This window comes from Diceros bicornis, unplaced genomic scaffold (assembly GCF_020826845.1).
Source record: "Diceros bicornis minor isolate mBicDic1 unplaced genomic scaffold, mDicBic1.mat.cur scaffold_97_ctg1, whole genome shotgun sequence".
Lineage (NCBI taxonomy): Eukaryota > Metazoa > Chordata > Mammalia > Perissodactyla > Rhinocerotidae > Diceros > Diceros bicornis.
Window position 1 is genome coordinate 934,517 of NW_026691866.1, and position 144,179 is coordinate 1,078,695.

Below are 144,179 nucleotides of genomic sequence, written 5' to 3' on the forward strand. Positions count from 1 at the left end.
TTATATTTTTAAAAGGTTGTAAAAATGAAATAAAACATGAAAGAATATGCAACTGAGACCCTGTGTGTCCCGCACAGGCTAAAATATATATATTTACTATCTGGCCCTTTGCAAAAAACATTTGCCGATCCCTGGTTTAGGTATGATTGGGATTATGGGTAATTTTTAATTTTAAAATGGTTTGGTGAGTTCTTTTTTTATTTAGTACTTGTAATATTAAAATGGATCTTGCTTTAAAAAAAGCTATAATGTTCGTTTGGCTGGAAACAAATTACAGGGTTTAGAGTAGACTTGTTTAATCTTTACTCCTTTTGTTGCAGCATGATGAACTTGCAGATAGTCTTCCTTGTGCAGAAGGAGAGTTTATCTTCCTTCGTCTTGATGTTCTTCGTGAGGTATGTAGCAATAATCATTGGAATCAGCCCTCTAAAGCAGAGTGGCATTTCATAGCTTTAATGGCAGCATTCCTTTTTGGTTGTAGTATTTGGAAAGAGAGCTCACCATGGCCAGCCTACCGCTCACATTTGATGTCGAGAGGAGCACTGATGACTGGGTCTTCATGTGCTTCATGTGCTTTGTGGGAAATGACTTCCTTCCTCACCTGCCGTCGTTAGAGATTCGGTATGTGTGTTTGTGTGGGTTTTTAAACTACTGTTGTAGCCTTCTTGCTTACAGTGCGTACTGGTCCTAATACATAATGTTTGTTTCCTGGTGGCACGGAAGGTGCAATTGACCATTTGGTTAACATATACAAAAATGTGGTTCACAAAACTGGGGTGAATTCATTCTTGAATAATTTCAAAACAGAAGTATTTGCTTTTATAAGAAGATTATTTTACATGTATTTTATCACTTACAGGGTTACCTTACAGAAAGTGGTTATGTCAATCTGCAAAGAGTACAGATGATCATGTTAGCAGTTGGTGAAGTTGAGGATAGCATTTTTAAAAAGAGAAAGGATGATGAGGTAAAGTGTTTCTATTGCAGTAGCTAAATTGCTCCTGTCTCTAATATGCTGTGATGATCCTGTGATTGTACTTTTAACCTCTTTGAATGCATTGTTATATTATTATAGTGTATCAAACGCCAGTGTAATCATGAGTGGCCAGTGCTTTGATTATTTTATAAAGGCTGTGATGCTTGCTGTGTGGAACTGTGTATTGCACACTGTGTGAATTGCACTGTAATTTTTTTCTCTCTTCATAATCCTGATTAAGATAAAAATCCAAACACGTGTCTGATCAACGGGATGTGAAATGAGGGTTCCAAGACTGGGAGAATGCTGGGGATGAACTAGTGGATGCCATGTTTTATAGGAAATGTTGATGCTCTGGAAGTCAGGTGAAGACCTAGAAACTCTGTACTCTGGTAGTGGAGTGTAGGGGCCTCTGGGTTAGATAGCATCAGTCTAGGCAGAGGGTTGCAGCTCTGAGTAAGCAATTAAACATAAAAGAAAGAAATAAAATAATAAAGCACTTGAAAATTGATGACATATGATGGAGTGAGTGCTTAGCTGAGAAGTCCAGTCTGGCTTGGACAGTTGGGAGTGTGGTTGGGCCGTTCATGAGACAGCAAGCAGTGGGGGTAGAGCAGGTTGGGGTGAGGACAAGGTAGAAATTGAGGTTCATTTTGGAGATACAGAGTTGGAGGGGTCAAAGGACACCTGAGAGGAGAAAAGTCCGTGAAGCAGTTAGATGGATATGTGTAAAGCTCAGGGCAGAAGTCTTTTGGAAGGAGATTTGAGAACATTAGCAGAATACTTCACGTCATGAGTGTGAAGTTGAAATCCCTGGAGCTTTGTATGGAGTTCAAGTGCCTCCAACAGAAACCTTAAGAAGCGTAGATGTTAAGGAGTAAGGGGAGTCAGTTCTAGAGAGGTGGGAGGAAATCCCTGAAGAGATGAGAAGCCACTGGTGCTGCCGGAGGCGTCAGAGTGAGATAGGCCCCTAGTCCATGGCCAGGGGTTCAGAGGTCCTGAAGAGTTAGTGGGGTGGAGGGGCAGTAGCCTGGAGGCAGAGTAGGTTGCAGGGTGATTGTGCAAGAGTGGCAAGGGAGGCAAGCAGTGGGTAAAATGAGCAGATAGTAGCTTTTTAGAAAGAGAGTGAAGGAAATCCTTTTAGAAACTGATTTTATAAAAAGTCATATGGCTATTTTGAGCAAATAGCAACATAATCATATTGCTACATTGCTTCATTATCTCCTAACAGATTAAAACATGTCATTGCATCTGACAAGATTTTATATTTTCTTCAGCTTTGTATGCTATAGCTAGTGATCTCTTTTTTAGAACCTTGGGTACCATTTTATATACCAGTGTGAGTAGACTGTAAGTGTTCTTTTTAAAGCCTTTGGTACTTGGTAATGTTCTGTGATGGCAAGAATTTTTCACATGTAAAATTTAAATAGCATAACTGACTTTGTCTAGGATATCAAATGTCTATCAGGACAGCCATTTTTAACTAAGCCTTCAACAATTATGGTGGCTCCACCTGACCTGCTGCCATTTATGCTTAAGAAAAAGCTACACAGACGGTGTAGTACTTGGTGTAAAAGCCTCACGTTAGAACAGTCCTTTTATGTGGTTTTAGGTTACTCTGTACTATTAAGTATTGGTGATATTTGCCATTAGAGTGGGATGTATGGGATTTGATAGATACCAGAGTGCTTCAGATTTGAGTAATAAAGTTTCCAGCTGGCCTGGCAGAGAGGGCATTTTAAAGCTTTGGATCGTTTTTGGTATCCCTGACATCATATGATGTTTGTCAGCATAGTTGGACATCGGTGAAATTTATGAACCCTCAGAAATTCAATATGATAGTATCTAGGTGTGTGTATTTTCCCAGGAAGTGTGTCTCCGGCTTTTGACAGACTTCCAAAGAAGTTCATAGCACACAAAAATTAAAGATCAGTAAAGTCCAACCAGGTATACCTATTTTGCTTATGTGTAACTACCACCCTTAGAAATAGGTATTTAACTGACCAGCAGAATACATGGTAAAAGAGGAATACATCAATATTTATTATTAAAATTGAGCAGTTAGGTCAGAAATATGATGCTTTTTATTTTATGAGCTTTGATGTTTGCCTTTTGTCTTGCAAATCTTCTTCATTTATTCAGCATATATTTATTAAGTGTTTACCGTGTGCCAAATAGTATTCTGAGTGTTACTGCTACAACAAAAAACTAAAGAAAAAAAGCAGACAAAAATTCTTGACCTCATGGAGCTGATATTCTTCCGTGGGAGATGGACAATAAACACAAAAACTAAGTAAAGTGTGTAATGTGTTAGAGAGTGATAAGTGCTGTGAAGAAAAAAGCAGATGAGGAAATATCTGGGAAGGTGGACATGAGGACATTGCAGTTCTAGAAAAGATGACTAGAGAAGGCCTCACTGACAGATGACTTTGAAGGATATGAGGGAGTAATCATGCAGGTGTTTGCAGGAAGAGCATTTCAGACAGAAGGAACAGCCAGTGCAAAGGCTCTAGGGCAGGAGCTTACCCAGGATGTTCAGGGAACAGCAAGGAGCCAGTGTGACAGGCAGAGAGGAAGCAAAGGGAAAGTAGTAGGGGTAGGAGAGGAGGTCAGAAAGATGGTGGAGGGCCAGATCTGGTAGGACCCTATAGGTCGTTATAAGAACTTGAGCTTTCACTCTGCATCAGTGGAGGGTTTTGAGTATAAAAGTGACAAGATCTGACACATATTATAAAAGGATCACTCTAGCTGCCCTGTTGAGGCTAACTGTATGGAGGCAAAGATAGAAACAGTGAGCCCAATTAGGCTCTTTTGCGATAATCCAAGGGAGCCAACATGGTGGCAGTGGAGATTGATAAGAGGTAATTGGATTCTGAACATGTTTTGAAGGTAAAACTAGTGGATTTGGCTGGTGAATTAAATGCTAGGGGTGAGAGAAGGAAAGCTATTAAGAATGACTCCAAAGCATTTTGTCTGAGCAATTGAAAAATGGTCTGAGCTGCTGTGATAAAGAAGACTGGGAGGCACAGAGCTAGGGGTGGGGATGCCATTTGGGGCATGTGAAGTTTGTACACCCAAGTGGAGATGTTGAGTGGGGAGAGGTCCTGACTGGGGAGTCATCAGCACGTAGATGGTGTTTAAAGCCGTGAGACTAGATGATCACTCCCATGAGAGTGAGAGGTCCAAGTACTGGGTGAAGAGGAACGCCAATGTTAAGGTGTTGGGAAGTTGAGGAGTGAAGGCATTCAGCAAGAGTGAAAGAGGAGAACCAGGTGAGTGTAGCGTCCTGGAAGCCAAGTGAAGAGCACGGATCAAGAAGGAAGAGTCACGGTCAGATACGGACTGAAAACTGAGTAATGGATTTCACAGTCTGTGGGTCATTGGTGACCTAGATGAGTTTAAAGATGGGGCAAAAGCTTGATTAAAGGAATTGGTGGTGTTGCTGTCTGAGGAGGTTTTAAGGTGGTCAGTCACCATGTGTCCAGCATTCAGCCCCTCTCCTGGCAGAAAGCACAAAGTTCAGATCTCAATAGGGTGTTATATTGCAGGTGGCAGTACTGACTTGGAAGTGATGGAAGTGCAGCTGCTGGTAGAATGACAGTCAGTACAGGACCTGCTGGCCGCTGTTTCAGTCCACAGCAGCAGCCCTGGCCACCGTAGCTGTCGTCTCAGTGCCTTGATGCTCACAGAAACTTGGGCGTGGGAGGAATGCTTTCTGGGCTAAAGGAGGCCTTTGAGTGGCCCAGAGTAAGTGGGGAGTTGCTTATTTGTATCTTGTCCGTATTGGTGGGCTACTTGCTCCAGGGTAAAACAGAGGGTCTTTGTTATGACTCTTGCATTCTTTCCTGAAATGATATCAAAAACTATCTGAAAAAAATTAAGAGGAATAATTAAAGTGTATCTAAACTCAATTTAGAATGCTCTCTGTCTATCTAAAGTTCTGATAAGCAACACTTTGAACATATAGTCCATTGCCTAGTTTAATTAGTTACGTTTCTGGGGTCTTCCTTTAAAACTTTGTCTCCCAAATCATTCCTGGTAATGTTTAACTCTTACATTTTTGTGTAATTATTTGACAGAATATGTGGATTTTATACTTTTAGGACAGTTTTAGAAGACGACAGAAAGAAAAGAGAAAGAGAATGAAGGTGAGTTTTAATTAATTTCATCAGATTGGCAATAACATACATTTACAATTTGGGAGGAAGATAGCTTTTTATTCCTTATCCAGTAGTTTGTTAGGGACATAATGTCTACCCAGCTGCCTCTTACCTGGAGAAAGAATGCTGGTGTCAGTTTTAAAGAAGTCCTTTCTAAGCTCTAGAGTCTGAGGGGATACACTTGATGGGCCAGAGGGGCCGGGTAGCACTTAGCTATTTGAATTTTTTCCGGTAATTGGGTATTGTTTTTGTAATAAAAATAGTTAGGTCTTTGTATCTTCTTGAAAGTTACTACACTCTGTCTATATCCTTGTCAGGTTACTCTTCCTAGAACACAACACTCGAAACTTTGTTGTTTCTCTGCTCAGAAATTACCAGTGACTCCTTAGTTCCCGCAGAATCCAGTTCTGTCTTAGTCTGGCGTGCAGAGCATACTATGATCTGGTCAAGTTCTCACCCTGCTTTCCCCAGTTGTCTTCTAAATATCCCAAGTCCCTCCTGACTCAGAGCATTGCCTTTGTTTGGTCCCTCTCAATGGGTTTCTGACTTCACGGCTCCCTCCCATCTTACATTTTCCACGAGGCCTCCCTATTGCTTCCGCTTGTAATCCAGGTTGAGCAGTCCTTCCTTTTAACTCGAGTGCTTCTCGCTTGTGATATTTGTTTGCTTAGTTAATTGCATAACACTTTATAGTCACTTAACTTCCTAAGTTTTTGTTTTTCTTGTCTTCCTTACTGGATTTTAAACAAATGGAGTTTGGGGACTGCCTTTTATTATTATATTTTATTAGAATCGAGCAATTTCAGGAACCTATAAGGGAGAAAAGTAGAGTTATTTATTGTTGCAGGTGGGTTCAAAACCACTTAGATCGGGAAGGGCATGTTTGATGTCTACCTTATGTATTATTATTTTCTTTCAGTCAGTGTCTGTTAAAAAATATCTTTTATCAGTCAGCCGTGACTGTCACCTACTGTAGCTATAATCATAGCTCTAACTAATTGGAAACAAAGAGTTAAATTCCATCAAGGTGAAGGATAAATAGAAGTTGTATTTCCTAAGTATAAATCAAACTCTTGGCTTATTTTTTTACCTTAATAGTTATCTTTATTTGCCTAAAATTGTGTCTTGAATGCGTTTTGAAATTGTAAGTGAACATAAGGGAATAACCTAATGAGATTTGAATAGCTTCTATGTATCAGAAAAGTGTATTATATGTACTTTTATAGCAGAGTTATTAAATATTACAGACTATTGTTTACAGGGTAAGTTACCATCAAATCAAACTGTAGACAACCCTGTAATGTTAACGGAAATCCATTTCGTCTTTAAAGAGCTTACAGCAGGGACTCTTTTCCATTGCCTTCATTTCTTCCTGTCATCTAACTGTGTTGTGATTTAATTTTAATTTCTACATTCATTTCCATTTATGTTAGAGAGATCAACCAGCTTTCACTGCTGGTGGAATATTAACCCCTCATGCCTCGGGTTCAAGAAATTCACCAGGTTCTCAAGTAGCCAGTAATCCGAGACAAGCAGCCTATGAAATGAGGATGCAGAATAATTCTGTAAGTAACTTATTTTTATGTAGCATTGAAGAGTGGTGACTTTCAGATGCCTCTTACAGTTGTGTGTGAATTTTATCACTTAGCCTGGAGTTGTTTTGTTTTATAGTTTTTCTCAATTTCTTTTGCCTTGAGATATTTTTAACTCTGTTAAATCCTTATTAATATGAAAATATCTAAATGATGTGAAAGAAAAGAACATACATGTAAATGTGGATAGCTAAGTGGCTGCAGTGTTTCTCTAATGCAGTCGGGCCACAGTGCTTCCTGCTTCCCCAAAGATACTGGGTGGTGATGGTGCTAGAAGCATGACAGGACATCCAAATGTCTCATAGCTAGAGCAAGAGGAGGGTGGTTTTGCTGCCGTATTTCCCCTTTCCTCCCAGGGATCAGTTATGGGCATTTTGCAGAATAGCATTCCTCAGTTTGTTAAATACAGGTACTCCTCACTGCCTAAACTCTCACTCTCCAACTCAGACGTGGAATATATCTGAATACATATTTTAAGGTAGCTCTCATTATCCAAATTTTTTTTAGAGCTCTTTTTTTTCTTGCTGGGAAAGATTTGCCCTGAGCTAACATCTGTTGCCAGTCTTCCTCTTTTTTTCCCCCTCCTCAAAGCCCTAGTACGTAGTTGTATATTCTTGTTATAAGTCCTTCTAGTTCTATGTGAGCCGCCACCTCAGCATGGCTACTGTCAGACAAGTGGTGTGGTTCTGCGTCCGGGAACCGCACCTGGGCTGCCAAAGCAGAGCGCGCCAAACTTTTTTGTGAGGGAGATCAGCCCTGAGCTAACATCCGTGCTAATCCTCCTCTTTTTGCTGAGGAAGACCGGCTCTGAGCTAACATCTATTGCCAATCCTCCTCCTTTTCTTTTTTTCCCCCAAAGCCCTGGTAGATAGTTGTATGTCATAGTTGCACATCCTTCTAGTGGCTATATGTGGGACGCGGCCTCAGCACGGCCGGACAAGCAGTGCGTCAGTGCACGCCTGGGATCCGAACCCGGGCCGCTAGTAGCAGAGAGCACGCACTTAACCGCTAAGCCACAGGGCCAGCCCTGAGCACGCCGACCTTTAACTACTAGGCCATCAGGGCTGGCTTGGTTGCTCCCTATTTATAAACTCAGGAACTGAATGGATTTGCCTCATGGTATTCCTCCTTATTTGAACGTTGTAATCCAGACTGCAGAAGCAAATCATCTCAGCCAGCAAGGCTATGCTCTGTTCAGTAGCTTCCTGTAATGGCAGGAGACCATGAGCTCAGAGCACCCGGCAGGGCAGCAGCAGGGGTAAGGGAACAGACCGTGAACTAATGTACACAGACAAAAGGTAATCAAAGCTGTTGCTTGTTTCAGGCTAGTAGGCACGAGAGAAAGAGAGAGTGTTGTAGAGGGAGGAAAGATGTTATATAAGGTACAGTATCCTATGTAAACTTTTGCTATGATATATCCAAGGAAATTACATAAGTTGGGATATTTAAATTTCATTATTCTAATAGTTATCCTATTGATGCTCAAATCCTTTATCACAAGGCAACCCTATATGTGAAATTTTTGCCATATCATGAGACTGGTTGAATTTATATTCCCATAAATTCACACTTAGACGTTTTAGGACCTTAGATTTGGAATTTGGAAACAGATTTTGCATCTTCTGAGAGAAGCGGCTGGGGTTTCTGTTGTGTTTTTGTTCTGTTTTTGCTTTCTTGTCTTATTCCTTACACCGTTAACAGAGTGGGATATGGAGAGTCAGTGAAAGGTTTTGCAATGAGATGCTTGTGTAGAATGGAAAAAGCTGATGTCCATCATTTAAGATTATAGTGACTACCGTCCTCACAGAATGAACTGAGAGTGACTAGTATTGCTAACACCACGTTGATGATAAAATGCTTTTTACTTAATCTCAGGGAGGCAGGTAGGTTTAAACTTTGCCAGCTATGATTGCTTTGAGAAAGATTCCAATATTCAGGCTCCACAGGATTAGACTATATTGATTAATAATGTCTGCCATGGGAATAGGAATGGGGAGATTGGTGATTAGGTTGCTTATTTGATCCTGTCTTAATTCTCCTTGACACAGTTATTTCTACTGGAATCTTTGCATAGAGGAGTTTTCATCTAGAATGTGTTGAATTTAAGGAAATCATGAAGCTAAATTACCAGTTTATTTAAAGGAAGCCTTTACAGTTATGCATTTTTGCTGTGTTATTTTTTCTGAGCTGTTTGGGTGTGCTGGGCTCCAGTACTTGACTGGTATCTACTGATGGTCAACATGGTTAATGTTTTATTAGATAGCTTCTGTTTCCTCATAAAAATGTTTTTAAATTTTGCATTCTGAAGTGTAGTTTCATTATATTTGCGACCATTCTCAGTTTAATAAACTTTGATTGCAAAAACAGCTTTTTAAAAAGAAATTTGAATGAATTGGTATGACTCTGGTATGTTTAGGAAAGAATATTTCTGAATACTTTTGTTAGTAGAGATAGAGCAGAAAAGAGAAGCAGATATTTAGCATTAAAGAGCAAACAACTTCTTTTCTTCTTTTTTTCCCTTGAAGGTATATTATTTTTGTTGTCTAAAGATAATTTATATCTTGTTTGTGAATTTGGGAAAGATTGCTTTGTTTACAACTTCTCTGTACTTAGATGATTGATAAGAATATCACTCTCCTAATTTAATCCAAATGGATTAGTGTTGTTTAAAAACTAATAGGGATGACTTACTGAATGGTTAACCGCCATGCACCAGGCAGACAGCTTTGATGTTTTACATATATTGTTTCATTTAATTCTTGCTATAACCTGTAAAGAGATAGAACATTATCATTCCTGTTTGAAGTTGAGGCTGATGGAGGTTAAATAAATTGCCCAAGGCCATACAGCTGTTAAAGGTTGGACTTGGTATTTCAGACTCAGATGTGTCTGCCTGAAAATACCCATCTCATTCTCCAAGTACAACAGTGCCTTCCTGGATTTATTTTTATTGTTTGTGTTTTTTTTTTTTTTTTTTTTGGTTTTTTTTGGTGAGGAAGATTGGCCCTAAGCTATCATCTGTTGCCAATCTTCCTCTTTTTGCTTGAGGAAGATTTGCTCTAAGCTAACATCTGTGCCCATCTTCCTCTATTTTGTATATAGGTGGCTGCCAACGAGTGTTTTAGGTCTGTGCCCGGGAACTGAACCCGGGCCGCTGAAGCAGAGGGCCCCAAACTTAACCACTAGGCCACAGGGCTGGCCCCTGTTTTCTTTTTTCTTTTCTTTTTTTTTTTTTTTGATAGTATTAGCCATACAGTATCATGAATAAAATTGATATTATACATTTATTAAAGGAAAGTGTTGTGAGCTCTATGTGAAATATAGTTTTGCTTTGTTGTAACTTTTCTTGGCCTTTGGTGTGAACTACCTTCATGCTGAGGTTTTAGTTACAGTATCATTAAAATAGGCTCCTGAGTTCTCGATTTAAAAATAATTTACTTGAAATATATAATATACTGTGAATAACAGAAGAAAAACTTTACCGTGAAAACATTTTCTGCCACTTAGGTTTTTGGTCATTTAACATTAAAGTTGCAGAACATTTTAATTTTTGTGTGTGTGTGTGTGTGTGTGTGTGTGTGAGAAAGATTGGCTCTGAGCTAACGTCTGTTGTCAATCTTTCTCTTTTTGCTGAGGAAGTTTGGCCCTAAGCTAACATCCATGCCCATCCTCCTCTATTTTGTATGTAGGATGCCACCACAGCATGACTTGCTGAGTGATGTGTAGGTGTGCGCCCGGGATCTGAACCTGTGAACCCCGGGCCGCTGAAGCGGAGTGTGTGAACTTAACCACTATGCCACCAAGCTGCCCCTAATTTTTTAGTTAAATATTAAAATACTTTAGGGTGCTACTATGTTCATTGAGTTAGGTACAAAGGGAAGATAATGGTAAATTTAAAGTGGTATCCAAGTCTTTGAAATAATAATAAAAGCTGCATTTTTCTAAGATGACTAATAGATTTTATTTGTACAATGAATTTTAAAACAGCATGTATAAAATAGTTTAACAGATATCTGGCGGAGTCTCATTAAACTGTTGCTTTCTAGAATGGTTGTACTAGGTTGAACCACTTACATCTAACTTTATTCTCACCAGCATTGAGTATTTTATGTATTAATTTATATACATATATATATATATTTTTCCCCTTACAGCTTTGTTAGTTAATTGGTGGAAAGTGATCACAAATTCATAACACGAGGGAACCACCAAAGAAAAAAAATGTTCAAGTCCTATAATTAAAAAAAAAAAATCTATGAAATTAAGTTTTTCTTATTTCTTCTGAAGCAGTTTTTACCCTAATGTTCAAATTCTTTTGAGTTTAAGCGTAGGAGGCTTGGTACTATATTATTCTTTTTTGGAGAGGTGGAGTAGGTCAAGATCAGTCTTTATACTTTCTAAATATATTTACCATATCTATTTAATAGCTTTAAAAAAATGTATTACTGTGAAGCATGGTGGTAACAGTAGTTGGATGTAACTTCTTATGTGAAATGAATAATTAAATCCTTCCTCTGTAATGTCCTAATTGTCTACAGAGTCCTTCAGTATCTCCTAATACGAGTTTCACTTCTGATGGCTCCCCGTCTCCGATAGGAGGAATTAAGCGAAAAGCAGAAGACAGTGACAGTGAACCTGAACCAGAGGATAACGTCAGGTGAAGCTATTTTTTGGTAGCACTTTGTTAGCAAATTGCTGAAATAGATGCCGTCTAATTAATGCTATTTAGCTTAGAGCAGCAGTGCCTTCAGATGCTTGCCTGTGATCTTTTTATCCACCAGTAATTAATGTGGAGGGTTAGGGTAGTCAGTAAATTCCAGTGAGATGTGTAAGCTATAGCTGTTAAACCTAAGTATCTAGATTAGAATGCATGCTGGTTTTTGTCCTCCAAGCCGCTTTTCCCTCTGAGACCAGGCACTAGATCGGCTAGACATGAGGTGTTCAGCTCTATGTGATCTGAATGTTACTGTTATGAGATTAAATTTTCAAGCTGCTTAACCCAGAAAGTTCAGTTACATTTGGTTACTTGATATAGTTTGTTTTAATCATCTCAATTGAAAAGTTTCTTCTTTAAAATGAAATATGCAAAAGGCTTTCGGTTAAGAGATAAATGTATTTTTAAAAACCACGAACTTGCATATGCACAACTATATTTCATGACAGAGAAGATTCTCATTAGCTATATACTTAAAATTTATATAGGAAAATTTATATAGGAAAATTGGATTCTTTAATTTATACAGAAGTTTGAGATCATTATATAATAAGATTTAACAGCTTCTTGTGTGATTAAATCTGGATTTGAACCCTGGGCTCAAGTGCAAAGGGCCAACAACCTCAATAATTGTAACTCATTTAGAATTTTGCAAAATGATTTATTTCAAAGTTAAACATTAGTGGTTCACAGCTCATGCTTCTTTTATAGGACGTGGATGATGTGTTTGTATTTATGATTAGAAACTTCAGAAGTGTGATGTCTGGTTCTGTATTTTCCCAACATCTTTTGATGACGGATTCAGAGATCTGTGGTGACTTGTGATTGAGCATCTACCTGATCTGAGTTTTTATCCTCTGCTTCTGCAACTCTTGGAGTATATTTTTTGTTTTACCATGTAGCCATCATGATCAATATCAGCTTAATAGTTAACTTGATTTTTTTAGTACTTTATTGTTTAATTTTGGTGCTGAAGATAATCAAAGTAGAATTGCTTCTATCAAGAAATGCTTGGAGTTCTTAGCATTTATTTCATTAGTAGTTTCTGTAAAATAGTGATATTCAACATTATGGATAGAAGATATTTCTCCTAATTGATGTTCTGTAAATCTTTTGCATGGGGGCAAAGTTAAAATTGATATGGTGTAAGGGCCGGCACGGTGGCACAGCAGTTAAGTGTGCGCACTCCGCTTCGGCGGCCTGGGGTTCGCAGGTTCAACCGCTTGTCAACCCATGCTGTGGCGGCATCCCCTATAAAGTAAAGGAAGATGGGCATGGATGTTAGCCTAGGGCCAATCTTCCACAGCAAAAAGGGGGAGGATTGGCATTGGATGTTAGCTCAGGGCTGATCGTCCTCAAAAAAAAAAGTAAATAAAAAAATTGATATGGTGTATTCTGAAACATGACTGCAATTAATTAGTAAGATCTGGCACATGGTAGAAAAGAGCCCTTAATGGAGAATCATCCTGATGTTCTTGATCGTTCTTGATTTTTTTTTAGTATTCTTTGGCATCTTTAAATCTTTCAGAGATTGAGAAATGAGTACTTAAAAAAATAAAAAATACTTTGAGTGAAAATGTGGTTTTTCACATTGTATTTTCAGTGATTAATGAAAATTTAGTGAATTGATGACCTCCTTCTAAGTTTTACCAGAACGTGTGTGTGTGTGTGTGTCCGTGTCCTTCACTTATGCCAACAACGCTTTGCTGAATGAGGGAGAAGGCCCAAGGATAGGGAGAGTAGGTATATACATAATTTCTGCCTGGCTTCTAGATTATTCTTTTTTAAAAAAGTAATTTAGTTGACTTTCTTTGTGTAATTTAGATATACTTTAACAAACTGAGGAACTTGAACTATATAAAATATCGTCAGTATTTGCCTCTTAAAACGTAGTTGTAGAATTGTTCTACAATCAAAAAAACATGTAAAACAGTATGAAAATCTGAGCAAACAAGTGTTGTGTATCTACTTTAATAAATGATTATTCTCTTTTTTTTTTACTGTAGTTTTGTAATGATCTTTCTAGAATCAGTGTTTGAGTTTTTAACGTTTAACTATCTTTAAGTTGATAATAAATCCCGTGAAAGTGGACTTTTTAGAAATAATTAAATGAAGCTATGTTAATATTACTGTTTAACTCATTTACATTTTACCTGGATATTAAGTATAAATTGATTGGGATGATAAATTGGTAGCTAGTTACTGAAAGTGTATTAATTCAACATGAACTGGCGTTGCCTGATTTTTAGGCTTTGGGAAGCTGGTTGGAAGCAGCGGTACTACAAGAACAAATTTGATGTTGATGCAGCTGATGACAAATTCCGTCGTAAAGTTGTACAGTCTTACGTTGAAGGGCTCTGCTGGGTTCTTCGATATTATTACCAGGTACAAAATGAATATTTTCCTCTAAATCTCTAGTTAATCACTTTAAGAAAATAGTTATTTCTATAATAGTGTGTTGTTGAGCTATATTCTGAAATTGAACCCAGACTCATATTTTCAAGCTTCCTATAAAGAAATTCATTACTTTAAATAAGATTTGTTTGTAAAGCCTTTGAAGCTCCTTAGGTGTTAATATATAAACGAAGCTAATTTTTGTTATGCTAAAGAATTTCAGCATTAAATACTGTGGTTGAGAGTACTTGGTCTTTAAAATTATTAAAGTTTATTGTTTTGTTTAATTGGAATAAAAAATAACAGAGTAACTAATACGCAGTTGCTAAATGACTGAACAAAGGACAAAAGCCTGGAAAATAACTGGTAAGAATTTGAAAGGAATTTGAAGGATACCATTTCCTCCATATAGTGTAGTGATGTTACATGAAGTGCGTTCTCATTGGAGTAATCTGTATCTGACTTAAAGCTTTTGATAAATGAGATGTCAGATTGGTGAGAGATTAGGCGGACATATAGGGGATTGTAGCACTGATAATACCTGGTTTCGTGCTTGGGGAGTGAAGCAAATTTGATGTGACTTGGGAATAGGTGAAGTTTGTTGGAAAGTAGAAAGTAATTTAATACACTAAGTATCAATTGTAAAATATTCTCATTTCGTGTTTTACTCCGACCCTCAACATTTTTCTCCCCAAAGCTCCCAGTACCTAGTTGTATATCCTAGTTGTAAATCCTTCTGGTTCTTCTGTGTGGGACACCGCCTCAGCATGGCTTGATGAGCGATGAGTAGATCCGAGCCCAGGATTCAAACCGGCGAACCCTGGGCCGCTGAAGTGGAACGTGTGAACTTGACTGCTGTGCCACTGGGCTGGCTCTGACCCTCAGGATTTTAATTCACTAGGCGCAGAGTCAAAACTCATTTCAGGAAGGCTTCTCTTTTCTTTGAGTATAACTTACTGTTTTTTCTTTTTGATTGGTTTACTTAAATATTTTTAAAGTAAAGAGAAAGTTGTCACATGAAAATATAATAGGGAATTGTAAAATGAAACTTTGGGCTCTTTTACTCTCAGTCACTCTTCTAGTGATGTCCCTTACCCACCTGTACACTCAGTGAGTGTCAGCTGCAGTTGTTCTTCATTTTATGTGATGATAGCAGCTCTCGAGTTGGAAAGAAATGTCACCAAACACATTTTAAGGATAAAAATCTTCACCAAATTGTGTTTGTTAATATAAAGTTTGGTATTAACTACTGATTATTAAAGATGCTTTGCAGTATTTTTTAAATCAAGGAGCCATTGATACGAAGTAAAAGTTTAGATTCAATCAAAAGTTTAGATTCAATGAGTCTTTTAGGACTCATGGAAAAAACTTAATATATGGAATGTATACCAAAAGTCATATGTTTTGTCAGTAGAATAGTATAGGTTGATAGTTTAATTTTTTTGTCTTTACCGTGTCCATCATTAACATAGATTTGTTTTTGTTGTTGTTGTTTGTTTGTTTTTACTGATTTTAGGGCTGTGCTTCCTGGAAGTGGTATTATCCATTTCATTATGCACCATTTGCTTCAGACTTGGAAGGTATTGCAGACATGCCTTCTGATTTTGAGAAGGGTACTAAACCGGTAAGCTTGAGTATTTAGAGCCATAACATTTGTAGAATTTTGGCTTAGATAAAAATTGTGTCTTATCTTAAAATTTTTTTCTTTCTTGCAGTTTAAACCACTGGAACAACTTATGGGAGTTTTTCCAGCTGCAAGTGGTAACTTCCTACCTCCATCATGGCGGAAGCTCATGAGTGATCCTGTGAGTGTCTTAGTTTTTGAGTGTGTTGATAACTGGATTTTTGTCGTACATTTTGCTAGCACTAGTCACAATTGCTTTTGCATCTTATAGTTACAATAGTGAAGTCCAGAAACAAAGTAAAAGTATTTGGATTCTTCTGTATATTTTTTACTACTTTTTTTTTTCCTGCTTTCCTTGGCCATCAGTACCCTACCCAGTAAATAAAATTGATATGTGTTTGGGAGAAATTCTTATAACAGTCATTTTGTTCTCAGCATTCCTGTAAGTCATTATTTTTATTGGTTCCAGCCATGTGTGGTGGGTACCAGAGCATGAAGGCTGGTTTACCTGCAGTCACCGCTGCGTGTGTTTTGTGTCCTAGCTAGAAAGAGTGACACCCAGCTGAGAAGTAGGAATTATTCGAGTTAATAAACTCTTCACTGTCTTGGGCCCACAGTCGTCAGTTCTAAAATTCTTTTATAATAAGGCCTTTTTATTTCCATCTTTTAAAATAAAATTGTTAATTTTGTTTTTACTAGGCCCGGGATTAGTGACCTGATATCTTAATAACATTTTTTAAAAGGAATGAAACTTCATTTTCTTATCAGGCCTGATAACTTGAATGAAAGTTGTATCAAATTCTTTGTAACAGAAATATGTGACTTTTGTTTTGAATCTTTGCTTTTCTCCCTGATACAGGATTCTAGCATAATTGACTTCTACCCTGAAGATTTTGCTATTGATTTAAATGGGAAGAAATATGCCTGGCAAGGTAAAATTTAGACATTATTCCTTTTTTTTTTTTTTTCCTAAGGTGAAATTTTATTTATTTATTTATTTATTTATTTTATTGATGTTTTAATTCTTTCTAACATTGTGAAATTTTGGGTTGTACATTTTTGTTTGTCCATCACCATATATATGACTCCCTTCACCCCTTGTGCCCACCCCCCACCCCCCACCTCCCACCTCCCACCCCCACTGCCCCTGGTAACCACAGTCCAGTTTTCTCTGTCCATGTGTTGGTTTATATTCCACATCTGAGTGAGATCATACAGTATTTGTCTTTCTCTTTCTGGCTTATTTCACTTAACATAATATGCTGCAGGCCCATCCATGTTGTTGCAAATGGGGCTATTTTGTCTTTTTTTATGGCTGAGTAGTATTCCATTGTATATATATACCACATTTTCTTAATCCAGTCGTCAGTTGAGGGACACTTAAGTTGCTTCCACTTCTTGGCTATGGTGAATAATGCTGCAATGAACATAGGGGTGCATAAGCCTCTTTGGATTGTTGATTTCAGATGCGTTGGATAGATTCCCAGTAGTGGGATGGCTGGATCATAGGGCATCTCTATTTTTAATTCTTTGAGGAATCTCCATACCGTTTTCCAAAGAGGCTGCACCAATTTGCATTCCCACCAGCTGTGTACGAGGGTTCCTGTTTCTCCACATCCTCTCCAACATTTGTTGTTTTTTGTCTTGGTGATTATAGCCATTCTAATAGGCATGAGGTGATATCTTAGTGTTGTTTTGATTTGCATTTCCCTGATGATTAGTGATGTTGAGCATCTTTTCATGTGCCTATTGGCCATCTGTATATCTTCCTTGGAGAAGTGTCTGTTCATTTCCTCTGCCCATTTTTTTGATCGGATTGTTTGTTTTTTTGTTGTTCAATTGTGTGAGTTCTTTATATATTATGGAGATCAACCCCTTGTCAGATGTATGTTTTGCAAATATTCTCTCCCAGCTGGTTGGTTGTCTGTTCATCTTGATTCTGGTTTCATTTGTCTTATAAAAGCTCTTTAATCTGATAAAGTCCCACTTGTTTATTTTTTCTTTAGTTTCCCTAGTCTGGGTAGGCATGTCATCCGAAAAGATTCCTTTAAAACCAATGTCAAATAGTGTGTTGCCTATATTTTCTTCTATGAGTTTTATAGTTTCAGGTCTCACCTTCAGGTCTTTGATCCATTTTGAGTTAATTTTTGTGAATGGCGATAGCACGTGGTCCACTTTCATTCTTTTGCATGTGGTTGTCCAGTTTTCCCAACACCATTTATTGAAGAGACTTTCCTTTCTCCATTGCATGTTCTTAGCACCTTTGTCGAAAATTAGCTGTCCGTATACGTGTGGTTTTATTTCTGGGCTTTCAATTCTGTTCCATTGATCTGTGTGTCTGTTTTTGTACCAGTACCATGCTGTTTTGATTACTATTGCTTTGTAGTATGTTTTGAAGTCAGGGATTGTGATGCCTCCTGCTTTGTTCTTTTTCTTTAGGATTTCTTTAGCTATTCGGGGTCTTTTGTTGCCCCATATAAATTTTAGTATTCTTTTTTCTATTTCTGTGAAGAATGTCATTGGGATTCTGATTGGGATTGCATTGAATCTGTAGATTACTTTAGGTAATATAGACATTTTAACTATGTTTATTCTTCCAATCCACATGCATGGGATATCTTTCCATTTCTTTATGTCATCATGGATTTCTTTCAATAATGTCTTGTAGTTCTCATTGTATAGATCCTTCACCTCCTTGGTAAGATTTATTCCTAGGTATTTTATTCTTTTTGATGCAATTGTAAATGGTATTATCTTTTTGAGCTCTCTTTCTGTTAGTTCATTATTAGCATATAGAAATGCAACTGATTTTTGTAGATTGATTTTGTACCCTGCAACTTTGCTGTAGTTGTTGATTGTTTCTAATAGTTTTCCAACAGATTCTTTAGGGTTTTCTATATATACAATCATGTCATCTGCAAATAGTGAGAGTTTCACTTCTTCGTTGCCTATTTGGATTCCTTTTATTCCTTTTTCTTGCCTAATTGCTCTGGCCAAAACCTCCAGTAGTATGTTGAACAGGAGTGGTGAGAGTGGGCAGCCCTGCCTCGTTCCTGTTCTCAGAGGGAAGGCTTTCAGTCTTTCCCTGTTGAGTATGATGTTGGCTGTGGGTTTGTCATATATGACCTTTATTATGTTGAGGTACTTTCCTTCTATTCCCATTTTATTGAGAGTTTTTATCATAAATGGATGTTGTATCTTGTCAAATGCCTTCTCTGCGTCTATTGAGATGATCATGTGGTTTTTATTCTTTGTTTTGTTGATGTGATGTATCACGTTGATTGATTTGCGGATGTTGAACCATCCCTGCGTCCCTGGTATAAATCCCACTTAATCATGGTGTATGATCTTTTTAATGTATTGTTGTATTTGGTTTGCCAATATTTTGTTGAGGATTTTTGCATCAATGTTCATCAGCGATATTGGCCTGTAATTTTCTTTCTTTGTATTGTCTTTGTCTGGTTTTGGTATCAGGGTGATGTTGGCCTCGTAGAATGATTTATGAAGCGTTCCATCTTCCTCTTTTTTTGGAATAGTTTGAGAAGGATGGGTATTAAATCTTCTTTGAATGTTTGGTAAAATTCACTGGAGAAGCCATCTGGTCCTGGACTTTTATTTTTTGGGAGGTTTTTGATTACTATTTCAATCTCTTTACTTGTTATTGGTCTATTCAGATCCTCCATTTCTTCTTGGTTCAATTTTGGGAGGTTGTATAAGGCTAAGAATTTATCCATTTCTTCTAGATTGTCCAATTTGTTGGCATATAATTTCTCATAGTATTCTCTTATAATCCTCTGTATTTCCATGGTATCCGTTGTAATTTCTCCTCTTTCACTTCTAATTTTATTTACTTGAGCCTTTTCTCTTTTTTTCTTAGTAAGCCTGGCTAAGGGTTTGTCGATTTTGTTTATCTTCTCAAAGAACCAACTCTTTGTTTCATTAATCCTTTCTACTGTTTTTTTGGTCTCAATTTCATTCATTTCTGCTCTGATTTTTATTATTTCTCTCCTTCTGCTGGCTTTGGGCTTTGTTCTTCTTTTTCTAGTTCTGTTAGGTGTAATTTAAGGTTGCCTATTTGGGCTTTTTCCTGTTTGTTCAGGTGGGCTTGTATCGCTATGAGTTTCCCTCTCAGGACCGCTTTTGCTGCATCCCATATGGTTTGATATGGCATGTTATCATTTTCATTTGTTTCCAGATAGTTTTTGATTTCTCCTTTAATTTCATCAATGATCCATTGGTTGTTCAGTAGCATCTTGTTTAATCTCCACATTTTTGTCACTGTCCCAGTTTTTTTTTCATGGTTCATTTCCAGTTTCATAGCCTTATGGTCTGAAAAGATGCTTGTTATGATTTCAATCTTCTTAAATTTATTGAGGCTTGCTTTGTTTCCCAACATATGGTCTATCCTAGAGAATGTTCCATGCGTGCTTGAGAAGAATGTGTAGTCAGCTGTTTTGGATGGAGTGCTCTGTATATGTCTACTAGGTCCATCTCTCCAGTTTGTCATTTAAGTCTACTATTTCTTTATTGACTTTTTGTCTGGATGATCTATCCATTGCTGTAAGTGGGGTGTTAAGATCCCCTACTATTATTGTGTTGTTGTTGATGTCTCCTTTTAGGTTTGTTAATAGTTGCTTTATGTACATTGGTGCTCCTATGTTGGGTGCATATATATTTATAAGTGATATGTCTTCTTGATGGAGTGTCCCTTTTATCATTATATATTTCCCTTCTTTGTCTTTCTTAACCTGTTTTATCTTGAAGTCTACTTTGTCTGATATGAGTGTGGCAACAACTGCTTTCTTTTGTTTGCTGTTAGCTTGGAGTATTGTCTTCCATCCTTTCACTCTGAGCCTGTGCTTGTCTTTAGTGCTAAGATGTGTTTCCTGAAGGCAGCATATTGTTGGGTCTTGCTTTTTAATCCGTCCTGCCACTCTGTATCTTTTGATTGGAGAGTTCAATCCATTTACATTTAGGGTAATTATTGATATATGAGGGCTTAATGTTGCTGTTTTGTCACTTATTTTCTGGTTCTTTTGCATTTCCTTTGTTTCTTGTCCCATTTGTTTTGGACTGCCAATTCAGTTTGGTTGTTCTGTCTTATGACTCTTCTCCTGAAGGTTTTTGAGGTAGTCTAAACATAGTTGTTAAGAACAAGTAAATTAAATAGATCTAAGTAGGATAAAAAGTTTTATGTGAACTTTTAAAATAGCTTCCCCAAATCTTTTTGGTAACCTGAAATTTTACAGTTTTGCTAAGTTACGTTAAATGATGAGTTAAGTTAAATTCATTGAATATTCAGATCATTTCTAAATAAGATAAAATACTGAAATATTAATTACTGAACATAGGTTTATCCACATTTTGCTTTACAAAGGAATTAAAGATATTTGGGCCTATTAGTAGACATGTGTTGTGCCACACTGAGAAATTTACTACAAGAAAGCACGTTTCCAAAAATTATCAAAAGTATTTATAAATTTACCAAGCCACAGAATGCTATTATAAAAGACAGTTCATAATTGTTTACTTCTTTATTTTCACTAAAAAACTAAGGTTTTTTAGGGTTAAAAAATTCTAACACATGTGATTTAAACTACTAGAAGTAATAAGGGAAACATGTCTGTAAGCTAGGAAAGTAGGGTATCTGTTTTTGATAGGAGAAGTTATGAATGGAGATGCATTTTCTGAGGGAAAAGAAAGTAATTTTGTCCTAAAGTGAGGCTGGTTATTTCAGGATGGGAAGGAGGAGAATAAGGACTAATTAAATAGAAAATTGGGAAGAGAGAAAGGGAGAGAGAGAATCTTGCATTGTGTAAAGTTGGCTAAAATCAAATGAATTTATTATAAGAGACATAAAATTAAGTTTTAAAATCAGCAATGTATTTATGTAAAACTAGAACATAATTTTCTTTCATCTGATAAAAGGACAAGGTTTTCTTAGACTATTAGTCTGCTCCTGATTAGAGATTTCGAAAGGTTTTTCTTTACCTCTTAAGTAATCTGCTTAGAAAACAAAGAATTTGTGACCTGTCAAAATAATTTCCTGTGCTGTCTTTATCAGGTCTTTGATTACTGCTGAATCTTCTTTATTAAAAGAGTTAAGGTTTTTGACAATTGGGTAACATTCTATACTTGCATGTGAAGTCTTTAGTTGTCACTATGGTTAAATAGATAACTAGGTATTGTTACACAGTGTCCTATGATCCTGTTTGACCAAGTGTTCAAAAACCGTTCTTATTTTTTTGACAAACTTCCCAAAAATCAATTCTAAAATGAAGTCTTTTTGACCTCAAATTAACTTTGGGATTTTCCAGAGGGTTCCTGGAACATCTCAAAAGATTTGTTTTCTCTCCTTATAAAAAGAGAGATGTTAAACTAATTAGGCTTATTTGATATGTTAAATCATATGGGAAGCATTGTCAAATAAGAATTAGTACAAAGCCTCCTTTATGGTGTATTCGTATAGGTACAGGTGTGTTATAAGTGTTTCAGAAATTGTATGAAATTCCTAATGTCTAGTACATCCTGGTATAATGTTATCAGTCATAATTCCAGTTATTATCTTAAAATGTTACATGTTACAGAAATAACCAAATTTCCTTGTCAATTCCATTATAATGAACTCCCATCAGATCTTTAACAATGAGCATCTTTAAGACTTTTCACAGACAGTTATTGTTTTACTCTGATGTTTTGCAAAAGTGTTCCCACAAAAGTACTTCATCTTCAAGGAGATTCATGGAAAGGGCTTTTGACGAGTTCAAGTTTTTAATAACTTTAAAATCATAAAACTGAACTGGATAAGAATTTCCAGAAATAATGGAAAACTGGATTCTCACAGAACAAAAATTAATCACATGGGACAGACTAAACTGAGGAGGATGATTAAAATTTTAATAACTTTTTCTTTGAAATATTACCAGTTCCTTGATATTTTATTTTTCCAGATTTAAGGAAACATTTTCTCCTAAGGTGTCTATGAATACCAGCAATTTGGTAAAGTACACCCTTTTAAATAAAGATGAATCATTTACTTTTTCTCCCTACTTGATCTCTCCACAATTCAGAAACTCATGAGTATTCTTTTTAGGGCAATATAGTTATTTGCATAAGTTCAGTAAGAATCTGTTATCCTTGTAACAGAACACAATTGAACACATTGGTTATATTACTAAGGCTTTGACTAGAATGCCATATTTCGGGGAGATGTACATAGATTTGGAGATGCCCAGAAACCTTTAATAAACTAAAGTTGGCTTTATGGAGCCAATAAAGCCCCTTGGAGAAATCAGCCTGATATCTTGCTTACAAAGTTCCAGCAAAGCAGTCTTAAAAAGAGCTTATATGGTCAATCACTATTCTTCCTGCACTTATGAAAATAATCAAGATAAGTTTAATACAAAGCAATTAGTTTTACTGTGATTATCTTTGATAAAAGAAGAGCAAACATAGAGAGAAAAACTATGCTTGCATATTTGTCTATATAAGATTCTAATCCCATTATCTCTTTGAGGTTTTGCTATATATCTGTAAACTGGACTGGATCCTGAATTCTTCCAGTTTCCTAAAATATCTGGCTATGAATCTCCAAACTAGCATTTCTAATTTTCTCCTACCCCTCTGAGTCGGAATCACTCAGAACAAAGCCTGCCCTTGGATCTCCTTGGAAGGGACTGTACCAGCTCCTCCTCACCACCCAGCTGGCAGTCAGACTCCAGGGCCTTGAGGCTTGGGTACACTTCTCACAGATGGAAAAGCCTCCACCTGACACCTGGTCCTGTACAGATGCTGAAGACGTCCTAAGCGAATTGACGAGGAAGAGAAGTAGCCAACATCAAGGAAGACTTGCTTCCTCCCAAGAGGCCAGATCAAGACTTCATACTTTAACTAAATGTGAAACCCTTTCCTCTTCTCTTTCTTTCTTTATGCTGACGTGGGCCTAGAAAGATAATGCCATCATCTGTATCTCCTAGGCCATTGCTAAGGGGGGTCACTTTTCAGACTGCTTCATTTGTCATCAAAAAACACATCTGTCCATAATGCTAGAGACCCCCTGGTCCGTTTCCCTGTCTCTGGTTAACAACCCCAAACTTAGGGAACTTTGCATCCAGGATCTATGCAAAGAAAGGGACACAGGCAAGAATCACCAGAATAAAACCATCTGTATGGTCTACACACACTTAAATTTCACCAGCCTCCAAGGCTGTCACCTTTCCAGTCCTGAGCCACAGATTCAAACGGGAGTTACTAGGAGGCGTTCATGATTCAGGATTCCCTTCCTTTGGCAGAACCCTACTTTCTTGGTTAGAGGTAAATATAAATGAAGCTTTGATTAGAAACCTCCTCTTAACTCTTGGAAAGATTGTAGAATCTGCTGCTAAAGCAACAACCTGCCCAGTAAAAATCCTTAGCCTCTGGCCAAAGTTATTCTTTGTTTTTGTCTAGCTGCCCTTAATATTGTTTCTTTGTCGTTGACCCTGGCTAGCCTTACCACTAGGTGTCGTGGTGAAGACCTTTGTCTGTTAATATATATAGGCGTCCTGTTGGCTTCGCTTACTGGTATTTCCTGCTCCTTCCCCAGATTTGGGAAATTTTCAGCTATTATTTCCTTGAATAGGCTCTCTGTTCCTCTTTCCCTCTCCTCTCCCTCAGGAATACCTATAATTCTTATGTTACATTTTCTAATAGAGTCCGATATTTCTCGGAGTCTTTCTTCATTTCTTTTTAGTCTTAGTTCTCTCTCTTCTTCCATCTGGAGTATATCTGTATTCCTATCCTCTAAAGTACTAATTCTTTCCTCCGTATTGTCAGCTCTGTTCTTTAAAGATTCCAGATTCTCCTTTATCTCCTCCATTGTGTTCTTCATCTCCATCAGCACTGATAGGTTTTTCTTTATGATTTCAATCTCTTTTGTGAAGAAACTCCTAATCTCATTTAATTGTTTGTCTGTATTGTCTCGTATTTCGTTGAGTGTTTTTATGATAGCTATTTTGAAATCTCTGTCATTTAGTTTATGGATTTCTGTGTCTTCGGGGTTGATTTCTGGGTGCTTGTCATTTTGTTTCTGGTCTGGTGATTTCATATATTTTTGCATTGTGGTTCCTGTGTTGGTTTTGATTTTCCTCATCCTGGAAGTCTCTGGTTGCAATTTCCACCTGCCGCCACTGTCTGGTGGTAAAGGGCTGTGTAGTCTAAGCCCCCTGCGCTCTGCCCCAGTTTTTCTGCTGCGATCCGCAGTTTTGTTTTGTTTTGTTTTTTTTCCCCACTGCGATCCACGGGTCCAGTCCAGTTTGTTCAGGTCTGCCTCGGATCGCTAGATCTGGTCGAGCTGCAGACTCCGGGTTGCGGGGAGGGGGGAGCTCTCTCTTTTGCCCTCTGGGTCCCTGACGTGGGAGGCTTCTCGTTTGCCCCTCTTTATCCGCTCTCTGGGGTGCTCAGATGTTGATGGTAGCCCTGTGGCTCCTCTGAGCCCTCTGTGCGGGAGTTTCCCACTGGCTGAGAGAGCCCGAAGAGCTACAGTTTCCCGCCGAGGGCCGCCCCTCCCCCCTCTCTGGGAACCGCGCGGACCGGATCGCTGATCTGATGGGGAGGGAGCGGAGTTCTCCTTACCTCTCCCCACTTCCTCCGGGGGCCCAGCACGTTCCGCTCTCAGATGTGCGGCAGTGTGGATCCCTCTGCTCTAGCTTTTCACTGTCTGGGATTCCGTTGTTGGTCTGTGGCTGTTGCTTTTATTGTATCTTGTGGGGGAAGAATTCACGGGAAAGCTCACTCCGCCATGATGCTGACCTCACTCCCAAAGTTATTCTTGATAATAGGAAAGCCCTTGATTATCTTTTAACTGAGCAGGGAGGTGTCTGCGCTGTGGCCAACACCACCTGCTGCTCCTGGATTAACACTTCTGGGGAAGTGGAAACTCAGTTACATAAAATCACTGAGCAAGACGTTTGGCTTAAAACGGTGACTCCTTCGATTGGGTCTGTCTTTGACTCGTTTGATTTTGATTGGTTTGGGTCTTGTGGACCCTGGCTTTGAGATGCACCCCAGACATTGGGAATTATCCTGCTCATGATAATCATAACAATCTTCCTGGTGTGTTGTGTTCTCTCACAAGCTTTAAATGCATGTTCCCAGCTGCTAACCACCAAGCAAATGATCTCGCTAAGGGTGGAACATCAGAAAAGGAACAAAGAGAATGTCTGACTTAGAGATTGTGAACCTGAAGATGTGACCTGTGAATGTCACAGTGATTAAACAAAAAATGTCATGACCTATGGATACCACACAAAGGATCCCCAAAAGCTGCGAGCAGTAGCTGAGAGTGGTGCTAATGCCTTAAATTTTGATCACATCTCTCAGTTAACATGAGAGTCTGATCAAAAAGGGGTCATGGTTAAAAAGGAGACAGTAGGCCCAAGATGGAGTCACTTGAGCTAAGCCCACGTCACCAAAATGTGACTTAATACCTCATCTAATTGCAGTTTCAACCTCCCCCAGGAAAGTAATCTTAACTGATCAGTCTGGAATTTCTTGGTCAGCGCTGTGAGATAATCCTCCTAATAGACCCCTTTTGTCCTTCAAAAGAAGGTGAACTTGCTCAAAAGAATCTTTTTTTTCTGTTCACGACTTCCTTGTCTCACTCCCTCTCTGCCTTCAAAAACCTTTCCTTTTGTAAAGCTCTTTGGAGCTCCTTTCTGTTTGCTAGATGGGATTCTGCCTGATGCATGAATCATCAAATAAAGCCAATTTGATCTTTAAATTTACTTAGTTGAATTTTGTTTTTTAACATCTTTGACCACCACCTCCCATCTTCCCCTCCTCCCAGCCCCTGGCAGCCACCATTCTACTCTCTGCTTCTATGAGTTTCTTCTTCTATGAGTTACTACTGTAACTTCCACATATAAGTGAGATCATACAGTATTTGCCTTTCTGCGTCTGGCTTTTTTCAAGTGTCTAGAAATGCTGATTTGAGGGACTTCTGGCCGTGACCCACTGTGAAAAATACATTTTACATCAGCGAGATAGAGGGAAGTGAGCCGTTTCAGAAATCAATATTCACTACATGCAGCATCTGATACTTTATAATTATAGTCCTTTTCATTTCTTTTAAAATGCTGGTTGTTACCTACTAAGTTGGTTTCATGACCCCGCCCCCCCACCAGTGGGTCATAAGCCGCTGGTTGAAAAATACCGACCTGTAGATACTTTGTGAATAAAACACACAATTCTTTCACTGTGAGCCTGGCATTTAACTGCCCTGATGTGTTTATTTTGGAGATGAGGTGTGTGGCTTGTGAAAACGGTTGTTAATTCGCTATGCAACTTCAGTAAACTCACTCATCTTTTTAGATTTTGTTTTATTCATTTTTAATGACAAATTGCTTATACATCACATTGGCTTCAGACTCTGTTTCTTAAAACTTTCTTATTTTAATTCACTTTAAGCCCCTTAATACACAATTCACCATCTCTTTTGAGTGTGCTAAAGCATTTCAGTGAGTTCCATACTACCACTTAAAACACACATTCCTTGCCCAAGCAGAGGTGTGAAAATGAAGGTAAGATAGATGCCCCTATAATAACTTTCAATAAATAAAGCAACAGGACATGTAATGAGGTCTCCTTGAAAATTTTTCCAAAGGCAGAACATTTTTCTAGACCCAAGATCACAAGTGAAACATTATCTATTTTCTGTGGCAAGATGCTAAACCACTTCTTACTTACCCACAAGGTGAAAAGTTCTGGCTTCTCATCCAGTCTGGCAGCTTCTCAGAGCTAACAAAAAAAGGAAATATGTCGCTTCTCATCTTGAGGTCCAGTTCTTCAAGGAGTTTTGTGGGTGGCAGAGAGGGCTGAGAGTGTTGGGTGGGGAGTTTGCATAATGCAGGGTCCGTTAGTTCTCTTTTCATTCAAGTAATTTAAATAGTACATTACTAGGGTGGACCCTATTAAGGTGCCTCAGAAAACGAACTTGGAAAGGGTGATGGTGTCCAATGGGGAAAACCCATAATGAAGAGTGGTGTCAACTTCCATCTACACCAAGAAAATGGATCCAACTATGTGGAGGCTCCTTTAATATGGTGAACTTCTTAGTGAGAGAGTTGAAGGCCAGGATGTGGAAGAGAGTCACTGTATCTATGTATAACCCAGTCCCTCTCATGGTATCACTTCTCATTTTACCACCTTGGGAAAATGATGTACCATATTCTTGGTCTTTGAGATAAGGTCATCCAACATAATAACACTCATCTACATGGCTGGCAAAATTCCATGGTGTCGTGAAATTTTCTTCTCCTTTGTATTAGAAGAACGTTTTCCGATCCAGCGCAAATATGGCAAATATCCCCTAGTTTGACAAGTCAAAATACACACTTAGTGATTTACTCCTTGTCTTGGTTTTATTACATTTATGAAATGTGGCCTTATTATCCCTAACATTAACATCTTCCTTTTTCATTTTCCCATTTATTTTTATAAGTAAATTAGAGCTAATGCAATAAAATATTCAACTAATCATCTAGATCTGGTTGTCTAGGTGGGCTGGCAGTCAGCTTCTCCATGTGAGACACAAAATATTTGCTTTATGTTATACTCAAAATGTTTCTTTTGAATGACAAATGAAAGAGGGTTTATGCCTATAATTGTCAGCTGGGCTAAAGTGAAAATGGTCTGAGTATTAAGTTGAAATGCTTAACTCCAAGAGAAGTCCCTGAAATTCTGAGCATTTCATGTGCTCACAGCCTAATTCTGCATGTGACAGATTATTTGCACAAACAGATGCAAGAATTCCCCCATTTTCACACGTAGTCCTCCATGCTGACTCTGAATTTGGCCAAGTGGCTGGCTTTGGCCAATGAAACAGCAGCCAACAGGATGTGAACAGAGATTTGAAAAGTGCTTGCACATTGGGGTTTGCCCTTTCTTCCTGCACTTGGAACAACAGGCCCCAGAGGAAGGGGCCTCTGTTGTCCATCATATGGCTGAGCTACTTCTTGAGGAACTCCCATGTCAATATCGTTAGCTCTTTCCTCTTAGATTGGTGTCCAAAGGGCACCCTGCTGTTATGTGACTGCGCCACTGCTGCCATCAAGGAGTGCAATCCATTTCTCCTTAACTTGAATCCAGACTGGTTTTGGAGTTACACTGTACGTCTTCTGGTCCAGGCTTAAGAGGATCTGCACCTTCTGTTTTCAGCCTCTTGAAAGCCAGTCTTTGCATAAGGAAGTCTGGGCTTTGCTGCTGGAGAGACGGTGTGCCCTAGAGGATGAGAGGCTGTGTGAGAAGAACTGAGGTGCCCCCTGTAAACAGCCAGCACCAACTGCCAAACATGTGAGCAAGGGGATCTTAATGTTCCAGCCCCAGCCCAGCTCTCAACTGAAGGCAGCCACGTGAGTAACACTAAGGAAGAACATACGGAGGAAGAAATGCCTACCTCAGCCCAACGTACAGACAGAATCATGATATGTTGATGTTTTAAGCTAATAAGTTCTGAGATGATTTGTTTTGCCACAATTAGAAAACTGGTACAACTAGTCCAATTGTGTAAAGAAGGACTCTTTCGTTTCTTACTAGAAGGTGAAAGACTGGCTGCCAGCATTCTGGAAGCAGAATGGAGGAAGAAGGATGGGAGGGGTCCTTATGCATTTAGTATTCATAGGCACTTCCCCTTTGTTTTGGCTATCTATTGTTGTGCTGCAAAACTTAGTGGCTTAAAATAACAGTCATATATTTACTCACAATGTTGCGGTTTGAGCTAGGCTTAGAAAGACAGCTTGTGTTTGTTCTATATGACATCAGCTGGGGAGGCCCACCCAGCTGGAGGATCCAGTTCCATGATGGCTCACTCACATGGCTGGCGATTGGATGCTGGGAGCTCAGCTGGGCTGTTGGGCAAAGGGCCTGACTCTGTTCCATGTCGGCCTCTCCATGTGGCTACTTCGGCTTCCTCAGAGCATGGCAATAAGTTCTCAGAAGGAGATAGTGAAGGCTGACAGGGCTTCTCAATGCCAGTGCTTGGAAGTCCCAGGATGTCACTATCTGCATCCTATAGGTTGAAGATAGGCCCAGTGCAGATTCGATGGAGTCAACATGAGTCGACCTCTTGATGGGAGCAGCAGCATGCCCGTACAGGGAGGAGTGCAATTGTTTTGGGGTTATTTTCAGAGATGGTCTTCTATACCCCTGTTTTCAGCACAGCTTCCCTGCCCAAAATTGTGGCCAGTATGTCCCAGTCCAGATTCCCTCTATTTTATAGTCTCTACAGGATCAACCTCTAGTTTCCTGCCAGCGTTAGGAAATGGAAATTGCCTGGTTGCAAAGTGGGAAAAGATTTGGAAATGTAACTGCTTCTCAAACTTTTAATCAATCCTCTTGTTTTTTTTTTTTTGAAGATTGAGGTATAACATACACAAAGTGAACAATTTTAAATGTATAGATTATCCAAATTATATATATATATATATATATATATATATTCATCCATGTAACCACCACCAACATGAAAATATAGGTCATTTCCTACACCCCAGAAGGCTCTGTCTTGTCCTTTCCCAGCCACCCTCCTCTCAGTGGTAACCACTATTCTGGCTTCTATCACTGTAAATATATTTTGCCTGTTTTTGAATCTTACATAAATAGAATCATACAGTATGCATTTTTCTGTGTTTGGCTTTGTTTGCTGAATATTATGTCTGTAAAATTTTTTATGTTGTTTCATGGAGCAGTAGTTTTTGGGGTGTTTTGCTATATAGCATGCCACTGTATGTAGATAGTACAGTTTGTGTGTTCTACTCTTGCCAATTTTGGGTTATTATGAATATGAACAATCTTGTACATGTTTTTTGGGGGGGCATATGCATTCATTTTACTTGGGTTTATACTTAGTAGAGGAATCGCTGGGTTATACATTAGGCATATATTTGGCTTTAATAACTACGGCCAAACTCTTTTCCAAAGTTGTCCCATTCTAGGTTGTACCATTTTACACTCCCCCCGGCAATGCGTGAGAATTCCAGTTGCTGCACGTGCTTACTAACCTTGATTTCATCAGTCTCTCACTTGTAGCCTTTCTGGTGGTCTGTAGTGGTCCAGCCTACTGATTTTTGCAGCATCTTCACTCTCGCTTCCAAAGAGGATGCTGGTGCTACTGCTTCCTGAAATGTTTGAGAAATCCATGGTGCAGATTGGGCTGGTTTTGGTTTTTCTGGCTGCCGGCTAAGGGTCTAAGTTTCACATATTTGTTCATTTGCTTTATGATTTGCGAAAATTGGTTGTTGTTTTCTCTTTCCCCATTCTCTCTGTCCTTATTGTGCTTAAAAAAATTCCCTTTACTGGGGTTTTACTGGGGTTTCAGCAAAAGTAATGTGTGTTCAACCCTCCACCTTCATTTTGGCCGTGTCCTATGGTACTTAATACACGTTGGTTGAACGCCCTCAAATTACCCTTTGTACTTTTTCACCCATCGAAAGGACCACTATCTTATGGGGATGCTCTTACAAAACCAAGAGAAAGAGAGCATGTTCGTTCAGTCGTGGCTAAGAGCACAGGTTCTAATCAGAAAGATTTGTCTCTACCGCTTTGTTAGAAATGTGAGCTAATGCTGAATACTTAATATCTCTAAATTTTGGCTCCTTTCATGTGTAAAATGAGAATGATAATGCTGGCTACCTCATGAGTTTGTAGAGAGGCTTCTGTAGAGCACTTAATACAATGCCTGGTCCATAGTAAGTGCTCACTAATGGGTTGACTCCCCCAGGACATTTACATATTTCCTCCCCACAAGATTACTGATATCCATGTTTTCTCATTATAGAAACTTATATAACACACAAGAGCTTAGGCAAGAGAATGAAAATCATCCATACATCCATCACCGAGAGAGAATCACTGCTAACATTTAGAAACATTTTTCTTATCACATGTGTACTACATTAAATTACTGCCCAAGTCCCTTTAGTGACTGGCTGGGTTCTCTCCATATCTTAGACAATAGTTGGAAAGGCACAAACTCAAACCGCACTCACTGGTTTATCAGAGACACTCTCCCTGCCAACATTAATACCCAGCCGCTCACTGCTAATGTGACAGCAGAAACCATTTCTCCACAGGATTGGTCATTTCCATTCAGATAGTTCATTAGTCCCACCCCATCCAGTCTCCTTGTGATTGACGCAGCCGTCACCAGGCTGGCCCACTTGCACTTGCCACGCGGCTTATTCAGCTTCCCATTTAGGGATAAGACAGCACAGGGGCAGCCTGGCTGCACAATGGTTAAGTTCACACTCTCTGCTTCAGCGGCCTGGGGTTCACGGGTTCAGATCCCAGGCGTGGACCGACACACTGCTCCTCAAGCCACACCGTGGCGGTATCCCACATACAAAACAGAGGAAGATTGGCACAGATGTTAGCTCAGGGACTGTTTTCCTCAAGCAAAAAGAGTAAGATTGGCAACAGATATGAGCTCAGGGACAGTCTCCCTCACACACACACAAAAAAGAATAAGACAAAACAAAAAAAAACTCTAGGGCAGCGTGTGTGTATAAATGTCCTCATTCACTCTGTGCCTGGTCCTGGTACATCTTTCGTTACAGTCGAGCACAGAAACAGCATACATATTACTTTCCACATGTCACACCCAGAGCTTTCTGTTGTCTCCTGGAACTCTGTTTTCCTCAATCCTTAACATTTTACACAGCTGGAACTGTATCATATCAACTATTTGGGATCCTGCTTTTTCACTTATGAATATAAGTGACACATCATTACACAAACCCTTCTTAAATATAACTTTTAATGTTGCACAGTGTTCTAGCTCAGGGGTGGACTATAATTGACTTAATCATTCCCCTATTCTTGGCCACTTAGTTGTTTTGATGCTTTTGCTATGAATAATGCTGCAACGAATATCTTCATGCACAAATCTCTGAATTTCAGATTATACCCTTAGGATCAGAAATGAAATTGCTAGGTCAAAAAGAGTGTAAACATGAAAAAAACAAGTTTATCGTGGAAAATTTCAAACATAGAGAGGAGAGTTAATGAACCCCATGTGCTTATCAACCAGATTTAACCTGGAATTGACATTTAAAGGAGGATGCCTGCTAAATCAAAATAATGAGTCTCTAGTGGTGGAATTTAGGGCAACAGCTGCTAGTTTAATATGTGTTGGAAAGGAGGCTCTTGTTTGTGGCAGAGGGACCATCCTGTTAATGCTCTCAGGTCACACAAAGCAGGTAACCACTTGTTCTACCAACAAGGCTGCCTCTTCCTCCTTGGGCCCCAAAACAGGTCTTCAATAAACACTGTTGATTGACTGAATAACATTAACACTCTGTGAACTTTACCTGCAAACAGACATCCAGCCAGGAATAAGAGATACTAAAAGGGATTACGCAAACACCAATGAAAATTAGTCTGTAGGCATAAAGTCAAATGGATAAGCATTTTATTAATATCTACCTTTTAAGATAACTACAGTGAGCTCGAGGCCACTCCAGGAAGCTGAGGGAACACAGAGGCATGTAAGGGTATGTCCATGCTTCCTTTCCACCTGGACAACACTCAAGCCTCATGTTTGGGATGGGGAACTCAAACAATAGGTCTCACCCAGACTAAAAAGTTAACCTAATACCATCAACCTGCCATCAATAAAACCATAAATTCTGCCTTGAACACTCTTAGAAAGTTAGTGGACTCCTTTTCTGATTTGGTTAAACCTGGTGAAAATATCCTAGTATACTGATAGGGTAGACTTCCAGAACTAATCACATCCTTGGGATCTGTTTACACATGTGTCTTTCCCACTAGACTATAAACTCCTAAGGCAGGAACTGATTCTTACTCAATTTTGAATTTTCCATATCTAATATTGTCTGGGACATAACAGATATTTCAAGTTTCTAAAGATTAAAATAAAATTCAAGTGCCCCACTTCTACTTCAATGTTCAATTAAAAATCAAGATCAAGTTAACGGGGTTTTCAAAAATATTTGAGACCAACAACCTTTATACATTGTCTGAATGAAAATGAACTGAATGCATAGTTTGTAAATCTTTATATTTTTGATGCATCTTTAAAAGGTGTTGGTAGCAATAAATAAATAAATAAATAAATACCCCTTAAAAATAAACCTTTGCATCTCTGTCTTTTTAAAATATGAAATCATAAGAGACCTCCAAGTGACACACATTTCCATTCTGTGCAGGCTTCCCTGTGGTCACTGGCTTGTTTATTTGTTGATTAGATTTTAAAGGGCATTGCTTCTTCTGAGAACATAAGGGATTTTGCAAAGAATCATGAAATCAAAAATACTCTTCAGATCATTTTCATCCTCTGAGAGGGATAAAATAAAGGAAAGTCATGAGGAAATCTAACTAGAAGATGAGATGGGAAGGGCAATGAATATGGTTGGTGCAATTTACTATTGCTGAATTACAAACAGCCAAATGTGCACTTCTTTCTCTGCTCTTCAAAGAAATCACACAATAAGTTTTCTGGTTCTTAACTGAGATACTCCCTGGATATATTATTAACGGTAGTTCTATTACCAATAACTACAATAATAGACCTATTTTATTGAGCACATACTGTGTGCCAGGCACTGTGATAAGCACCTCATGGTCGTGTTTTGCTCAGTAATCTCAACAGTTTTATGAGGTGGTGTAGTAGTCAGGTTCTCCAGAGAAACAGAACTAATAGGAACCAATAGGATATATAAATATATAAAGAGATTTATTACGAGGAATTGGCTCACACGATTAAGGAGACTGAGAAGTCCCACGATCTGCCTTCTGCAAACTGGAGACTCAAGAAAGCTGGTGGCATAGTTCCACTCTGAGTCTGAAGGTTAAGAACCAGGAAGGCCAACCGTGTAGGTTCTAGACTGAGGTCCAGAGAAGAAAAGATGTGCCAGCTCAATCAGTGAGGCAGAAAAAAGGGGCGAATTCCTTCTTCCTCCAACTTTTGTTCTCTTTGGGCCTTCAACAGATGAAATGATGCCCACCCACACTGGGGAGGGTGATCTACTTTACTGAGTCCACCGATTTAAATAATCTCATCCAGAAACACCCTCACAGAGTCACCCAGAAATAATGTTTAATCTGGGCACCCCGTGGCAGTCAAGTTGACACATAAAATTAACCATCACAGGTGGCTACTATTCTTATTGCCATTTTGATATAATTGAAGCTTAGAGGGGTTGAGTATCTGCTCATAATTCCACAGCAAGTAACAGGAGTGATATTTTATCCCAGACGTGTCTGACTTCAGAGAATTCACTTTCACCCAGCATAGGGTACAGCCTCTACGGAGGCACCCCATCAAAGAACAGTGGTGTTTGGAGATTGAGGTATCGTAGCTCCATTAAGAAACAGCTCTATTTCCCTGATTTCATGTAGCATCACACAACCCATTGAAGATACACCCTATCTCTAAGGACAAGTAAGGCCAAAACTTCTAGAATCTAGCTACAGTTGTAATAGATAGTGATATTCATGCATATATATTCATGAACAGCAGTATTCATGTCCTCTGTCTTGCCAATCTCATGCCAATGCCTCCCATTGACCAAACCTGAAGGGAACCCAGGGATCAAGGGGGCTGTGTGATGCAATTCATAGATGTCAGGCTTCTGAGACGCAGAACTAGATGGAGAAGGGAGGCACGTGGATCTGGGAAGGGGACCAAAGAGAATATTCAGCACACCCTGCTCACAGAATGAACCTCTGAACCCATGAGGTTTGCTGCTTGATGGTAGAGAGTAAATAAGACTTAAGAGACTAAAATCCTGGCCCCTTTCTCAGCCCCAGGAGTAGCTTCGGCTCAGAGGGAAGGGTGCTAGCTGAGCCAGGACAACACTGGGGCCACGGGGAGAGCTATTGTCCCCTTTCATGGATCCGCACTAGAGCATTTGAAGAAAAGGCTTACAAGCCATCGAACAGAATATGAGATCAACACTGTGCAGGATGAGGAAGTTGAGGCCCAACAGGATTAAGTGGCTAATACAATACAGCACAGTTGGTGGCAGAGCAGGGACTAGACCCCGTCTTCCTGACCCTTGGTGCAGGGTCTTTAACATATTACTAATACTCCATCTTTTTCTAAAGAGGGCTCAAGGCATATCTAGTCCCTGTAAGCCTTCACTTTCTTCTTCACCATCACCAGACGCTTCTGGAAATCTCACACAAAGCCACAGTTTTTCCTAAACTTTCCATCACATTTAATTTTAGCACGGTTTCAGCCACAAGCGACACAAAAATGACAGCACGTGTCTTTTAATGAAATTAACAGTGGTGCTTTGTGATGACTTAAATGCATCAGGGAAATTTTATCTAATCGTGTTCGATAGAAGGACCAGCTCTCTGGTTTGTGGATGCAATCACTGAGGGACGCTGGTGGGCAAGGGGGTGGTGAGGGACTTGCCATCACCTGCTCAGCTCTCAGGGCAGCTCTGTGGTTGCCTTGTTGCAGGAAAGGGCAGCCTTCTGAGGGAAGTGTGTAGTCCTGAGATGACCTGTCACTGACAGCATGCAAAGATGACAGAAAATAGCCTTTGTCTATCTATGCTTTGACTGGTCGTTCGTAAGTAACAATTGTGAAAGATCTAGAGCAATAAAATGTCCTTCCACCGGAGTTTAATTTAAGTGTTGTCTAGCCAACCTGTCCTTTAAGCTGAGACTCAAAAGAGATTGATTTACGGGCACCAGCAGCTGAGATGTCGGTCAGCAGGACCAGACACTCTGACTTCACCACTTTCGTCAAGTGAGATTCTGGGCTCAGAGCTGAGTCACACAGTATACATGAAGCTTCCTGGCTTCACGGTTTGCTGATCATTTCTCGCCAACCATCATCACAAATGCCATCTCTCACACCGAAATGCCCACGCCACTCATCAGAATCCACAGGCGGCTGGGCCAATGACACTGGATAATAGATAGATCTTGATTTTTCAATTGAACATTGGGGCAGAATTGAGCACTTTAATTTCATTTTAATCTTAATAAACATTAAATACCCATTTGTCCCAGACAATATGAGGTACTAGAAATTCAAAATCGAGTAAGAATCAGTTCCAGCCCACTAGGGATTCACAGTCTGTGGGGGAGACTCATATAAACGGAGCCAGGTGATGTGATTGAGTCTATAGTGGAGGTAAGTCCAGGGTACATGAATCTAGAAAGACTTCATAGAGGAGGTGATGCCTGTGCTGAGAAACCAGGAATGAAGAGTTCGCTGAGTGGATAAGGGGAGGAGAAATTCCAAGTGGGAGAACAGTATGTACAAACACAGCTCATGTGAGAGTGGTGTGTTGAGAAATCAGTAATAATTCAGCACGGGTGGACACGGGGTCTGCTTCAGCGTGGCAAGGGATGAGTGTAGTCAAGTCGGCAGAGGACCCATGGGGGACCTGGACCATGACAAGGAGTTTGGGCTTTGTCCTGAATGCAATGGGAGCCATTTAAGGACTTTGAGCAGAGAGTGGCTGGATTAAATGAGTTTTAGAAGGAAGGTTCCTGGGGAATAGGAGGGCAGAACAGAGGCAAGGAGGTGAGTTAGGAGGCTGTTAGAGTTGTCCAGGCAAAAAGTCTTGATGGAACGCAAGGGATAGTGGTATGGAGAACATTTAGAAGGTGGAATTTACAAGCCTGGCACTGGGTGGGAAAGGAGGAGATATCTCGAGTGATTCAGTTATCTGGCTCTGGTGACTGAAGGTGCAGTGCTGATTGTTGGGGATGATGGTGATTTGGCTTCGGACACCCCAGGTGGGCAGCACCCAAGGGCTGCACCATAGAGACAGAACCGTGTTTCTGATCCTCTTAGGAGACTCCCTGTCAGGCTCTAGTCCCATCCGCTGTCATGGGGAGGCAGGGATCTATGCCTTTGGTAGACTCAATCTAAAGACGACTTGATATTTTTCTTTGTGATACATAATATGATTGAGTAGATGATGTATTGAGAAATGTGTTCCTGTTCTCATCATTTTCAAGGACTGGAGAGAGGTCCATTTTCTCCTGTAGGGTTGGCAGCGTTCTTCTGCTTCTGCCCTTTGCTTTCCCCAAAGTGGGAGTGGAAGCTATGCCTGGCCACCTAGAGCTCTGCCCTCTGCCAGGTCTGGGTCATCTCAGCCTCATTTTAGCCCCTAGTTGTTACAATGGGGCATTGTGAAACACATCCTGCCCCCAGAGGCCACTGAAGGGACAGGCTTAGCTTGTCTATTCACCCAATGTCCCCACAGACCTATAAGCACCTATGAGACCCTAAGGGGATATGTCGACCACTTGCCCTGGCCCCCAGTGCTGTTGGAGTTGGCCTCTCGCGTCCACCTCAGCTATTTCTTCTCATCCCTGTAGTGGGTCTGCTGCTCTCCATCCTCCATGGCACGCCTCCATCTGCCCTTCCTTCCCGTTCATTAAAAAAACAATCATCTTTTTCCCTACTCTCTTTATCTCTTTTCGCTTCTTTCTCTTCTAATTATCTTGTACATCTTGGCTTTTGAACCAGTGTATTTGGTCTTTCTAGCCATTCCTAACTAGGTCTTTGTGGTCATTAAGTCACATCCTGCTCTGTGTTGTCTGGTTCTTCGGCTGCTTTCTGCTGCTGCCTCCTCGCCCACAGCTCAGTGGTCTTCTAGACATGAAGATAGCTAAATGCCACTTTCAGATAAGCCACACACAATGCCACATGGATCAAATTCAGATCAATAGCTCAGGGATGTATTATGTTGAACCAGACAGAATTGCCAATAGTCAGTCATTTTGACCCTCAGTAATGACTTTCATTGACATCAACCTAATAGAACGAGTTCGTTTCCAATGATTAGCTCTACACCCAATCTGTACTGCACACTCACTCATGAGGGGCCAATTATTTCATCACAGGAAACAAGACTCAGGAGAAAGTGTTCTTTTCCTTTCTCCTAGTCATACATATTCTAGCTCACTGATTACTTTGTGTTATCGCTCTGCTGGCATTGACACATCAAAATTGAATTCCAGATATACATTTTATCTTAGCTGCTCATTCCCACCCACTTATCTTGATATTATGGATGGAGAGTCAGTTCATAAATGTCATCCCTAGCATTTGTACTGGGGGCTTACCTACCTCCTTGATACTTTTTCATTCATATAAAATTCTACCTATGCAACTCAACACTGACCATTCATTTAATTTAGAGTAGTCAATGTATAGCTGTTTAATTTGATGTTATTGGACACTGGTCTTTTAAGCAAGAATGCTTACTATCTTGTGGCTTTTGTTTCTGATGTAATAGAAAATGGATTCCTAGATTGTACCTAGAAAACAATAAGAAGCATTATCATTTAGCAGGTTTAAATTTCCCTTCTCCCTCTCTTTTTTGGCTTTTATTAAGTTATGAGTTTATCAAGGTATCTTATTATATAATGTAGCTAAGCATTTTTCCCTAGAAATGTATATTATCTAATTATTTTACAGAAATATAAACTTTACCTGTGACTCCATTTTCCCCAGAGGAGAGAATAAATAAGAAATAAATCTGCCTTGTATTGCATTTATTCAACAAATATTTATGGAGACTTATGGGCCTGGCACTTCCTAATCGTAGGGAACTGTTCTGGGAGTTGGTATTTGGGCTTTGAAAGCAGCTATGTCCTTTTTACTTAATTCAGAGGCACTCAACTTGGATTGAGCCCAGACCCCTCCAAGCCACTCCCCCTCCCAGAAGTGACCCTAGCCCATCCTGACAGCCCAGGCAGGATTGAAGAGGATAATTGACAACCAAAATTGGTAACTTGTTTCTAACTCCATAAAACCTTAGGTTAATTTAGGGGCTGGCCCGCTTGCGTGGCAGTCAAGTTCACGCCCTCAGCTTCGGCGGCCCGGGGTTCGCAGGTTCGGATCCCAGGCACGCACCAACTCACCGCTTGTCAGACCATGCTGTGGCGGTGTCTCATATAAAGTAGAGGAAGATGGGCACGGATGTTAGCCCAGGGCTGATCTTCCTCAGCAAAAAAGAGGAGGATTGGCATTGGATGTTAGCTCAAGGCTGATCTTCCTCACACACACACACACACAAAAACTTAGGTTAATTTAACTTGTTTCTCTTTTTGCTTGAATCTAAGAACAGTGTGAAAAATGTCGAACCAAGAATAATTTCTTTAAGTAGGTGAAATAAATGAGACCCTGAGAGCAATTCTAAGCATTAGACTGGTCTGCCCAAGTTTTTCTGAGTTAACCCAAAAAAGGAAATTTGCACTTAAGTGATTAAATGTTGGCTGATATGATATTTGTCTATTGAAATACCAATTTCTAGAGGGAAGGAGAAAGAAAAATGAAATGCAAATGTGCCAGGCATTTCTTAAGTGAGGTGGCCTGAATTTTCCTTTTTGATTTGGTCCTTGTCTTGTTTGGGTATCAATGTATTAGCATCATGGTGGGGGTGGGGGAGAAGTGTTTCCTCTTGTTTTTAAAAAAAATTTCTAGAACTGTATAAGAGTGGAGGGATAAGTTACTTGAGAGTTGATGGCACTTACCACGGCAAACAATTGGCTGAGTATTTTTTTTGTAGGAAGATTTTCTACCAATGATTACATTTCTAAGTTTTCAAATCTAACGTCATACAATTGTTCATAGTATTCTTGCTCTCTTAACTTTTAAAAACCTCTATCTGGGGCTAGCCCCCGTGGCCTAGTGGTTAAGTTCGGTGCGCTCTGCTTCGGCAGCTCGGGTTCAGTTCCTGGGCACAGGCCCACACCGCTTGTCTATCAGTGGCCATGCTGTGACGGCAGCTCACATACAAAGTAGAGGAAGATTGACAACATATGCTAGTTCAGGGCAAGTCTTCCTCAACAACAACAAAAAAACTCTATCTGAAGTTACGTCCCATTTTCATTCTTAATACTATTGATTTGTCCTTTCTATTTTTTCTTCATAAATCATGCCAGATATTTTGTCAAATTCATCAACCTTTTCCAAGAATTAATTTTGACATCATAAATCTTCTTGAACGTATTTTTGGTTTTCATGTTCATAAAATTCTGTTCTTTTTCTTTATCTGTTTCCTTCATTTTTTAAAAAGTTTTTCTGCTGTTATATTTCCAATGTCTGAAGATGTGTACTTTGCTCACTAATTTTCAGGTAAAAATAAGCATTTAAAGCTAAAGCTATTGGGCCGGCCCCATGGCTTAGCGGTTAAGTGCGCGCGCTCTGCTACTGGCGACCCGGGGTTCGGATCCTGGGCACGCACCCACGCACCGCTTCTCTGGCCATGCTGAGGCCGCGTCCCACATACAGCAACTAGAAAGATGTGCAGCTATGACATACAACTATCTACTGGGGCTTTGGGGGGGAAAAAAAAGGAGGAGGATCGGCAATAGATGTTAGCTCAGAGCCGGTCTTCCTCAGCAAAAAGAGGAGGATTAGCATGGATGTTAGCTCAGTGCTGATCTTCCTCACACACACACACACACAAAATAAATAAATAAAATAAAGCTAAAGCTATAAATATATCTCCAAGTACTGTTTTCATGGCATTTCACAAGTTTTGATTCATTATCAGACAGTTCTTCTTGGACCTATGGGTTACTTAGAATGCATTTCAAACTTTCAAATATTTAGACAGTTTTATTTGTCTTTTTATTATTGATTTATATCATAATTGCATTGTGTTCCAAGAACATAGTCTATATGGTACAGATTCTTTGAATTTTGTTGATACTTGTTTCATGGCTTAGTATATGATCAATTTCTATAAATGTTCCATCCATGTGTGTTTCTAAAGATTTTGTATGCTCTAGTTGTTGGGTGCTAAGTTTTGTGCCCATGAAATTAAGCTTTTGATTGTTAGATCCACGTGTAATTGAAAGAAGTATGTTGTAAGTTCCCACCACAATGGTGGATTTGTCAATGAATTCCTACAGTTCTATCAATTTTAGCTATTTTGCTATTTTGAGGCTATTTAAAAACTTTGTTATGGAAATTTTCACACACACTCAAAAATAGAGTCTAGTCTAATGAATCTCTTCACCCACTCTCTGTCCATGTATCCATCATCCCTCACCTAGCTTCAGTTACCAACATTTTGCCATTCTTGTCTCATCTGTTCTCCTTACCATTTTTGTTGTTGGGATAGTTTAAAGCAAATCCCAGATATGACATTTCACTCCAATACTTTAGTATGTTTCCCTAATAGATAAGACTTAAAACACATAACAAAATATGTTGGAGCCACTGTGTCAGGTGCCCACAAGGGAAGAATCGCTCGATCCTAGTGAGGTCAACCTCCATGGTTTTCAGGCTCTCCTTTGAAAAGCTGACCCCCTCTCCAGTTTAGTTGCATGTAGGAAACAGCTGCTATGATGTATTGTATCCAGTGAGTGCTCAATAAGTGTTTGTGACAACTACTTACTCACTGGAATCTCTAGGAATGGCCTTGGGAAGTGGAGATTGCTCACAGCTAGCAACTCTATAGGGTCAAATACTTTGGCAAGGCCCCAAAGTCTTGATATTATCCTTGTTCTTTTCCTGCCATGCCGAGCACTTGGTAGAGGCTAAGCGGGGTCCTTGGAAGTTTTGGGAAATGGGAGTAACAGGGTGAAGAGTTGATGTCAAATACCACCATTAATCAAATCCATGCATACAGCCAAACCTTCTAATTCATACTGGAATTTTGCTGAATGAGACATGGCTTACAACAAGTGTTCTCTCAGATGGGTCTTAGATAAGCCCTATTTACTACAAAGGTTTCATATATATGGAGCACCTACCATGTTACAGGCACTGTACATGGCACTGGGAATGCTCATGGAGCCCACAGTGTAAACGGGACATGACTGTTATATATGCATTCTAATTGAGTTCAATGGGACACATGCTCTGAAGGAACATAACAAGACTTGATCTAGACTGGGGTGAGGGAAGGCTTCACTGCAGACATGGTCTTGAAGGAGCTCTGAGGGATGAGTTGAGTTAAAGGCAAAGCTGGCAGTCACGGCAACGGCGAGATGAGCTCGGGCAAGGGCAAGTGTGGTGAGGACCTTGCAGAGAGGGACTGGGTTCTGGAACACAGAGCAGCAGGGTGAGTGTTGACAGCCGAGACTGGAAGATTCTGGTCAGGGGTTTGGTCTTTATCCTAACGACGATGACGATGATAAGGACGATGCACTGTTCTGAGCACTTCACATATGCTAACTCATTTAATCCTCAAAGCTACACTGTTCAGTGGATATTATATCATCCTCCTTCTGCAGGTGGGGAAACAGATACAGAGCTGCTATATAATTGTGCCCCAGGTCACCCAGCTGGTGAACCACACACCCATGTGGGCTGGATCCAGAGGTGAGGCCTTGCACCACCATGCTGGACTGTCTTTACAGGGTTTTAAGCCGAAGAATGACGCAAAAACAGGTTTTGGGGGCTGGCCCGGTGGCTTAGTGGTTAAGTTCGCGTGCTCCACTTCAGTGGCCCAGGGTTCATGGGGTCGGATCTCGGGTGTGGACCCACGCACTACACATCAAGCCATGCCGTGGCAGCATTCCACATACAAAAAATAGAGGCAGATTACCACAAATGTTAGCTCAGCAACAATCTTCCTCAAGAAAAAAGAGGAAGATTGGCAGCAGATGTTAGCTCAGGACCAGTCTTCCTCACCAAAAAAACAAAAAATGAAAAACAGGATTTTTTATTTTTTAAAAAAATTTCCTGGTTGCTGAGTGGAGAGCGGACTAAGGGAAGACGGAGCAGGAAGTTAGGAGGCTTCTGAAGAAGTCAAGGCGAGAGATGATGAGGGCTTGTGCCAGGGTCGTGGCAGCAGAGGTGGAGAGTAGTGGGAGGGCTTGGCAGCTCCGGCAGGAAGGGAAATGGCCAGGATTGGTGAATTGCTTGGAAAAGGAAGGCGAGGGAGTGGTCAAGGCTGGCTCCTGGCTGTCTGGCACAACTGTGAGCCCTTCCACCGGGCTCCAGAACGTGAGGTGCTGAGCAGAGAGCATGAGCCGACCTGGGAGAGAAGGGATTCTGCAGAGTCTGGTAGACAGAGAGCTAGTGGGGAACATACGCGCCGTGAGGCAGGGCTGTGTCTGTTTTATTCACCATGGGTTTACTGTCTCAACAGGCATCCTACTGATTAGTATGTAGCAGGCGCTCCATAAATATTGGCTGAATTAATGGAAGAACAACAAAAAATCTGTGTCCTGAACCCACCAGCTAAGTAACGGTGAAGCACTTCGCCTCTGTAGATGAAACAATCCCTGCACTGCCGTCCACTCTGAGGCCAGGCTTGTTCTGCGTTCTGAAAACAGCACACACAGCCTGTGACGTCCTGGAGTCGGCTGGTACTGCCTCATGACAGCTGATGGTTAAATTTTCAAGAATCTTGAGGGCTGATTGTTAAACACAGTCATTATTAAACATTAAATTGCTACTTACTGCGCATCTCTTTCCAACTCCTCATTCGGTGGCATTATGTTGATTGCTTGAAACTGACTCTGCTGGGAATATTTACACCATGGAAATCAGTCAAAGCCAAAAATCAGGGGTTGATTTGGTTTTGTTTATTGTTTTGAGTCCAGGCTCTAGACTTAAGAAAGTGCTGGAGACGATGTTAATAATGCAATTTAAATAGAAAAGTGTATCATGTCCATAGCCATTATATCGTGAATAGCATAAAAAATCGAGGAAATTTTCTTCCAGTATTCGAAAACCATTATCCAATTTAGCAAAGAAAAAAAAATATATGAAATTACTTATATCATTAATGTACAAGTAAAGTTCTGACATTTCACTGAACATACATCTTGGTTGTTTCGCTACTGTCTCGCTCATAAATGTAAATGAAAATATCAATCAACATTCGTGTTGGAATTACATTTGTTTGTCAGTTGCAACTATAGATTGGCTATGGACACAAGCATTTGGCGAAAATCAACAAAGGCATTCTGTGAGAATCAATTGGCTCTCTGGACTCATAATGAAGAGTATTGCATATTTTATTATTTGTAATGGTGTGCTTCACATCCTTTATATCGTTACAATTTATAATGCTTATATGTATATTTACGCATTCAGGGTTTTGTTTTTTTTTTTGGAGAGCCGGTTGTTAAGCATTTACCAGCAGGCCACTGCATTCAACCCTTGCTGCAAGAATTCTTCTTATAAAGAGGGTAGCATGAAGGGGACAATGCCAAACAACAGAGAACACGCACGGGCAGAGGTGGAGAGGATCATGTTTATCCAGCAGCGGGACACGGGCAGGCTGAATTACTGAAATGAGAGTACCGAGAAGTCAGAGCTCTGATAAAGTAGACATTTACATTTCCTACTTACCACGCCTTCTACTGAGAGACTTGCAGGTACGGCGACTGGATCGGTAGGGAATTAGATGCTCTGTGAATTTCTGAGAACATGCTGGCTTCAATATTCATTTGCTGCTAAGCTCTGTCAAAATTGCTACACCACCTCCCCCGCCCCCCCCCCCCCGGTGGGACTCAGAATCCATTTTCCTCTTCAGGATGGTATTACTATTTAGAGGTGGGAGAATTCTTTTTTTTTTTTTTTTCAACATTCACTTTTTTTTTTTTTTAATTTTTTGTTTATTGTAGTAACATTGGTTTATAACATTGTAAAAATTTCAGGTGTACATCATTGTACTTCTATTTCTGCATAGATTACATCATGTTCACCACCAAAATACTAATTACAACCCATCACCACACACATGTACCAAATTATCCCTTTCACCCTCCTCCCTCCCCCCTTCCCCTCTGCTAACCACCAATCCAATCTCTGTCCCTATGTGTTTGTTTATTGTTGTTATTATCTACTACTTAATGAAGGAAATCATACGGTATTTGACCTTCTCCCTCTGACTTATTTCACTTTGCATTCTTATTTAAACATTTCCAAAGCAAGCAACTTGGTAACTAACGGCACAGTCCTGTGACAGGGTGAGCAAGATTTCCCTGAATTAATCACTATTAGTGAAGAGAAGCATCGTTCCAACTCTGCCCTGGAAAATTTGAAGCTTTTGAGAACTCACCACGAGCACTGCAGGGACTGTTTCCGTGTTCCTTGGGGGCAAACTAAGGCAATAAAATGAAAATGAGGTTTGTGATAAAATGTTATTGTACCTAGAATATGATCTACAGGGTATTTCGTAACTATCTTTCTCACGTTACTTCTAGTGGCTCCTACACTGTTTTTCCCTTACAATTGTTTCTGCATGGGCCCACGGTTCAGCACACCCTTCCTATTTTTGCAAGGTCTAATTAGACACTGGGGCAAGATGCATGTTGTCTGGAGGGTATTTATAACTTCTTGTGTATTTAAGAGTATAATTATGCAATTGTAAGATATTCTTATTAATGTCAATTAATCTATTGTTCATTGGGGTTCATTCTTAGGATGATAAAATTCAGGAAAACTGGAAATTTGCTTATTTAAACTGAGAGATTGCATATACAAATGGACAGTGGCCAGACCATATATGAAAACTCTGACCTACAATCTACAGTGACCATCCCAGGAAGCCAGACTGCCATCTCTGGCAACAATCCAGGAAGCCAAATAATGACCTCTGTAACAGTTGGCCCCAAATGGCGAGGACTTGGTTAATGACTGACTGCTTCCCTCGTTTTTGTCCCTGCTTCCAACTTAGGGCCAACCAGAGAAAGTAAAACATGCACCCCTAAGCGATCACACGGATGCCCTGCTTCTAGTTAGCTGCCTCCCGCATCTCCGTGCCCACAGCCTCCATCAGCACACGCCTGAAGCCGTCCCTCTTCTCCACTATGAAGCCTTCCCACTCTTCTCTCTGCCTTGAGTCTCTGCCGAACACAAGTGACGGTGGCTGACTCCCTTAGCAAACTCTGAATAAACAGCCTTTGCTTATCCTCATTTGGTTGGTCTTTATTTTTCCACAAAAGTAAAAGAAAAAATCCCTCCAGATCATCTTGAGGCAACCCTGAACCCTAGGCTGTCTCCCCAGAACCAATGGGCACAATTCAGCATCTTTCTAGTGGCGCCTTCAGGGCCCTCAGCACCCGGCCTCTCCCAGGGAGGTCGTCACCAGGGGCTTGGGGACCTCCCGGGAACACATCTTGAGGCCCCGTCCCCCTTCCCTTTAGGCAGTCCCCAGGTGGACACCAGCTGTTCCCCTTCCCTTTAGGCAGTCCCGAGGTGGCTGCCAGCCTTTAGGGGCTCCCAGGGGACATTATTTGCTGACTTGCAGGTCCGATGAATATTCTCAGTCCTTGGCTCTTTACTTTTGGCAAGTGAAATAACAGGAAGACTTTTGCAAGCGTTCAGAAGAGACACTCACTTTTGTAAATCACCTACCCAGCCAGCTGGAGTTCTATTTATGACCCCATTTCTGGATATGAACTCCCAGCCTCTGGAGAGCACAGACCTCAGCATGACACCCGGTTTAATCCACTGGCTTCGACCTAGATGAATGCTTGGTTGACCCTAAGTGGTTCTCTTCTCTAAACTGAGTGAAAGATGATGTCCAGGGCCCTCAATTAAGTGGGAGGCAGAAGTCTCAAAGTATTAATTAGGAACAGAAGATGACCTAGGTCAGAATGAGTCTGGCGTCCTCGATCTCAGTTGTCTTAGGAAAGACAGTATTTGCATGAGTTAGAATTGCAAATGGAACAAGCTAAATATTTGCATCTTGGTAGGTTGTAACGGACAAGAGCTCATTTCTGCTTCAATCAGCTCGACTTTGTGAGAAAGTACACTGTAGAAGCAAAACAACTTCACAGCTCGGCAAACTACTTCTCACTCCAGCAAAGGTCTCTTGCCTGTTTGAGCGGAAGCAAAGTAGATCTTTTATTCTAGCAGAAGAGAGAGGAAAGAAACCTGCTTTAGGTTTTCAATAAAATGCAGAGAAGCACAGAATTAGAGCACCCAGTCCTATTTCCCAAAGCCTATTTATGCCTTGGGTCACTGGTCCTACAAGACGCTCCTTTAAAGTAGGATTCTGAGGGCAAAAAAGTTTGGGTAACACTCTACCGAGTTTCTTCCCCTTGCTGGTCACCATGCACAACAAATTAGCATATTGAAGTTTCTGGAAAATTCTACAGTAAAGGAAGCCTGTTTTACTCTAATCAGTGTGCACAATTACTGAGGAAGCATGGAATATGCCTTGGGAAATACTGATTTAGGCCAATCTCCTCATTTTTTAGTTGAGCAAAATGAAGCCCAGGGTTGAGTGGCCTACCAGTTACAGTTTTGGTGAGAGATCCAGGATACGCTCCCTGCCCTTCTGGCTTTCAGAGTAGCACTCTTCATACTGCACCAGGCTGCCTCTCCATGATCCCCTGGCCAGTGACTTGCCCAACCAGGTGGAGAGGATCTAGAGTCCTCTCCACACAGTTATTGGTTTTGTCATTACTCGTGGAAAGAGAATGCCTGTGACCCACCCAGCCTCCCAATGGTTTTCCATTCAGTCTGGTCTCAATTATAACTCTGTCTTCCAATGGTGCACATAGGTAGATTAAGTGTGTATAGCATTATGCTTCTCAAGGAGACACATACTTCAGAGTTTTTTTATAAAATCTACACTGCTTCCAAGAAAAATGCCTGGTATGAATGCCCAAATCCTGCTGATTTGCCCCCATCCCTTACCTGTGACCTTGGAGCTCCAAAGATGCACAGCACAAGCGCCTCCCGTGGGGACGGCCAGGCACACGGCAGATGGAGGCCGAAGCATTTAGGAGCCCAGGCCCCTGGCAGAGCACTTGAGTGCTTCTGTGAGAAGAGGGGAGGGAGTCTGGAACATTTCACAGCATAACGCAGCCTAAAGGAGAGCTCTGTGCAGGCAAGTTTGGGTCAGGCCTCAGTCTCTTCTGTCTCATGCAGCTCTTTGCGCATGTGGGAGGTTTGAAGACCCACTCTTTCCTTCCCTGAGGAGGGTGGCTGGTGTGGAAAATTCTGGGGATACTGTCCTCTCCAGTTCTTCTCTTTGACCAGAGCCCTTTTCAACCACTCTGTCTGATCTCCCTGCGCCATCTCCTCGGCCCCCTTGTCCAGGCAGGTCTTTCTTGTGGGCAGCTCAGGCTCTCAGATAAAAAGTCAGCTGCCCTGGAGAGTGGCCTCTCTTCTCTTAATTCTTGACTCACTGAGTTTCTTTTCACTTCTGAGATGTCCAGGTCAGGGGTCTGGATGAGACGAACTCGTGTCTTTGCAGCCGCATACCCCTCACAGGAGGCTGAAAGCCAACGTCCAGGACAGCTTGTGGCCTCACCCTGGGCTCTGGTCTGGGCAGGGCAGGTTTCCACTCACCAGGGACTCGCTGCTTGTTCTGTCATTTAGGAAGCTTCCAGGAGCCCTTGTCAAAGAGGAGCTGTGGTTGGGCTGCTCCGAGATTTGTTCCAGCACTTCCTGGCTTTGAGCAAACCCCTGAAAATTTTCTACATTAGATTTTCCCTTCTCTAAACTGGGACCAATCCTGCCCACAGAGGGTTTGTGAAGAGGGATTTATGACAGCAGGAGGGCATACCTTCCCACTGGGGTTTGCAGAACTTGCTGTTATTATGGGGCTGGGTTGTTGGTGTCATTTCCACCTTTGCTTTATTTTGAACACTACACATAAGCCATACATTGTTGTGTGGTGCCATTTAGAGGGGACAAGACCTTAGCGAATTAAATTATTTTTAGCTATGTCTCTGTGGTGTACTGAGGGGGAAAAAGGCACCAGTCTCCATATAAGAGTCTCTGGTACAGATGCACTCAGATCTGGCTGGTTTTTGAAAATTTTATGTTTTCGAATACAAGTGTACCAGTTCTTTATTGCAGGAAGAGAAATCAGGTTTTTCAAGCACAATCTCGAGAGACGCACATCATGAAAACACAACATTAAGAAGCGAGACAGGCTGGGTTAGCAGAACCAGCGCCCTGTGCCGCTGTCAGAATCTGCGTGGAGGGCAGAGCTGCCACGGGATCTCACCGGGAACAGAGGAGGAGGTCCACCTTCACCGCATCTGGCTCCCAGTGGGCGGAACCCACCCAGTGAGTTACACGCCAGGAACCGAGTAGGTCTTTGGAATGTGACGTTCTCCAGAGGCTGGTATGGTCTAGTCTGAGGGTTTCCTGGGGACATCGCTCTTTCTGGGAGCTGTTTGTGGAGAAACTGGCTGATCCCCTCAAAAGTTTGTCACACCCACTCTCTCTCAGCCTCCCAGGAGTTCAGCACCTGCCAGGAAGTGTGGGTGCTGGAAAAGAGAATGTTGATCAGCTGACCCCATGGGAGGGAGGCCCTGGAAGTGAAGGTGAGACCCACTGGTGTGTAGCCAATGGGAACAGAAAGGCTGGAGAGGGAGGCTAACTCAACCTGGCCAAGAAAGGACAGAGATCCTGAGAGTTCAGTAGATGGAATGCTCTGCGCCTTTTAGAGCAACTTCCCGTTCCAACTGGCCTGGGATCCAGGGTCATCAGATGAACTGTGTGGTACTGAAGAGACTTCCTTCCACTGCTGGACACGAAGCCTCGGCTGGGGCAGGTATTCCAACGGAATGAATCGAGACAGCCTCTTCCTGTCAGAGGAATGTCTCTTCTCAGGATTTAAAACAAAGGAGTCAGCCGGGAGCCCTGGTGAGAAACCGTAACCCCAGGACATAAGGGCCTCCTGCAGTTAGCACAGGTACTGAGGACAGCAGGAAGCGGGCCGCAGAGGATCCGTGGGGCTCAAGCACAGAAAGAAGGGAATTACTGGAGGACGATCCTTCTCCTTACAGTAGGAGTCCACTACATGTTTGCTTCTCAAGTACTGTGGGGTCTGGGTTGCTCGCCTTTTTCCAGGGAGAGAAAGAAAATATAACACTGGCAAAGCCCAGGTTTCCATGACACCAGACATCAGAAGAACAGGGATTTAAGGATTCAAGGATTCCTCCCTTTAGTAACAGGGATTGCACCCAGCACTGCGTGAAAGTGCAGGATTTCGATAGGTAGTTCAGAGAAGGCCCACAAGGCCACACCTGGGGAGTTCGTTCATGAGAAAGGAGAAACCACAGACTATTTGCATGAGCTGCAGGCCAAATGGAAAAGAGACTTCTCCTGCACACCCGGGGAACGGTGTCAGGGCTGGCCATTTTTTCTACTTTGAAGAGTGGGAAGAGTAAGCTCGGGTTCTCCAGACCCTGCAGCTGACGATGGGAGACCGGCTGCTGTGACTGAGAAGGCAACTGGATCAGCAGTTTGAGACGCTGCCACGTGGCCAGCCTCTATCCGCCAAGCTCGCCATCTTTGGGGAGGGCGTGAGGGAGCCATGACTGTGGATGCAGTGCAAATGCTGCCTCATCACTGGGCTCAGAAAGTGTCTGGAAGAGGGCAAGCGCTCTATGGCAAACTGGAGCTCTGGATTTCTGATGACACCAACTTGGGAAGAGGACAGACGTTTCAACCGGCAGAGAGGAAAATGCTTTGCAAGGTATTTGGACAGTGCTGAGAGGTGGCCGAAGTGTCATAAATCCCTCAGACCAATTTCTCCTTAAGATAAACTCATAATTTCACTCCTATAGTTTTATAGTTTCCCAAAGAATGTTTACTTTGCCTCAATACAAGGATTCAAGGATCAAGTCTTGAAACTGCATTGAAGGCTCCCATCCCCGTTCGAGAGAAGCGTCAAGAGAGGTGGCTTTAACGTCATCTGAAGCATGGGGAACCCATTCCCTGTAGAGAGAGGTGACGTGTAGAGCAAAAGGAGAGCAGAAGGGATGAGGTATGACAATTTTGCACACCTGACACCCAGCTTCCCACTGGGGTCCATGCTGGTGCACCTTCTGTTATCTGGAGCTATCATTCTAACAAGAACTTTAAGCAGATTTAAGAAATGAGCCTGTTCTTCAGATGGATGGCTTCACATCCTTTGGCACATGGAGCAACTGTTTCTAAGATACGCAGAGACACAAGTCCACACCACACTTGCTCCTTTGTGACGCCCGGTGAGTAATGTAGCCTGTGAGCCACATATGCCATCTTCTGACAAGTCGAGAAGGAGCACTCCCTCTCAGCTGTCTCGGATGAGCTCACCTGCTGCCCGCCAGGGTGGCCCTCCTGTAATGCCTCTTTTTTCGAGAGATGACTAAGTGTAAGTAGCTCAGAGCTCATTGCAGGCAAATCATTACAAAGCAGCAGAGTGAGAAGCTGGGGATAAACGAGGTCTATTCATTAATGGGACCCAGAAATCTTGGGTTCTATTTCAGCATCGGTGTCTGCTGTGGAATCCAGAAATCATTTCAACCTCTCAGTGCTTCAATTTTCTTCTGAAAGGAAAGGCAAAAGGTATCCACTTGATAATGAGGTTTGGAGGTTCAGCTGTGCATTCCTGGAGCATGGTAATGCAATCTCCATGGGGCAGTTATTTCTCTTCTACAATGAGTTTTGGGGCTAACGTATGAGAGCTAAATGGATTCCAGATTCTCTTACCACCACCAGGAAAAGAATACTCAGTGCTAGAATAAAAATAGAAAGCTTCCTTTTCAAAATAAGTTTGTAGAAGGAAAAGGATTTGCTAAGTTTTCTTAGCAGGGCTTTGAAAATAAATCACTTCTGGGCCGGCCCCATGGCTTAGCGGTTGGGTGTGCGCTCGGGTACTGACAGCGCAGGTTCGGATCTCAGGCGCGCACCGACGCACCGCTTCTCCGGCCATGCTGAGGCCGCGTCCCACATACAGCAACTAGAAGGATGTGCATCCAAGTCTTGGCTATTGTGAATAACGCTGCAATGAACACATGGGTGCATGTACCTTTACAAATTGGTGTTTTCAAGTTCTTTGGATAAATACCCAGCACTGAAATTTTTACAATGTTATAAACCAATGTTACTGCAATAAACAAAAAATTAAAAAAAAAAAAAAAAAGAAGGATGTGCAACTATGACATAACAACTATCTACTGGGGCTTTGGGGAAGGAAAAAAGGAGGAGGATTGGCAATAGATGTTAGCTCACAGCTGGTCTTCCTCAGCAAAAAGAGGAAGATTAGCACAGATGTTAGCTCAGGGCTGATCTTCCTCACAAAATAATAAATAAATAATAAATAAATAAATAAATAAATAAATAACTCACTTCTGGAGATGCCAGCTCACACCGAAAGGCCCCGAATCTGACTGTGGGGCTGGTGGAGACGGCACTCCTACACACTCTTCCGCAGCACAGACCCAGGTACGGCCTGGCTGCTCCGGTTGGGGTCTCTTGTATTTTTGGGGGGAGGGAGAGAAGGCATTTTTGTTCGACAACGTCTCCTTGCTACCTGGTTTAAGTGATGAAGATACAATGAATGTTAACTTGAAGTTCACAAACTTTCATAACAAAATAAGACATATTTTGATTCTTATACAAAATTCAGGTCAGTTAGCTTTGTATGGCTACTGCTATTTAAAGCACAGATTTATAGTCCTATGATTATTTTAAAACAATGCACAATTAGAATTTGGTAGAGCCAACAGTGGTTTTTGGTTCTTCTGTCTCTAAAGCCTGAGTGATCACGTTTATTTTTATCTCTGAAAAAACCAAAAGGGCAGTTCTGCACATGTGCATGTAACTACCGTGTTTACAGATGAGCCTCCTATGACCCCTGTCCCTGCCCCCCTCCCATGGTCAGAGGGAACTCTAGGGCAGGACAAGGAGGTGCCCTAAGACTCGCTAGTAATAACAACAATGAACAGTTCTATTAGCACTTATAGTGGAATTGCTCAAAACCTGGTTTTATTAACTTTCCTACAAAGTAACAAAGAAGGTGTCAGTGTATTTAGCACCTCTGGTCTTGTAGGTACTGTGATAGATGCATCCTGAATGGGCCCCCTTTAATAAAACACGAAAAAACAAACACAAACTCAAACCAACTTGTCAAGACAACAGCACAGCCTCTGACCTCTCGAAAAGAGCAATGATGATAAGGATCTCAGGGTGTCCAGTAACCGTCAGCAGTAACTCACGGAGCTGGCAGTAACCCAGGGATTGAAGGGGCAAGTGGAGGATGGGCCATGCCAACAGAGCAAGGTCATTTCTTCTCACAGGACTCAAGATCCACATCTGAATTCTGCACACCAGTAATTGATTTTTTTTGATTTGCAAAATTTTATTAAGCAATAGCTGGACAACTCTTACAACTTCAAATCATCAAGAAAAAAAAACATAAGGAGATTAATCCATCTCAATAATAAAGACAAAATAATTTGGACAAACCACACCATTTTGAATGCAAACCATTGATGCCTTCTAGAATACCTCCTGCACAATCTGATACACCAAATGCATAAGAGAGGCAAACAAGGGTGAGCTCGTTAGAATGCAACGGGGAATCTCAACAGATCTTGCTTGGAAAGCAAAACAAAGCAGGATGCTGGAATTGAAAACAAACAAACCAACGGTGGAGGAACTGAGGCGCCCACAGCAGCGTGCGCCATCCCTGAAGTTTGGACGAGAACATGCTGGTGGTCTGGTTTGGTCTGGGACCTGTGCACCTGCATCGCGCACTTACAGTTTAAAAAAAAAAAAGGGAAAAGAAAATGCCAGTAGTAATAAACTCAGAAATTATGTCCAAATTTACAGTACCAAAATAATGCATTTATAAACAAATGCGACAACAATACCCCTTTGGTAAATAATACAGTGCCTTTTTCATCAAACGCATAACCCATGCTTTTCTACAACATGAAAAGAAATTTTTTGATCTACAGTAAACAACGAGATCTTAGAACCCTATCCCTCCCCTTTAAAAGAACTTGTAAACAGAAAATATAGGTACAAGTAAAGTTACAAGAAAATTGCACGAAGCCAAAGAAACGAAAACAAAATAAGCCACAACCCCTCAGAGTTTTATCAGCTGGGGAGAAGGAAATAAAAGAATGGTGAAGAGTTTTGAGTTCTGTGCTATTACAAAATCCCAGGATCTTAAACAACCTTTTTGACACATTTTGTCTCAACTAACTTGGTTCACAACCATTGACTTGGCCAAGTGATGGACGGCCCACACAGGGACCCAATGGGCTCCTTTTCAAGAAACCTTTGAACCTGAAGATAGCGCAACACTGCAGAGGACACTCGAATTCAAGCCAGCCGGGGCATACACTCCTTTGCTCTTTTTTCAACCCACTCTCTGGTCTTTGGGGCAAGCGATGACTTCTTTTAGGGCTGTTCTCAAGGGCGTCCACCAAGCAGGGCACACTCATGGGGAGGCTCCTCTGTCTCAGCTCGAATTGGTGTTTTTGTGTAATTTTTGAAAACAATTGCAATTCCAAATGCATTTGTTTCTAGAGGTGAGCCTGCTCGAGACAGTATTTTAAATGCACTGGTTTACACTCAGTAGATAGCTCACTAATACAGGAGAAATCTCTACAAAAAGGCAATGTTTGGGAACACAGCTTCCGAGTTTGTACAGCGGAAGGATGAGGCGCCATGTTTTGCGCCTTTGGGCTGTTAGAGTGGAGGGGAGTTCAGAACACGGTCCCGGTCGTCCTTTCATTTTACAGATGGACAAATGGAGGCCCACGGTCACCCTCCAACTTTCGGCACAGAGACCCTGGGGTCTCCTGACGTTCTGCTATGCTAACAAGAGGAACGTGCACGTTCCTGCGTGTCCTTGTGGGACACTCGACAAGGGAGCAGTGGCCATGGATGAAAAACACTAACCTACAAAATCCTGACTTATGCTGCCATGAGAGCTTTGACATTTTCCTGCTCCTTGGTGCCAATTTTTCTTGGGATATACATTCAACGGGTACACCGTACACACATCTGTGCCTTTGGTTTGGTGAGGTTAGAGTTAAAACTAATTTAAAATTGGTTTTTATGTTTGTTAATTTATCGCTTCCCTCAAAAAGGCATGGATTCTTTATGTAGTTGACTATTGACTGGGCTAATGTTTTTAAATTTAGGAATCCAATGAGGTATTTTAACAGTCATAAATTGCTATTAACAAACATGAAGGATGTACAATTCTGCTGTTTAAAGTACTGACTTTAGTAGTATTTAATACATTGGGACTGACTGAATGAAAACAATTTTTAAAACAAGGAAAAGCATCACCATGAACTTAAAAGACACCACACAGCAGCTGCTGCAGACACCTGGGCCGTCTGCCGTGGCCTTCGAGAGTCTCTGCTCCTTTGGCCGGAGCAAGGGGAGCTGGGCAGTTGCTCATCCACAGGCGGACGCGCATGTACGCAAAACATCCCAGCCCGAGGTCTCTGTCTCTACCGGGGGAAAAGGCCTTTTGGGGAGCGATCTAAGAATTTAGTAAGTTTAGTTAATTATTTGCTACACATACTCACTTGCTCTTCAAACATGTATTTGTAGTTTTTATTCCAAGGATTTCCCCCTATATTTGCTCTGATGAAGAAAAGTTCTAAAATGTACCCTTTCGTGGTCTTTACATCTTAAAGACCAGGCAGAACTTTAAAAACGGAAACTTATTACTAATAATTCCTTCCTCTGCTACTCTCTTCCTAATGTCTCCTCTCATTTCATATCACCTTTTATTTTTAATTAAAAATAAAATTTCCAAGAGAAGGGGAAATATTATTTTAGGCTATGTTATCTCAAAGAAGTCTTCTCCTTTGTATATGATCAATACCACAAAATGCAAAGAAAGAGTTACTTTTAAAGGATGAATAGTATTTTTTTCCCAATTAGAAAAAGTTATAAATTGTCCAGCAAAAAAACCTTTTACCATATCCTCTTTATTTCTTGCAGCAAAATATACTGCTACCAAATAAGTCATTACAAACATACTCTTTTTCTAAATAAATAATAAAATGGGCATAACTCACCAGTACATAGTAACAAAATAATTCCTAACAACACTATTAAAGCAAGATAAATAATTATCTTTTGGACAATAAAACAGGGGAATTGCATTTAAATTATTTTAGAAATAGGCTATAACCATTATTGCACAACTAATAATAAGCAATGAAACATCATAACAAGCTACAGAAACTCATAAAATAATTATATAATTCTGAATACACTGCTAAATTCTTTCTGGCAGAATTTACCCACCAAAGAATCAGGTTCAATATTTTAAAATATAAAGTGGGAAACTCTGGTATTAGCTGGAAGATGGTCTTCACCACATTTAAAACCTCATCTGTTTCTTCGCAGTCTGGAGAGAACGGTGAGCGATACCATCTTGCTCTGGGAAAGGAACGGACCAGTGTCTTTTAAACCCAAACAGGGAATTAAAAAAAAATTATTTTGAAAATACTTTTCTGCAGTATCTTCCACTTGTCTGTTTCCAAACAAAATCCAAATTTAGGACCCTAAGCTAGTAGACAGTTCTTGTGCTCCTGCCCTACCTAAACAACATTACAGATGTGAATAACTGAAAAAGAGGAACTGGGGCTTGTTCTCAGAGCTGAATGCCACCCAAGGCGTCCCCTGAGGAGGGGGAGGTGGCAGAAGATCATCTCAGTGGACTTTTTTTTTTTGGCGCAATTAACAATGAGTAGTCAACCAACTACCTAAAGTCCCATAATTTAACCACGTTCTCCCAGTGGTTTATTTCCTCAGTAAATGGTCTGTACAGTTACTAAACAACTTTTTTTTTTCCCTAGAGAAGATTGTGAGACTTTTGTCAAAGAGCTGACTATAACTCTCTCTCTTAATACCCTGGCAAATGCTTAAAATTTTTTTGTTACATTTCTAATCTAGTGGAAACCATTTCTGGTCAATTGCATTTGAATGTAGCCAAGAAGAGGAAAGGAGGGCTTTCAATTGGTATCGTCAGCCTTTTTAGAAAGGGTAGAACAGTGTCATCTCACGGGAGAGAAAATGTCCACTGCTGCATTTTCCAGATTAAACAATAAAAGGGGTGGGGGAATAAAGGCTGCTTCTCAGCTGGTGGGCATCCAGTGACTAGCCACCGCGGTAGCTGAGAAAATCGTTACCCCACCGCACGCCGGGATCTCTCCACTTCTGTCTCCTACCTTCTCCCGAAGTCAATCATACTGAGTCACTGAGCCTACGGAATTGTGACATATTATAAAACTAGTGGAGTCTTCAATGTAAACATCCTCCGAAGAGGAGCATAGCCCTTGTACGATTTCAAGTCACGCTGCGTGAACCGCCCGTGCGTACATGTGCAGGAGTTCCCTCCTCACCTGCCGTCCCTTCCCCCTACATCCTCATGAGCGACGCCTATTTATACCGGGTAATAGCACCCCCATACAAAGCCTACTTTTATTAGTCAAACACAGTGCATTTGCCAAAACACCCTTCATTAATCAAATCACCTCTGGGGGAGTAACAGAATATGTGTGAACTAAATGTTGTTCCCCCAAGAGAACCTGTACCTTCAGGATTTTTGGTTGTGTCTTTTAAAAAAGTTTTTTGTTTTTACACTAGTGGTGATGTTGGAGGAGTAATAAAAGCTAGACATTGTGGAGAATGAAAAGCACGCATACTCCTTAGTCTAAAAGAATAGCAGGCCAGAAGGCAGTCCATGTTTCTGCTGAAGGGCCCCTCGTCCCGCAGCTCACACAGGCACACCAGGAGGACATTCCCACAGCAACCACGTTTCCTAAAAGAACACCAGGTGCCTTGCACCCTTTGCTTCCAAATACCACTCTCCTGTGTTTTGTTTTTGTTTAAAAAGAAAGAAGTAAGAAAGACAATAAAGGAGAATAAAAGCCCAAACAAACGACAGCAACTGAAGGTCAGCGCCTGCCCCGGGCCCGACAGACGTTTCCAGTTCTGCTCCTGTCTTCTGGTCCCCAGCCCCTGGGGCCCGGGCGGGCTCTTCGAGCATCTCCATCAGGCCCCTCTGGAAAGGCTCCTCTCCCTCTCCTCCTCCGCACAGCAGTCTCTTCATTTCAGGCGCTGAGTCACGTTGGCCAGGGCGACGGCGAAGGCCTGCACAGCGGAGAAGGGGTACTGGAAGTCCAGGATGTACGCATTGCCGTCGATCCTTCCAAACTGCATCACCTGGAGGGCGAGGGAGGGAAGCAAAGACATTAAAGCACAAACAAGGCGGGACACAGGGCAGCCGGGTCTGGGCAGCACCTGTTGGAGGCAGATAGCATGGCCTGTGAGATGCCAACAAAAGTGACTCCGATCAAGCTTCTCGATCTAACTACGAGTTTGGTGGAAATAAAGGAGCGGAGGAACATGTTAAACAACGCAGTGGGGAGACAATGAGCAGACCTCAGGGCATGGAAAGCTCCACAGGTCAAATGAAGGGGCTTCCTCATCCAGGAAACAGAAAAAGGAAGAACAAGTAGGAAGAAGAATCTACAGGCTAAAAGGGGCTGACGAGAAATATCAACTGCAACTGTCAATGTCACTACTCAGAGAGGGACAGAATGCCACCGCCTCTTTCCCAAGCCTGCTTGCCCTTGTCATTTCAGTACTCATGGGACCACGTGACATGTATTATTATGCAACATGTTATGTACACTTATTTATTGTCTTTCTTCCATTTTTGTAAACTCCATCAGGATAGGGATTTTCTGTTTTCCTCATCGATCTAATTTCAGCACTTAGAGTAAGGGCTGGCAAACTCTCTGTAAAGGGCCAATAATATTTTAGCCTTTGTAGGTCATACGGTCTTTGTCACAACTGCTTAACTCTGCTGCTGCAGGGCGAAAGCAGCTGTAAACTATACTTAAGTGGACGGGCGTGGCTGTGTCCCAATAAAACTTTATTTATAAAAAGCAGCAGCAGCCGGACTGGCCTGTGGGCCATACTCCTGGCTCAGAGGATTGCCAGGCACACAGCAGGTGCTCAATCAACATTTGTTGAGTGAATTAATGAAAATGAGATTTAAATAGGAGAAGTGAAGGGAATTCCAGGATGGTGGAGGAGGGTAGTTCCAGAACAGTAGCTACACAGCAGGGCTGGGGCAACCGTTCCAGGTTGGAGCAGGAAGAACCGACAAATTACCCAATGTGTTTGCACCAAGAGGGGACTTGCATTCTGCCAGGGAATCCGCGAATGACTTAATAATAAATACACAGAGAAATTAGCAAATAAGCAAGCAAACAAAAACTGGGTAATTATTATGTCTGGGGGACAAAAACCACTCTCCAATAAAAAAAGAAATGTGATTAAACCATATCACATGGCTCAGCTCTGAACGGTACTTACTGGCATAAGGAGGTGACCAGTGACTACTGATTCAACTGGGAAGGGGGGTAGAGAAAGTTCACGTGTGTGTAGTCAGAGGGTGGGGGGTGAAGAAAACAAACCCTCACGTTCCTCAGGAAGAAGTCAATACACAATGCTGAAAACTGAAAAATCACCAAATAGTAGACACCCTGCTCTTTACAAATATGGTGGCAAATACCAGAAAAAAGCCAACAGAGGTGGAAGCACGCCCTCTGGGGGAGGCTGAGGTTTGGGAGCACGCAGGGGCCTGTTAGGGGTCCTCTCGGGTCTTGTAGAAGCATTTGACTTTAAAAAATCAGTACACGTGTTACTCTGATGACAAATAAAGACAAGACAGCAAGGGGTACACTGAAAATCACAACTCCACTTGGCCCTGAGAGACACCAGCTGTTTTCCACATTTCCCCTGCGGCCTTTTGAGAAACGCCCCCCCAAGGCCAAGGCACTGATACCCGCCCCCCCTTTAAAGGCCCCCAGAGGCCCGTCAGGATGAGACAGCCGCGCCGTGGCCCCGGGCCAGGCTCTCACCTGCCGCCCCTCCAGCTCCATCTGGAAGTTCTTGGCCGACTCCTGGGTCACCCGCCCCCCGAAGTCCAGCTGGCGCCCCTGCGTGGCCTCGTCCACAGCGGCTGCTTGTTGGCCATGACGTGCACGAAGCCCTGGCTGCGCGGCCGGCCGTCCTCCCGCTCGCTGGCCCTGCGGCCCTTGGCCTCCTCCGGCTCGCCGGCCGCGCGCAGGCTGCGCTTGCCCTTCCAGCCCGTCTGGCCGCCCTGGCTCCGGGTCACCAGCTCGTCCCCGCTGACGCGCAGCCCGGGCTGGCTCTCCGAGCTGTCCTGGAACCCCTTCCTCTTGTTCAACTTCTTCCACTTCAGCTGGTCTTTCTGACTCTTCTCTTTCTTCTTCTCCCTCCCCAGGCGGGGGCTGGAGATCAGGGAATTCAAGTCGCTCCGAGTCCGAGCCTCCTTCTTCATCTCGCCCTCTGTGATGGCCTGAACGTTTCCCTCCTCGCTCGGGGTTGGAGTAGCGGTTGGAGATTGCGTATGGGTTGGCACTGTCACTTGCGTGCTCAGCTGCCCCCACGGCCGTGGTCTGATTGGTCAGGACGTCCAGCTGCACGTTCTGATTGGCCAACAGGGACTGCACCAGTCCTATGCTCTGTGTGGGGGCCGTAGCTTGAGCTGAGCTGTGCATGGGCGTGATGGGGATGTTCACGGTACACGGTGGGTTGTTCTCAGGCACGCCAGATGCTCCCGTCACTGGAAGATTAGAAAAACCAACTGCTTACAAAACAGTGCCATGAAACTGGGTCAGAATAAGCAACTCATCTAGGCCTTTTACGTATAAACTGTAATTCCTACAAACAGATGCCTTTGCGTGGGGAAAGCTGGACCCTTCCTTCAAGTTACACAAAGCTTCTCTGAAGTTTCTGGAAGGACACTGGCAATCGGTGGGCTCTGGAGCTAAGGGCATTGTCAGAGCATTTCAATGAATACTTCTGAACCTTCTGAGTGTGGTGCCACGTGTCTGAATGGTACTATGGCAAATAAATGTTTAAGGACACTTTTTACTCATGATGGTCATAAAACGGCCCATTCTTATGCAAGAGGAGGGCAGTGGTACAGTATGAAACTCCACTGAGGACTCAATGCCTAGGCTTCTGAGTAGGTTTATCCAGGGTTTTGGATTGGTTAGTGTGGGAAGTGTCGTGGGGCAGATGTGTAGCTGAAATTTGTACGTAAATTAATTTTCTGTAAATAGAACCATGTCAAATGCAGTAGAGAAACCAATGATAAGAATCCTTTGGCAGATCTGCATATGAGGGGAAGGATCATTTCCTAACTTTACTGCTTTTTAGCATTTCAAACAGTATATAAGTTAGAGCCACACTGATTAAAACCCTGTAAATCCACCCTATTTGCACACAGGAGGAGTTTAATGGAGTGTGCGTTTGAGCAATCATCTGCAGACCACACGCAGGGCCTCAGCGCCACTGTTCAGTACTGCCCTTTCTAAAGAGCCCACAGAGCACTGGAGGTCTGCTCATCTGGACCTAAGTGCCACGTGACTATGAGCACGTGCGCAGGAAACAGGCATTAACAGGAAATTGCACAGGCTGGCTGACCTTTCACCAGAACTACAGAGGGAAGCCAGTAGTCCATCAAAAGCTAAGCCCACCCTTCGTGCCTGTGACAGACTCATCCCCCTTCCCTGGGGTCCTCCACTGAGACGTGACTGTCCCCTGGCTGCAAGAATCTAGGTCCTGTCTCAAGTTTTCTATGATTCCTGTTCAGATCCCTCTTCCAGATGCTCTCTCCTCCGTATGGAGTACTGAGGGCAGGCATCTTCCCCGCCGAAGGAGAGTCTCTCTGTTGCGTCACCAGCAGTATGTGTAAGCCCTGAGACAAATCATTCCTCCTTTCTCTGGGAAGCACAGACAGTGACGACAACAGCCGCAACAGCTGAGCACGAGAGAGCTAGATTAGCCACATTCCGGGAGAACGGAGGGCGCTAAGGGGAAAGTGTGAAAGCCACTTCTAAATCCAAGGTTCTGAAATAGCAGGAGAGCTGCTATAAAGCTCATGTGTGAGATTTCACCAAACTGCAGGTTTATGGGGTTGCAAAACCTCGCCCATTAGTCCAGAACATCTGCTCCACCCATGAGGAGAAAGTATACCTATCAGAGAACCAAAGACGGCTACTGTCAGAAAGTACAGTAGAATAATTTTACACGCAGAAATCTGGCTGAAGGAAGGTCAACAACGCCCCCAAGTTCAGAGCCCGAGTTGGGACGCGTGTCCCTCCCCATCCCACGGTGAGGTCCAGAGCCCCTCGTTTGAGAATGACAAGATACAGGAGGAGTCAGTGGCCGTGTACGGTTCCTCTGGCTCAGAAGCCAGAGGCTTTCAGAACCTTGCTTGGTTCTAAGTAGAGGAGCCTCTATATTTATAAAATTGCAGGTGGACTTTTTTGAGAATAGTTACATATAAATAATTGGTGGACTACTTAGAAATCATTCTAATAATCAAAATAGGATTCCCCCAGTAGAAAAGACTTAAATTAAGATGCTATGGATCTGAATGTTTGTAAGTTGAGATTTTAAAAACTTATACCAGCTTTGACCTTGAACTCAGACCTGGCCTCTATGCACTGAGACACACTCTGCACATTAGGAGAGAGATGTTCCGCCCCGGAGGTGGGGCAGGTTTGAGAAACTGGGCTCTGTGGCACCACAGGGAGATGCCATTCTCTAAGCAGGGATTGAGAGGATGAGGGCTAGCCTGGGGTCAGTGAGACTGGGTTTCAGTCCTGACTTGACTGAGTCCTGATGAGTCCTGTTAACTTCCCTATCTGGGCATATGACTAAGAGGACTACCGAGAGGATAAAGTGAGATGGTAGAAGTGCTCTGTGATCATGAGCCATCACGGCCACCTCATCGTCCTTGCTCTGGTAGCTCCCCTCCTCCCCAAACCAGTGACAGTAGGTGACCTTTCTCCAGTGACACGCCACCACACCCACCAACCTTACTGAGGAAGTTGTACCTTTTCCAAACCGAGGCAGCAGGCACGGACTGACATGTTGGCATTCTTGACTACTTACCACTCTGTCCCCGTCGCGACCCACTAACAGAGGGCTCGTGACAAACCAGTTGATGTGTGAACACACCTGGTAAATCATCCTCATCTTCACTGACAACATTCGGGTTGAAGACAGGTAAATTAACATACTCCATGGAAATCTTCCGGACCTCTGGGAGATAGATGGTCATCTGCCGCGGCTGGAGATGCAGGAGGCTGGTTTTATAGATTACTGGTGGGAGGAGGAAAGCACGGTTAATAGAGACAAGCCAGAGGAGAGCCAAGGCATCAACAGTCATGGGAAGAGATGTGGGGTGACCTGCGTGGGCAAGGCCGGAGACTCTGAGATCAGCCCTCCACCTCCCCTGGCGCACAACTGGCCACCCCGGCCACGGACTGGATTCGGGAACAACAAATTCTCAGTCTAGCCCAGAATTAAAAACCTATCTTAGACAAATTCTTTTTAGAATGAGCTGGGTTATGACAAATGTATTTTTTAAAAATCCCATTTGCAATCACCAGGATAACTTGGTGGAAACAGTTGTGATAACCAGAGAGCCAAGCTCAGGGGGCAGTCAAGCAGCTACTGGAGGGCAGCTACGCGGGGAGCAGCAATGACACTCGGGCTGTATTCGGGACTGGATTCTGGGCTTCCTGACTTCCAGTTTCATGCTCAGGATAGAGAATCGCGGAGAACTTCCACACAGTTTCTTTAAATGCTAAGATTTAATTTCATTAACAGGGACCTTTAAGAGAAGGCCTAGACTGCAACTAAAATATTTAGAGAAGACAAAACAAGTTGAAAAATAATGAATCTGAATTTAAGTTTCACAATAGGTTAAAATCAGGATGAAACTGTCCCGTCAACTTTCTCTTATGTTTAATACTCTTTGCTGTGAGATATGTAGAGGTTCTTTAATTATTCCTATTCTTATTTTTTATTAAGATGAGCCAAGTTCTACCTGCGAGGCTGTCACCTCACAGCCTGGTGGCTGACTGGCCAGCACTCCCACAGCTCCAGGCCTTCTGCTCTGAAGCACCGTCGTAAGGCTGCTCCTTGGGCTTGAGTGGGCTGAGACGCCTTTTCCACGCCAGGGGTCATTACAGGTCTTATTCATGTTTTCCTCTCTCTTGCCCACAAAAGAGAGTTTGAATTTTGTCTCAAAAATTCTGGATGGTTCCATATAGCTTAAGAATTAATGCATTAAAGTGCTATTCTTTGTCGTTCAGATCGACAAAAGGATGTAAAATTAAAAATCTCAGGAGGGATGTAAAAAATAATATCAGTTGCCTCCAGGGAAAAAAACTAGGTGGTTGGGGGTGAGGATAAGAAAGATTTTTACTGTATATTCTTTTAAATCTTTTGAATTTTGAATTTATTCCACATTTTTAAAATTAAGAAATGCAAAAAATTAAAAACACAAAAATTTCATGAGCCTGATCATTCTAATTGAAGGAAACAAATTATTCAATGTAATTATCCAATTATTCAATATAAAATATCCAACAGCACTCACTTTTTGAATCTAACAGAGTGTCAAAGATTATTTAATAGGGCGCCATATGTAACAAACCCTCTAGAATCCCAGAGTTAATTTCTTCTCTCTAGTAGAATCATGTGGAAAATTCTTTTAGCTTGACAAATGAAAACGCTCTTTTTAAAAAGGTCAACGATTAGGACAATGATTTCACCGCAGTCACACACCAAGCTTTTGTCTTGGGCACTGAGATTCCTAATACAGGCCCTCCCATCTTAAGGTCCTCCTTGACTTCTTTATGGATCCACTCAACATCCAAGAACTAAGGGCAGAATGAGAAGACCCGTTGAGCATAGGTGCACGTCCATTCCTTTTGTCAACATTTGCTGTAGGCAGATGGCTAAATTCTCAGATTACAGGTGTGGGGTAACCATGCCTCTCACACAGTGGTTATTAGAATCACCATACATATCATGAGGGTGCTGCTGAATTACTGAAGAGCAGGCTTTTGTGGTCATGAGAGGGTTTCCCGGCTGTTGAAAACATGAGAGATTTCTTTCCATTATGTGAATGGATTGTCTATTGTTATTTTCTAAGTCAGTTTTATGTTTTACTTTTATTCTTTTTTTCCTTTGAGCTGAGAAACCTCAAAATGAAAAATCCAAATGCAGCACCATTTAATGTCTCTGAAGATGCATACACAGCAACAGGTCTTTTTAACATCTGCTTTGCAAGAACTATTTGTTTTAAAAGATCTAACTGTGTCTGAAACAACTCTAATGGGCAGATCCAGAATTTTTCAAAAACTATTTTTGGTAGGTTACACAGACCACATTCAAGATGGGGCCACCAGCCATCGGTGAACCCCACTGGCTAAGCTGGCCTTCTAGAGAGACGTGTGCGTGTTAGATGATCAGGCAATGTAGCAAGGTGGGGGACAACACAGGCCCTTAGCCCACACAGAGATGTGGCCATTAGGATGAAGCTGCTTTGAAAAGGACCTTCTGTCATTTCACTCCTTCACGGTCCCCTAGTAAATATGACACGTCAGTCATTCAAGCAGATACAAAAGAGAAGGCAAATTCTGGGTTCTGCCCAGCCTGGTTCTCCCTGGGTTCCATTTTCCTCGATGTCTCAAACTTCTCATGGAGAGGATATTTATCTGGTACTTAGAAATGAAATCCAAAAAGATTTACCACTAAGAACTGTACTAACAGTCAGCCAACTTCTTCTTAAGGTCTTGAACACTTTCTTCTTGACTTTCTTCAGGAGTTTCTTCTGACTCAAGAACCTAAAAACACTGGTACCAAAATCTGTCCACAGTAAAAGACCAGAAATCAAAGTAACCAGAAGCCTATAAGAGCTTTGATAGAGATTTTGGCTATTTTGTCATTTTTGTAAGTCAGGGCTTGTATAAAAAAACGAAAACACCAGTGGCAAAAAAAGAATTTGAGGGGCCGGCCCGGTGGCGCAAGCGGTTAAGTGCGCGCGCTCCGCTGCGGCGGCCCGGGGTTCGCTGGTTCGGATCCCGGGCGCGCACCGACGCACTGCTTGGTAAGCCATGCTGTGGCGGCGTCCCATATAAAGTGGAGGAAGATAGGCACAGATGTTAGCCCAGGGCCGTCTTCCTCAGCAAAAAAAAAAAAAAGAGGAGGATTGGCGGATGTTAGCTCAGGGCTGATCTCCTCACAAAAAAAAAAAAAAAAAAAAGAATTTGAGTGATAATTCTAATTTTTGTGAAATCAGAGTGGCTACAGTCAAACTTTGGAGGTAAAATACATGCTCATCTTTTGGTGTCATAAGAGCGCATTTTCTACATTAGGCCACCAAAGGTTGAAATTGCTTATTCAGCCTGAGTTCCAACCGGGACAGTGGGAAGAGAACAGGACGCAGTTTTTACCTGCACCGAGGTTGGTTGGCAGGAAAGCAGCCAAGCCCACAATCTTAAATTTGGTTCCCCAGATATTAGACATGACCTGAGCAAGATAGTTGTGCTGTGGGAAAAAAAAGGAGAAAAATCACAATCTATTTCCATATTTTCTATTGATCACTCAAGAAGTAAGGACGTTAACACTTTTTGCTTAAAAAGCCACACGTGGGCACTGCCAGAAATATTCACTCTCTGTCATTCCACTGTTTTTAAGACCAGTAGCTGCCTACAGCATGTCAGGCACCCATTTGCAAGTGGTGGCTCAGCGAGCTGTCATTCTCAGGTTGGGAGTGGGGGCGGGTGTGTCCCGGTGTGTCCACATGTGTGTAGGTTAAAAAGGCACAAAAGTGATTTGGGCACTTTTTTCTTTACCTCTCCTTCCTCCCAGTCACTGAACCAGAGAGAGCACCTGGCTCTGAACCCATTTTCATCCTTGATATTTCTCCTGGAAACATCAGCTGCACTGATACCAGTATATCCCAAAACTACCCAATTATCTGTTTCTTATTCAATCAAATTTTTAAAAATTTAAGAAGTTATCACTATGCCCAAATCATGCATGAGTGTGTGTGTGTGTGTGGAAGGGCAATAATAAAGATGAATAAAATACAGCTCCTCAAAGAGCTTAGAACCTAATGGAGGAGAGAAGGCCTGTAATTATTTATATACAAGGAAGTGACTGAGAAATGTCCTAAGGGAGTTACAAACAAGATGCTCTGGGATTACTGTGGCTGAGCCAGGGGAGGAAGCCTTCACGACAGAGGGGAAGTTCTATCTGGAAGCACGTGGGCAGAAAGGAGGGTGAGGAGATGGAGCGGGTTACCCAGGCAGGGCAAAGGCACAAAGGCGGGAAGAGGTGAGTCAACAGTGTGGCTCTGGCACCTGGAGAGGAGGGGGTGTCGAGGAGGACAGGAGGGAAAGACAGGCCAGGCCAGGCAGTGGGGCTGTGACCAGGGATTGGCTCCTGCCGACACTGGAGTCACTGAAGGGTCAGAAGCGGCTTGAGGGAGCAGAGGTGAGAAGTGTGGCTGTGTCTCAACCAGAGCTACCTGTGAGGAGATTCCTGTGGCAACAGGGGGATGCCCGAGGTGGGAAGAAGGCCCCTCGGGATGTGGAGGTGACGGGGCATGGAGGAGGGCAGACAGGCTCTGGTTCTCTACGCCCGTGTCTGCAACTGCAGTGACAGGCACGGAGAGGGGGGACCGAGGGTTCAGCGGCCATCAGGCACACACTGAGGAGGGGAGCGGAGCGTTGGATTGGGGGACCACCCGAAAGCCGACACTACCTGAGTGATGTCTTCAAAGGGAAACTCTCTTCGCGTCAGGCTGGGCGAGCCAATGGAGGGCTTGCGCATCGGCAACCGTGGAGACCTGGAGATCTCCTGTGCCTCCCGGGACAGCTTGGGGGACTTCCGAGCCTCAATGTTGATCCTGCGGAGGCAAGGCCCCGAGGGTCAGGCGCCCCGGTGGGGGCAGCGCCTGCACTCCTGGCACTCCCTTCACTGTCCACCAGTCACGGTGGATGTGCCACTCCCAGGGACCACGTCCCTTAATTTACCCAGGCCCCGCCCGCCTGCTTCTGCCTTATGAACACGAGGAAAGAAGGACAGAACTGCATATCGAATAATATATATTCAACAATATAGTGAGGTTCAATCGAGTGATTCATTTGTAAAGAACCTCAGAGAATTAACTTTCTACTGAAAACTTTCTACTGACTAATAGTAAGTTTGGAATCGTCCACATGTCTTCTGCCAGGGGTCGCAAAATTCGTCCTGAGGAAAGTGGCGGGTGGAAGAGGCGTTTCTCACCTAAGTCCACAATGGCGTTACAGTTCCTAACACAGTGCTGGGATTTCAACAGACTTACCTAGCATCTCCCCCCTGCAATATTGACATCAGATCAGTGGATCTAAGTTTTTCTGCTGCCTTTTGATCCTATGTTATATCTCTGTTCCTCAGTTCCTTTGTTTATAACATGGGGACACATGTGTTTAACGGCAGTCTACCCCAAAGAGAGTGTTATAAAAGTGAATATGGTAAGGTTGATGACATTCCCTGAAAGAAAAGCATTAAGCCTCACAGATACTGCTTGAGAGCTTGATAAGACACCTAGGGCTCCCAAAGTGTGGGAGGACAGGGGGACCGAGCTGGTTAAAGCTCTGAGCGAGGACAACTGGCCTGGCTGCTGCGTAGGGGCACTCAACACTGAGAAAGACGGAAGGAAAGAGGACCAGCTCCAGAGACCGCAACATCCGGGAGCTTTCCAGGGACATTTACAGGTGAAAGATTTGGTTGCTTATGTATTAAATGGCCTCTTCTCCTTAAGCAATGGGAAAAGCCAAAACACTGTAGAAGTGTAGAAAAGTTCATAATTTTATTTGTAATTTTAACAAGCCTAGAATAAAGATGAAAAAAATAAATCGAACAGATTGCTGGATATCTGGATATCTATATGGGAAAAAAATGAACGTTTACCCCTAACTCAGACTATACACAAAAATTAATCTGAGGTGTAAATTAATCTGAGATTTAAGTGTGAAGGCTAAAACTATAAAGCTTGTAGAAGAGAATAGAAGAATGTCTCATGATCTTAGGGTAGACAAAACAGGACAAAAGCATTTCCTAAACAGCACACGAAAAGTGCTAATCATAAAAGAAGAAATTCACATTAGACTATACAGCAATCCATATATCTGCTAAAGGACTCATAGCCAGAATACATGAAAACTCCTACAACTCTAAATAAGAGAAAAACAACTCAATAAAAAATGGGCAAGGGGCTGGCCCAGTGGTGTAGTGGTTAAGTTCACGTGCTCCGCTTTGGTGGCCCGGGGTTCAAAGGTTTGGATCCCAGGTGTGGACCGACCCATTGCTTATCAAGCCATGCTGTGGCGGTGTCCCATATGAAGTAGAGGAAGATGGGCATGGATGTTAGCCCAGGCCCAATCTTCCTCAGCAAAAAGAGGAAGATTGGCATCGGATGTTAGCTCAGGGCTGGTCTTCCTCACAAAAAAAAAGGTGCAAAAGACTTGAACAGACACTTCACAAAAGAAGATATCCAAATGGCCAATAAACATAAAAAGCTGCTTAGCATCATCAATCATTGAAGATATTAGGATTAAACTACCATGAGATACCACTATACACCTACCAGAATGGATAAAATTATTTTTAAAAAATGACAATACTCTGTAGGTGAAGATGGAAGCAGCTAGAACTCTCATATACTGCTGGTGGGAATTTAAAATGGTACGACAGGCACCTTGGAATACTGTTTGGCAGTTTCCAATAAAGTTGAACATACGTCTACCCCGTGGCCCTACAACACACTCCTAAGCATATACCTGAGATAAACGAGTGCATACATCCATAGAAAGTCTTGTAGAAGAATGTCTACAATGGTTTTATTCATGATAGCCCCAAACTGGAAACTACCAAACATTCAATTGGTAAACGGAATAAACAAATTGTAGTATATTCATTACAATGGAATTCCACAGAGCAAAAAAGAAAAACTGTTGATACACGCAACAACATGAATGAGTCTCACAATCATTATGTTGATTAAAAAAAGCCAAATAAGAAAATAGGACATGTGGTTTGACACCATTTATATGAAGCTCAAGAGGAAGCAAAACTCATCTATGCTGACAGAAGTTAGAGCAGTGGTTACTCTAGGGAGTGGGTATCGAATGGGAAAAAGTACAAGGGAACTTTCCGGGATGATGGAAATATTCTTTATCTTCAACTGGGTGGTGAATACACTGGTTTACCAACTGCACAATGCATTATGTGTTTACAATCTGGGCAGGTACGTATCTGCACGTACATTAGACCATCATTTCACACAGCATCAAGAATTTTAGAGCTAGAAGGATCTTAGTGAAGATCTGCTCCACCCTTTAACTTCATAGACAAGGAAACTGGTCTCTAGGTCATGGATCAACGTTACATTCTGAGGTTACAGAGCCCTCGGTGGCAGGGTCAGGACCAGCAAGGCAGGGTTTTTTATCTATGACACTGCAGGCCCTTCCATCTGCTTTTAGCTTTTTGCCACTCTTTAGGCCAAACCCTTAGGATAGAAATTTTTTTGTGTTTGTGAAGAAGATCAGCCCTGAGCTAACATCTGATGCCAATCCTCTTCTTTATTTTTTTGCTGAGGAAGATACCCTGGGCTAACATCTGTGCCCATCTTCCTCTACTTTATATGGGACGCCACCACAGCATGGCTTGACAAGTGGCACATTGGTCTGCGCCCGGGATCCGAACCTGCGAACCCCGGGCTGCCAAAGCAGAGCACATGAACTTAACCGCTATGCCACTGGGCCGGCCCCCCAAACATTTTTTTTAGAATACTATTTTTTCCAATTACAGCATCAAAGGCATTTGATTCGGCATTCCTTTCAACACATTACATACACTGTAAAACCTCTGTCTTACTGTTCTCAGACCAGAAATAAAAACAAGTAAGCCAGAAAGCTACGGCCGCCCCTGCCACCCACCACCAGTGCTGACCCCTAGAAGTTCTGAGGGTTCAGCAAACTTCTTCCTGGGGATCTTTTGCTGTCCTGAAGGGAAGAGTAAAGGAAAGCTATAATTATCACAGGCAGATCTTCCAGACGACAGACTTGGATTGCCTCTTGCTATGCTCCTCTGGTGTGCGTTAATGGGATTCTGCTGCAGACACAACACAGACACACCTCCAGAGGCTCAAAAAGGGAGGACGCCCCTACAGACCAAGATTACCTTGGGAGTTTGGGTGATTTGCTAGCTCGGGAGATTTTGGGAGATTTCTTGGCAGCCCAGTCGTCACTCAGTTCGATGTCACTGGAGTCTGAGCAGTTGCAGCTGTCGATCATGGTAGAAATCAAGCTGTTTCCATAGATTTCATCGGGTAAGATACCAAGCAGTAGATTTTAGGGAAGTGACATCAGTTAGACCCTCACGACGATCATTACTAGGAACTAAGGACAGCCTGACCCTATAGGCAGCCGTTTGAAGTCTACAGGTTGAAACAGAAAGGAGCAGAGCATTGTCTTCCTTTTACATTTTTATGCCATTATATTTTCTAAGCAAAAGTAGTCCATTACTTCTGCGGTTAGCAAATGGGCGTGGAATTTTAATGCCTCTGGAATGTACAACAGTCTGGCACTGTTTACTGTGCCAAACCTGGCAACAAAACGGCCGCGCTATTGTGCCTCACCACACACCAGGCTCCATCTGGGTTCACACGGGCAGCCTGGGAACCCAGGCCGGTCAAGGGGCTTGCTGACTCACTGACTCCCCCAGAACCTGCTTCTGCCCTGGGACCGGGGAAGGCCCTTGTTGGTTCTGGGCCTGCTCTGGACTCAAGACCTGGCAGAGTTGGGTCCATTTCAGGGACTCCGAGAAATTTATGTCTGGCGTGTCAGAACCGTCTCCTGGAACCGCCACAAGGATGCTTGCCGGGGGGGGGGTGGCTATCCCACCTGCTAGAGGTGCCTGCCTGCTTCGAGCAACGGCTGGAAGAAGACCTGTGTGGCAGGACTTTCAGTGGGAGCTTTGGGTTCTCCTGAGGGTGCCTGCGTGGAAGCCACTCAAAACAACCTTGTCAATTGGCCATTAGGTAGAAGATTAGAGGCCCCAAGGCAGAAGACGACAGACACAGCAACGGGGCGATCACAAAACTGCAGAGTAGATGAAGTCCATGTTTAACATCCTCCTCAAAACCCCTTCTCCTTTGCTGCCTTCCTCACACGGCCTCACATCCCCTCACATCCCTTCACCACCCAAACCCTGCTCTGCCCCACCCCAGGTCTGCCCTCACTGGAAGTACCTCATTCTTCAAAATCACTTTGTTTTGCTGACAAAAGCCTCATTCCCTCAAGGCTCCAAGAGCCTTGCCAGGCAATAAAAAAGCTGCATCATTCAATCACAATGAAATAATTTATAGACTATGAGCGATTTTACCATTCAAAAGGGCTGTTTACATTTGAAAGAATGAGTTTGTAATCCAAACTAATCTCTGTTTCTGAACACGTGGAGGTGACATCTGTGTGGAGGTGACATCTGTGAACAGGGCCTCTCTGAGGGCCCTGGAGGCAGAGCAGAACAACTTGGCGTGCTACTTGGAAGGAGACTAGCTGACGCCCGATCAGTGTTACTACATCGGCCTCTTCATCAACTACTTCCTGAATCAGAAGGCACGACTCGTGAATCCAGCAAGCTGGAGTGGTGTGCATCTGAGTTCCATCAAATAAAAAGGCTTAATTCACACGGCCCAAGCAGTGCTTTACATTATTTAACTTAGGAGCCCTAGATCAAAGGAAGTTTGGCCACGATTCCAAAATGCATATAAGCCCACAGAACGCTTCCTCTGTGTTCATGAGCACAGAGCCAGTTCACCGACCTGAGGAAATTCAGTAATGTATTGTCCACTCAACATCTGATTGACTTGCTGATGCCGGGGTTTTGTAATTGCTGGATGTCATACCCTTTGCTTTTTTCCTTTACTCACGTCTTAGTCTGCGTGGGCTGCTATACCAAAATACCACAGACTGGATGGCTTATAAACAATAGAAATTTACGTCTCACAGTGGGGAGGCTGGAATTCCGGGATCAGGGTGCCCGCATGGTGGGGTTCTGGTCACGGCCCTCTTTGGGGTTGCAGACGGCTGACTTCTTGCTGTGTCCTCACATGGCAGAAGGGGCTACTTTCTGGAGCCACTTTTATAAGGCAATAATCTCATGATTATAAAGGCTCCGTCCTCATAACCTAATCACCTCCAAAGGCCCCACCTCCTAATTCCATCACACTGGGCATCAGGATTACAACATACGAATTTAGGGGGGCATAAGCATTCATAACCACTTTTATTTTATTGTCTGTCTCCCCAACTAGTGGAAGGAGAGTTGCCTGTCTCGCCTCCTGCTGTAACTCTAGAGACCAGAACAACGCAGAGACTGGATAAATACTTCCTGAAAGAAAAACGAGGTCTCTCCCTGCTGCCTGGCTGCACCCCAGACTAACTGCAGCAGGATCCTGGGAGTGGACGCGGGCACTGCCGATTTTTAAGGCTCCCCGGTGATTCCCATGAGCAGCCAGGGCTGAGAACCACTTGCCCAGGAGCAGAAGGACTTCCCCATAGAACGGACTTAAAGGGGGCGGCGTGAGAAGAAGGGAGTTGCTTTCTGAGACAAGCCCCAAGTCCTGCTTGTTCAGTGTTACAGTTACACACTTGGAGGCTCATCACTCTGCTCCCTGTCGTCAACAACTAGAAATTCAGTGCAGCACGTCAGAGTAAGACCCAGGGAGCCTGGGGGTGATGGACATCTGTACCTCTTATTTCTAGAGATTCTGTCATTAATTTATCATGAAAATTCTGGAAGAAACATACAAGTTGTAGATAAATGTAAGTTGATATTCCTCTTTGAGAACAGAAGGCTGAACTGTACTGTTTGGGGCTTCACATCCCAGTTTTGTCAGTTTGCAAGAATATGCTTATTTCATCTGGGTTGAGGCCTTTTCAAAACACACAGCCCAAATCAGGTATCTTTTTAGAATTTTAAAAAAATCTTTAAGCACAGTTTCAAAGCTTTTAAATAAAAGTTCTGTCTTAGTCTGCTTGGGCTACCATAACAAAATACCACAGACCAGGTGGCTTAAACAAGAGAAATTTATTTCTCACAGTTTGGGAGGCTGGAAGTCCGAGATCAGGGTGCCAGCATGCCAGATTCTGGTGAGGGCTGTCCTCCTGGCCTGCAGACGGCCACCCTCTCACTGTGTCCTCACGTGGGCTTTCCTCAGCGTGTGTGTGTGTGTGTGTGTGTGTGTGTGTGTGTGTGTATGCAGGGAGATCTCTCTTCCTCCTCTTACAAAGCCACCAATCCTACTGGATTAGGATCCCACCCTTACAGCTTCATTTAACCATAATCACCCCCTAAAAGCCCTGTCTCCAAATACAGTCACATGGGGGTTAGAGCTTCACCATATGAACTTGTGGGATGGACACAATTCAGTCCATACATTCCGCCCCTGGTTGCCCCCTTATTCATATCCTTCTCCCACGCAAAATACATTCATTCCATCCCAACACTCCCAAAAGTCTTAACTCACTCCAGCATTAACACTAATGTCTAAAATCCAGAGTCTCATCTAAATATCACCTGAATCAGAAATGGGTGAGAGCCAAGATACGACTCACACTGAGGCAAAACTCCCTTCCAGCCGTGAACCTGTGAAACCAGACAAGTTACGTGCTTCCAAAACACACAAGACGGCAGCGGGCCAGGCACAGGGTGACATTCTCATCCCAAAGGGAGACACAGGAGAGAAGGAAGGGCCCCAGGCAAGTCCAAAGCCTAGTAAGGCGAATTTCTAGACCTTAAGGCTTGAGAATAACCCTCTTTGGTTCAATACTCTGCCCTCCAGGCCCACTGGGGTGGCAGTGTCACCACACAGCTCGAGGTGAGGGTCCCCACGGCTCTGCGGGGCTGGGGTCTTGTCCTCAAGTCTCCGGGTGGAGGCTGTCTGGCCTGCTAAAATTGAGGCAGTGGCCCTGATGACCTCTGAATCGCTTTTGGGGTCATTTTTCCCTCTTGAAGAATAGTGCATGTTCCTATCCGACCAGCTCCATCATCCCGTCCTGTCAAATCCAGGAAGTCAACAGCCTTCCTTCGTCTCAGCCCGTATGGACAGGCTGAGAACTTTCCAAATCTCCAAGTTCTGGTTCCTTTTTGCTTAACAATTCCTTCTTCAGTGTGTCTCTCTCCTCTCTCATTTTACTATAAGCAGTTAGGAGGAACCAAGCCAATCCTCCAAAACTACTTAGAAATCTCTCAAATATCCAATTTCATTTGCTTGCAAGTTTTATCTTCCACAAAACACTAGAACACAGTTCAGCCAAGTTCTGTGCCACTTTACGACAAGGATCGCCTTCCTCCAGTTTCCAATAACATGTTCCTCATTTCTGTCTGAGACCTCACCAGACATGGCCCTAATATCCATATTTCTAATGTGTACCTCAAAACCCTTCCAGCCTCAACCCATGACCCAGTTTCAAAGCTGCTTCCACATTATAGGTATTTGTTACAGCAGTTCCCCACTTCTTAGTACTAAAATCTGTGTTAGTCAGGGTTCTCCAGAGAAACAGAACCAATAGGAGGCAAATACATATACACACACATACAGAAAAAGAGAAAGAGATCATAAGGAGTTGGCTCACGCGATAATAGAGGCTGACAGGCCCCAAGGTCAGAGTGCCAGCCTGGCTGGGGTCTCGGCTTGTGGATGCACACCTTGCTGTGTGCTCACGTGGCCTTTCCCCAGTGTACGCGTGCGTGTCGAGAGAGAGCTCTCCCTCTTCCTTTTTTTTTTTTTTTTTTTGTGAGGAGATCAGCCCTGAGCTAACATCCGCCAATCCTCCTCCTTTTTTGCTGAGGAAGACAGCCCTGGGCTAACATCTGTGCCCATCTTCCTCCACTTTATATGGGACGCCGCCACAGCATGGCTTACCAAGCAGTGCATCGGTGCGCGCCCGGGATCCGAACCAGCGAACTCCGGGCCGCCGCAGCGGAGCGCGCGCACTTAACCGCTTGCGCCACCGGGCCAGCCCCTCCCTCTTCCTTTTCTTATAAGGCCATCAATCCTATCCCATTGGGACCCTACCTTCCTTAAAAGCTCTATCTCCAAATACAGTCACATTGTGGATTGGCGTTTTAACATGTGAATTTGGGGGGGGGACACAATTCAGTCCATAGCAAGCTCTGACTAAAGATTTCCTTTGGAAAATTTGTGAACTTTTGCTAAACAAAAATTATTGGGATTCATGCTATGTATTATAAAACGCACACTGGTAATTCTGAGAAACACATTTGTTAAGTTACTTGGGGGACATTTACAACAGGGGATCAAAAACTTCAGAGCATAGCAATCCCCTGGGGCCTCCACTAAGTTGCAGATTTCTAGGCGTCGTCTCCAACGTGCTGAACCAATCTAAGGGGCAGGCCTAGGAACCTGGATTCAAGTAAGTATCCCAGGCGATCTGCGGGAAGGTGGCCCATGGACCACATCTGAGAAACGACGACATGGAGGACTGAGAGAGTTCATCAGCTTCTCACGATGAGCAAGTCCTGGCTTCTCAAAGTCAGGAACCCTCTCCTCTCTGAACCAGGTTACGTCTACCACTCGGTTGGAAATTAGTCATGTTCTGCCTTGTGACACATCGTCTATTTTTGTCTCGAGGTATTTAAATCTTGACTTTTTTATTGAAATTTTCAAGTGTTAAGTTGTCTTTCACCCAAAAGGGATCATGAACTCCCTGAAAGCAGAGATGCCCCGGCACTGCTTCACAACCACAGGAGACCCGAGGACCGTGTACAAGGCAGGCACTCAATACGTCCCGCCTATCTGCTTTGCTTTACAGCCTTTTCATTATAAAAACACAACACCTCCTTCTCCACAGGCCTGTTAGCAACCGGGCCAGCCTGTGTTGGGAGGAGCTGACAAATGTGACCACTACGGAGAAGCAGGCTGGGACGCTCAGGTCAGGTCCACACAAGCAAGGTCTTAGGAGGCTGCAGCCTTGTCCCTACAGCACAGCCCCCGCTGCTTCTGTCCTGTTCTTCAGTGGGAAATTGACGCACCGGAGCGGGGGAACAGAAGCAAGCTCTTCACATAACTTCCCGTCAACACTGAATCCGAGCATAGGTTTTATAAAACTGCATACACGGGAGGAACCTTAGAGACAATGACCCCGCTGAGAACCGGCGATGCGCCCTCAGGTTCAGGACCTTTCCCAAGTCCCCCCATCAGTCATCTCTAACCGCCATGGCTCCTGTCTTCTCTCTTCCCCTGAAACTGCAACTTCCTTCTAAGTTCACGTGCACTGCTCTCTGGCTTCTCTCACTTTGCCTTCCTTCCTTCTGAATCTTCCCTCTCCCTCCTTTCCACCTGCCTCCCTACCAGCCTCCAATTCTTCTCGCTCTCCCTGCTCTTGGTCCCAGGTCATCACATGACTCAAAAGACGAAATAACTGACTAATATCCAATTTTTAAAGTATAGTTTCACTGCTTTCAATTTTACACGGTAACACTGACAGCAGAATGTTGCTACAGATGCGGAGCATTCCAATAAAGAAAAGCAGACAGCAAGTGGATCGACTGTAAAATACTGAGGTGGGCAATTGAGGCCAAGGTTGAAAAAGCCCATTGCACGTGACACTCGGCTAACTGGTGATGCTACACGGCGCAGCGGCTTCAGGGACAGAATGGGGGCAGAGGCCAGTCTAACGGGCGGGAGAGGGAACAGGAGATGGGAAGTGGAGAGAACAAGTATGAACTAATGAAAACAAATCTAATTCAACCCACATTGTCCCACGGTCAGGCGCTTACCAGGCACTGGGGGTACAAAGATGACTCAGTTCCCTCCCTCCGGGCCCTCAGGATTCAGGGACTGTGTGCCCCGAGGGATACCAGCAGCTCAACTGACTGAGGGGCGATGGGCACAGAGGGGACAGCTGCTCGCTCTGCTCTAGGTGACCGGCAAGATTTCACAGGGAGGCGGGGGAACGTTTGAGCTGGCAGGTACTGCTGACAGAGGCCACAGGCCTCGACTGTGACTACAAACAAAAAGAGCAAAGTCCCTTCCCTGGAGGCTCACACTCTAGGGTCCCAGAGAGAGGTGTGCAGTGAGCCCCCTGAATACGGCAACGGAGTCATGAAGATTGGCATAGGAGAGTCTTTAGAAGGAGGGAGTGACTGTCATGCGAAATCTTTACGGACCAGCAAGAAAGTCTCCTTGGTCATCAGCTAAAAAGCAGCTAAGGGTGGCTTAGCGAGCGCAGAAGCAGGATCCCAGCAGGAGGCTGAGGAGCAGGCTGAAGGTCTGAAGCGTTTAATCCTGTCACTCGCTCTGGGGGGCAGCGACGGCATCTCACTACTGTTTTGATGGTCTCAACAGCACATTCAGGCCCTCAGTGGATACCTGACAAATAACTGAAAGAGGAGGCTGCCATTCCCAAAAGACCCGTGCCAGCCTCCCCTTGATGACAGCCGATGTCTCCTCCCCCCACAGCCCCAGCCACACGGAGCCTCAGGAGCGCTCTTAAAAACCCGTCCACTTAGGGAATCGGTAACTTCAGCAGGATTTTGGAAACGGAGTAGCTTCAGGGATGTTCCACGCTAGCCAAACGTTCACAGATAGGCGTTACCTGTGCGTGGGCAGTCAGGAATACCAGTCCGCACCCCCCGAGAGGGGTCTGCAGTGCCTGGCGAGGCGCCCCCCTGCGTTGCTGTCTGAGCGCGGGTCCGTGATGACGAGCTCCGGCGCAGCTGGCTGACGCGCCGCCCCTCGAGGACGCGCACGAGCCCGCCCGGGTGCTCCAGGCAGAGCGCGTGGCACGGGCCGCCCACCTCCGGGCCGCGCTCTGTGCGCTTCACGGTGCGGCGCAGACGCTCGTTGCCGGCCGAGGGGCAGCTGACAAAGTCGCGCGTGTTGTCATGGTCCGGAATCGGGGGCTGGAGGCAGGACGTGGAGAGAAAAGAGCGTGCACATCACTGATTACCCTGGCGGAGCACTGGCTGGCGGCTCGGGGAGGGTTAACTCTGCGGTGCGGGACAATGACTCCCAACTCTGGACGCACGTCACAACCTCCTGGCAGCTTTCAGAGACCTCAGCCCGGATCCCACCACAGACGATGGAACTGGAATCTTGTGGGGGTGAGCCTGGGCACGTGTGTGTTCTAAAAACTCCCCAGGCGATTTTAACGAGCAGCCAGGGTCCAGAATCACTGGTGTGGAACCAAGAGTGTAAAGCAACTTGAAGAAAATATCACAACAGATTCTAAAACTCAGATGTTTTAGGAAAAAATTAACCAAGAAGTCAATCTGATACTTAGAAGCAGAGACAGAAAACAAAAAAGAGAACACAGGAAGCAACCTACGTGCGGAGGGCCAGAGGGAACGGGGAACCCACACTGGAACAGCCACAGGCAGGTCCAGTCCACATACCACCATAGCGACAGACCAGTTCTCAAGCTCCAGTCAGCATAGAGGACGCTGACAGCGAGGGCTGGGTGAGGGCCGCCCCTCCGCACAGTGATGAGGAGAGCAGGCCCCAAGATTGACAGGGTCCCATCCTGACCGTTCCCCTAACGAGCCACAGAGCAAGTCCCTCACTTCTAAGAACGCGTTTCCTGCTTTCTCAAGAGGGGATAACGGCAGCATCTGCCAAGGAGTCAGGACTGAACAAGGCAGACTGATCATCAGGACGACAACGGCAGCCACGCTCGGGATACTGCCTCTGCCATGAGAAAGCTAATGCCTATCACACAAGGTGACTCTCTTGTGGACACTAAGGGTGATGCTAGGGACAGACTGCGCGCGTGGGAGACCGAGGTGGGACTTTGCGGAGCCGCACACCTTCATCTTGCAGAGGAGCAGACGTGACTTCTGTGCTCCTGCTCTGGGACTCTCGCCTGTGTTCCTTGTCTCGGCCCTCCTCTTGGCGAGCCTTCGGGAACAGGCAGCCAGCACGAGTGAGGAAGGAGGAGAAGGTGAGTGGAAGGGCTTCACCTTGATGGTGGGGATGAAGGCAGTGGGGAGGTGGGAGCAGAGGCGGGGGGGCGGGGTCAGCTTGCTGACGTCCTTGTCCTCTCGCAGGGCGCTGGCAATGGCCTGCTGGCACAGCAGCTGCAGGCCGGACACGCGGTGCTCCACACGGACCACGTACAGGGCTGGTCCTGATGCCATCAGCAGCCACGAGTCCCGGTGTCCCCAGCAGATGGAGATGATGGGGCGCTGCCAAGAAGTGAAGGGAGACTACGCTTAAGCTGTTGCTCTTGTAAGCAAAGATCATGCACGCTTGTGTCAAGCCAATTCAAGTGACCTGATAGTTCATGAGGATATTGGTTTTAAAAAGCACAAGAGAGGATGTTAAATACCATATTACAAAAATTCAGTATTTCCATTGAAAAGCAGTTAGATCCCCAGGCCACAGCACAAAGCACTGGAAAAGTTTTACAAAGTTCTTTTACACGTATTATCTCATTTAATTTGGTGCCATAAAACCTAACTTAGCTCTTATGACGTTTCTCCCAGGAGATGCAATCAGCCTGGGGGACTGTACTGCATATTCCTTACTGAAGCTCTGCTATCTGGAACCCCAAGTAACTGGTGGTAGGTATTCCCATGGCTTGGGGAGGTGGGGAGGAGGCAGACCAGACGGCTCTTCCCTTTTGTCCCGACAGGGAGCATTTTAGAGTCAAACCATCACTGGATTTGGGGTCATGAGCTATGTGACCTGGGAACTATGATGTAACCCTTGGAAGTCTCCTACTTTCTCATGAGCAAAATGGGAGCTGTGAGGACTAAAGGAGATGAAAGACGTCAAGTGCTCTGGGACCTATCACCAGTTATAACCCATAGATATTAAGTCACTGTTATTCTCAGCCATCCTCGAGCTGATGGGGCAGAAAGAAAGGAGAAAGCTATCTGGAAAGGGGAGAGAGGGGAACACAGCCCCTGTGGCAGCTGCTCGAGGGGTCTGTGGCCATCATTTGCTTTGAAAAGGCAGGCTGAAATCCAAATGTGCAAGTTAGAAACTAGTTGTACTGAAAAAAATCCAAAGCTTTAGGGGTGCCATCTATGTAAGATGAGCCAAGGAAGAAAGAGGGAGGTGGAGGGAGTGATGGAGAAGCAGCGAGGGAATTTCTTCACTCCGATCTGGACAGATGGAGTTCTAATTTAATGAGGTCTTGAGGGGTTTCAATGATCAGAAGTGGGGCTATCAGATCTTTTATATGAATGACAGATAGGAACAGAGTTTTCCCAACACTTTAGTGACAAACATTAAGATAAAAGGAACACATGAAGACGCTTGCTTAAAATCGCCTCCAGGGTCGGCTAATCCTGGTTTGAACTTCAAAACACAATGCGGGGCTGAAGATAATTCATCTTCCATTTCCATCACAGTGAGGCCAGGCAGTCACAGCCTGGTGGACGAGGACCACGGAGCCTAGAACTCAAGTCTGGGGGCTTCCGGCGTACTTCCAAGATGGGCCTCCTTCTAAGAGGATCCCACGCGGAGGGTGGACCCCAGAGAGACGCCTGTTAATTTAGAGCAAGGCAGAATCTCTGCTGAAGACAGGGCAGACAGCACATTAAAAATACACACCAAATGTATTTGGTATCATCAACCCCCTTACGTGCAGGTTAGGACTAAAGTTCTATTCCTACCAAAGTCATGCTTAATCTTAAAGATACACGCCACCCGCCACCCCTGAGCCTCCTAAGATAATATGTACAACTTAGAGCTCAAGTCATGAAGGACAGTTTTCACTTAGCACAATCGGACTGGTTGGAACTGGCTGCAGAAATCTCAGACACTGCTTTCTCCCAATTTCCCATTACTTTTGAGCCCATTTATCTGACATGCCAAGGGTTATGATGTACGAATCACATATATATATATTTTTATCCTCCTGTGTCCTCCCTCCTTCTGGTTCTGTTTTTCATAGTAACTATCTCTATGTAACAGTTGATTACAATTTTGGGGAGGATCTTACATACTTATCATAATGACAGTTTTATATATCTCTTACGTCTTTGTACAAAAGAACTTAAACCACTTAGAGTTTCAAACTGGATAAAAATCCTCTCTGTTACATTTACATGTACAATCACTAAGCATCATAACAAAAATAACAATTATGTCTTAAAAACTTACCTACGTTCCAATAGCACATTGAGTTATCTTGATAAGCACATATATTATCTCATTTAATCTTAACTCTACCACGTAGGCATCACTATTCCTATTTAACATATGAGGAAACTGAGCTAAGAGAAGCTAAGTAACTTGGTTACAGCCAATAAACAGGAGAGCTGCAATTCTCACCCGTTTCCCTCTCAACCCCACAGCTTATGCTCATCTTACTACAAGGTGCCACCACTCTTTTTTTTTTTTTTTTTTGTGAGGGCGATCAGCCCTGAGCTAACATCCATGCTAATCCTCCTCTTTTTGCTGAGGAAGACCCGCTCTGAGCTAACATCTATTGCCAATCCTCCTCCTTTTTGTTTTCTTCCCCAAAGCCCCAGTAGATACTTGTATGTCATAGTTGCACAGCCTTCTAGTTGCTGTATGTGGGACGCGGCCTCAGCATGGCCGGAGAAGCAGTGAGTTGGTGCGCGCCTGGATCCGAACCCCGGGCCGCCAGTAGCGGAGCGCGCGCACTTAACCGCTAAGCCACGGGGCCGGCCCAGTGCCGCCTCTCTTAAGTGTCAGTATAGCGATACAACCACCTGAGAACGCGTAATGGCCCACTACCAAACTTAACTATCTGCCCATCACAGATAATAACGAGCCCAAATTCTCCCCTCTGGTCTCCTCTTAGTTCATTTGCTCAAGGCCATTTTACCCAGAAACAAACCGAACCACATGTCTGTAGAAGAGACACACAGACAAGAGGAGAAACAAGCCGCATAAACAGCCAGCCAAGGGACAAGGACCGGAATGATTCCTCACGGCAGAAAAGGATCCAGAGGTCACGTGGGCCCACAAGCAGGGATAAAGTAGCCAAGGAGTCCTGGTAGAGGAGCACGAAGCAGCAGTGGGACAGCCTGTCTCCGAGGTGAGGAAGGGCCGTGCTACTTCATGCTGGGCCTTGCATCAACGAGAAAACACAACTGCTTGTTGTGTTTGTACTTGTGATGCAGACAGACCCTAATGAAGTAAATTGTTTACTGATTTTGTTTTTATTGTTTTTGTGTCAATAGATTGTCCGAGGATTAAAAAGTAAGCAGCATTGTTTGTTGGAGAGCCCTACAGGAAGTGGGAAAAGCTTAGTCTTACTTTGTGCTGCTTTAGCGTGGCGACAGTCTCTTCTTCGTGTAAGTATGTGGTTGATATATTCAGCTTGATTATTGGGACTTGAAAAAAATATAATAAAGTACTTTTTATCCAGAATGATTCATTTAAGGAAATAGCAGTAACTAAGAATATACTTTTGGTCTTTCTTTTAATCCTCCCTGCTTGATATTTTAATGAATCTCAATATAAACGAATACTCAAGTGGTTGTGCCTTTATTACATTATTAATCTTTGACTATTATCTTTTTGTAAGTTATGTAAGTTGATGATAATTTCTCTATAAATGTCTCTGACAGCATAAGTGTTTCTCTCCTGTCCTAATTTGATGCTACAGATAGGGTGACCAACTTGTCCAGATTTGCCAGGTACTTTCCCAGGTTTAGCCCTGAAAATCTTACAGCCTGGGGGACCTCCCAATCCTGGGCAAATTCGAGTGGTTGCTCACTCTAGCTGCAGAGGATGATGAATGTTTGTTTAATTAGAAATATTATGAATAGAGGTTCTTTCACTTTGAGGGAAGCCAGCGGATGAAAGCTTAAGCGAAAAAGCTGAAGTGCCGTTGTCACGTCGTCGTACGTGCCGCTCAAAGAGTGTTACAAACGATGGCGAGGACTGAGGAGCTTCACGTCATTTCAACAGTCCAAGTACACCACCTTCTGAAAGAAATGGCACTTCATCAACTTGTCAAGGTAGGTTATATTTTTCCCTGGGTCTGTTGGTATGTGTAATAGGAACCTTCATTACTGTTGTTATGAGACCTAATTTGATAAATTTGATGAGCATAATTCATTAGGTACCTCCATGTAATTTCTCTGGAATTATTTTTAGATAACACAAGAGTGGTCAGAAATCCTTGGACTACTTTATTCTTGGCTTGGCTTTCAATTGATTTGGACATTTTGCTAGCTTAAATCATTTTTTGAAGCAGGCAAGGCAAAATAAATGATATTCAGAAATTGATGTTATTTGTAGGCAGGATTGTTAATTATAAGTTAGGATTTTAGAAAACATTGATTTGTATTGTAAGACAAAATCTAGTTAGCCTCATTCATTCTTGATAAGTTTGCATGAACTTCTGAAGCCAGTATCCTGCATGAGGATGAGATATGTTTTAGGTATGATCCTTGAATAGTTCTAATTAGATTTATTTAAGTGAAATATATTAAGAATAACATAAGACTCTTAATTTTTAAAAAATATTTCTCTGGCTTTGACTATATGGAAAAGATTGGTCGTTATTTGCCTAAGACCTAGGAGACATCCTGTACACGTTGCTCTACCTTATTTCTCCGTGCAAATCTCTATCTCCATTGACAACTCCCTGGTCCAAACTACCATCTCTTGTTTAGAGCATGCAATAACTTCTTTTCCTGCTTTCACTCATGCCGTTCTTTAACTAATCACTGGCAGGGAGAAAAGAGGTGGCCATGACTGACTTAAGTCTCAACGTATCCACTTCCTAAAATCAAGAATGGAGTCGTCTTCCTCTAAAGCACATGACTATGTGTGGAGGAGGGTGGCTGCTGGAACCCAAGTGTGATTCTGTTAGGAGTGAGGAAGAGGAGATGGAATAGTTACTGGAGAGGTGACCAATAGTGTTGTCTACACTGTTTTGACCCTTAGCCCTTTTGACTTTCTTTCCATTCCTTCAAAGGGTCATGCTGGGACCTCAGCTGCCTCCCTGTCTCCTGCAGGAGACTGTGCAGGGGATGGCTCTCCCTGCACAGAGGCTGGGCCCTCAGCTGCCTCCTGTTCTCCTGCAGGAGCCTGTGCAGGGGATGGCTCTCCCTGCACAGAGGCTGGGCCCTCAGCTGCCTCCTGTTCTCCTGCTGGAGGCTGTGCAGGGGATGGCTCTCCCTGCACAGAGGCTGGGGCCTCAGCTGCCTCCCTGTCTCCTGCAGGAGACTGTGCAAGGGATGGCTCTCCCTGCACGGAGGCTGGGCCCTCTGCTGACTCTCGTTCTCCTGCAGGAGCCTGTGCAGGGCATGGCTCTCCCTGCACAGAGGCTGGGGCCTCAGCTGCCTCCTGTTCTCCTGCAGGAGCCAGTGCAGGGGATGGCTCTCCCTGCACAGAGGCTGGGCCCTCAGCTGCCTCCTGTTCTCCTGCTGGAGGCTGTGCAGGGGATGGCTCTCCCTGCACAGAGGCTGGGCCCTCAGCTGCCTCCTGTTCTCCTGCTGGAGGCTGTGCAGGGGATGGCTCTCCCTGCACAGAGGCTGGGACCTCAGCTGCCTCCCTGTCTCCTGCAGGAGACTGTGCAGGGGATGGCTCTCCCTGCACAGAGGCTGGGCCCTCAGCTGCCTCCTGTTCTCCTACAGGAGCCTGTGCAGGGGATGGCTCTCCCTGCACAGAGGCTGGGGCCTCAGCTGCCTCTTGGTTTGTCTTTCCAGCTTTCTACCCTTTCTTGCTTTTGTTTAGGCCGCAGGAAGAGCAACGCGTTTCGTGTGTGGCTTCTGGCTCTGGTGTCCCACTTAGAACAGCAGTCTGTACCCCAAGATTATGCACATATTTACCGAAAGGGCTTTCTTTGATACATCAAATCTAGACTCCATCTGGGATTTTCCTATCAAATTAGAGAAATTCTATTTCAAATAAAAACAGAAAAGGAAAACCTATCAGGCCGTGCGAAAATAAATGGGCAGAAAACACATGGCCACCTATGGCATGATTTCACTTATAGGAAACATCCTGAACAGATTTAAAAAAAAAAAGGAACAGTGACAGAAAACAGATTAGGGGTTGCCAGGGCCTGAGGGAGAAAGTGGGAGTGAGTGCTTTTATAACAGGGTGTTCTTTTGGAGAATGAAATATTGTAAACGCATACAGCGGTGATGGCTGCACAGCATTGTGAATGTACTTAATGCTCAGGAACTGTACAATTTAAAATGTAAAACAGTAAAGTGTTCAAAGATGAAAGTGAAATTTATTTTAAATAATCAAGATATAAACAATAAAATAAAGCAATGAAAGGAACCATGAAATAGAGAAACACAATTAGGAGGATGGGGAAGGAAATTTGTGGTAAGGGAGCAGGTGGAACAGGTGGGACTGGAGGTGCTAATGAGGGAGGTTCCCGAGCCAGCTCTCCCAGGCCTCAGAATTTGGCCTCAGCTGCCTCTCTGTCTCATGCAGGTGCCTGTGCAGGGCTTGACTCTCCCTGCACAGAGGCTGGGCCCTCAGCTGCCTCCTGATCTCCTGCAGGAGCCTGTGCAGGGGATGGCTCTCCCTGCACAGAGGCTGTAGCCTCAGCTGCCTCCCTGTCTCCTGCAGGAGCCAGTGCAGGGGATGGCTCTCCCTGCTTGGAGGCTGAGGCCTCAGCTGCCTCTTGGTTTGTCTTTCCAGCTTTCTACCCTTTCTTGCTTTTGTTTAGGCCGCAGGAAGAGCAACGCGTTTCGTGTGTGGCTTCTGGCTCTGGTGTCCCACTTAGAACAGCAGTCTGTACCCCAAGATTATGCACATATTTACCGAAAGGGCTTTCTTTGATACATCAAATCTAGACTCCATCTGGGATTTTCCTATCAAATTAGAGAAATTCTATTTCAAATAAAAACAGAAAAGGAAAACCTATCAGGCCGTGCGAAAAGAAATGGGCAGAAAACACATGGCCACCTATGGCATGATTTCACTTATAGGAAACATCCTGAACTGATTTTAAAAAAAAAGGAAACAGTGACAGAAAACAGATTAGGGGTTGCCAGGGCCTGAGGGAGAAAGTGGGAGTGAGTGCTTTTAGAACACGGTGTTCTTTTGGAGAATGAAATATTCTAAACACATACAGCGGTGATGGCTGCACAGCATTGTGCATGTACTTAATGCTCATGAAGTGTACAATTTAAAATGAAAAACAGTAAACTGTTAAAAGATGAAAGTGAAATTTATTTTAAATAATCAAGATATAAACAATAAAAAAAAATCAATGAAAGAAACCAAGAAATAGAGAAACACAATTAGGAGGATGGGGAGGGAAATTTGTGGTAAGGGAGTAGGTGGAACAGGTGGGACTGGAGGTGCTAATGAGGGAGGGTCCTGAGCCAGCTCTCCCAGGCCGCAGAAATTAGCCTCAGCTGCCTCCCTGTCTCCTTCAGGCGCCTGTGCAAGGGATGGCTCTCCCTGCACAGAGGCTGGGCCCTCAGCTGCCTCCTGTTCTCCTGCTGGAGGCTGTGCAGGGGATGGCTCTCCCTGCACAGAGGCTGGGCCCTCAGCTGCCTCCTGTTCTCCTGCTGGAGGCTGTGCAGGGGATGGCTCTCCCTGCACAGAGGCTGGGCCCTCAGCTGCCTCCTGTTCTCCTGCTGGAGGCTGTGCAGGGGATGGCTCTCCCTGCACAGAGGCTGGGCCCTCAGCTGCCTCCTGTTCTCCTGCTGGAGGCTGTGCAGGGGATGGCTCTCCCTGCACAGAGGCTGGGACCTCAGCTGCCTCCCTGTCTCCTGCAGGAGACTGTGCAGGGGATGGCTCTCCCTGCACGGAGGCTGGGCCCTCAGCTGCCTCCTGTTCTCCTGCAGGAGACTGTGCAGGGGATGGCTCTCCCTGCACGGAGGCTGGGCCCTCAGCTGCCTCCTGTTCTCCTGCTGGAGGCTGTGCAGGGGATGGCTCTCCCTGCACAGAGGCTGGGCCCTCAGCTGCCTCCTGTTCTCCTGCTGGAGGCTGTGCAGGGGATGGCTCTCCCTGCACAGAGGCTGGGACCTCAGCTGCCTCCCTGTCTCCTGCAGGAGACTGTGCAGGGGATGGCTCTCCCTGCACGGAGGCTGGGCCCTCAGCTGCCTCCTGTTCTCCTGCAGGAGACTGTGCAGGGGATGGCTCTCCCTGCACAGAGGCTGGGACCTCAGCTGCCTCCTGTTCTCCTGCAGGAGGCTGTGCAGGGGATGGCTCTCCCTGCACAGAGGCTGGGCCCTCAGCTGCCTCCTGTTCTCCTGCTGGAGGCTGTGCAGGGGATGGCTCTCCTTGCACAGAGGCTGGGCCCTCAGCTGCCTCCTGTTCTCCTGCTGGAGGCTGTGCAGGGGATGGCTCTCCCTGCACAGAGGCTGGGACCTCAGCTGCCTCCTGTTCTCCTGCAGGAGACTGTGCAGGGGATGGCTCTCCCTGCACGGAGGCTGGGCCCTCAGCTGCCTCCTGTTCTCCTGCTGGAGGCTGTGCAGGGGATGGCTCTCCCTGCACAGAGGCTGGGGCCTCAGCTGCCTCCCTGTCTCCTGCAGGAGACTGTGCAGGGGATGGCTCTCCCTGCACAGAGGCTGGGGCCTCAGCTGCCTCCTGGTCTCCTGCCGGAGACAGTGCAGGGGATGGCTCTCCCTGCACGGAGGCTGGGCCCTCAGCTGCCTCCTGTTCTCCTACAGGAGCCTGTGCAGGGGATGGCTCTCCCTGCACAGAGGCTGGGCCCTCAGCTGCCTCCTGTTCTCCTGCTGGAGGCTGTGCAGGGGATGGCTCTCCCTGCACAGAGGCTGGGGCCTCAGCTGCCTCCCTGTCTCCTGCAGGAGACTGTGCAGGGGATGGCTCTCCCTGCACAGAGGCTGGGCCCTCAGCTGCCTCCTGTTCTCCTGCTGGAGAGAGTGCAGGGGATGGCTCTCCCTGCACGGAGGCTGGGCCCTCAGCTGCCTCCTGATCTCCTGCAGGAGCCTGTGCAGGGGATGGCTCTCCCTGCACAGAGGCTGGGCCCTCAGCTGCCTCCTGTTCTCCTGCTGGAGGCTGTGCAGGGGATGGCTCTCCCTGCACAGAGGCTGGGGCCTCAGCTGCCTCCCTGTCTCCTGCAGGAGACTGTGCAGGGGATGGCTCTCCCTGCACAGAGGCTGGGGCCTCAGCTGCCTCCTGTTCTCCTGCAGGAGACTGTGCAGGGGATGGCTCTCCCTGCACAGAGGCTGAGGCCTCAGCTGCCTCTTGGAGTCCTGCGGGAGTCTGTGCAGGAGACGTCTGTCCCAGCACGGAGGCAGGGATCTCAGCTGCCTCCTCGTCTCCTGCAGGAGGCTGTGCAGGGGATGGCCCTCCCTGCACAGAGGTTTGGGCCTCTTCTGCCTCCTGGTCTCCTACAGGAGACTGTGCAGGGGATGGCGCTCCCTGCACGGAGGCTGGGGCCTCAGCTGCCTCCTGCGCTGCTGCAGGACATGGTGGGTATGATGGTTCTCCCGGGATTGAAGCTGGGTCTTCTGGTGGCTCTGAGGGTTTTATCACTGTCACTGCAGACCGTCTCCCGTTAGCTGCTGGTCCAGGCCTGTGGGACACCGGCGCCTCCATCGGGGAGATGGATGGAATATCCCCTTCCGCCAGCTCCACGCTGATCTTCTTCGTGGAGCTCTGCAAAGACAGTGACTGGCTCCGTCCCAGAGGCATCAGAGCCCTGCCCAGCTGTCCTTGCTGCTGCTTCTGCCCTCTGGTCCTAATTCTCCCAGATCAGGCACACACCTGTGCCTGCACATTATTCCACCCCTGAGGAAAGACCTACACCTCAGGGGCTTGGGATAAACCTCAGGCAGAAGGGCACCACCCCGCACTCCACATCCCACCCAGCCGGCCTTGACCTGGGCTTTGAACCTGACCGACCCCCCAAGGCTTCTAACACCTCACCGACTGCTCCTGCTCATGGTGGTCTACCCACATGAACCCGCCCTTCCAGGCACACATGGGGAGGGGATGTGGGGCTGCCCAGATGGGACCACAGTGGTAGCCTGGTTTGGAATGGCCTTCCCTGGGCCTCCCGGTGTTACCTTTCCGTCCCTCCGGGTAAACGACCAGAGCCGTCGGCCGTGAGAGGGGCACCAGCATCTGCATCGGTCTTTGGGGGCTTTCCTGGGGCTCCGGCCCCTGGTCATTGGGAAGCAGCAACTGAACATATTGCTCCTTCTAGACAAGTGCTAGAGAAGTGAGCTCGCTTGGGGGCTGTGTTTAGGATGTGGGTGCCTAGTTACCAGGGTTCCAAGTTCTATTGGGCTCTGTGAGGTCACTTCCTGGGATCTCCTTACCTAAGCTTCCTCCTCACACAAGACCTTCCTAAGGGCCCCCCGGGCTGCTGACTGCTCACTCTCCATCTCCATACCCTGTCCAGACACAGTCACACCGACACAGTCCACCCCACAGCCTCTGGGGAGGTCTGGACGCAACCAGGGCCCCAGCTTTGAGGACACAGAGTTGAATTCAGTCCCGCTCCTGCTTCTTGCCAGTGATGTCACCCTGGACAACCCTGCACCTCTCAGGGCCTCCCCTCTCAGGGTCTCTCCTGTGTTCATGTCCCTCTCTGTAGTGGGGGTCATTCTAGCATCTACTTCCTAGGGATGTCATCAGGTGTATAGACCTAGAGATCCCTTCAGAGTCTGTGAATCCCGTGGGCTGCTCCCACACGTAGCTCCTGCACAGACTTGGCAGTGCAAGGATTACAGAAAGGGCTGGCTGTGGCAGAGAATACAACGCAAAGAGGCTTGGGTCTGCTGGGCGTCTGGGAGAGGCACTTCCCCTCTTGCCTGTTTCCCAGTGTTCCTAGGGAGGGTTGAAATGAAATGACGTTCAGACATCATCTCCTTCTGGCTCGCAACCCTCCAGGGCCTCCTGTTATGTTTAGACTCAGGTCCAAGTGCCTGAGTGGTGGTCATCTCAGCCTATGTGGTGGGCAGCCCCCACAACGGCTCCCAGCGTTCCCACTTCCTAGGCACACATCCTATGTAATCCCCGCTCCTCTATGAGAATGGACTTTGCGGCTGGCTTCTAACCAATAGAATAGGGCTGAGTGATGGGATGTCACTTCCACGGTCAGCTTAATGAAAAGTCTGTGACTTCTGTGTGGTTCTGTCTCTCCTGTGTTCATTCTATCTCTCTGTCTCTGTCTCTCTCTCTCTGTCTTTGTCTCTCTCTGTCTCTGTGTCTCTGGCTGTCTGTATCTCTCTTGGTCTCTCCCTGTCTCTCTGTCTCTCTCTTTGTCTCCCTGTCTCTGTCTGTGTCTACTCTCTTTGTCTCTCCTCCCCATCTTTCTATCTCTGTGTGTCACTGTCTCTCTTTCTCTCCCTCTTTCTGTCTCTCTGATCCACTATTCAGGAGAAGCCATATCAGATATTATGAGCTTCCTTCCCTATGACACCCCCTAGTGCAAAGAACTGGCAGAGGGTCCCGGCCCACAGACAGAAAAGGCCTGAAACCCCCCATCCAAACTGAATCCTACCACTGCCCCGATACTTGCGAATGATCTCCGAGATGGCTCCTGCCTCTATCGAGCTTCAGTTGAGAACACAGCCCCAGCCTCCTGCTAGACCTTGACGGGGAGCCTCCCAGCTGACCTGAGCCTGGACCCTGGTAGAGACACTGTCAGATGCTCAATGATAGGTCTCGTAAGTGCTAAGTGAGGCTAATGCTGTCACCCAGCATAGACAGCTAGTACCTCCTTCCAGGCCTGGGTCTGGCCCTGCCATCCTCTCTCCCTCACTTCTCTCCTCCCCAGCTCACTCTAGCCACACTGGCTCTTTTCTCACCTCCTCTCTCGTCAAATCCTCTTCTGCCTCCAAGTCTCTGTGCCTTTGAGCTTCCCCCCAGCACGCTGTTTGCAGACAGATGCAGGGCTGGCTCCTCTTGTCCTTCTGCTCAGGGCACAAATGTCCCCAGGGGGGCCCTTTACACCCACCTAGGGGCTCCAGGCCCTCCCTCCTCCAGCACCCTGCTTCGTTGCTCTGTAGCACCTTCTCTTCTTTTTCACATGGATTTGTTCATGATTTTGTCCTTTCCACCTCCAGGCTGTGAGCTCCTGGAGGACAGAGACCATGTGGGTGCTTTCAGCACTGCCCTCAGGACTAACATGGGCCCTGCTCAGGGTGAGTGCTGGGGCCACAGTAGCTGAAAGAATCATGAAAGGATCTCAGGGTCCCCTCCCGCCTCTGAGCAGCTCCCATTGTGGACGTGGATGCCAGTAATCAAAGGTGCCTGTTGCTTTGGACAGGGGAACACCCAGAACGAGCCCTGGGCGTCCCTTCCCTGCTCCACTTGCTGCATTGAGCATGAGTGGACACAGGACACCCCTGGTGGTCAGCCCCAGCCTTGCAGCCCCAGGCAGGAAAGCAGAAAGCAAAACACACACCTTTCTTTGTTTGGGGTCCTCAAGGCAGTGGTTCCACCAGGGCCGAGGACGCAAAGGAGCAGGACCTGTGGGCTCCAGGAGGAACGTGAGGGACCTCAGAAGCCTCTCTTGCTCCCCGCTTTCCCTCCACTGGCCCTGGCGTGTCCCATTGACTCACAAGGCCTCCTCGCCCCAGCCAGGGCAATGACTCCACCTCACTTCCAAAGGAGGCCCCCGAGGCTCCGACAAGGATGGCCTTGTCCCTGGTCCCCAGACAAGTCGACCAGTGCTCTGCCATGTTCTTCACTGCCCGGGCCCCCAGTCCCCAAGCTCTCAGGCTGCCTTCTGCTCAGCAAGACCTCGAGGGAATGGAATGCATTTTACAAGGACTCAGAGAACAGTGGGTCATGGATGGAGAACGAAGGTCAATAGACTCTTCTACAAGCCTGTGGGACCCTTAGAGTCACCCCATCTATGAACCCCAATTTACAGAGGCGTAAGATCTAGCCTTCTCTGCTGTATCCCCTCCCCCCTAGGGGGTCACATCCTAGTTCCCAGTGCCCAGAGTGGTGGCCACAGGACGCCAGACCTGGTTCTCTACAGGCTGCTCTAGGGATGGCCCCAACCCCTGCATCCCCCTGTGTACCTTGGGGACCCCCTGCCCACCAGTCTGGCATCTCTCCCCTTCATGCTATGGGCCTGGGCATGTTGTTAGGGGACCGGATGCCCATGCCCCATGGCAGAGCTGCCTCCAACCTCTTTCTTCCTTCCTCCTGTCACCTCCCCAGTGAGCACTTCCCTTCTGAGACCGGGCTGGGCATTCAGAGTGTGTGTGTATGCTTGTGTGTGTGAGTGTGTCCACGTGGGGATGCGTATAGCAAAGGGCCCTACATGGGAGGGCGTTGGCAGGGGTCCCCCAGGGTATTAGGGGCTCTCATTCCCAAAGCAAACCCCTTGGAAGTGCTGAGGCTGGCCTAAGAGCTTGGAATGCTCTCTTCCCCTCTGGACTCTGCCCACCTTGTGGCCCCAAGGCCTGTCCCTGCTTCTCCTGGCCTCAGTTTCCCAACTGTCCTGTGAGGGTTGGACACGGAGCAACATCAGCCCCGATGAGCATGGACATGGCCCGGGATCTCTGCCCACATGAGTGTGGCAGGGATACCCTCACGGTCTCACAGGCCTCTCTCCTGTGCGGCAACCAGGCCTCCTGTCCATGGTCAGGCACACAGAGGGGCCCTGCAGACAGCACTTCTGGGTGACACAGCTCGCAGCACACACGTGTAACACAACGGTCCCTTGACATGGCTGCTTTCGTCTGTCCCCTCCCCAGCCAACTGCTCGGTGACCCTCACATCCCCTACGTCACAGGAACACGCCACAGAAGCCAGGTGGGCCACACGGTGCACAGTTGGGTAGGTTGGACATCTGGGGACGTGAGGGTCACTGAATATACACCAACCTCACTGTCCTGGTCCACAGACTCCATCCCAGGGTCCAGCTCCATGCATGGCTGGTCCTGCGGACACGAAGACAGTGGTGGACACAGACCCTGGGCAGGGAGAAGGCCAGGCTGCCCTTTTCCCTCCTCCTCTACACCCCCTCCCTACCACATGAGGTCCAGCCAGTCCCTGCCTGCAGCCCTGGTGGGTGTAGGAGGAGCTGAAGGGAGCGCAGCTGGGCAACTATTGGAGGGAGTTGCTGTTATTAGGGAGCCCACTGGGTGCTGAGTGATTGCACCCCATTTTACAGATGACCAGTGGTCCCAGCATTCAAGGTCACTCTGCTCTAAGTGACCAAGTCCAGACGTGAACAGGGGACTAGAAATCCTTGATTTTCACCAGTGTTGAGCCCAGCATTGACCATCGAGGCCTTGTCCTGCATTGGGGCTCCCCCAGCCAGGCGACCTCCTGAGTCCAAGCACTTTGGGCAGCTTCGTCTCCCTGCTTGAATCCCAACACACTCTCCTGAGGTCAGAGTCACTGACCCCATTTTTCATGGAGGAAACTGAGGCTCCGAGAAGACACCACATGACCTTGCCTGTCACAGGGCTGTGAGGTGACCCAGCTATGGGTTTGACCCCAGGTCAATCTGACCCTAAAGGCTCTGCTAGCACAGGAGCCTGAGGAGGTGGCCTGTGAGCCCAGCACAGAGGTGAGTCCATCCTGGATGGGGGCTCGGGGGAGGGGCACTGCAGGCTAGGAGCTCTGAAGGGGGCAGGGGCTTGGCAGGGTCCTTGGGGAGGAAGGCTTTAGGGAGGGTGGGGTGCGGTGAGGGGTGCACTCTGGGGACGGTGTCTGGACCAGATCACACAGGGCCGTGACTCAGGCAAGGAGTCGGGCTTCACTACAGGTTGGTTGGACTTGAACGAGCAGTCTCATCAGAGCCTCAGGCGGTTAGATCCTAGATTTGGAGGGAGCTCGGTGGACATCTTATCCACCTCCACTCAAGCCCAGATCCCCAAGAACCAACAGGATGAGAAGGCTGCCTCCATTTCCTCCCATGTACAGTGGGCACTGTGGCGGTCGCCTACTCCCTGCCTGGGCTGGGCATGCTGCCTGGAGGGCCCAGAGAGGGCTTCTTGTCAAAGTAGCCATTCAGGACAGGTCTGTGCTCAGAGAGCTCTGAGTGATGGGACCAAGGGCACGTCCCACCAGTGGGCTAAACAAGACGCTCCTGTCCACGTTGCTGTTGTTTACTCCAGGTGGACAGGGATGATGCAGCATCGCCCACCGTGTGGATGGAGAGGGCCAGCGAGGAGCTGTGGTTGAAGAGCCTGAGACACGACGCTTGTGTGTGACCAAAGCTGCCATGGGTGTGGTGGAGGCTGATGAGGAAGAAGTGCTGCTGGAGGCCAAGATGAAACCAGAGACCATCGGGGCCCAGGGGGCGGTTGATTTCCATAACTGTGGGGGTGGCATGATCAGCAGAGTCTCTGGACTCGGCAGGACACCCCAGGCCGGCATCCAGCTCCTGGGGTTCTTGGCCCCTTTGTAGGTGTCGCTGGGGAACACTGGTCCCGGGCAAGAAGGGACTGGGAGTGGGCTGTCAGGGAGAATGGGGAGGGCAGCCACCTTCTTTTCCTTGCCATCAGGGGACTCTGGGTCAAAACTCATGTTGCTCTCCTCCACCTTGGAGCTGGAGGAACCAGCCAAGTGCTCGCTGAGCATTGGACAATGTCCCTGCCACTGAGGTCCTGGCCCCACCTGAGGTGTCCCAGCACTTGGAGTGGGAGCCGTGCCTGGTCCTGAAGCCTGTGTTGGGGCCTGTTGGCTTGGAGGCTGGATGGAAGGGCTGCATTTGCAGAGGTCACGCCCCCTGGGTGAGTGGAGACTCTGGGACACCTGAAGTCACAGATGCAAGTGACCCGCACCTGGGAAGGTGTGAGGGAGGTGCACAGAGGGCAGTGCCTCAGTGGCAGGCAGGGCTTCATGCCCATGGGCAGCACTCCTTGGCAAAGGTCAGCTAGTCCTTTGGACCCTAGAGGGCAGAAGGCACCTAAGGCTCCCAGTGGTCCACGGGAGGCCAGGACAGCCTGCTGACTGGCAGGCATCAGGCCTGCAGCACGAGAGGTTCAGGGTGAAACTGCTCCTGGGTAGCCTGGGCCAGCTGGTTGGACAGAAAAGATGGCCACCTGGTTTTTGTCACTCTAGTCTGTACGTGCTCATCTCCCCAGCTAGCCAGACCCTGGGGAGGGTGGCCCTGTGGCTAAACAACACTAGGGACTGAGGAGAAGGTGCCCTTGGCAATATCGAGTCCCTCTTCTTCATGTGAAGCAGGGTTGAGCTGGCTCCATGCCTGACTTCACCCCCTTGGTGACGGCGGGCTTCCTCAGGTCAAAGTCATACTAGGCATCGGGTTCATGGCACTGAACCCGATTGGCATCCTCAGGGGTCTTCAGCATGGGGGGGAGGGGCCAAAGGAGGGTTGGCTGTGCTCAGGACAGCCACACCAGGGACAGGGAAATGCACAGAGACAGGAAGCAGATCAGTGCTTGTCAGGGGGTGGGGGAGTGGATATGGGGGCATGGCTGCTTCATGGGTACAGGGGTTCTGGTGGGCTGAAGCAATGATCTGGAACTAGATAACGGTGACGGTACACAGCATAGAGGATGTAGTTAATGGCCGGCCCTGAACTGTACAACTTGAAGTGATGAAAACATTAAACTTTATTGAATCTAAATTGGAACACATAAAACATAAGAAATCATAAAACATAGAAAAGGGAAAGACATCTCTGGGTGGGGGCTGGTCCGGCCAGGCCTTAGTTGCTGGCGATGTGGGTGGTGCTGCAGCTGCCCTAGTGCCGGAGCCACTGCTGTGGCTGATGCTGGAGATCCCCCCAGCTCTGGCTGTGCAACTGGCTCAGGAGCTGGACCTGAGCTGGGGCTAGAGCTGGGTCTGTCTCAGGCGGTGGTGCCTGACCTGCTTCTAGAATTGGCTCCGGTCCTGAGACTGACTCTAGCTCTGCCTTATTGACAGATGTGGTGCGGGAGCGAGTGATGGGAATGGCTGCGGCTCTGGAGCTGGTCGAGTGTGGGAGCTGGGGGAGCTCTAGTTCTGGAGCTGGCTGCACCTGAGCTCTGGAGCTGCTGCCAGAGCTCTCACTAGTCCACAGCTGGAGCAGGATCTGCTTCTATGTGGCTCTAACTTTGTAGGTCGAGGTAACTCTGGCTCTGCTGCTGGTGACCGAGCCTTCTCTAGCTCCACAGCTGGTAAACAACGTGTCCTGACCTTTAGATGGTGTCAGTGACATCACCAACCCATCACGAGCTGTCCATCAGATGGTGGGAGCACTCCAGCAAATAGCATCTATTACGTTAGTGTTATTTCATCTCAGTTCCAGTTACATATTTATTTTAAATATACTTAGAAGGAGAATAGGATAACAGAAACCATTTACTCTTTGCTGAGATTTAACAGAGCACACCTTATTGATGTCGTTTTTTAAGAACTATTACACAGTGGAAGACACCATTCTCCTTCCTCTCTCTTTCCTCCCCAAAGGTAACTACTGTCTTGAAGTTAATATATGTATTCCATACACATTTTCTCTTGCAAAAAACAGTTGTCCCCAATTTGCTGAGATTTTTTTATGTGTCTATCAAAGATATGCTTCTGAGCAGATGCTGTTAAAAACTCTGTCCTTTCAAAGTAAAGATGACAAGTCAACCATTAGTTGAGAAACTGCCTGCTTTTTAGACATCATTTTTAAAAGAGAGGTTTGAAAATATCTCCATCATGTTACCATTGATCCTCCCTATTTGGAAGAGTTACATTCTATTAATTTTTAGCAAACACTGCATGAGCCAGACTGAACCAGTGCTCCTAGGGGAAGGACAAGGTTAGGTTTCTGCAGTCTTTGGTCGTGACATGTTTGGGAACCTGTCAACGCATAGCCTTGTTTTACGTTTGTCTCTTTTGAAAAGACCTTATTTAGTATAGACTGTAGACACATTATTTGAACTCCCAGCCAATATCACTATCCATAACCCATGCCTGGAGGAAGCTCATCTAACGCAAGTGTTTTCTACATATGGCCCATCACAGGCTTCCTGTGCTTAGGAACACTACACAGCACTTCAGCACTATGTTTGCGGATCATTACAAAGAGGAAAAACAGCAGCAAGAAGCAAAAAAGGTGAAAAACGTACCATTTAATAGACCAGGAAAAGGACACTTGTTGACCTGAGAGCTGAAACAAGAGCGTCACCTTGTTCTACCTCAGCTGGGAACGTGCGCCTCAGGCAACTCCCACTTTCTGCCACTCTGCACCCGTCCAGGAATTACCAGGGAAAACACAGTGTGTGTTGGGGTTGGATTCACCTGTAAATGTTAGTGACTAGGTGAATTCACGAATATCAAATTACTGAATAAGGAGGATTGACTCTGTTCTGTTGCCAAAAACAATGAGTGTGTGAAACTCATACTTCACAACTTCAACATGGAAGGCTTTCTCATCTGCTTTAAAATCTACATGAAGAGTTTCATGGTTTTGAACCATTTGTTAAAAATGTCAAAAACATCTTCTGATTGGTTTAAAAGAACAACTGATTGACCTCAGGAATGGCTGTGTGTACTCACCATCTCTGATTTCTCTCATTCTCTCTTGAACCCATTCCAATGAACCCCCACCACCCCACTACAACTCTTTTTTCCATGGTCACAAGTGACCACCACATTGCTAAGTCCTACAGTCGTTTGTCAGTCTGTGATTTACTTGATCTACCAGCACTTGACATAACTATTCACTATGTATGTTCATAAAGTCTGGTAATAGCCAATACATTATTTTGGGACAATCAGATATTCATTTGACAAAATATTAATAAATATTCTATTTGGTCTCACACCACTCCTTAAAAATCAACTCCAAATCTGAATATAATAAACAATAAAAGTTGAATGAATATTAAAAGTATTAGATTGTTTTAAAAAGGTTATAGAACATCTTTATATCTTGGATAATAGACAGTCTTGCTAAAGGAGACTCAGAAAGCAGAACTCTAGTCGACAAGATTCATAAAACTAACTACAGCAAAATACAACTTTGTAAGACCAAAGGCACCGTAAATTAAGTAAAAAAACAGAAGAAAACACTCCAACACGTAATCAAGGGTTTCTCTGCAGACTATATGAAGAACTCCTGTAAACTAATGAGAGACAAACCATCCAGTGGAAGTGTGGCAAAGGACACGAACAGCCAAACAATTCTCAGTGGAGGAAATATGAAATGCCAGTAACCAAGAAGTGTTCAACCTGCCCAGAGATGACAGAAATACAAAATAAATCAACAAAGAGACATGCCTTAGATATCAGATTGACAAACATTTACAAAGTTTGTTTCAGGTGTTGGTTACATGGAAAAATGAATCCACTCATACGGTACTGAAGCACAACTTTTGGAGAACAAATTGAAAATACCTGTTGAATTTCTCAAATGAGCATTTTCTATGACTCAGCAGTTCTGTTTATTAGTATCTGCCCAGGAGAGACCTTCACACAGATGCAAAAAGAAACATGTATAAGAATATTCTTCATAATATTGTAATAGCAAAAAATGGGGACAACCCAAACGTGCACCAAAAGAAGAATGGTTCAACAAGACGTAGTTTATTCGTAGTAACATGTCAGAGTGACAAAGAATGGAGTAGATCCAAGCAAATTGTTACAGAAGTATCTCCCATACAGTTTTGGGTGAAAAGAGGAGGCTGCAGAATGAGGTGCATATTATACCATTTTCTTTAAACACACAAAACAAAAAGAAAAGAATATTTTTTCTACAGCGACAGATATATGTGGGGCTGTGGTTAAAGGAGCCTTTAGCTTGATCCATATATAACTTTTAATTAATTAATGTTTTACAAAGGTACTGCTTCATATATTATTTGTATAATGAAAAATTAAAATACATAAGACTAATTAAGTTCATTCTTTCCTACTAGAGAATTTCAGCTACCCCAAAGTAACTAAGAAATCAGAACATCCACAGGAAAATGTCAGCATAGGTGGGGGACAATTGAGCTTGGCTAACATGAGCAGACATTTTTCATACATTAGGGGAGCTGATATTTTGCTGTAGGACCATCTTTGCCATGCAAACCTTGGGACAAAAGTGCAAGTATTTGCCAGGATACAGACAAGATATAAAACCAACCAGGTCTTGAAAATAAAACGGAAAAGCCCAGTTGTCACTCTAAATCTACCTCTTCATTGGCCAAAACCAGCTTTGAAGCTGTTTTAGCCTGTTTCTCCACGAACAAGAGCCACAAAATTGACGGGCCAGCATCACCACCTCATGGCTCTGCTTCTCATCGCAGGGTCCATCACCATACCCTTTGGCCCCCAAATCTCAAACCAAGAGTTCTGTCTTTTGGATATCCCTTCAAAGTTAAATGTTTTAGAAATACAAGAGACCCAAGTAGGGTTATGGATTTTTTAATTTTGACAAGTCAAGATTTTTTAAGAGATTACTATCTATCATCATTGCCAGTTTGTAAAAGAACAGCTATTTAAAACCAAGAAATCAGAAAGGCCATAAACTCATATCAGAAGACAGTCCTGCTTATCAAAGAACAGTTGAAAGCGGTATACACATTTCATAAATACATAAATATCCCATAACTATATTAATAATTGTGATCATTAGTTAGGCTGTTAAATAGGTCAACTTGACCAGGTCATGAGGTGCCCAGATCGCTGGCTAAACGTTATTTCTGAGGGTGTCTGTAAAAGTGTTTCTGGAAGAGATGAGCAGTTGAACTAGTGGGCTGAGTAAAGCAGATTGCCCTCCCTGTTGTGTGTGGGCCTCATCCAACCCACTGAGGGCCTGAATAGAACAAAAATGCCGAGGAAAGTTGAATTCTCTGTCTCTCTCTCTCTCTCTGCCTGAAGGTTTGAGCTGGGACATCAGTCTTCTCCCGCCCTTGAACTGGAACTTATACCATTGTTGTTCCTGATTCTCAGGCCTGTGGACTCAGACTGGAACTACACCGCCAGCCTTCCTGAGTCTCCAGCTTGCAGATGGAAGATCATGGCACTCCTATGTCTCCTAGTGGTTCTGTTTCTCTGGAGAACGCTGATTAACACAATCATATTTACATACTTGTCCTTTATCAATCTGTGTCTCAGCTTTATCAATAAAGGCAGAGCTGGAGACAAGGTCTTGTACATAGATACTTAATTTGGGAGGTACCAGGAGTGAGAGAGCAGGGAGAGGTCATGAGTAATACTGTCCTTCTCATGGAGAGGCAGCCTTCCTTTGATCCTCATTGATCAGACTGGCCAGACGGCTCTGTCAGGTTCCAGGCACCCCCAGGAAACCACTGCTTGTCTGTCCTCACTCCTCCTTGTACATGGCCTGAAAATTGGCTCAGAGAACTTATGCAATTCACCACAGATAGACTCAAGTTGGCCTGGCAGAAGAGGCATTGAAAAACAGGCTGACACATGTTCTGGTTCCTTTCACATCAGATTTTATTCTTCCCTTTACTCACTTATTCTTTCAATAAAAAATGTATCAATATCTACCATGTCTTAATAATGATAGCAACATTTATTGAGCGCTTACTATATGCCTGGTACTGTTACTGCTTTATAGGTATTATTTCATTTAATCCTCACAACAGTGTTATGAGGTAAGTGCTTTTAGTATCCCCCATTTTACAGATGAAGAACAAAACACAGAGAAGTTAAATAATGTGCTTGAGGCCACACAGTCAAGAAATGGTGGCGCTCAAATATGACTCGGGAGTTTGGGCTCCTTCCTAACTGCCAGATGTCAACTGTGTTTCAGCTGCTCTGCTTCCAGGTTTCAGGCTCGTGATGGGGCATAGAGAGAAAGAGAATGCACACCGGGAGACAGGTGGGTGCCATCCCAACCCAACACAGTAAGTCGGATGGAAGTGGGCACCCAGATGCCACCGGAGCATGGAGGGGTACTCTCACCCCAGAAGTTGGGGCCACTGAGCTGACTCTTGAATGACAGAAAGTGGAGATGGGGCGATGTAAGTTGGGGAGAAGTCCAGGCAGCAGAAATAACAGAAGAATACCACTGGGAACACCACAGAAGTGTAATGGTTTCAAATTTCAGTGCACACGCTCAGGTGGCAAACCATGCCATTGCCTTTTTCCTTTGGGACCTTAAAATCTATTAGGATCCCCCATTCTCTAGGTGTCAGAAATAATCTCCTTCAATTCAGAGGCTGAGTCCACCCTGGCCCTGGGACCGTGTCCTCAACTGGGGGCTTCTGTGGAGCCATGGTATGTATCTGCATGGAGGACAAAGGTGGAGAAACCATCGTTACTCATCATCAGTCCACATGTTTCTGCTGACACTGCCCACAAGGGGTCCTTGACACAGAATACCGACTTGCTTAGTAAGCCTGTCTTATCTCCTGCTTCCTTGACCTTCTGGCTTCCTTCAGTGATGGCTCTCTCTCTGCTCTCCTTCACTGACAAGCTTCTCCAAAGACTCTCATCACCATGTCTACACTTCTTCCCCTCCCAGTCTTCATGCACTATTCAACACACAGTGATGTGTATTCTGTTCCTACAACACACCCAAAATCTTCTGCTAAGATCGCCACTGGGCTCCACGTTGCTAAATCCAATAGATGCTCTTCTCTTCATCTTAGCTGATTTCCTGGCTATATTCAACTTTCATGACCCGACACTTTCCTACTTTTCTTTCTACAACGTTGACCACCTCCAAAAGTCATCCCTGATTTTTCTCTCATCTCCTTGATTTTACCTCTCCCCAAACATTTAATCTATCAACAACTTCTATCACTTGTATTGTCAAAAATTACACATCAAGTCTATCAACTTCTCTGCAGTTCCGCTGCTAACACAGTGGCATATGCTACAATTCTCTCTCCCCTGGATGAGTGAAACAGCCTCTTCACTCATCTCTCTGCTTCCACACTTGCCTCCAACAATCCAGTCTCTGCACAGTAGACGTGGCATCCTCAGTTCTGTGCAACATCTCATCATGTCTGGCTCCAGGAAAATTCAGTTCTGTTTTTCTTATGAAAATCTTTGGTTTTGTAAGATATCCTTGATGTTTTCTGGCATATAGTTTTATTTATCTTCATTTTTACTGTCAAAAGACACATATAATCACACACACACAGAAACTCTCATTAAGGGCCTATTACTTGTAAATCATTAGCTTGATATAGTGAGACATAAAAAGTAACCTCATTCTTTTAAAAAGTAACTTGATAACAGGGACTCTGGCTTAAGGAGCTCATGAATTGGTTGGAGAAAAAACTAAAACAATGAAAATGTAAGCAAAGAGAAAAAGGTGTAAACAACAGTCCACCATAAAATATCATCACAAGATGGCACAAGATTAGTTGCCAAATTAAATATGAACAAATTATTTGCTACAGAAATTCACAGGAAGGAAAATACTGGAAGCTGGACTGGAAAGAAAAAACTTCAGGGAAGACAGAAAATAAATTTGAATTGGCCCCTGAAGAATGAGGAGGATTTATAAAAGCACAAAGAATTAAAAAGTCATAAAAGCTCAAGTAAACTAGTTTTGCTAAAGAAGAAAGTATGGTTTACTGAGTCATCAGAAAGAAGGCTCACAACAGAATGAGGTCACTCAGCGAGGACCACGAATGCCAGGGTGAGAAGTCTGACTGATTTTATAGGCAATGAGAGCCACTTAAGCATTCGATGTAGGGCTTCCCATGATCAATGTGGTACTTTAGGAAGATTATTCTGGCATGATGTGAGACTGAAGGATGAGAGGAAGCTGTCACTAATCCACTCAGCCTCCCTATAGGGAGCTCTCATTTTTTTTTACATAAGCTTTGTGAACAGTTATCCTCCAACAACAGTTTCTGGATGAGCATCTCCAGGATGGTCATGGCTGCACATATCTTGTTTAATTGGGAGAGACCACGGATAACTAAATCACAGGCTGACACATTTATGATGAGACTGAAGAAGACAAGTCTTTACTCAGCCTGTGTCCACTGGGAAAGCAGGAGGTGCCCTCCACTCTGCTCCCTCCTCCCTTACATCCAGACAAAACACCAGCATCTCCAGGCCACCTCCCTTTGTTCCAGTCAGGTTCATCTGATGCTGTTCCTTACCTTCTCCTTATATCTGACGTCACTGCTCATGCTATTAGGTCCTAAGACTTTGGGACTTCAGCTCCTTTGGCCTTGCCTTTCTTTGGCTATGACAGCAATGGTCACCTCTTTACAGCTGAGACAAAGACCGATTATTTGCATCTTGGTCTCTCCTCTTTACCTTTTAGGGCTTCATCCTCTGGGGCAGATGCTACAGAAAGAAGAACGCCAAAATGCTTTTGCTATGTGATGACAATAAGTTATTTCTACTCTTCAAAACCCTGTAGATCTATGGGCAGGTCTGTGCATTCCGTAGAACAATATCTTGAGAATGAAGCTCAAAATGCACTCACTCCCATTCTGTGCCAGGCATAAAATATACCCGCCAGCAGAAAACTAGGGGATTGCAACTCCAACACTTCAGTCTCAGACTTACCTTTAGTTTATTAAACACTTTAAAGGATAGAACAGTTAATGATGTATCTTCCTGCTCAAATATTATCAATATCTCCTAATATTTCCAAATAAAATCCTTTGGGAGGAAAGAAACTAATACTTTGGGGGATGTCTTAAGTACCAGGCCCTCTTCTAAGCAGTTTTCATACATTATTTATTTCATCTTCTAAACAACACTTTTAGGTGGGTACTATCCCCGTTTTACTGAGGAGGAAACTAATGTTGAAGAAGGTTAAGTAATTTGGCCAAGGTAACACAGAATGTAAGGATTGGATTCAACCTAGCCCCATCTTCACTGTACCACCCGGCCCACTCTGCCTTCACATGGCATTCAGGCTCCGAAGAGTGTGGCCCCAAACTGCCTCTCCAATCTAGTACACATTTTCCCATCTTTTATTTTGTTATATATAAATCACAGTTGTTTGTCCAATCTAATTTCATGATTTCAAAAACATAACATCATAGAAAACCAACCAGCAGCAGTTGCTAAGCTGAAATACACATACTTTACAACCTAGCAATTCTACTCCTAGGTAAATACCAAGAGAAACATGCACATATGTTCATCAAAGACAGGTACAGTACTCAGAGCAGCACTACTCACACGAGTCAAAAACAAAAACATGGGCATAACCCAAATATCTATCTACAACAGAAGGGACAGATATTTCTACAAGGAAAATACAAATAGCAATGAGAACAAACCGTAGCCATACACACGTATGAATCTCACAAACATAATGTTGTGTGAAAGAAGCCGGGCACGAAAAAGTATATGCTCTATGATTCCATTTATATGAAGTTCAGAAACAGGTAAAACTTATCTGTCCCACTGGAAGCTGGGACAGAGGTCATCTGCCCCCAGGTGGAGGGGAGCAGATATGACTGAAGAGAGATGACGCCTCAGCACAAATCAAGGTGGTTGCACCAAACTATATTAGAGTCATCGTAGTCTTCACAGGCATGACCTCACGCTGGAAAAAAAAAAAAAAGCCAGTTTTACTAAAGAACATTCTTTTTTGTTGGAGGAAGATCAGCCCCGGGCTAACATCCGTGCCCATCTTCCTCTACTTTATATGGGATGCTGCCACAGCATGGCTCGACAAGCAGTGCGTCGGTGCGTGCCAGGATCCAAACTGGCGAACCCCGGGCCGCCGCAGCGGAGCGCGCTCACTTAACCGCTTGCGCCCGGGGCCGGCCCCTAAACAACGTTCTTGATGGAGCAGTAATATTATTTTTTTTTAAATTTTATTTATTTTTCCCCCAAAGCCCCAGTAGATAGTTGTATGTCATAGTTGCACATCCTTCTAGTTGCTGTATGTGGGACGCGGCCTCAGCATGGCCGGAGAAGCGGTGCCTCAGTGCGCGCCCGGGATCTGAACCCGGGCCGCCAGCAGCGGAGCACGCACACTTAACCGCTATGCTACGGGGCCGGCCCGTATGTTATTAACTTTATTAAATCTTGACCTTGAATATACCTCTTTTTAATATTTTGATATAATACGTAGTATGTGATGAAATGGGAAGTAGGCGGGAAGCACTTCTGTTACGCACTGAAGGACAATGGCTGTCTTGAGGAGAAGCACTTGTGTGACAATCTGAGCTGACCTAGCCACTCTTGATAGAACGTCATTTTTACTTAAAAGAACGACTGACAAACTGAGGTTATTCAGTTTTGGGTATTTGGCACACATTTTCTCAAAAATTACCTCCAAGAGCCTATCACTTCAAGGAAAACAACTGACAGTATTTGTTGACAATGACAAAATTCAAGCTCTCAGCCAAAATTATGGAAAACTTACACTTGATACAAAGAGCTTGACAGCTTTCCACTATGTAAGACTTTTCTGATAGGTCGGGGGTAGTGTTAAGCACTGTATGCTATTTTGTTTTGTTTTGTTTTCGTATAATGAAATGTGTCAACATTTGGAAGATCTGCAGAACTCAATGAGCAGAGGTCTAGAATAGTAAATCCTTAGAGACGGAACAGTGGTTGCTTGGGGCTGGGTCAAGTGATGGAGCAGGAATGGGGAGAGATGCTAATGTGCTCAGGGTTTCATTTTGCGGTGTTGAAAATGTTCTAAAATTAGACTGTAGTGATGGTTATAAAACTGTAAATATACTAAAAACTACTGCACTGTGTACTTTAAGTGGGTGAATCGTATGGTATGTGACAGATATCTCAAAAAAGTTATAAAATAAAAACTCTACCACCGTAATAACATTGTAACATCTGGAGTTTATTTAAAAAAAAAACAGGTTGTCAACCCAATGGCCATGGTTTGCTGACCCCTGTTTTATTGTACAATGTACCATCATCTTTGAGTTTATCATTCTAGAACATCTCTGGTGTCCAGTATTTCAAAGTCTATCTTTACTCTACTATTTTTTTATTCTCCCAACATGCCCTCCTTTTATCTGTGCATCAAAAAAATGTTCTTTAAAGTGAGAATTGCCTCTATTAGTAAAACAAGCTTACTTCTAACCAACACTCCACAATCAACACACACAACAACAACAATAAAAGATATCAGCTGAGGCTACAGTCATCTGAAGACTTGATTGAGGCTGAAGGATCTGCTTCTAAAATCACTCATGTGGCTGTTGGCACGAGGCCTCGGTTCTTCACCTCAAGGATTTCTCCATCTGTTGCCTGAGTTTCCTCATGACATGTCAGCTGACTTCTTCCTGAGCAAGAAATCCAAGAGAGAGCAAGGAAGACACCTCAGTGCTTTTTCTGACCCAGTTTCTGAAATGTACAACATCACTTGTACTTTCTTCTATTTGTTAGGAGTGAGTAGTCAAGTTTTGCCCACACTCAAGGAGAGGGGAATTAGGCTCCACCTTTTGAAGGGAAGAATATCAAAGAATTTGTGGACATATCTTCAAACCACCATAGCCACCTTGGCAGTATACAAACAGGCTCTCATCTCCTCTGGGGGAAGGCAGAGAAACTGGGGACCAGGCCCAAGACTCAATGGTCAGAACAGCCAAACTCCAAAGAAGGATAAATTCCCAACAAACGTAGGTCTGCTGTACCAAGGTCAGGGCCCGGTTGGGAAAAAGATGGATGGAGTTATCTAGATTGATGTCCCTGAAGATCCTGAATCCCCAGATTCCCCTGAACCCTCTGAGCCTCCAAAGGTAGCCCACTCCTTTCCATTATGCACTAACCTCCTGTCTCCCACTTGCTTGGAGATGATGCAGAGGCTGCTTCCCCACAAGACAATGTTCACCCACCCACCTCCATCTCAGTGGGGTGTGGATATTCAGGATCTGCCCTTCCTGGCCACCAGGACTTTAATCCCTACAACTGTGATTTAATCTCAAAATTAGGATTAAGTCACAACATAACCCAGCTGCTGACACATTGAGGCTGACAAGGGAGCAAAGGGACTATGCCCCAGGGAGCTACAAAACCTACCCAGCATGGACCAGCATAAGTCAGGAGAGCGTGTGTGAGACTGGAGTCTAGGGTGCTTGATCAAGAGGACTGGAACATAAGTTGAATAAGGGAGAGTCGATCTATTTGCAAGCTCTTTCCTAGGATCCAGGATTCAACACTTACTCATCAAGAAAATGAATAGGCAAGCTACAGATTGGGGAAAATATTCTCAACACATGTATCTGACAAAAGACTTGTGTCATGAATATATAAAGAACTTCTACAACTCAATAATAAACAGACAATCCAACTTTTTTAAAAGGACAAAAAACTTGAGTAGACAGTGAACAAAGAAGAAATGGCCAGTGAACACATGAAAAAGTTCTCAACATCATAAGTCATCAGTAAAATGCAAATTAACCCCATGAGATACTTCCACACACCCATTAGGATGGTTAAAATGAAAAAGACCGACAACACCAAGTGTTGGTGAAGATGAGAAACAACTGGAACTCTCATATTTTGGTGTGTAAAATGGTACAATCACCTTAAAAAACTGTTAGGCAGTTTCTTAACTGAAACCCAGCAATTCCACTCCTAGGTATACATCCAAGAGCAACAAAAATTTAGGTCCACAAAAAGCCTTGTACAAGAATGCTTGTAGGAGTTTCATTCACAATAGTGCCAAAATTGAAAACAGCTCAGGCGTCCATCAATAAAAGAGATAAACTATGGTATGGTCATATAACAGAAAACTACTTTGCAATAAAATGGATTGAATTATTAATAATCATAATTTGCCTTTTTATTCATATATCACATAGTGATTAAATCTCAACCTCTTTGAATCCATTCCCTCATCCATAAAATGCAGCACCTTCCTTGCTCACTCTACAGGACTGTCATGAGGACCAAATTGGTTAAAGTTGGGTGAAAGCTCTTGAACTATGTGCTTCACCTTGGAAATATGGTACAGTGGTATAGTCCTAGTTCCAGAATGCTTTAGACTTGCAGTCAAGGAGTTGTTATTTGTGCACTTATCTTACAGTCACATGTCATCATGCCTTGAGGGCAGTAACTTTTACAATTGGCTTTCTTTCACTGGTATTTTGCCTTATTTAAAAAAAATCTTCCCAACAATTTATCACAAATGGTCAAGCAGATTGCACACTAAACACCCAAATACCCACCACCCACATTCTACAATTGCTAACATTTTGCTATATTGCTTTCATCACTTATTTATGCAGATATCCTTCCATCAATCACTGCATGATGGGTCAGTTTATTTTTTATGGTATTTCCTTCTCTTCTCCCTTCTTGACCACATCCTTGATTCTTACCTCTTTGAAGCGTTTCTTTGGCAACCCTGCCTGAAAGTAAGATTTCCAATCTCTGGGAAATATAGTCATTTTACACTGATTATGTCTGCCATGTATGGTTACTATTTCATGCACTTACATCTTATTTCTCCACATAAGTGGTTCTGAACCAGGGGTGATTCGTACCCGCCAGGGGACATTTGGTAATATCTGGTGATATTTTGGTTTGTCATGATGTCAGAGTGAGGTTCTGGCATCTGGATACCAGGTTTGCTGCTAATCATTTTATAATAGACAAGGCAGTCCCCACAACAATGAATGAACCAGCCCCAAATATCAGTATTGCCAAAGTCAAGAAACCATGCACTAGATAAGTTATAAGTCCTCCAGCTTAGCAGCTGAAGGACAAGTGCCCATTGAAATACAAACCTGGAAAATACCCAAAAAGAATGTTAAATATGTGGTTAGACTGAGAGTGACCAGTCGCAATCTTTCCACCCATGATTTCATTATTCTAGGACACAAGTTACTTTATTCAATAACACTCTGTGGAAACTTCATGACTCCTGGCCTGTGTAGGTTCTGAAAGGGTCTTATTTTCATTGTGGTCCATGAATTTTTTTTGCAGAGACAACCCATTTTGAAACACATTCATCCAAGCAGATGCCTTGTGAGGAAGAGTGACCGGTGTGGGCTTACCCATAAACTGTGTCTCTACCCTCCGTTTCTGCTCTGTGGTTTGTTTCTGAGCTGCACCGTATGCTGCTGATTGAACACCCTGAAGACGCAGAGTTAGCACCACAGCCGTTTCTTCTTTGTCTCCAGCAGTTCCATAGGCAGTAACGTTTGCGAGGAGATCAAAAGAATTAGCTATCCCCTGCCATAAAATATAGAAAATGTCACTAAGGAAAATGGAAAGAGATGCCTGAAACTGAATATTCTGTGCCCAAGACCTTTCTCTAGAGATTTGGAACTAAAGAAACACCTTCCTTGGGGATGCTTGTCTTCCTACATATCGAGATGATGGGTGCATTGCAACAGAATGCTTGGGAAATCAACGCAATTGTTCAAACCTAGTAGGAAGTAACTGTTCTCCTGTTATCGGGTCGCTTCTCGAAAAACTATGGATGAATACAGCTCTGCCTTCCTGTCCCACATTCTGTCCTTTCTGTCATTATTTTTCATGTATGTGTTGCTTTTCGTGTTCACGGTCTCCCTGTTCTGCTGTCTGCTATTCTCTTACCAAAAATATTCATTGTTAACCAATTGAGTAAAACAACAACTATATTAAAAACTAGTAAAATGAATAGAGTTAATCAATATGGTAAAAGAATCTGGTGAAATATCAGAGACTTCATGTATTGGGCCAGAAAAGAACATCTGTTTTCACCTGTTTACCTACTGAATTAAGCCAAATACTTATACATCTGTGGGCTTCTAGATTGAGGAACTTTTAGGGGGTGGGTGGAAGGAGAGAGAAGCATAGTATCCTCAGTGCAGACTCACAGGCCCTCTTTTGGAAATAGTTTTAACTATTAAAATCTCTCCGAACCTCCCGTTCTCCTAGTGATTTGGATACTTATTCTGTATGTGCTCCCTTTTCCTTCGAAAATGAACTAGGATTCCAGTGATCTGGCCTGCTAGCCAGATGATTGAGAGGAAACCCTGGGAGCCATTTGTGATGGTTCTCAACCACCCTTGTATATTAGAATCATTTGACAAGTTAAACTATATAGACAATAGGGCTCTAACCTCAGAGATTCTGATTCATCAGAGACCCAGGTATAAGTACATTTTGTACAGCCTTCCAAGTGTTTCTAATGTATGGTCAAGTTTGAGAATCACCAAGCATGAAAAGATATTAAAATATTAGAAAGGATTTCAAACCTTTAAAGAGAGTGTTGCATTCCCATTTCCACACCTGTTTGAGAGCCTCACTAAGTCAGAGCAAATCCATTTACTGTTATTCCGATAATTTGTGAAATTCAGCTAGTAAAACACACACTAGAATGGCGATTTGGACATTTTCTTTATACCACAGAGATCTGGGCTTCATAGAAATATGTGTATTTAACTTGGGCAGCCAAGACTTTGAGTGGCTGATAGTTCATGTGACCATGATGTTGACTTAAAGCTAATTATGCATTTATAGATGGTTAGTACAATTTGCCAGTAGTTTTCTCAGAACAAGTCAATATGTAAAAATCAAAATCAGTTATAAGAGATTTAGTATCTGAATTGACCACTTGAGGGATATTTTCTGGCATTCAACACATTTAGTATTAAAGAAAGGCATGCTCAACTGAGATTCAGAAAAAAAGGAAAATTTTTAATGCCATGACCTATGAGTTATTAAAAGATATAAAGCTGCATTAATTAAAAATGTTGTTCCTGTTAGGGAAATATGAAAATAGGTGAAACGAAGAGAGCAGAGAGTGTAAGAACTAAAGTCATGTGTGTGGGATGCCCAGCTCCAGGGCTGCAATAGGGCTAATGGTCAGTTCCCCACCCAATTCACAAAAAAATTGCAAAATAGTACACAGAATTTCTATACACACCGCACCATGTTTTAGTTATCACATTGCATTTTGAAAAGTAGCATTTTACATTAGCGGGTATCTAACGAATAAATAGAGCTGGTACATTTAGGTTCGTATTTGGAAAAATATCTACCACACAACATATTGAAAAATGTTGCGAGAGTCTTAAGTATATTCTATGTCTGCCCCTTCTCATGCCCAGTTCACAAGATGATGACGGTATGAAACTCACTTGGACTTCACAGTCTCTGGAAAATTTATTTTTGCCAAGTTGAGAAGAATTAGGGTTGATTTCTAAGAATGAAAAATAGAAGAGAAGCTGGAGAGAGTTACTTCCTCAAGGTCAGGAACTATTTGACCTTACAAGATGAAAAAACGTCTCCCCATTTTTCTTCTCAGATTCCTGTCGCATCAAGTATCTAAACGTGAGACAGGATCAAGTTTTCTAAAAAAAAAAAAAAAATGTTTTGGAGACCCAGGGAAACAAAGTAACATTAATGAAGAATGTTTACCTTCAAATGTTCCTGAATATTTCTCTCAAACTCCTTATACCATCTCTATAGACTATTCCCTATACTAGCCACGGTCCCTGTTTTATTATATAAAACAGTGTAACCTATCACCAGCATTGGTGGGCAAGAATTCTTGACATGATTTTTATGGCGTGTCCCCTGCCACCTTTTTTGACTACTGTTGTAGGTTGGGCTAAGGCAGTGCTTCTCAAACTCTGGTGTGCATCAGCACTGCCTGGAGGGCTTGTTCAAACACGCTGCTGGGTCCCATCCCCACAGATTTCAATTCAGTAGGTCTGGGGTGGGGCCTGAAAATTTGCATTCCTGACAAATTCCCAAACATTCCACTCTTCTGGCTGACAGGGATGCTTCTGCTTCTGAAGCAAAGGCAACTCTTACCCAACTTCATTAGTCTCTTCTCCTACCTGAAAGTGAAAATATCCAGTTATCAACTTGCACTCATTTCCTGACAGGACCGTTTACAGAAGAAACCCTTGCTTCCTTAGCTTTCCTCAAAGCCACGTGGCATAAGGCCAGACACTTCAATAAGCCCCTTCTAGCATCTTCTTACTGAGACACTGAAGCTTCCCAATGGGAGGTTCACTTTGCTGCAGCACATTAATAAACCTAACACTTTGGACATCATATGCATTCCTGGTGGTCCGCAGGCACTGGGATTTATTAATACTTACCCGTGCATTCTTCCTCTTCACGTGTGAAGTTTGACTTTCCCTTACTTGGAGCCAAACCAGGTTGAGGGGTACGAAGGTAGCTTCCAATTGGATAGGTCCAATAATTTTGGGGTGGTCAGTCAGTGGCATTCATCCTCATCTGTGGAATGGAGCAAACAGTTCATAATCAAACCAGCTGAATGTATACGCTCCACCTATCCATTGGTAGTGGTGCCCAAGACGTTTCTGTGGACTCACAGCATCAGAAATATTTAGAGATAATTGTTGAAAATATAAATCCCAAAGTAAATCTCAGACCCAGTAAAATGAATTTCAGAGAAGTTGGGACTCAGAATCTGATGTTTTCAGAAAAACGCTGGGTGATTTCATTCAGCATACAGGTTTGGGAGCCACTGATAAGGACAGCTGGACTGAAGAGATAAGAGATTTTCCTAAGATATTAAGAGCTTAAAAATTATCAGAGTGTATGTTCTTTGGGAGAATTCTTAGCAGTAACAGCCTGCTGTGCACAGAGGCAATAATTCTCCAGTATCATAGAGAGAATCAAAATGGGAATAGAAGACTAACCTGTTCATACAATGTCCACATCTAGGACAGGGACTGGATAAATGGGAAAAGTCAACTGTTATGCTGTTACAATTCCCATTTGTTTCCTGGGTTTTAATTTGATAATGTGCACAGGCTTCTCTATCTGCTTAGTAACGTTTCCAACTATGGATGGCCTTGGGCTTTGATTGAAAACCCTGGTCTATTAGGCTGTTATTGCAGAATGAGTTAAGACTCTAAGGTGTGGACTACTTTCAACATTCACTGTTATTTTTTTAAAGCAACCAATAAAAGAGAAAAATCAATTGTAGGCCTGGTGTCACGTTTCGGTTCTATGACCTGTTTTCTTCCTGGCATCTTTGCTCACTTCGGTAGGTTTTCTCTAGAATTTCACGTCATATTCTAAGGAACTGGTTCAATTTTGCTGCAACTACCTCTGTTCTGATTTTCGAAGGCTGTTACTCTATTTGGACTTACCATTGCAATCTTCTGTGCCATTTGTAAAATTTTCCCTTCCAGGACATGATATAAATCCTGTGTCAGTGGTAGATCCATAACCCTTTGTGATGTTATTGCACGTTGCATTTGGGGGACAAGTAGTGGAGACATTTTCACAGGCACAACAACCGTTAGAGTGGAGGAGAGGATAGGAACTCTGTTTAGACCCTGGGCTGCCTCAAGTCAACTTGAGTCTTGGTTACTTGAATCCTTTTATGTGCTGAGTGTGACACTCGGCAAGTGGTACTCACTTTGTAAACATTTGTTCAATGGATGATCAATGAACATGATTGGTGTTGCCAGCTTATGTTATTAGAAAAAAAAAATTTTCTTTCAGCAGGGACTCAAACTCTTTTGGAAAACATTGGAGCAATCCTCTTGAACTGTCCTACTCAAGGTGTGGTCTCTGGACCAGCAGCATCAGCATCACCCGGGAGCTTGTTACAAATGCAAATTTCCTGGCTCCACCCCAGCCCTACTGAATCTAAGTCTGGGTCCTGGGCTAGGAATCTGTTTGAACAAGCTCCCCAGGGGATGACGATGATGCTCAGGCTTGAGAACCTCTGCATCTCAGCTGCTTCTAGAATAAAAGAGTTCTCTCATGAAAACCCTAAGAATTTTTAATAAGACTTGATTTAGAATATCTTGACCTTTATTTCATTCTTTTACATCAACTCAGTGAGGTGTCATGAGTCACCCTGTCACTATTTAAAGCTATAGTTTTCCATCAGCCAAAATTCCCAGGTTCATATTGGACTTCTTAAACCTCAGATTGTTTTCAACACCAGTTCTGTTTCTAGTTCTTCCTTCTTTATCACCTCACCAAACCTATGACTCACTTTCTCTCTCCTCATGAAGCTTTCTCTCTAATCCCCTCCATCTCCTCTCCTTTTCCCAAGATCCAAGTCCCTTTCATATCTTCTTATCCATTGTCCTATCTCACACCCTTTCTCCATCATCTCTGGAAGCAGATGGCTATGATTCAGGGGGCAGATTTATTTGTATAAGATTTAATTTTTAAATTACTTTTAATTTCATTAGTTGTGATATTGAAACTTTTGTATTTAATCCAAATGAGATAAAATTATAAAGAAAGAGATTCATCCTCTAACATATGATAAAGTAAATAAAAATTTTTAAAAATGTGTGCCAAAACATGCATCTAAATTGTTCACCTGGGAGATTATGCACTCATTTAAATAAAATCACTCCATATAATATCTTTTAATTCTTTTCTCTTCCTTTTATTTTACTTTTTATTTTTCTGGTCTTCTTCCTTTTTTCCTCCCTCTGCACACCTATACAATTTGTCCTTGGACTTTATTACTGAGAAAGACAAGAAAATTCACCTCATTTTCACTTTTTCTTCCAAATAGTATTTTTGAAAAGAAATAAAAGACATACCATCTTCAACTGAAGAAGAAACAACACTTTTAATACCATTTTGTATGATTTCTGACATTTCACTTTGACCAACCACCTGGGGAAAGGATGAAATGATCTGAATCCATTGAGCCCCTATGTAAGCCCTGAGTCCTGAACTCACTAATGCATTGCTTCTGCAGGCCTCTGAAGAAGTGTTCTTCATTGCTGGTGTGCAATAGAGAAGTCATCTTATTTCCAACATTATGATCAGTGTTTGAGTCGGAGGAAATAGAAACAACACTTATTGTGCACTTATTCTGGCGAGTACTGAAACAGGCAGTTTACTGGAGTTATCTTACTTAATCATTGAAGCAGGCCTCTTCATACAGTAACTCTTAAAGCCATTTTAGTGACCAGGAAAATGAGGTTCAAAGAAGTGAAGTCACTTGCCCCTGGTCTCCCAGCTGGTAGATTGCAGGACGGATAGAGTCTGGCATACTAGGGAAAAACCTTCATGGAGGCTATTACAGCACCATGTTTCAATGTGCACGCGCATGATTGTGGACACACAACAGCAGTTGTAATGGGGTCTCATTTTAGGTTTTCCCAGGAGAAACTACTGATGGATAATTCTGGTCTTTAGATTCCATGTAATTTTCAAATTATGTACAAATATTTTGCACCCTCTTATCTTCCTCAACAGCTATAAATCCATATCCTTTCTGAATCTAAATCAGCTTCCATTTTAGCGAGTAATGGAATACTCAAATGCAAATACCGTAGATTTACTTTCCAATGAAAACCTATACATGCTCATTTGATTAAGGTGTTATTTTTAGGGAAAAAAAGAAGTATATTCAAGTAGACAAAAGAGCCATATATATTCTGCAAAATATTGCAAAAATGTTACCTATTGTAGCTGCCCCTCTATGGCCGCAGGAAGTGAGGAAACAGTGAGATTCCTCTCTTCTGGTTATAAAGAGTGAGTATCAGAAGCATTTGAAGGGTCATGATTTTTACATAATGGAAACAATGGACAAAATGCCATTTTGCATTATTTTGTAATAAAGTTACTTATTAATAAAGGAGTGAAGCAATGTGCCTTCTCTCATTTTGCCATTAAGAATCTAGTTAAATGAAGCTTTGATTAAAATAACGCCTATCACTACTAAGCGTTTATCACACATAAGGCATCCCACAAAATGACATTCAGGTGTTCTATTTATTTTATTGCATTTCCTCAAAATAGCCATAGCATGTAAATATTATCATTCCCATATCAAGTTGAGGAAGAAGCAACCTAGAGAGGTTCTATATTCTCCCCAGGTCATCTCTTGGTATCTATGGGAGCAGAAGTTCAAACTCACGATTGTCTACCTGTAGATCAAATAGCGTTGGCCTCCATTCTCTGTGTGATATTCTCTTCATTACTTAAGAAGCTCACTTACCATCTCTATGCCACACTTTCTCCATCGGAAACAGGTTGAGGACAATGTTTGTCTTTCTTACCTCCAAATGGTTGTAGGATAATATAAAATCACACACAGGGACTGTGTTGAAAACCCAATGCTGTAGAACTGCAAGAGGTACTAACCACTTCCTTCACCATCAACAAACCTTGGGTTGAACACTTTTGAATCTCAACGAAAGCAAGAAAGCAGTAGAGTCCTGAGAGAGAACAAAGATAATTTAGGTTAATAGCTGGCATCCACAAATGCCTTCTGGGTCTTGGAGTCGGCCTGGGGCTGACCTTTTTTGCCATCCTGCACATTGCAGAGTTCAGTACTGTTTCTTAGTTTCCGCCAAACCAGGTGCAGAAGTTCAATTAGGGAAATACAGTGTGCCACTGGCATAACTCCAACATTTCCACTCTAGCCAACGGCCTTTCACATTTTTGATCGTGGAGAGACCATTATAAGAGTGGATAATTGGCCCTTGGGAATCAGATTCGATGTTTATTAAGGGACTGTTTCCTAGGAGTTTCATTCTTTAGAAAATAAAGTATTGCCAAAAAAAAGGCAAAACACGAAAGTTGGACAGAAACTCAAGAGTGAAACAGAGTCAACAATTAGAGGTGTATTCTTATTTAGTTGGGATTGTCACCAATGTCACATTTTAATGACACAGGATTTTAAGGTGCATGTCAGATTAAGTCTGGTGGCTAGTACTTGTGAAGTCTCAATTTTATGATGCCATCTTTGCCATTATTATTTCCTTGACCTTTTCCCTCCCCTCACCTTTACCTCGACACAAACACATACACACACACACAACCACCACCACCATCAACAACAGGGGCGCATGGATGACACAGGATGGATAAGGCGATGCTGCAGCTTAGCAGACTAAAAGAAGACGAGATGATAACAGTGATCTGAAGACAACTGTCTTTTAGGTTCAGCAGTTTATCTGCAGGCTTGAACTGCACGTTAGATCATTTTCTGTTTGGAGTGGGAATAAGCTGCTTAAGCCCTTACCCCAGAAAAGCAGCACTCCTCTTGTAGCCAGAGGTTTGAGCGCTGTTTCCTGACAAAAGTCAGAGACACACCTGATCCCTTATTTCTCCCACCTGTTTCATAGAATCTTCAGCGATGATGGTCTAGTCATGTAAAACAATACACAATTTTCCTTATTACCAAAATTGCATGATCATTTTAGCAGAAAATCAGGTAAGCAAAGAGAAAAAAAATGAAAACTGAGTCAACTGTAAGTTCATCTTTCAAAGATATTCCCTATTAATATTTTGGTGCTTTGTCTTCCAGCCAATTTTCCTCTTATGTAGATAAACATAAAAATTTCATTTCACAACGTTGGTATCCTATAATAGCTAAACTTAGTTTTTGCTCAAAAAATAGACTCCGATTTGATTTTTAATGTCTAGAGTACTTAATTTGAATTTATTATAATAGCTTTAACCAGCATCCTATCAACAGACACTTAAGAGTTTGGAAAATTTTCAATATTATAAATCAGCTTACATGGAAGGTCTTCTTTGGTTCATCATGCATTGGACAAGGTCCCATTTTTCTCAGACATCAGTGGGGAAGGGCAAGTCGGACCTGATTCCAATAACCTTGTGACGGCCTTTTCCCCGGTTAAGGACTCTTGAATCACAAATATCTCCAAAATTTCCAGCATAATAGTTAGAGCTCCGCATACCACTATCTCTGTCTCCTCAAACAGCCCAACATCTTCACCAGCTCCTGTGGCCCCAGAAAAACCACAGTGACACCAGGGACCTCTGCTACAGCAACCAGTTTTTCTGGAAACCACTCCAACCTGGAAGGAAGAGAATAAATCCCCCTTTTTCTGCCTCTGTTTTATGTTTCCTGTGTGACACGACCTCTGCCATTTATACTTGTATGACTTTCCAGGGCTGCTGTAACAAAATAGCACAAAGCGGGTGACTTAAAACAAAAGAAATTCAATCTCTCCCAGTTCTGAGGCCTAGAAATCTGATATCAAAGTAGCAGCAGGCCCTTCCTTGACTCCCCCAGCTTGCGGTGGTGGCCGCTAATCATTGGTGTTCATTGGCTGCAGCTGCAACAGTCCAATCTCTGCCTCTGTCATGAAATGCTGTTTCCTCTCCAACCAGTCATATTGGATTAGAGTCCACACTAATGACCTCATCTTAACTTGATCACATCTGCAAAGACCCTCTTTCCAAATAAGGTCACATTCATAGCTTCCAGGGATTAGAACATCAACATATCTTTTGGGAGACACAATTCAACCCATAGCAATAGCCTTGCTCCAAGTCAGGAGAGGTGGGTTTGAGTGTGGGAGACCATAAGTTTATGAGGTGGTTGCAAAACCTAGAAGACTCTGCCTCAGCCAGAGTCTCGTGTGTGTGTGTAGTTGTGCATCTTGCAATTCCCAAGTCAGTAGCCATGTAAGCCTTTCATTTTTTTATCTTAATATATTTTATTTAACCCAACATCTCCCAAGAATTATCATCTCAACATGTAGTTAATATATAATTATCATTGAGGTATTATACATTCATATTTTTATATAAAAGCTTTGAAACCCATTGTGTATTTTACACTTACAGCACATCTCAATTTGGACTAGCCCCATTTTAAATGCTCAATGGTGACATGCAGCTAGAGTCTACCAGATAGGAAAATATGGTTTAAAAAAATAGATTTTCTTTCTTATAACGTTTTACAGTTATAGGTTTATCGTTTTAGGTTTACAGAAAAATTAAGTGGAAATTGTAGAGAGTTCCTATATATACCCTAATCCCCCCCAACATAGTTTCCCTATTATTAACATCTCATTAGTAATCTATATAATTTATATAACATTATTACTGTAACATTATTAACTACAAAGTATTAACTTTAGTGTGGTACATTTGTTATAATTCCTGAACCAGTCCAGATACCTTATAATTAATGAAAGTCCATAGTTGGAATTAGGGTCACTCTTTGTGTTGTACATTCTATGGGTTTTGACAAATGCATAGTAATATGTATCCGCCATTACAGAATCATATAGAACTATGGTTTCACTGCCCTAAAATCCCCTTTGCTCCAGGGCCATAGAGGTGTGTAAGTGTGACCTTTGTCTTAGTCATAGATGTTTGGGGTGATGGGGAATACAGGGGCTCCTTCCAGCTAGTATCCTCTGCTTTAGGGTGAGGCAAGGGAGGAATTTCTCACAACAGCATTAATAATGGAGGAAACCAATGTTGAGGGTGCAGAAGTGGATCATCACAACATATTGATCCCGGAATTAACATGGTTAAAAGAACTGAGGAAAAGGAAAGGAGGTCAATTTTTAGAAAATCAAAATGCAACTTTATTTCTGCATTGATCTTGAGTTACTGATTTGGAATCTTATAAATTCAGCATGACTATTGATTCCCCAGGCAGGGACTCATGGGTTTGTGGTGTTTCTGCACTCATGATTGGTGTGCAGCCATGCATGGGTCACACACAGAATGTTCTGTGGCTGCCCTGGGCCCTGGGTGTGTGAGTCTGTCCCTCCCTATCTTGCACTTTGGAGGCATTGATGCTGGATTGTTCTTGTCTGAGCCCTGAGTGGCATGGGCCCTGTCTGTCACCTTCACCTTACACCTGACATCGCCTCCTCTGATGCAGTTCATTTGCATCACTGCAGAGGTTGTTCATGCAAATGGCTTGTTGACTCAGGCTTGGGACCCAATCTAGCCAAGAGCAGATGGTCCCTGGAACCTTGTTATCAATGGACATGGATGAAATCATAGAGTTTAGGGATACCAAATAAAGGAAATGTGCATACCTCACTAAGACTCTATGCACTCGTCCTTGGAGATTACATCCTGTGAGAGATGCATAAACACAGTCTCCTCCTTTCTTCCTTTTCAGGCACCTGAGAATGGCATCAAAGTAGACATGGTTTCATGTCTCCCCATCCCACACAGCCTTACCTGTGGAAATTTGTACAGTTCCAGCAGTGTTCCAATCTGGGCAGAAATTGCACATGTTGTTCCTGTAAGGGCTGCTAGAGACTTGCTCTCTCTCCTACAGGTGTAATTTGGGATGTCGTTGCCCAGCCCTGAGAGCCAAGTGAGTGAACTCTCCAGTGTCCTCTGTTCATAGTGCAGGACATTATAGAGATCAACTCCCAAAGATATGTTGGGTAAAAAATGGTGGTTTCTGTTGATTTCCTCAATGGCAAAAACCAAGGCCACAACATACTTATAGTTCTTGTACTGAAACCTGCTGAGACGGATGGGGCTCCTTAGGGAAAAGACTCAAACCACAATTATCTTCAAATCCAATGTAATCACTTAATTAAGGAAGAATGCCAAGCCAACTCATTCCATCTGTGGCAACAGCTCTCCTGAAGCCTTAGAATTTATAGCTAAATCAAGTAACATCACCTGGGCTCTGGAACATCCTTAGTGAATTCCACACACATGGAGAAAAGTGATTAAGTTTATGAGAAAAGTTTAATGAATGGAAAAGCAGATCACATTCAGAGTGCGTTTTGTAAATGCTTCTTTGGTTCAGGATCCAAAATGCTTGTTCATTTGAACACATCATCAAATGCTTCAGAGAACAGCAATAATATCAACATGAGATTGGAGGTAGCCCTGGGGAGGAAGAGTAATAACTGAAGGCTCTGGGACAAGCAGAGAAGCACGGCATCTGTGGGTTGAGAATGGGGCAGCAGAAGGCTGGCAATCAAACTGCCTAAACTTCTGCCCCATGAAACTCGTGTATCTGCCACTGTCAACAACCAGGCAGCTAGGAAGAGCTTCAGAGCTCCCATGAAGAAGGAATCACCGTAAGGCAGGAACATCTGGGAGAAGTTTGAAGGAGTTAAAACTGAAAACACTTAGGAGTCTAAGAGACACAGCCTTGTACAGTTTAAAAATTGAAAATGTGATTACCAAAACTGACTCAAATAGAAAATAAAGAGAGAATATTATACAAATGTGGCCATGTGGTTTCAAGAGAACATTTGAGAAAAAAATTCCAAATATCCACCAGGCCTGGAAGAATTTACATGGGGCGTTGCCTGCACACCAACTTGGCCAGGAACAAGGTCTCCTGAGCTGGTGTGAATGGAGACCAGAGGGCGAAAAGAAAAGCATTGAGCCTCTCATCCTGCAATGTGGAACAAGCTCTCCCTCCAGCATCCAGGTGCCTGAAGCTGCGGGGACACATGAGTTGAGCTTGACTTCTGCCCCCAGGAGACTCACACCAGACCTTCCCTGACAACACACCTGTCATTATAAATAACATGTCAATACATTTGAACATTTAGATGAAATTCACAAATTGCCAGGAAAATGAAAGTTACCAAAACTGTCTCAAGAAGAAATGAGAAATCTGAATAGTCCCATATCTAAAGAAGAAACTGAATCCATAGTTTAAAACATTCCCACATTTCATCGTGGCCAACACCGCTGCTGGCAAATTCCACCAAACATTCAGGAGAGAAATAATACACATTGACTCTAGCTTTTCCACAGAACAGGAAAAATGGGAAAACCTTTTTGATTCATTTTATGAGAATAGCTTAACTTTGCTACAAAAATCTTACAAGGTCATTACAGGAAAGGAAATTTACAAGCCTCTTTTTTTCTGGAACTAAACTCATGTATTCGTAAAAAAAATTAACCTTCCAAATCCAGCTACATATTTGAAGCAGGCCACAACATGACCAAATTTGCTTTAAGCATTGCCATTCAGTGTGCTACTTCCTGAAAAAGGAGAAATAATAATCTGGGTAACTACGGTTATTATCTATTATATATATCATGTATAATCTACTATAAACAGAACTGGTCATGTTCTGTTTGTTGGCCTGGGTGGTGTTAACACATGTGTACACTTTTTGATAACTTATCAATCTTTACACTTGGGTTTGTGCTCTATTCTGATTGTATGTCATATTTCAACAAATATGTTTATTAAAAAGAGAAAATGAAAGCACAACAACGAATGAAAAACACAACAGTTATCCAATTGAGAAGTGCCCAGAGGACTAACCAGAAAGTTTGGGGAAAACAAACCGAAACAGACCTAACAAGTTAAAATGCAGAGTTATTTAGCGTCAATACAAACCGGAAATTTACCTTATTGAAGGTGAAATTGTAGAGATATACACATATGCATGTGAGTATTCTATCATGTATACATACATGTATATGATATACATAGGTACATGCATTATATATATGTATGAGCGTTTGTGGAGACACACGCACATGTTTCTCTCTATATATAGAACTTATAGGGGTATATATATGTGTGTGTGTGTATCTATACATATACATACGGCTGCTCTGGAGAGGGAGGGAGGGACAGATGTTTACTGACCACCTACAAGGTTTCTCAAACTTAATTTTTCCAACATTTGAAATGTCATTTTTTTAAACTTAATATATGTTTCAATAATACATTTGTATTTTAATGTGTTATACCAGTATAATCCCAGCATTTTTAATTTGTTCACTAATGGCAGAATTCTCCAGCTTGTATGCATTCTCTTGATGCTGTGATGTAATAGGCTGGGCGCTGACAGCCTCCCTTTTGTATTCCACAAACCTCAAGTTTGTGGTCTCTCTGGCCTGCGGATTTGGACCAAGTTTCTGCACGTGCTCACTAGCTGTCCTCCAAAATTCACTCTAACCACCACTGTTGGGAGCATACACAGGGAAGAAGCCCTAGGGTGGAGGCGTGTGTATGTGAGGCACGCAGAGCACTGGGGGTGCCTAAGGGCCTGCTGGGGAGATCCATGGGTGAGGCATAGCCCACAAGTCGTGGGAGACTTCTTGATGGAGTGCTCAGTGCAGTTACAGGATCCACATCCTTTAAAGCCCTCTAAGAGTACCTATCTGCCAATGCCCCCAAACTCTTCAGCCCATCCACACTCATATTTTTGTGCTCCAACAGAGGGCTGGGACTTCTCTTCTTGAAACCTGGACTTCCACAAAGGCCCTCTCCTGTGTGTCATGATCTAAGACAGTGTTTTCAGGGGTTTCCATGCAGCAGCTGAAAGGAGCTTGAGCTGGTTCACAGGCCACTGTAGGGTCCGGAGCTGGGACCGAGGTCTGTCTGCCTATTACCAGATGCATGGCTGGGTGAGACTCCCTCTGTGTCGCCTGCCATATGGTGCTGGATCCCACTTCTCCCACAAAGGCACTTTTGTCTATGGATGGATGCCAAAGCATTGTTAGTGCAGGTGTAGAAAAACAGGAGGTGTCTTCTTCCACCATGATGCTGATATCACTCTCCTTCTTTGAATTACAGAGATTCCAATTTGACTCAGTTTTTCAGGAGCCTGTTATTTGCCTACAATTCTCTACAACCTCAGACCCTCCCAGACCCACTCTATGAAGGACATAGAAAGAATGTTCTCAGATCTACTTACAAGGGCCAGGCAAATAAAAGCCAACAAATTGGTTCTGGTCATTCTGCTGGGAACAGAGGGCAGTGGTAGTCTCATACATTCTGGTTTGGAAGAAGGCTTCTTGTTCTCTGTGGATGAATAAACAACAAGAAAAGAGAGCCTGTGGTAGGTAAATACATGCTTGATTCATCTGAAAAGATCATCTCCTCCCCTTCAACTTGAAGGTTAGTGTAGGGAGAGAGCACGGGTTGTTTCCAATGTTCACCTTCTCCCTTAATATTCAGAACAGAGAATCAGTTTTATTTTGGGTGGCAATTCAACAAACTAAAAGATAAAATTCCTAAGCCCTCTTGCATATAAGAGTGACCAGACCAAATTCAGGCCAATGATGTGTGACAAGAAGTATGGAGTGGGGGTTTGTGGAGGCTGCACAGATGGAACTGACATAGATGGAAGGGCCAGCATTAGACACATGTGACACCAATCCACAGGTGTTGTAGGTATTATCTCATATACACCTGACGATGTTCCTAGAAAGCTGTTTTTAGCACCACCCCCATTGTGCAGGTTGGGAGACTGGGGAGATCTTGAGAGGCACAGTGGCTTTTCCAGGACACAGAACTGGTAGGATAAAAGAGGTGTGACTTCAGCTCTGTCTCCTCAAAGTTGGCCACTGGTTCCCCTCCCAAGGAGCTGTGGGGAGGGTGGTCGTGGATATCTGTGTACAGTGATGGAGATGACATGGGCAAGGAGGGAGAGCAGCCAACAGTCTACCGGGGGCTTTGAGTGGGTCTGATTGAAGGAAGGGGCCAAGTAATAGAACCTTGAAGAAGTGACCTCACTTCCTTGGTGACAGCCCCCAACAGAACTTAGAACTCTGGTTACCAGGCACCCACACTGTAACCACAGCCTCCTGTCCAGTTCATTTGAGTGGAGACACTCGACACAGCAGGATGTTCTCGTGTTGTCCCGTGACTTTCCGAGGCTCTGGCCCCCGGAAAGCCAAGAATGAGAGCATGTTAAGTCGCTTTAGACATTGGCTCAGCCCTCACCTCGAATGCCTGTGGCCTTTTAGCAGGAGGAACCATCAGGTAACAGCGTAGCCCAGGGCAGCCCACTCTAGGTCAGGCCACAACTGTGATCCCAAATGGACAGCCCCACACCCTTTGACCCTCATTGTGTGTGTGTGTGTGTATGTGGGAGGTGGAGTTAGAGAAGGTAGTATGAGGAGGAACCACCCTGAGCAGGAGCAGGTAGCTAAATGGTGGAGATCTGGTGGTGTGTCATGTTCATACTGAAGATCTTGGCTTCAGGAGAGGAAGGTGAGTGCTGGGGACCAAGCTCTTCTACCAACATGTGAATCCCAGGCCGTCGAGGTTTCATCACATTCCTTCCTTGATGGAGACTATGCAGATGCCCCTCTGTGTCTGAACTGTGGTGGGGTTTCCCTCTGTGGCGAAGTCCAGGCAGGCCCCTGATGCCTCCTGGCCTGACTTCTGGGCACTGTCGCTGCAGAACTGCACCCAAGTGATGGTTGAGGAGCTGGTAGATGGTTTCCAGTTCACCATCTCCCTGGAGAGGACACAGGCGCACCAGCCCATCAATGAAGAGGGCCGGTCTGAGGTGAGTGTGGGTGCAGAGGGGTCTTCATACCCAGGACTCTGAGATGACCAAGGCACTACTAGAATGCAGACTCAAATCTGAGTCTCCCCTGGAACCCCCCAGGGTTTTCTCATTAGAGTGCTCCACAGTCCCACTCCCAAAGGAATCTGGACCTCCACTCCTTCCCACCAGCTACACAGGAGGGTAGAAAGTCACCTCAATCCTCCCGCTGGTTCACCATGATGTCATTGAGTGTATGTACCTCCTCCTCTCCCTCAGTGTGAGGATGAGTACACCGTGAATTTAAATGAGGCCTGCAGGATGCGGGCCCTCCAGACAGGCATGATGAAGAAGCTGACAGAGTCCATCACACCAGCTTTCCTGAGGAGGAACATCTCTAGCTTCACCACCTTCATGGTCAACTACTCGGCCTTAGACACATCCCACCAGGTCCTGGACCAGCTGTTTACTAGGTGAGTGGCCACTCCCTCCTCAGCACAGTGGTGACTCTGCCCCCTGCCAGCTGTGTGTCCTGGGAGTGTCACCAAATCTCTCTGAGCCTCAGTTTGCTCCTCTGAAAAGTAGGGTGGGAGAGGATAAATTTCATGGGGATCTTGTAGGAACTAATGGGATCAGCCATGGCGGGTGCTTACCTGGTGCCTGGCTCTGCAGAGAGGGCTGTGGACGTGCTGTGGTTGTTCATGGTGTTTATTTCTCTCTTCCCCGTGAAAAGTAGTCTGCCTCAGCCATCTCTGAGATGCGGCCTTTCTGAGTTTGGAAAAGCACATGGAAACCACCCTGTCAAGGAGTTGGAGATTCCATCCAGCTGGTCCTGGTCCTTTTCCTTGGGGTAGCCAGTCAAGGATCTCTGGGGCAGCAGAGAGGCCCTAGGCCCACTCAGGTGTCTGGGATGGTTCTGGGTGGACTACATTCAATAAACCATGTAGATTAAGCACCTACTGCATGCAGGACATTTGGAGACAGTAAACTCAGTGAATGAAGGAGACACAATGCGTGGCCTCAATTTCCGTCTGAGAGTCAGACATTGACATTAGACATCATTCGCAGGTCTTGTCATCCACCTTCCATCCCAAGGGATGCCCTCATAGCCTCCTTTACATCTGGAGGCATCTCCCCTTATTCCAGCCAGGAGGGCAGAGCGCAGGACCACCTAAAAAAGTGAGTGGTCTTTGGGTGCAGAAGGACGGCCTCCTGTCTCTAAAGAACAAGCTGTGGGGGGAGAGATGGAGGCTGTGGCTGAGGGGAGCCTGTCAGAAGCCGCATCTCACGCATCTTTTGATTCCCATGGGAAGGCAGAGGCCCGGTGGCTTCCACTCCAGGAGGACAGGAGTCAAAGAGCTATGGATGGGTGCCAGGACCCCTGGGAACCAGAGGGGTGGCTGGGCTGAGTTCTCCCCTAGAAACCCATTCCCACCACAGACCCATTTGAATCTGCCTCCCCTTCTCCACATCTACCTCTTCTCACCACCGCCTCCAGGCCCAGAACAGGAGGCGTGTGAGCAACCTGGTCACAAATCTGTCTCAGTGCTCAATCCAGTTGCACAAGTGCATGGAGGGCTGGGGTGGGCTGTGTCCCAGACCTTCAGGAGAAGAGTGTCAGTGGGAAGAGAGTCACAACAGACTCTGTGTCAACCTGCTGGATAAGCAGGCCTGCCACTGCCAGGACAGCCTCACAGGGGTCAGGGCTGCCATGTGGCTCTCACCTGGATGGAGAGGGGCAGGCATAGGGCCCAGCCCCAAGCCAGGGTGCCTTGGGTGAGAAGTGTGGAGGGAAAGGCCAGGCCTCTGACTCTGTTGCCCAATTGCCTCCCCCAGTGCCATCTCTTCTCTGGTGGGAACCTGCCTGGACCCAGGGCAGGATTTCTGGGAGCCCCTGCACTATCCCTGCTTCAGCATGAAGCTGGCCTCTCTGCATCTCAGCTTGCCTGGCTCGGGGCTGCAGGGCCACGCCTACCTTCTCCAGGTCCAGCTGGAGCATCCACGGCCCATTGAGGCAGAGCTGGAAGGTGAGGCGACTGCAGTCTGGGATGACAATTTGCAGAGTGTTCAGAGGCTTGGTTCACTTCAAGGCAGTGGGGTCTTTCCTGGCTTTGACAGGCACAGGGGAAGTCAGCTACTTGAGTGAAACTGTTTCTTTCTCCTGCTGCAGTACCATCTCCAGAGTTGCCTCCAGCTCCAGAGCCAGAGCAAGGGCCAGCTCCACGGCTAGATCCAGCTCCAGCTCTAGTTCCACCACCTGTGCTAGAGCTGGAGCCAGTGTCACCTCCATCAGTCCCTCCAGGGCCAGAGCCACCACCGACGTCAGCTCCAGCCCCAGTGCCAGCTCCTGAGCTGGAGCCAGCTAGACCATTGGCTCCAGGGAGAATCCTCCCTCCACCTGGAGAGATAACAGCAGAGCCAGATCCAGCCCCAGAGGCCGCCTGCCCCTGGGACGTGACCACCAAGAACCTGCTGAGGGAGGAGAAGCCTGACTTCTTGGAGTTCCCTCCCCGGCTGGTGGCAGAGCAGTTGACACTGATGGATGTGGTGAGCAGCGGGGCTCTCAGGGCAGGTGGGGCCGGCCTTCCCCTGTGCCATCAGCTACCCCAGACCTGCCATTTCCTGATCTAGAATCCCATGATCTCGGTCCAACTTCTTGCTTCCCCACTTACCCTCATGTGACCTGAGCAGCCTTCTTAACTCTCGAGCCTTTGCTGTCCTCATGTGGACAGGAGAGATGGACACTGAGAGCATCTGCCATGCAGAGTGGCTGTGCAGATGGATGAGGTGGAGCAGAGAGGAAGTTGGGCAGAGTCTGCTCTTTGCTGGGGGTGGGGAGCTCACTGAAGCGCTGTCTTGTCCTTGGGTAGTTCACTCATTTGCCCAGGAGGCCTCAACAGCCTCAGCACTAATTAGGCACCTCATGTGTACATGACTACCAGGCAGACAAACAAAGCCCGTGGTTGTTGCTGCCTTGGGGGAATGCGCATCTGAAAGAGAGTCAGACCCCAGGATGGTCAGAATGGGTGGAAGATGCCCCTAGAGATGGTCAAGCAGGAGCCAAGTTCTGGTGTTTGGAGGAAGTGAGACTGGGCGGCGAGCAAATGCCACTTCCCTGAGCCACAGTATGGGTTCCTGGGTCATCCTGTGCTGGGTCCCCTCAGGGGACACAGGCAACACCCAGGGACTCCCACAAGCCTCAGGCCGCATTCTCAGCTTCCTGAGCTCCCGCTCTCACCACTGACCCAGCCTTGGACTGGGGGCTGCGGAAGCTGAGCTAGGCTGTGGCAGGGCTGGGTGACACTCCCTGTCCTCCCCAGGAGCTCTTCAAGACAGTGAGGCCCCACGAATTCCTGGACTCCATCTGGTCCCAGGGTGACAACAGGGGCATTCAGCACCTGGCACCGACCATCCATGCCACCATGACCCACTTTAACAGAGTGGTCGAATGTATCATCACCACCTGCATTGGGGACCCGAGCATGACGGCCCAGGACAGGGCCAGGGTGGTGGAGCTCTGGATCCAGGTGGCCAAGGTAAGATGTGGGAGGCCCTGGGAGCCCCTCTCTGGAGTCAAGGGAACTGCCCCTTCTCCTTTATCAGCTCTCACATTTGAAGTCCGTGGTCTGAGCCTTTGGAAAAACCTTAGGCCCCTCCTGCCAGGCCTCGATGACCTGACTCCTGGTCCCAGTGGTACGAAGCTCACCCCTTCCTGGGCTCCTTTCTTGGCTTGAGCTAAAATCCTCCTCCCTGGAAGTATTCCTCATCAGGTTCCAGCTGTGCCTTTTCCGGGTTCCCTGAGCCGCTGTCTCATCCAGGACAGGAGACGTCAATGCGGGGACAGAAGCCAGAGGAAGCAGGGCTCCAGCTCCCCCTCACAGCTCATTCTCTTCCCTTCCCCAGGAATGCGAAGGCCTGAGGAACCTTTCCTCTCTCCATACGATCTTCTGGGCTCTGGAGGGCCCCTCCATTAAACGTTTAAAAGATACGTGGAGACAGGTGTCCAGGTGGGTAGGCCTCTCTCCATGCGAGCACCACCTGGGTGGACCAGACACCCCCCACAGGGCTGGCATTGCCCTTCAGTCAGTTGGGACCTCCTGGGAGACAGCAAACCCTGGGGATAGGGTCTGACCTGGTTGGCAGGCTTCAAGTCTTTCTGAAAACTTAGGCCAGTGGTTCTGCCTCAGGAATCAGTTTCCCTAAGTGACAGATCATGGCTTGAACCAAATTGAAGATTTTCAAGTGTTTGCAGCAACAGAACTCTCTGTCCACGTGAAATTAAGACTGTTTAAAACATATCTGTGGAGAAAATAAGAGAATGGAGGCCCCAGGTGACAATAGGAGAGCCCCTCCCCATTCCCAGACACCTCAGGGCTCAGACGACACAGTGAAAATGCTCATCCAGGCTGTCTGGATCTTCTGGGTTTTCAAACAAAAGGGATTTACCCTAAAACCACTCCACAGTGTTTCTTTCGTTTTTTCCCTCCTCAGGAAGAACTGTGAAATAGTTAAAACGATCTTCCAAACATGCCACCGGGAGAGCAGGAAGCTTCTCAAGGAGGTGAGTGGAGGCTGGAGATCTGGAAGGACGGGAGGTGAGGTGGGGAGGGACCAGGCAGGATGTGCTTTGGTAAGTTTTTCACTTAAGGTTCCCCGAGAAATAACGGTCTGTCTTGTCCAGCTGGACAGGAAGCAGGGGTGTGAGCTGCAGGGGCAGGTGGGGACTGTTTGGGGCAGGAGGCCTTGGTCACGGGATACAGTGGTGTCACCTGGACTGTTCCAAGAGGTGAAGAGCTGGCAGAATGAGCAGGTGTCTGGCTTCCATGCGGACCCATCAGCTGGCCCTCATCATCCTCCAGGCTGGCGGGTGGATGGAGTGGGTGGGGGTTCCTTTCTTCCTAAAGCAGCCCAGTCTGTCCTCAGGAAGCCAGGCCCCTGCTGCTCCTTCTGTCTTCACTGCACCTCGCAGGGGAGGGCACTCTGCCTGCCCCAGGGATGGGCACTGTGAGGTCACACAGGCCTTGTGGACACAGGGGCTGCACAGCCATGGGCCAAATGGTGGATCTGGGACAGAACTGTGTGCTCTCTGGGACTGTGCAGTCTAGCCCGATAGTGGTCACTGCTGACAAACCAGTGAGTCTCCCCCGGTGCCTTGTCGACAAGGATACGCCCCAGATGGCAATGAGTATTATCAGGGAACCTACAGATTCTTAATGGACCTTCCTGACAGATTCTTAATGGCCTCCATCGAGGCCCTGGCAGGAGGGGCCTAAGGATTGTACAAAGGCTCAGACCACAGACTTCAAACATGAGAGCTGAGAAAGGAGAAGGGACATTAGAAGTTTCCATGTGAAAAAGGATGCAAATGTCACCATTACACAGTTGCCGTGGTCACCCCCTAAACTGTCACTCAGATGTGGCGCAAGGGGGTCCCCTTCTTGAGTGAATAAAGGAGGAGATCTTTGCAGGGACCATTCTGAGGGGATCCTAGGGAGCTGAGGCCTTTGGCATGACCTCAGGTCCAGCCTGGTGTCAGAGAATCCCAGGGGGCTGGAAAATACAGAAGCCACTTGCATGGGACCCCGAGAAACCTTGTGCCTCTCCATCCATGGCTCAGGTTGACTGAGGGCCTCAACACACCCCGAGAGTCCAGAGGCCAGGACATTGGTCAGAGGTGTGGCTGGAGAAGGAGTGAAGGCCAGGGGCCAGGGCTTCTGGCTGCGAGGGGGAGCGGTCTCCTCTGTGGGCCCCTTAGCAATTCACTGCCCCTCTGTGGGCCTCGGTCTCTTCATCTGGGAAATGGAGGGACATGATCTGTGGTGCAGGCCTCACAGGGGTGATGAGGTACAAGGGGGAGAGGAATGTGCAGGAGCTTTGTGCTCCTCCTCCTCGAGGGGAGAGGGGACAGCACTGGTGACAGTCAGAGGATACTGAGTCCTCAGGGGACCCTGGGAGGCATGGGGAGTCCTCCTCACACTTTCCTGATGAGGAGAGAGGCTTAGGGGCCTGGGCAGGCCTGAGGGCACAGAGGAGGGAGTGTTGGAGCTGGGAGTGATCTAGCATCAGGGCACCCTGGAATGGGAGCAGCCATAGACACCAGATGGCCAGGGTCCAAGATCAGGGCCATGGGAGACACGGGGAAGGGAACTTGGCCTCCCTGAGCCTGTCCTTGACCCTGCAGGAGGTGTCATCTGTGAGGGCCACCCATGAGATAGACCTGCAGGGAGCCCAGGAGAGGCAGCAGCAGCAGGTGAGGTGGCCTGAGGGGGAGGGTCCAGGTGTCAGAGGAGGGGTCACTCTCCTCACGGCTGGAGGCTTCCCTAAGAGAGGGGTCCCTCCTCCTCTAGCCCAGCTCCTGGAGCCCAAGAGCCTGAAATGCCTGCCCTGGAAGTGACCAGGAGGAGGCCTGGAAGGGCTGGGCCCAGGATGGGTTAGGGAGGGGAGGGGCAGGGACCACATACCCTGGGATTTGCCAAAAGCCGCCCCTGGGAGGTGACTGGGGAAGTTGGGTGGCCCTGGAGGGGGCAACGGGGGGGAGGCCGTGGAGGGTCCCAGGCTGTTCTCTGTGGGAGTCTGTGGTGGGCAGGAGGCTGGGGTGAAGGGATTTGGGGGAGGGTCCATGGGGGCACCTGAGAGGTGGGACTCATCTCACCACTCCCACCCTGATTTCACAGGGTGTCGTCCCCTTCTTGGGCATGTTCCTCTATCACCTGAAGCTGCTGGACATTGGGATGGCGGATGATCTGGAAGTGAGTGAGCCTGGAGATGGGGACAGGGAGCAGGATCCTGAGGTTTGGGTGGCGAGAGCCCTGCACTGGGACCTGAGCTCTCAGTATCTGGCAAACCTCCTCTCATGAGAGCCCCATAGCCACCCCTGGGAGCTGGGGAGTCTGGCCCATCTTAGCAATGCGTGAATAGACGCTCCGCATAAGCCCCCCACCAGTCTACCTGGGCTGGTGAAGCTCATAGCTGCCTGCCTGCAGAGCTGCAGGAGGCTGTGTCTGAGATGGATTCAGCCTCCCCCTCGGGCCCTGCCCCTGGGGGAGTGCCATCAGCCCCTGCAAGTGAGGAAGCACTTCTGTGTTCCAGCTGTCCCTTCCTCCCTGAGGCCTCAGTCTCCCCGTCTGTCATCAGAGAGGGTGTGCTACATAAGGTCTCTGGCCTCAGCTCCCCTGTCCCTCCTGCCCTGGAGCCCAGAGCCTGGCCCAGTGTCAAGTTCTCTTTGTGGAAGGTCTGCCCTCTGCTGGGCCCTCACATTCCTGCAGCCTGAGAAGGGGTGGGATGGGGGTTGGTTCTGGGCTTAGGGGGCTGTTTCTGATGGACATTGGCTGTCTCCCTTCCAGGGAAGTCGGGTCAACTTCCAGAAATGGTGTGAGGTGTACAGCTATGGGGAGAGTGGGGATGTGGAAATTAGAGACCTCCCCTGGCAAGACTTTCTGTGGCCTCATCCCTTGGGTCTTACATTTATTGGGAGAGTCAGATCCACAAAGCTGGGGATCCCATCACGTTGGTGGGTGCGGGAGGGGCTGGCATCAAGGACACCTTCGTGGATGAGGAACTAATTCAAGCCAACTGTGAGGACAGGCAAGTCCTGAATGGAGTGGGAAGGAAGGAGGGTTCCCGAGTGAGCACAGACCCCAGACCAGATCCTCATTCTGCACAAGTCCCTGGCAGTGTTCCCCACCCAAGCCCTCTCTGCGTCCTGTCCTTCCTCCCAGAAATTCAAAGTCATCCGTAGGATCCAGCTGCTCCAGCAGGCTGCAAATGCATATGACCTGGAGCCCGATGAGCGATTTGGGGCCTGGTTCCAGGCCATGGAGCCCATCAGTGTCCATGAGAGGTGAGGGGGACAGGAGTTGGGTGAGGGCAGGACAGACTCTCTCTGATGGCCAGCTCCAGAGCCTGTGGCCTGGCTCCCTGATCAGCCTCAGAACTCGTAGTGTGGTGACCCATGGGGCACCAGGACTCAGCTGCTGGCAGGCTCTGGGAGGGGCACCTGAGGTGTGGCTCCTGGTAGCTCACAGGTCCACTCTGTCCTGTAGCTACTGGGTCTCCTGCCGGCTGGAGCCCGCACACCAGAAGGCGAGCAAAATGCGGCTCTTCAGGAGAAAGAGGAACCGGACATCCTCCAGTTTAGGGCCGAGTGAGTGTCAGGAGCAGCAGCGACTAAATCCAGGGGCTCAGTACAGCTTCGGGCTAAGCATGGGCCTGGATCCCAGCTCCAGTGCTGACCAGGCCTGGGACAGGCCGCTCCCCTCTTCTCTCTGGGACTTGGTTGCCTCCTCTTAAATGGGTGATGCTAAATGATGCCTCCCCCATCAGGGACAAACGGGGTGCTGTTGATGGACTGAGCACTCGGCACAGGGTTTGGATAAGAGTGAAGGGGGGCAGGGAGGTGTGCCGTGAATCTCAGGGAGGCACCCCAAAATAGTCTGTTTCTTCTCTTCAGCCACCGTGCCCTTGGCGATGAGCCATAACCCTCTGGAGACCACAAGTTCAGCTCCTCCTGAGCAGCAGGGCCACTGGGACCCTCGGGGTGCACCGGGTCAGCTCTTCCCCCCCCACCCCAAGTAAAGGAGGACATCTGAAGACTTTCCCTGGTTTCCCCTAAAGCCCCAGATGGAGGGCACGACCCCCCTCCAAATCCCTGACATCTCCACCCCAGGGACTGTTTATCCATTGAGGAGGAGCATTAGTATATGTTTAAGAGTAAATATCAGATTTGAATGTTGCAGTAAGTTCTGTTTCTGTCACAGCCTGGGTGTTGCGGTGTGGTTCTTTCACTTCTCATGCTCATGTAAATGAGACACAGCATCTCACATTCTGCCTTGAATTAAGAACTCATGTATGGTCAGAGCTTATGGTATGTGGGAGAAGGGAGGACGGCCAGTCCCCTCCCTGGCTACTGAATGACACTCTCAAGTCCCCCTTCCTCAGAGGACAGGTGCATTTCAGTGTGGTTCACCTGGGCCAGGAGCAGAGACAGCCCCTCAGATCACCCTGGATGTAGAGGTTGGAGGGACTTTCCCAGGCAGAGCAACAACCTCTGAAATGTAGATGTCTTTCAAATACCACTTGCCAGGACCGTGTCCTTCCCCAGGACAGCGGCTGTCTTTCTACAGTTTTCCAGGAAGAAGGAATGTTTTCTGCTCATCCCATTGAGGTTTCTTTTGACCAAATATTGAAAGTTACCGTTTTCTAATCAGTCTCTGGATTTGCATCAACACTAAATGAGAAAAAAATGTAAAAAGATAAAAGTTTGCATGTGGAAAACACAAGGCCAGAGGAAGACCATGTGCTGATGGAATAAGGGCCGACAGGACATCCCCATCAGGACGCCTCTAGGGCTCCCTGTTCACCCTTCGCCTAGACTGGAATCCTCCTGGGATCCTGGCCTATGCCATGGAAGTCCTTTTCCCACTTGTTTCATATGCAGAGGAAAAGATTCATGATGCAGCTTTTAAACCTACAACAGGACTTTCTTCCATAAACCTCACCACTCCGTGTGAACTAGGATTTCCAGCATCCCCGCACTTCCTTATATGATTCTTTCTGGGCAGAAATTCCCTAGAAGGCCCCCAGCCTCTCTGTCAGGTACATCGTGGCCATTCCTCCCCGGCTGGGCCTGATGGATCAGGGGTGATCTCTGGTTTGCCAAGATAATAGACCTTAATCCTGGCCACTGAATGACCCAAACTGTCCACTGCTGCCCTGGGTGACATCTGGGACCCTGGTGTTCTGAGGTCCATGGTCTCAGACAATCACTAGTTTACACACTCAGTCGTGTTGTTACTGACTTGTCCCAAAGGGGCAGCTGGGCCTGAGCGCATAGAGCACGTAGCCCCTGGGATGACTGTGTTCTTTTCCTCAGTCTGTGCTGTGGTTATGTGGATGTGTGTTACAGGGCTGTGAAACTTGCCTGTTGGGAGTTTTGAAAGATGAGGCACGAGAGCGGCAGGTATAGGTGTGGTTCCAGCAGGGGAATGCAACCCATCTTAGACAACACAGACACAACAGACACAAACTTACCAATTAAAATACTGAAACACTTCCCACATGGGTGGTAAACAGACACTACTCTGAGCTCACCCCGAGAACCCACCCTACGACTAGGAGCTAAAGGGTTACCACCCGGCATTTTGAACATCATGCCCTGGAAACACCCTGTAAGACAAGGGCCATTGTCTTGAATTCCTTGGTACTTCTTCCCTCTCCTTTCTGAAGGCTGCAAGTGTCACCCAGGAAGGCCTTTTCAGTTCAGCCAGATGCAGAGTAGAAATCCTGGTTCCCACAGCACAAGCCCTTCCTGCCAGGGCACTGCCATCCAGGAAAGAAAGAATTCACAGCTCGGTGTAGACATGTAAACACACACATGCATATCCCACCCAAACATCAAGATGCATGAACTAGTAAGAGAGTAAAAGCCACTTCAGAAACACACCAAGCAACTGCAAAAAAAGGGTTTTTTAAAGATCCTGACTCAAATAAAATGCAAAACCAGGAAATCACCTTGAGAAAACTGGGGGACTTTGGATACTGACCAGATAGTTGATTATAGGAATGACACTTTTATTTTTGTGTGTGATAACATTATTGTGTTTGTGTTCAAAAAAATCCCTCATCTTTAAGAGAAACTGAAAATATTTACAGCTGAAATGATGTGCTCTCAGCCATCTCAGCTGGTTAACTCTAGCGGGGTGGGTGTGAGGGTAAACGAAGCCAGATGGTATACGAGTTGACAATTTTTGAAGCAAGTGACAGGTTCACAGAGGTTGATTTTTCTCTACTCTGAGATTTAGAGATTTTTGAAAACTTTCAGAACACAATTTTGATACAAATAGTATACTCGGTGTTCACGTTACAATGTTACAAATTAAAACATTGATTGAAAATATAAAGGAATGCTTCTCCTTCCTGACCTAAGGAAGCTCTCTCTCAGTCTCGTTCTGTGAATGACCTGATGATGCCACCAATTGTACTTACCACATGTTTGTGGAGTAATTCCTATGTGCTCTGTGCTGTGTGCAAGGTGAACACATTTCCACGACTCTGGATCTAGTGTGGGAAGGAAGGCAATGAGCCTACTGCCAAGGTTCTCTACGTGGAAAATAATGCCTCCAGGGGGTATGCTCATTTTTAAGATTCCAAAATCAAAGCTACATAGGTTTTCCAGGTAACAAACAAGAGATACTTAATTCATGATACAGAAATGACCTATGTCTGAATTAACATGTGACAAAGTAGAGAAAGACTGATGGATTTTATGTTAATATTAGATGCAAAATCATAGTGCTGGCCCCTGGCCTAGTGGTTAAGTTTGGCAAGCTCTGCTTTGGCAGCCCACGTTCTGTTCACAGGTGTGGACCAACAACACTCAGCAGCCATGCTGTGGCGGTGACCCACATACTAAGTAGAGGAAGATTGGCAACAAATGTTAGCTCAGGGTGAATCTCCCTCAGCTAAAAAAAAAAAAAATTACATGCAAAATGAGAATAATTTATGGAATCACATTTAATATATATTAAAAGATAAATCTCATTCAAGTAGGTATCATCTCTTCATTGAGTTAACACTCAATGAAAAAACAGATATAAGTTCAAAACACTAATTCCTCAGCATCAATTATCCTATCAATTTTAATATAAAAAGGAAGAAAAATCATGGTAAATAAAAATTGATGTTATCATGAAAGGTTAAGATCACGACGGACATTACAAAGAGATGCTGTGAAAGTCAAGCCTGTCTCATGGGGAATTTCTCAACCACATCACTCTCTTTTTCTTCAGCACCGTTGTTGCTTTCCTCACTCTGTTTTCAGGATGCCTTTCTTGGCTCCTTGCTCTCTCTGCCTCCTGGGCAATCTCGTCTGTCCTCGAGGCCACAGTCACTCCCTCCCATGCTTTTCTTCACTTTCTGTGTCTGTCTCCTGATATCTCCAAAAGATGCTCGTTGCCTGCAGAGGGGCTATGAGAGACCCACACCCAAACCAGGACTCATCTCTGCCCAATATGGACACTGGCCAGGGGTGGGCTCAGGGCTGGTGTGCAGACCCCTCAGCTCCAGACACAGCCCAGGGATTCACCTGGACCCCCCAGTGCAACTGTTTTTAAGGTATTTGTGAATCCAAAGGACTTAAGAGTTCTCCTTCACTGCTGCAGGCCTGGAGTCCCTGCAGACCCCTGTATCCACAGACTTGCTGGGGATTCTCCAAGGTCTCCTCCCATTGACTGCACATGACCTCACTGCCAGGATGGGAAGTGATTCTAGTAACTGACCTCTGGAATATACAGCTGCTCAGCCTTCAGACTGTATAGAACTTCAGTTTTCTACTTGGTTTTAGTTTCATGGTCTCGTTGTTTCTACTATGAAGTTAGGACATATTTTTTGAGCTTTCTCTTTAAAAACAGAATAAAATGCAAAATTGGAACAAAGAGGAGGATGAAGACTACCATCCATGGAGAATGTTCGCAGCTCATTTGGATATTGCACCCTCTTTCTCTCCCTGGAGAAATGTGTCTCAAATCATACTGTCCATTACAATCATTGCAGAGTTTTTATAACTCAGATTGCTGGAACTCAACCCAAGTAGGTCTGGGGAGGCAACGGAGAATTTTCATTTCTAAGACGTTCCCAGCTGATGTTGATGCTGCTGATATAGGCATCACACGTTGAGAACGGGATTCTGGGACACTATCAAGCTGATGTGTCACTATCAGTGCAAATCCAGACCAATTTGCCTCCTCCATCTTGCTTAAGGGTGTTATTCTCTTCCCTTCTCTATCATTGACAACTATACACATGCTGGTACCCTGTAACTTACGTTATTGGGACACAGAGATCCAAGGACTCCATAACTCCTTTGAGTGTCCCATCTCTAATGAAATCACGCACTCTTCCACCCTTAGATACTCACTTCCACACCCAGAGCCTGTTTTCAACCAAAATTCTCCTGCTTGCAAATCAGTAACTCAGAAACACCACATTCCCACCACACATTTCCACATTTCTAGTTTTTACACAAAGAACTCTACTGTATATAACCATTCTTTAAGAAAATAGATTACTCCAGTTAGAGTATCTTAACAAGGCTCTCTTCCTTCTCTCTTCCTACTCCTCCCTATTAATCTTGGATTCTGTGGTCCATCATTTCAATAACCCACTGACAACGCTCCCTAATTCTTTACTCTCCTCATATCTGCCCTGCAAGCCTCTGACTTTGGATGATTCCAAATTCCTGCCATGCCATGTTGACACCTGCACTGAGGATCACCGCTGAAGAGAGAGCACACGAGGAGCCTGGGGGTCCCAACAGAGAATCAGCAGCACCCAATGGGCCTCCATCCATTCTCTAACGCTTCCTGAATGCTCTGTTAATTTCTTTCCATTTCTTGAGTTCCATAAAACTATTTTCTCTTGACCTACTTCATATCTCACAGACAAATTGTTAACCACCACACAAGAACTATTTCACACTCTAGTCATCAGATCTAGAAATTTTCCGCATAAGCAATTCATTTATCACACCATTTCTGTTGTTTTATACAGATATAGTTCTTTCTTAGCTAAAACCATTCTGATTTTCATCTCATCTTTCCATTTCAATGACCTCATGCTTTCAATATTCGCAGTACTTTCAATCACCTCCCTACTGGGATCATGCCTCATGTTTCAAATATGCACAAATCTCTACCATCTACAAACCAATCCCTCATCCATTGTTCCTAATGCCCCTCACCCTCGATGTCCTCCCTCTCCTCCTCCTGCCAGGGACTCATTGTGAAAAGTTCACTTACATCCCAATGCCTCTGTTTCCACACTGGCAACCGATCCCATGTCCCCATTCTGTGGATGCTTCTCTTGCTAAGCTCACAGGTCACGGCTCTTACTATTCCAATGTGGCCTTTTCATTATTTGTCTGACATGTCCTGCAGTAGCATGTGACTTTGTGGCCTTCAAGTTCCTTTAGAAAGCTCATTTGTCCTTGGGATCCACCAGTGCTACACTGTCCTTCTCCTGCTCCAAACTTCCTGAGTCACTTCTTGGCTTCTCTTTATAACCAACCCACAATGCCTGATGCTTCCCAGAAGTCAGCCCTGCTCTGACATCTGCTGTCCACCTGCACCCTCCTACTAGGCAATCATATCCATTTCCCTGGCTTCAAATACCACTAATGAGCTAAAAATGTTCAAAAAATCAGCACAGATCCGACTCTGCCCCCCAGACCCAAATATGTACCTGCCCACTCAGCCCATCAGTGATGACTCGACTCACAGTGTCCAGGTTCCAAATTGAAAAAAACACTTTCCCAAATAATTCACTTCTCTCTCAGTGTTCCCAAATTCACTTGTTTGTGCTAATATCCTGTCTGTCCCTGAGTGTCATTCTGGACACTCTGCCACCCCACATTCATATCAATGACCCATCCATCCACCTTCCTGAATCCTCCTACAGATTCTTCACTTTTGAATCATTTCTAATCACCTTTCAGAAATGACACAAAATACCATTCCCACACAGTGAACTCTCCTGCTCTAGCAACCTAAATTACAAAACTCCATTTTTCCTCTTTGTTGATATTTTGTTCTACTTTACTTATATGTGCATCATCTCTTTCTTTCAATATTCAGTTCTCACTAAATGGGATACTCCATATAGACATGTCTAATGTAGATTTTCTAGATGTTTCCCTCAACAGTGTTCTCATATGGCTTGGCACACAAAAAGAGCTCGTATATTATATGTGTCTATCTATCTATCTACCTACCTACCTACCTACCTACCTACCTATCTAATTCAAATACTAAAAGTTCACTTCCTGAAATATTTTAAACCCATCCACTTAACTACATTTATGCAAAGATATCAAGTTTTTCTGGTATACTGCAATAAATTGGCAATTACAGCTTAAGATTTCCAAATCCTCTCTCCCTGTAATCAGCCTATGAGATTCTACTTACAGTGATCTGTTTAAAATGTAAAACTGATCAGTTCACCTTACCTTTTAAATCCTCAATTTCTGTCGTCAGCAGATATTTTTCCTGTTGTCCTATCATAATTATTAATACTACCCTTTTCATTCCTCAATATGTTCCAGTTTGGAGAGAAAACTATTTGGTCGTTCTATTTATAGAGCACCTACTACATGCAAAACTCTGGTGTAAAACCTGTGATCTACAAAAAAGCTAAACAGACTCACCGCCCCTGTTTGACCTAGTCTTAACGCGAGGAAAGACATAATAAACTGCAAAGAATTTATAACATGCCATGTGGAAATAACCACTGTGATGACCTATAGGGCAGAGAGAGAGAGTTTGAGCTTGAGTACATTTCTAAAGTTAGCTGTGTTTGTGTGTGTGTGTGTGCGCGCGCGTGCATGTGCTGATGCATGCTGCCAGGATAGGATGAGTTGCTTTCTCCTGTGGGGTGGGGGAGCCTCCTTTGCTTTGCGAAAGTTCCTCTCTGTGCACCTACTATGGACTTTGTCATCCACGTGTATTAGTCACGGTTGTCTAGAGAAACAGAAATAGAATATATATAAGCATAGAGATGTGGAGATGTATTACAGGAATTGGTTCACGAGGTTATGGAGGCAGAGAAGTCCCACAATCTGCCATCTGCAAGCTGGAGAACCAGAAAAGCTGGTGGTATAACTCAGCTGAAGTCTGAAGGCCTGAGAACCAGCACCTCTATTGTCCAAGGGCAGGGAACAATCGGCGTCCCAGGTCAGGAGGAGAGAGTGGACTCACCCTTTCTTTTCCTTTTTGTTTAAACTAATTCTGGCTCATATAACAGTATTTTTGATGTTTCATATAGGAATCTAGCTTCCTTTCACATTACTCAACTTACTTACCAGTTGTAAACTTTATAAGTTATGTCCCACTCAAATAATAGATTTTCTCTTCTTCTCTAATATTATTTACCTCTCATTCTTTTGATTCTCATTTTTTCATGACTGTGCTCTCCAGTGCCACACTGAATCACAATAATGTTTGCCAGGAGCATTTTCCTCTTCTTAAGTGTAGCGTAAACACCAGATAAATTCCTTGTCAGGGCAGAGCAGGCATCTAAGAGAAAGTAAAAACGTGCAGGGGAATCACTTCTACCTGGAAGTCAACAGACTTGCTTCTCTTGGCTGTTTGGAGCTGGAGATGCTATGACAATGTGGTCAGCTGAGAATCAGAGGATCTCTCTCTAGTCCCAGGAATTAGTCCTGGTCAAATCTCTCAACCTCTTTAGACCTCATTTTCTTCACCTGTAACATGAAGAGTTGGATGAGTCTTTTTGAGTTCTGAAATCCAGTGATTCCAAGATACCCTTCACCCAGATACACTTAACAAAGATCAGAGAGAATTTTTAGTTGTCTTCTTCTGCATCAACATTATTATCCATATCACCACTTCAAGACATACCAAATGTCTACTTTTGCATGACACTGATAAAACAGGTTCCATACCAAATCGCTGTTCACTGGGATAACAAATCTATAGTTAATTATTTAGAGGTAAGTATAGAGATGGGCCCTGCTGGAACCAGCAATCAATGGGCCACAAAGTCTTGCTTTATTTTACAGCAAGGCTGTGGAAACATTTCCTAATACACCAGAATTCTTCTGTACTTCGAAAGTATGAAGTAAATGGGAGCCTTGAATCCATGGTTACGAGTTAATAAGGATATGATTTTTAAAATTTTACTAATGATGCCATTTGCCTAGTATGGGGCTGTTCTCTGGTGAGTCAAGAGCAGATGTATTCAAGGCCACTTTCATTCCTTTAATAAATATTTACTCAGAGCCTACCACTTGCTGCAAGATAGCAGTGATCTACCCTAAGAACATTTATATTCTAGTAGGGTGACACAGACCATAAACAAAAAGAGAATCTTGAGGTGATCAATAAAGTTACATATACATCAAACATTTTTCATTCTGGACTATTTTTCACCCTTTCCCTTCTTTTACTCTTTCCCAGAACTCTAAGCATGGATTTGAAAACCCAGAAAGCATGGGTCCCATGTTTCTTCTCGCAACACCCCTGTTTCAAAGACATAGTGTTTATCATCTGAGAGTATGTCTCTTTAAGACTAAGTTCCTATGAATCAGCATTATTTCATCACTTTCTTGAGAGGATGGATGATATTATGAAGGGAAAACAAAATATCATATGGGATTTATACTCGAAATGATGTTTCCACTCTAATTGTGTTATTTAATGTGGTGTGATTTGGAGCAAGTCAGTTACTCCTTCAGAGTCAGTGGTAATAACACCCTGAAAAGCATTCTATAGAGATTAAATGAAACAAAGTATGAGAAACTGCTTTGTAAATTGCAAAGCCATCTTTTTCAGCTTATTTTTTCTAGTAATATTTTCATTTATCCAATCCTTTTTGACTCTACACAACCCGCCTAGACTGAGTTTTATCATTTATTCAACCATAATAATGGGTCAAAATGGGTGAATATTAGAAATTTCATATGGTTCAACTTAATTAATAGGCCATCACAATATTTAATTTGGTTATAATTACAGTGAAATTTTTCATGTTGCCTTACCATGTGCCAGGCACATTCTAGGCATCTGACATGTATTCACTCATTTAATCCTCACAACAATGCTATGGAGACAATACTAGTAACCCCTATTGTATGGATGAGGAACATTAGAGGTTATATAAACGTCCAAGGTCACACAGCTGGTACCCAGGCAGCCTACCTCCAAAGTCTCTTTTAGGGATCCATTAGAGGTTGTGGCACTTACATTGTAAAAGGATCACCCTGGTTTCTGGTTGGCGAATGGACCAGAGGGGACTAAGCAAGAAAGCACATGACTACTGAAATGATCCGCGCAAGCAATTCTGAATACAGGATTTCTTTCCTTTTTAAGGCTGAATAATATTCCATTGTACAGATGCCCCAGATTTTCTTCATCCTTTCACCCACAGATGCACAATTAGGTAGTTTCCATCTCTTGGCTATTGTGAATAATATTGCGGTGCATTTTGTCAAACGTTTTCCTGGCACTTAATGAGTTTGAAAAAATTCTCCTTCTACACATTAGTTACTGTAATGAACTACTTTCTAAATGTATAAAGTTTAAGTATTTGTCATTCTACAGAAATACCTTGCCTAATCATGATTTGTGTTGTTATCAGTTCATGAATGATCGAAGATTTTTGTACAAAAACTTGTTATAATGGCTTTTTTTGCATGTATTCAGGAACCTTGCATAATATGGGTATTCCCTGATTCTTGATTTTTAGTAGAGTTTTCTAGTAAGCCTTTAGGATAGGAAGTATATTCCTAGATGTGAGGCAGAGAGCAGAAAAATAATAAAGTGATTGTTATATTTAATTATATCAAAAGAAAACTGTCGTTTTGCTAAATTGTTTTTACACACTCTTTGCTTATTTGTAAGAATGGCATATATTGTTTTATTAACGAAAAGAAAATTCAAT

The 144,179-nt window shown here is 44.6% G+C and overlaps 2 protein-coding genes and 2 long non-coding RNA genes across 4 annotated transcripts; 3 read left to right on the forward strand and 1 right to left on the reverse strand.

Moving 5' to 3' along the window:
- The first annotated feature begins 720 nt into the window (after nucleotides 1-720).
- Nucleotides 721-6,610, forward strand: LOC131403962 (uncharacterized). Its single transcript, XR_009219671.1, has 4 exons — nucleotides 721-776; nucleotides 860-967; nucleotides 5,080-5,124; nucleotides 6,570-6,610. It is a non-coding gene; the product is annotated as an uncharacterized LOC131403962 (long non-coding RNA).
- Nucleotides 6,611-16,319: 9,709 nt separating this feature from the next.
- On the forward strand, nucleotides 16,320-43,689 carry LOC131403987 (uncharacterized). Its single transcript, XR_009219685.1, has 3 exons — nucleotides 16,320-16,392; nucleotides 42,686-42,773; nucleotides 43,546-43,689. It is a non-coding gene; the product is annotated as an uncharacterized LOC131403987 (long non-coding RNA).
- A 14,502-nt stretch (nucleotides 43,690-58,191) lies between these two features.
- On the reverse strand, nucleotides 58,192-80,246 carry LOC131403949 (tubby-related protein 4-like). The gene is given in 11 exon segments (XM_058538140.1): nucleotides 58,192-58,352; nucleotides 60,062-60,153; nucleotides 60,156-60,534; nucleotides 60,596-60,789; nucleotides 63,198-63,341; nucleotides 66,488-66,581; nucleotides 67,803-67,947; nucleotides 71,265-71,413; nucleotides 71,796-71,938; nucleotides 78,707-79,013; nucleotides 79,917-80,246. Coding segments are annotated over 11 exon segments (2,094 nt in total). The 3' UTR covers nucleotides 58,192-58,235.
- Nucleotides 80,247-130,223: 49,977 nt separating this feature from the next.
- Nucleotides 130,224-134,484, forward strand: LOC131403983 (ral guanine nucleotide dissociation stimulator-like). The gene is made up of 7 exons (XM_058538157.1): nucleotides 130,224-130,290; nucleotides 131,911-131,979; nucleotides 132,404-132,478; nucleotides 133,073-133,105; nucleotides 133,448-133,569; nucleotides 133,772-133,872; nucleotides 134,179-134,484. The coding sequence occupies exons 3-7, from the start codon at nucleotides 132,425-132,427 to the stop codon at nucleotides 134,301-134,303; spliced, it is 435 nt and encodes a 144-aa protein (XP_058394140.1). The 5' UTR covers nucleotides 130,224-130,290; nucleotides 131,911-131,979; nucleotides 132,404-132,424; the 3' UTR covers nucleotides 134,304-134,484.
- Nucleotides 134,485-144,179: the final 9,695 nt, after the last annotated feature.

What these genes read in the sequence shown, in the direction of transcription:
- LOC131403983 (XM_058538157.1), top strand. Translation starts at nt 132,425, where the DNA reads ATGTTCCTCTATCACCTGAAGCTGCTGGACATTGGGATGGCGGATGAT. An exon ending in ACTTCCAGAAATGGTGTGAG is followed by an intron (nt 133,106 to 133,447) that starts GTGTACAGCTAT and finishes CCTTCCTCCCAG; the next exon opens with AAATTCAAAGTCATCCGTAG. An exon ending in CCCATCAGTGTCCATGAGAG is followed by an intron (nt 133,570 to 133,771) that starts GTGAGGGGGACA and finishes TCTGTCCTGTAG; the next exon opens with CTACTGGGTCTCCTGCCGGC.